The sequence below is a fragment of the Paramormyrops kingsleyae genome, chromosome 2, assembly GCF_048594095.1.
Source record: "Paramormyrops kingsleyae isolate MSU_618 chromosome 2, PKINGS_0.4, whole genome shotgun sequence".
In the NCBI taxonomy this organism is placed as follows: domain Eukaryota; kingdom Metazoa; phylum Chordata; class Actinopteri; order Osteoglossiformes; family Mormyridae; genus Paramormyrops; species Paramormyrops kingsleyae.
The window spans coordinates 19,723,855-19,868,033 of record NC_132798.1 but is presented as its reverse complement, the minus strand read 5'-3'; the positions used below and the strand labels follow the sequence as shown (position 1 = coordinate 19,868,033).

At 48.3% G+C, this 144,179-nt stretch overlaps 1 protein-coding gene and 1 long non-coding RNA gene across 13 annotated transcripts; one reads left to right on the top strand and one right to left on the bottom strand.

Moving 5' to 3' along the window:
* Window positions 1-17,007: 17,007 nt before the first annotated feature.
* LOC111858756 (uncharacterized) lies at window positions 17,008-25,328 on the bottom strand. 3 transcript variants are annotated; one of them, XR_002841669.2, is made up of 4 exons: window positions 25,245-25,328; window positions 19,838-20,007; window positions 17,615-17,740; window positions 17,008-17,504 (listed from the first exon to the last, which is right to left on the bottom strand). It is a non-coding gene; the product is annotated as an uncharacterized lncRNA (long non-coding RNA). The 3 variants fall into 3 exon arrangements; XR_002841668.2 differs by having other exon boundaries at window positions 19,845-20,007; XR_002841670.2 differs by lacking the exon at window positions 17,615-17,740.
* Window positions 25,329-33,321: 7,993 nt separating this feature from the next.
* pbx3b (pre-B-cell leukemia homeobox 3b) lies at window positions 33,322-118,405 on the top strand. 10 transcript variants are annotated; one of them, XM_072707647.1, is made up of 12 exons: window positions 33,322-33,438; window positions 34,169-34,901; window positions 35,800-35,873; window positions 94,034-94,275; window positions 98,790-98,980; window positions 99,768-99,903; window positions 100,388-100,417; window positions 107,796-107,961; window positions 108,417-108,494; window positions 108,877-108,989; window positions 111,764-111,853; window positions 116,477-118,405. In XM_072707647.1, exons 2-12 carry the CDS (start codon window positions 34,705-34,707, stop codon window positions 116,567-116,569), a joined length of 1,410 nt encoding a protein of 469 aa, XP_072563748.1. In that variant the 5' UTR covers window positions 33,322-33,438; window positions 34,169-34,704; the 3' UTR covers window positions 116,570-118,405. The 10 variants fall into 10 exon arrangements, with proteins under 10 accessions (XP_072563748.1, XP_072563758.1, XP_023696566.1 ...); XM_072707657.1 differs by having other exon boundaries at window positions 33,322-34,365; window positions 34,649-34,901; XM_023840798.2 differs by lacking the exon at window positions 100,388-100,417 and having other exon boundaries at window positions 33,322-34,901.
* Window positions 118,406-144,179: the final 25,774 nt, after the last annotated feature.

Sequence of the window (144,179 nt, the reverse complement as noted above, 5' to 3'; positions counted from 1 at the left end):
GGAATCTCCAGCAGACACAGGCAGTGATGAAAAATGCTATATCTGCATTGTAATAATCACTACAGCATCAGCTCCCGGCTGCATTTACATACTCATGTTTTATTCTGAGCCTCCTTCTAATGTACCGCTTAATTATACCGTGCCTGAGACAATGGCAGGCCTCGGCAGACCAAAATTTATTTACCCCCAGTAACACGAGGGAGGTCGTATCCGTGGAAACGTTAGCAGAGAGCCCGTATGCAGCGGTTTGGGCCCAAAGCGTCGGTTAAGCCGAAAGGTCGTGTCTGCAAATGCCAAAACAGTGGAATCTGGATTCAGTCTGGATCTGTTTATAGGCAAGCGTGTGTGTCATCCTTCCCCCCCCCCCCCACCCCGTCCAAAAAAAAGCACGAAAACATTTGCTGCGGACGGCAGGGTCGGCAGGAGACGGGGAGAGTGTGGCGAGGGCTGAGCTGGAGACGATCTCTGCTCCCGCAGAAGGCAATCAAACCCGGCGCTCATGTGTAAAGACACCGGCGTGCTCTGGGAGCATTTTAACATCATATTTCCCGGGCAGCAAGTATCGGCGCTGACAGCAGACAGCCGCCGCTAGCGGACGCGCTACATCTCTATGTACGTGCTGCTTCCATGTAACCGTGAAAACGACTGGCGCCCCGCTGCGGAAACGGGAGGCCTCGACCGCAGAGGCACCAGAGTTTAGCACGCTATATCACCAGCTTGCCTTTATGTCTGTATTTATTTACAAAAGCCAAGGATGGGGACTCACACGGCGCAGCACTAATGCGCTTTTTAATCAGATGCTCCCCATTTGCCGCTCTGCCGTTGCCCTCGTTTTCCTGCTAGCTTCTGGCATTATTTTTTATCATTTCTTTCAGAATAGCAATTGTCCTCTATTACCGCCGCTCAGGTAATATACTGTGCGCTACACAGCTGGAAGCAAGACAAGCTTAATGTATTCTTGAATTTACAAATAAATAGCTGGCCTTTGTTGACGTTTGCGCATAGAGGTATATTACTATTAGCGCGCGTCGTGCTCTCTGCACTTGTCTGTCGAGTCGAGCGAAACGAACGGGACGTCGTTCCTCTCCGGATATTACCTGGCCCTTCAGATTCCCACTGAAGGGAGACGGATGTGACGACCCAGCTTCTGTGTCGTAGGTATAGCTAAGAGTCCCGAGTTTATTTCTCCGACACAAACACTCGGAGTAGGCCTTCCTCGCTCTCGGCCGGGTGCTGGCGATAAAAATTTTCCAACTCGTGCTTTATTGCCAAGGCTAATGGAGGATCTGCATCGGGATGTCGCCGCTCTGTAAATTAGTGCGAAAGGCCGCTTCCCAAAAAAACAATGACTAATACCACACTTAATCTTGGAAGAGCTCCGGTCCCATGAATAATCCGGCGGAAGTAGCCGGGAAGACACTGATGCATCGGAGCGACGCTGCGCTTGGCATTCATCACAGCCGCCGCTAAATTAATCTTGATAGCCGAGGAACCAAATCACATCAGTTCACGTTTCACACCCATCGCTCCGCTCATGAGCTCAGGCAATCCCATGCTACTTAATTACCAACATTTAAGTTTCGCGTACGGAGGGAACAAAGAAGCGTCACTGCGGATCGACGCGACCTTAGGAACACGACGGCCTTTTCCCTGACGACTCTGGGTTAGAGCTTAATTTAATTATTAACACTTGGAATCTGCCCTAGTCTTCGCTTAACATTAAGAACTAAACTGTGGATTGATTTAAAAAGCACGACATCACTTAGTCAAATTAAACGAAAGTAAGTTTTAGTGGTGCCCTACTTTGCTTTTCTGGCAAAAAATATCTTTAGTAAGCAAAAAGTCTTTCTTTAGTTTGTAAACTATAAGGGAAAGTATTTGTAAGCCAGTAACACAAGGAACCTCAGAGTGATGGATTCAGTCTTTTATTGAAATTCAGTATCTCACTTCTTTCTGTCATATTTAACAGTACAGCACAATAAATATATCCACCCATCTATCCACCCGTCTATCTATCCATCTATCTATCCATCTTCCCAGCACTTACAAGGGTCACGGGATAATAAAGATATTTTAGTTTTATATATATATTAATCATTAGATATTTTTTTTATTATTGTTCATATATTTATTATTTAACTACTTAAACTGTCCTCAATGAAAGGGACTTTATAAGCAATGCATCTTGTTTAAACATCTTTAGAATAATCTTTGAGCATTGTGACATGGTTCTTATTTAAACACACAGACACACACATCTTCTAATTTCTGTCACTCCCTGCACCCTCTTCATCTTCCACCATCTGGCCTGTCAGTGACCAAACAGCAGCCAATCCGGTCACAGTGATGAACACATATCCACCCTATGAAACAATGAAAAATCCAGTGTGCAAAATATACACACGAATACCTAAAAGGCAGATTTTGGGGTCATCGCTGTTCTGGTCAAGTGTGCAAAGCTAACCAAACCAGACATGGCAATCCATCTGATGCAACGTCATGTTTAATTCTACAGTCCATTTGCAGAGCCCCTCTCTGGGTCGATGGGCGTCCCTCCTGTGCTATAAAACGTGCTACAGCTGACATGCTGCAACCTCCAACCCGCCACAAGCGCAGTCAAAGACCCCCCGACGGCACTGGACAGATCAGCGGCTCTCCGCGGCGCAACGCTCTTTCTCGCCGTCGTCTGCGTGCCGTGTGCGCAGACGCACACCTCCAGTTGTTTATCCTCCAAATGTGCTCGTTTTTCATGACTAATTAATTTAACGTCGGCAGAGGAATGCAGAAAGAGAAAACACTTGTTAATAAATGACATAGTTACTTATTGCAATTTGTTCATGTACAGCCGTTAAATCTGAGACTGGGGTGGGAAGCAGCCGCGGTGAAACGGAGATTGCTGTCAGGCCTGGTGGGCGGCAGGAGTCGCAGGAATGGCACTGCGTGAACACGTCGCATGAATGACGTCGCATGGACACGCGACATGAATGACGTCCCATGAACTCGCTGCATAAATGACGTCGCATGAACAGGCCACGAGTGGCATTGCATGGACAATCCAGTGTGTCACCAAGAATGGGGCATATCTGGAGCCTTGCCAGAAAGGGGGAGGCACCATAACTTTGTCATGCATCACAGCATTGCTGCTTGGCTGTAGTCTTTTAGACGTGTGGCAAACCAGTGAGATTTAAAAAATTTAGTTTTTTGAGATGGGTTTTTATGGCTTGGTGTCAGTGATTAATTAAGTAAATAGTTCACAAATCAGGCCTTTAATTAGGCTACCAATGTCACTGAGGCCCGGTGAGCCAAACGCGACTGTGGTGTGGGCTTTGGGGAAGGAGGTGTGTATGTGTGTGTGTGGGGGGGGGGGGGCATTATGTCCTCCCTCCACAGGCTGTGGGGAGCACACAGGTGCCAGTATCAGCTGGAGCTGCTCAGGAGCGACGGATGCTTTAATTATTCCCTCTTGCTCTTTGTCTTCCAGACTCCCTCCGTCTCTCGCTGTCCTCCCACCCGTGACGGCGGCTCGCCCACCACTTCACCCCATCTACCTTGGCCTAGCTTCTCAGACAGTGAACCATGAACTAAGGACCCCCTGCGACCTTTGACCTGTGCTCGGGATCACTTCCTGTCCCTTCTGACTAATAACCTATGTCAGATCTTATTAGATATTAAAACATCAGCTAAGATGCCAAAATGCTAATTCATGTAATGCTTCCCGTCTCAACCAGGCAAGGTACAGTGAGGAGCACAAAACTCTACAGATTCTATATTGACATTCTCTATGGCAAAGGAATTTAGGGGATCTTCCGTGGCAGAGATGATAGCTGAAACTCAGACTGGTGAAATGCCATCAACCACCATCGTCCACCACCCTGCCCCCATCGTCCACCACCCTGCCCCCATCGTACAGCCATCGTACCACCCTGCCCTCATCGTGCCCCCATCGTACCACCCTGCCCCCATCGTACAGCCATCGTGCCACCCTGCCCCCATCGTACCGCCATCGTGCCACCCTGCCCCCATCGTACCGCCATCGTGCCACCCTGCCCCCATCGTACAGCCTTCGTGCCACCCTGCCCCCATCGTACCGCCATCGTGCCACCCTGCCCCCATCGTACCGCCATCGTGCCACCCTGCCCCCATCGTACCGCCATCGTGCCACCCTGCCCCCATCGTACCGCCATCGTGCCACCCTGCCCCCATCGTACCGTCATCGTGCCACCCTGCCCCCATCGTACCGCCATCGTGCCACCCTGCCCCCATCGTACCGTCATCGTGCCACCCTGCCCCCATCGTACCGTCATCGTGCCACCCTGCCCCCATCGTACAGCCTTCGTGCCACCCCACCTGCCAGACCGCAGCTCACAGTGGAGACTTTCTGAGGAACTCAGGACAGCAGATATTTACGGTGGGATCTGCCTTCCAGCCTCCCAGGAGACTGACGGGTAAATCCGCTGTCAGGCAGACGGGTGAGAGTCCGGCACGCTCCATCCCGGAGAGTTTTTATTGCCGACAATCTGTGATTAAGCCGCTGGGGGAGACAGTGGAGGAGCGTATGAGTGACAGAGCAAAGCGGCAGGCGGCCAGCTCCTCGCAGTTGGTCCATTCGGCATTTCGCCGGGACAGAAGTTAATTTGTAACAAACTGCCTTTTTTGGTGGGGGCTGGGAGGGGGGCTCCTGTTTCAATTGGACCGGTCAGCTCCTTCAGGGGTAAATTACAAAGCTCCTTCGCAGCTCACATTCATGGCCACAGGACTGCAAAAGAGTGGGAAACAGGGGGGGGGGGGGGTGGGGGTGGGGGGGGGGGGGGGGTGGCAGGCATGTGCATGAAGTGCCCCGCGTTAGTGCCTGGCTGAGGGAGCCATCTACAAACGAAAGACAGAAAAGCACAAAATAAAGAGAAAGAGGATGGAAGGCAGAGCGAAAGCCTGTGACAAAGGGAGAGGGAGAGAACAATAAAAGGAGGAATGAATGAATGAATGAATGAATGTTACGTCATAAAAACAAATCACAACCATAAATGCACAAAGTCTATCTGACAGAAGCTGGACTCATAAATACACAAGTTTGCTTATGCAGGATGCATTATAATCTGTGCCATTTAGCCAAGTACAATGAATGATAGATTTGGTCTTGCAGGGAAAATAAATCCAGACATTCGAAAGGTTCTCAGAAAGTGAAAGGTTAACTTTGGCGACGAGTGGAAACACTGCACGAGTGTCAGTGACAGCGGAACATTACAGACGGAGAGGTGTGTCTGAAATTATGTATACGTGTGACCCCGATGCATCGCACAAGGCTTCACAGTACATTGCAGAAAGGGACTTTAAAGAGGAATTTCAGGGGAAAAAGAGACAGGAAAAAAGCACATTGATGCTGGAACACGGACGTGTAAAAAATTTCAAACGTTTCCATGGTAGCAAAGTCAGGTCTGACACTGTGGCCCTAAATTTTGCAGCCGCATTTTTGCACAGCACTATCAGATGAGACCCAGGTACAAACCATATCAATCACAAGCTTACAGGAAAAAATGAGGATAGTGAATTGGTAGAAATTATAGGCACTTTTTTGGATACAGATAAACCGACTGTTATGTTTGAGCTATTTTTAAAAAAAATCACTTGATTACATTTGATCAGATTATTGCTCAGAGTGACGGTGAGTCCTTATGAACTGCAGTTTTTGACTTTGACGCCCAAACAGCCTTCCCAAAAATCCAGGTCAAAACTTTCTCTTTGATCCCAGATGAGGTGGCCTTCCTCTGCACTCGCCTGGCGTAATGGGTCTGCACTCTGTCGCTTCACTGCCATTCCCAACAGCCATCAGCAAATTCCTAAATTAAATCTCGTGGTGGTACAGGAGATATATAACATGTTATTAAAGGCCTCCTTTTTTCAAAAGAAGCTCTTTTTAACAGCTATTCTCTCTGGAACATACAAAGAAGAATTAAAAATTAAAAAAAGGAGCAATGGGTTCCTTTTCACAATTATCCCTGCTCCGTCACTGTTAATGTTAACTTCATGTACACATAAGAGACTTGGAAAAGTACCATTTGTATCATTAATGGAATAGTGAGAGTCACTTCCTGACACTCTGTTCTGTGGAAAATGGTTCTGAATTTCAAAGTTGTTCTGCTTTATTACAGCTCATTACCATTTCCCTTTTAATAAGCGCTCTTTAAAGTCATTACCTGCACTGGAGTTAAGGGCTGCACTATTAAAAGGTTACTTTAATGTGAGTAATGGCCTCCCAATATACTCAAGTTAATTACTATTGGAAACTGGTTCTGGTTTAATTTAATGCTGAACGCTTAATGAAGGATATGGCAGAGTAGCAAAATTGACAAAAATTATTCATGGTCAACAGACCTATTTATGGCATCTCCTTTCACAAGGGTAATATCTCCCTTTCAGTGAGGATGTCCACCTTTGAAAGAACCTTTTTACATCCTCGTCTGCACATCCCCCCCCCCACCCCCAAACAATTGAACCAGCTGTCGAATTCTCCCTCTTTGTCACTCATATTCTTTCCTGACTGCGAACTCCACAGGAAGGGGAGGCAAGCAGGAGATTCGCCCCTGACGGCCCCCTAACCCCCTATCTGCTATTTGGAGACCTGCTCGTTGTCAGGAAGCAGCCCAAACCGGCCCGGGCACTTCAGTCCCCCCTTTCTGCGCTTCAGTCCCCCCTTTTGACGCATTCCCGGCACTGAGGCCTTGGGGACAAAAGGCCCCGTAAGCTAACTCTTGTGTATTTCACTTACCCCAAAACAGCTAGGAAAATGTCACACTTTTGCCGTATTTTTTTGTTAGTTTTGTTTTTAATCAGCATGGAGCTTAAACCCCGAATGGATGGACTTTTTCGGCAAGGCTGAGCAGGCGCGGGGCATCTCGTCGTAGTTTTTAGCGGATGCCATGGGCAACAAACAAACATCCGAGAAGACAATCAGCGTGAGGGTGTCCACGTTAGCGTTAAAAAGCGGCTCTAGCTGGCTTTAACTCCTGTCAGAGTCTCCACGGACAAAAAAACCTCCTGTGCTCGAGATACCTAGAGTGCGTATGGCTACAGGGTGATTCACCACAGGCTGTGCTGTTTACCTGTTATTGGAACGTGGGTGCCGTACACTGGCATCTGCTGCTGTACTGGGCTGGACCATTAGCATGCCGCTAAATCCGGCATTGACGATACAGCGCCCTCCGTCTGATTGCTGACTTTCTTAACTTGGGGTGACGCGACCCGGACCGGCGGGGCCGGTGTGCAGGCCGAAACCTGCACCCTACGAGTGTTTCCTGATGGGCGCGCGGGTCAAACCAGCACCATAGCCTCTCCCATTTCCCCTTTCTGCGAATGAGGCGAGACAAAACAGCCCTGCTGAGGGCTTTGAAAAGGCCACAGGAGGACGGGGGTGGGGCAGCATTATTTAAATGGATATGATTTTATTTATAACTACAGTGGGTTTTGAGTTCAGATTCCTAGATCTTTATATTACATATCGCATGTCTCTCACTGACTGGTTTTATTCTTTTTGTGGTAAAATGCATTCGTGTCGATGTGCTACAGACATGCAGACCAGACCGTGGCTCAGTTTACCCCCCCCCCCCCGGCACTGTGACCCCCGCCCCCCGCCCGCAGAGGCTTTCCAGCAAGACAATTATTCATGGTGACATTTACCCCACAGATGATGCTGGGACGCCCCTATTTCTTCCAAATCATAGTCTTACAGTGAACTAAAAAAAAAAAACAGAAAAGCAGTTTGGTCACAGACACACAGGCCCTCTCTCACAGAAGGGGATTTTTACAAAGCTAACTAGCGATTCCGCGCTCCATCCAGGGATCATTCCTCACGGATCCTTTCAATACCCTCGTCAAATCCGAAGTGTGGTGACAGGCTGTATCACAAGCAGTTCATAAATGAAGGTAAGTACTAAAATAAGTGATACATGTATTCCTGCCCCAGCCCACACGCGGGAAGAGCGCCCCCACACGCCGCGGTGGCCGCAGATGTGAATTTTAGGTAATGGCCTGTGTCCCGCCTCATGCTGCATGTTACGTTTCTGAATCACACTGTTTATATCTTATTGTGCACAGACACGCCTACAGGGGCATCAGCATGAATGGGTGAAACAACATACGATATTCATATAGTCAGAATTTTCACAGTGGATTAAATACAGAATTTTCTTTTTTTTTGTTTGTTCTATACATACAAAATCAGTGTATAAGGAAAATCATTTTTTACAGTTGGTTTAGTGTTTTGTGACTTTTTTTGTAAGATGCGATATTTTCACCAATATATATATACGTAGTATGACTGGACAGGAAATGTAGAAGAATCTTCACACAAGCACAAATAAACAAAGCAAAATAAACCGCATTCATACACTGTAAAGAACATAGTGGCGTTATTTAAATAGTTTTCAGAGATACACAAAGACGGCTGTCCTTTCACGCCAATGGCGTCTGCAAACGAAGGGCATCATTCCCGACGGGTTACGGGAATGAATCCTGGAGCACAGGCACTCTGGATCGGGGTACGGAGCCGGAGCTTCCGTGTCCCTCAAGATTTCAGAAGTCACAGAAATGAGGAGCCGTGGGGGGCGCACGGCAGATTGGTCTGGGGCGCGGGGGTCCTGCTGACGGGGAACCGCAAGACAGAACCGGCGCGGACCCGGTGCGGCAGCCACCGCTGTAATATAGAGATAATACCGGTTAATCGTGAAGCCAACTGAGAATAATGTAGTTATACGCAGGAAAACTCATTTAGCAAAAGCCATTTTCAGCAGATAAAACTGGGTTTTCTACGCTGGAATCTAACGTATACCTGGGGAGTAGAAAAATCACAGCAAATGAGTAGTTTTGTGACAGCGTTTATGTTTTATTTTTCTTTATTTTTTGCGCAGTTTGCTATACCATCGAGTAGCACTGTATCGCAAATCTGCCTCATTTAATTAATTTTTGTAAGTTTATTTATATATTTTGATTGGTGTTTCATTTTTGTTAGTAATAAAAGGTGCCCGTTAACTAAATATTAAGCATTGCTTCTCGCCAGATATTTCAACGATCAGCAACAGACGCACACCGATAATCGCTAGAAATACCCCGGTTCGCCGTGCCGTCACATACATCACGAAAAGGCTCAGTATTAGTCAGATGACCTCGTGTACTCAGTATCGGCTCTTATATATAAAATGAAATGTTAATTAATTACATTTTGACATGTTTCTTTGCAGTGCCGTTAGAGTGAGCATGTCTGTGCCTGTGTCTCATGTAATCATCTGTAATCGAGTCCAAGGAAAATAAACGGATAGATGGATGTTAATTGAATACAAACACTCGACTGTTGCGCTGTGCATCCAAAGTCCCGCTCTGTGTGCATGCTCGAACATTGCATCACTGTATAAACCTAGGGGGTACCTCTGCAGAGGTGAACAGACAGAAGACAGAGTGTAATATTTAGTACTCTGATGCAATGCCCAGTTTGACACAGATCAGACCAGCCGGACTGCCGTGCTCCTGGAAATCACGCTGTCTCAGTCAAGCACGAGCTCGCCAGCCACAGCCAGGCCTTTCTGTTGCACACGTACTCCCCAGCACCCACTGTGCCCCCCCCCCCCGACGTCCACACCCTAGACGCCCCTCCCATCCCCCAATCCATCCACCCCCCCCACACAAACACAAGTCTCCATCTGAGACTGACAGCCGGTCTTAATTACTGCGTTTTAAAAGCGCTCGCACCGGATAGCCGCAAAGCTTTCAAATCAGCAATTTCCCCTCATCCGTGCAACAGAGGAAGAAAAATAAGAATAGTCTCGATAGCATTGGAGGCTAACAAATTAAAGGTATTTTTTTGAACAACCAAAGTGGAAATTTGCTTAATGTTCAAGACAGACGACGGAGCATATCTCTCTGGATTTCAATTTATATTTGTCTTAAAAATATGTATAGTAATTGCCTTTTTAATTAATCTTTACGGAGCGCGCCATGCAAACGGATTTTTTTGCCAATTTGTTTCGCCCGGCTTTCAAGGTTGCACGCATATAACTCGGATCCTAAGTGAGACTTATGCTTGTCTGGGTGCCTCCCTTCATAAATCTCCCTGCTAGCCTTACAGGATGCTAATTAACGGAGAGCCGAGGGCTGTCTGGTCACTTTTCAGGTAAAACTGCATTAAAACAATGGAAGCATATATATTTTTTCTGACAGGGAAGGACAGATTTTGGTATCATTCTGAAAACTTATGCATTGTGGTGAACTGGTGGGGGGTTGCCAATATAGAACGTAAAGTTTGGTCGGGAGCCCCCTGCTGGCCAGGTCCTCATCTAACGCCCCACTGAGGTACATAGCCTGATTCCCAGAGGTTGTCTAGCTTCTAGAGATGAAATTCCAGTCACGAACGGTGCCTGGTCTGCCTAGTGTCATTCTGCTCCCTGTGCAGCGAGACCTAATCAAATAGAGAGACCAGGTCCAGTGGGCCGAAGGGGTCCAGGGGTGTCGAGGGGCAAGAGATAAGGAGCAAAACAGAGTGGACGGCACGTCAGGCACTAAGCAGAACATCCTGGGCCTTTAGGAAAAACACTGAATCTCAGCTGAATTTCTTCTGCACTACTATAGCTACATCAGCGCCAATCGCTCCAAAGGTAATGAGATAAACATGCACCACAGACTACGGGTGTAGATACCTGGGCGCGGAATTTGCTAGAGATTCACGGTCATCGGGAGGCATCATACACTGCGGTGGGCTACTCAGTCAGCTGCGGGTTTGTGCCTCGCCTGCCGATAGCGCTCGCGCTAATGAGGGGCTCTCAAAGAGATCGCGGAGGCGCTGGTGCTGATGGGACTCTGCTGTGCGGAGTAACAGCTGTCGGAGTGAGATGACAGCAAGCGGCTTCTTGGGCTGCTTTGCCGTTCGCTGGACACAGACTCAAAATGAAGGAAGATGATTTTATCATGCAAGCATTCAGATCTCTGTGTGACCCCCTCCTTTGGAAGCCGTTGGCAAGAAATCGTATGTTTAGGGGGATTGGAAGTGTACCTGTTTTCACACACAACCCAACAGGGTCACAAAAACCACTGTGTGACATGAACAGTCAACAAAACCCTAACACACAACACCATGAACACACATTCCCTTGCAGACATACCACACAATACATGCATTGATCAAAGTCAAACACTTTCATAATATATGAGTCTCTTTGTCACATTAGCAGGACACCACTGGGAAGCTGTAACGTTGGTGCATCTTGAGTTTGCCGTCTGCCTTGGCCTGATCTCACCACATCCCAAGTTCACAGTGGTGGGCTGTTTCAGCAGTGCCACCAAAACACAATACACACAATAAACATATACAATTACTATCAATTCATGGGTACAGACCCTAAACCCCTTAATGGAGCTGGGCACATTTCATTTCCTCCATCAAACTATTGTATGAGGAAATCCAAACTTAAGGTTTCTTCTTCTTGTTTTCCTCAACTTCCTTGCCACTAAGATAAAAATCATTTGGTGCTCTCTACAGGGGAGGAGGTGCAGTGCCTGCTACCCCCAATAATGGTATGAACCATTACACACATAACCATTAGAAAGACAGTTAAGGTGCAGAGAGTATGCTTTAAGGGTTGATATACAGATCATTTCTGATTTTCCATAACCCAGTTGTTTTTGGGTAGTGTAAGAGCCTCTCCATCTTAAGTTTCTCTCAGTCTGGCTGTGGAACTGGGATGTGTCAATTCTCAAACTTGTTCTCATACTGTAGATCACTCGTGCTTTAGCTATATTGGACAGGACCTACCAGGTAAGTTGCTGTTGCCTTTGGATAGGGGGATAGGTGTCTTGGTAGGGAAATGGCGAATGGGGTAGCGGCCAATCCAGCAACCCTTTGAATATTTATCCCTGCAGGATTTCTGTAGAAGAATATCTTGTGGAGCTAAGCTAGGTTGAGTGCACACTCACTTCACTGCTGAAGGTGTTCTCCCACCTAGTGAAGATACCATTACCTAGGATTATGATCATTTGTGGAGCTTCAGCTGTACAGAGTGGTAAAAGCAATAGTCAGCCAAGACCAGAAAATACTCGTGCTTTTTTGCAATTATAGGTTGAGGTTCCATCAGCTCAACTCCTAGCTTATGTCCATGTTGACTTATGCGTGTTGACTGTAGCTTACTGGCAAGTAGAGAATGTTAGTTTGTATTGCTGGTAGACCACAGGAGTGGGAAAGTCATTCATGACCCAGGTCTTTTCTGCATTAGTTTGAATTCCATTAGGGCTAATCTACCTTGAAGGAAAAGGCCTTCACATTGTCAATACAGTGGTACCTCAGAACTCGAATTTAATCCGTTCAGAACTCCGGATCGAATCCTAAAAAGTTCGAGCTGTGATCGAATTTTCCCCATAAGAAATAATGGAAAACCAATTAATTGGTTAATTGTTTTTTTTAAGCATTTAAACACAAAATGAACCGGATAAAACAAGAAGAGCATATACTGTACTAAACACATCTAAGCACATTTATCAAAACAGTAATTTCTAAAGTTAGAAAATAAAATTATCCAAACAATGTGTAAAGTTAAAAAAAAACAATGTGTCGCGCCTTCTATGTGCCACGCCCCCTCGTTAACCCCGTGTGGAATCCCTGTGTGATCAGCTGTTTCTGATTGTTGTCATTAGTCCTCTGTATTTCGTCAGTGTTTCAGTTGGTTTCCCCAGTCCGGTCATTGTATTGTCCGTCTGCGTTTTGCCTGCCTTACCTGTAATTAAACCCCGTATTCCCCGATATCCTGACATCTGCGCCTTTGTCTCCGTTCTGTCCCCGCTCGGCACGACAATATTATTATAATTAAATGTATTAATGGTTTATTATTAATATTCAAATAATTAATAAGAAATCTTTATTTTTTAAATGTATTTTATTATATAATAATCACTGTTACTGTCTATCATTCTTTAAATGTATTTTTACTGTCTAAATATATGTATTCAGCTAGTGTAAACATGCAGGATGTTATCACAGCGAATGTGAAGCTTAGACTGAAGCGTTACCCTATGTTTCCGCTGAGAGACGTGCCGCGTGACTCATTTCCCCGCACATTCGGTCGGCGTTCACGGTTTGACTCCTGAGGTTCAGATCGAGTTCTAGGTAAATTTTTTTTCGAACTGGTTGCTTCGACTTTTAAGAAATTCGAGTTCTAATGAGTTCGGGAACCGAGGTACCACTGTGTGCACAAAACAACATCTGTCTTTTAGGTGCAGAAGAACAATCTCCATCAGGAAAGAGGCAGTATCATTTTTGAACCTAGACGTCATTCTAATGGACTCATCCATTCCCCTCTCAGACCTACCAGTGGTCTGAGATCCTCAGCAGTTAGTGAGGGAGGGTCAAAAGCACTGATCCTATGGAGCCATTCCATGGCTCTTTAAATGTGGCCATCGGACAGTAGCAAAATTTGATGGAATTTATTGTAATCCTTGCCTTTAGAGATCCCGTTTTGTTGGCTCAACGATTCCCTTATTAGGAAAACTGTCCAGAGTCCACAAGTGCAGAGATGAAGTGATGAAATGAAAACAAGAAGTATCATGACCCTGATGACCTCCACGTTGGCAATGATAACGTCAGACTGGGCAGGGCCTGATTTCCCCCTTAGCAGCATCCTTACCAATTCATCCACTGACCTGATAGTCCCTTGCATCCGGCTGGCTAGAAGTTGTGGTGTATGAGCTGAACTAGTAGGTTGTGCAAAAAGCACAATGTTTTCAAAGTATTGGGGTGTGGAGCTGGAGTTTGACGAACCCGTCTTTTTCTCTACTTGTCACATCCTTTAAGGTAGTCAACAGTAGAGGTTCTCTACTCCTTCAAATGCAAATGGTCTTCTTGCCGGTGTATAATGGAGTCACAATTTTAGGGTGCCTAGTCTCAGTTCAAAAAGTTGTTGATCAATGAGATGAATGGAATTGCTGTTCTAAAGGGGTATATTATTTATCTAACTTCTGCACATGGCACAGTAAGTTTAAATCATTAGGGTTAGGGGGAGGAGCTTGATTGTCCCTCGGGAATGGATCTGGTTTTGTCTCCATATCTCTCAGATCCAGGTCCACTATCTAGGAATAGCTGATTGTGGGAGTCAGCCACCTTCTGATGAGGTTCATGGCTTGTGACAAATGGCCCTGCTGTGAAGTCTAGGTCCATGAATTCTGCAGACCTCCTGGGTGTCACTGCACTTGCCCCTGGGTTTGTAAAAGGCGGTGTATGGCTATCCATAAGGTTTACAAAAAACCAGCTATCAGTGCTGGCAGTCCTGGTGGCTCACACTGGGCCCCGCTCTGTAAGCTCCACCCCTGGACGTGGTTAGCAAGAAGTCTGATGCCTCCGTCTGGCTCTCATTTCTTTGCGCCACTAACCTGCAGTAACGTGATGGTACAATGACAGGCGAAACTATTAAAACAGTTACTGTACCTGGTGTATTCATTGAAAGTTTTTGCATCAGTGGACGGTAGAATAGTCACATCTCCTTTGGGGCCTTTGGCAAGACCCTTAACCCCAAATGCTCTAGGGACAAGAAAAAAATGACTGACCCTGCGCTCTGACTGAAAAAATCACTCTCATCTGTAAATGTCTGTGTGCATCGCACAGGAGAGCAAGAGGGAATATGCAAAGACTGAAACTTCATTGTACTTGCAAGCAGTACAATGACAAAAGGCATTCTCTCTCACTCTCTCTCTCTCCCTCTCTCTAAAAGTTTATGCTTAAAAAAGCATAGCCAACTAACAGTTCTAACAAGTCATTAAGCCTAAATCTTAATGGGTCTGGGTAAATTTAAATCCCTCCATTTAGCAATGGCAGTGGAATGAGGTCAGTTTAGGTTTGTATTGAAAGACAAAAACCCCTTTCTTGCTTTCCACAACTTCCTGTATAGTTACTGAGAGAATAACTAGTGGGTGCCCTCTACAGGGGAGGAGGGGTAGTGCCCGCTGTCCCCTGTAACAGCATGCATTGTTTCACTGTGATGAACTGCATGTTTTTCACTAAAAATACCTTATCTTACCTCACTAAAAATACCTCTGACTTTTTTTTTCTTGATCCCCGTCCCTCTTCATCTTCACTAATAGTGATCAATTCTAATTCCTGCAGAGGCTGCAATTTGCAAACAGCAAGGTGACAGGTATGCAGAATGACAGGTCCCGGCAAAATGGGCCAGCAGGGCGGCGCTCTCCCCAGAGTTCTCCCATCTAAGTGCCCAGTCCTATCTCCTTAATTTGAGCCTCTTGACAGAGCAGCATGGCAGGATGTCAAAAGGCCATGACCAGCACTGACTGTGAGGCCGCAGGAGTGTGCTGAGGGGCCTCTCACCCTCCCACTCCAGAAGATGGAGAGGGACACTGGCATAGCTGGTTGACACAGAGGAACATTGTTCAGCACGGGAATCTAAATCCAAATACTGAAAAAATAGCAAAACAACAAATAAAGAGAATCCACTGATTAGTCTCTGCAGACTTGTTAATAAGGGCCGAATAAATTAAAACTTTGACACTAAAAATAAACAGATTCTACTGATAGATGATGTTTGACTTAAAGGCACAGGTGCTGTGTAACAAAGGTACCTACTGGAGTTATTAGCAAATGGCTCAGGCAGTGCAGTCTGAGAAAAAAAAAACCTGAATACAACGAATGAAGCTACAAGAAACACAAGAAAACAATAAACAAGATAATAACAATAGTATAATGAATAACCAGCGAAACAACAATAACTGCAAAATAAGCAGAAAATAAAGACTAAACACAAGCTTTCTGCGTCTCCTTCGGCAAAAGCCGTAGTAAATGCAATCTCTCTGTAAACATCATCATCCTCGTTTCACATTTTATATTTTTGTACCGCATAATTTATAAATCATAAAGCATCGCAAGGTATCATAAAAACAATATTAACACGGGGGAGAATATTAAAATGTAAACTCTTCAGTGATGAATCTGCTTCTGCAGGAATAAATCAGTATTAATGGTTGTTGAAAAATGCTAATGTGAGGCAAAGTCAAATGAAAATTTTCATCAATAAATAAAATTATATTAACTTATGGGAAGAGCACCATTTAAGAGGAGGATACACTGAAACGTCACACACGTCTGAACAGAGATTGCACTTAAAGGCCTCTATTGATCATGGGGTTTACATCACAGGAAGGCTGTTCTGCCGCTCTGAGTTTTGCCAGTTTGTTTTTTTTTTTCTTTTTTCAAGTTTAAAGAACATGTAAGACGCAGCACAAATAACCCGGAAACTTCCTGGGGTGGAAGTGGCCCATCAAGCTCAGAGGCTGAACCAAAAGACCGAACGAAAACACTAAGCAATTTTTGTTTGACTGAACTTTGAATCGGATAGCCACAAGATGAGCGCCTCCGTTGTGTGCCCCACCGTGACACTCCCAGGATCCTCTGGGGTACCCTGGGACCCTCCCCACGTAAAGACAGTCATCTGGAGGCTGATGCCTGCATCTCACTGATAAATGGAGTGTGCTGCCAGATTACTTGATTTGATAAGTAGTACAACCCATCTGTAACATAATATATCACAAATTGTTTTGTCAACAATTTATGGTACTATTTATCAATTGACCATCGCGGTCCACTGAGTTATGGTGTCATATTTGGCATTATGTCAATAGGACCAAGCCAAACAGCTCAGGCCAGCCGGCCTGCTGTGATTTAGACACAAACAGCCGTGACCTTTGCACAATGTTTAATTCATGCAAAAGACAAATATTCGGTGGGGAAGAGTCTGGCGGCACGTGATATGTGCATGAATCAGTGTCAGAGTAGCCTGCAAGTCTGCCAGTGTGATTACGCTACTCCATGACTCGGTTCCTTATTTCTACCTCATAGAGCTGCGATATAATGTTTGTCGAGAACATTAAAAGATCTCATATCCTTCTGGGTACTTGAGTGTACCGTTATGACACTGAAGAGATAAAATACAGATTTATAACAAAAATAACAATGAAACATATATATAGAAACTCCAATAAATATTTTCGGTTTTATTGATACACTGTGAAATTTCGATTTTATTATCCCTCTTGTGAATGAAATAAATTCCACAGAAAGATAAATCAGATTTCAGCCAAATACCTTAATGCTGTCACAAATATAACAAGGCCAGACACCCAGTATAATTTCATAATGGGTGATATCCTGAATATTTTCATGTATTTGCCACATTTGTATGAGCATAGTCTCGTAGTCATAGAAATCTGAAATTCCTGAAGCCTCCTTCAGAGAAAGGTAGCGTTTGTGACTCAGGACACAGAGTTTGCGTAGGAGAGTGACGTGAGCTGGCAGGGAAGGAGCACCGGCTCTGGGCATGTACTGATCAAATAAGATGTTCTTAGGCTGGGTCTTTGCCAGGGCCGCTCCAGCCAGACTCCACAAGGTTCCCGTGGCAACAATGGAGACGCTGGAACACTAATCACCTCTCACGTCAGGGAGCGACCTCCACGGCTTCCCAGTTGAACCTACATTTCTGGGGAAAGAAATACATATATAGGCCAATAATACTATATTCAGGCTGTGTCAGATGTGCTATTAGCTCAAACTTAAGTACAGTCAAGTGTCAAATATAAGGAACAGTACCCGTGCTGATAACCTGAGGAGGCTGGGCAAGGACATTAGCCGTGGTAGACGGAGGGGGAGCCCCAAGCGCACGGGGCATGACAGGGAAGAGTCGTCAGGAACCAGGGATCACTCATCTGCAAGCACCTGGCAGATGTAGCGGATCGAAGGAATCTTGTTTTAAAAAAAGTTGTAGTCGTTATTTGTGGCCGAGCCAGAAAATGTAAGAGAGTGACAGAAGAATGCAGTGCTTGGAGGTGCTGAGTGGGATGAGTTTCCTCGTCTGGCCAGCACCCCACCTTCTGCCGTCACACGAGGTCCTCCAGGCGGGAGAGGAGCCAACCATCTGTATTCATCACGCAGGATATTTTGACAGGGATATTGTAAGATGATTCCTGGCTAAGAACGGATTACTTAACTGCACCTTGAAAGGCAACTATAACCCGATCAATAATCTGTCACCATCTCCATCTCAGCTTGACAAACAACGGACCACGGGGAGTAACCACTTTGAAATACACACAGGCACGTGCTGGAAGGGAGGAGACGTGGAACAGCAACGTGTCACAGAGAGCTGAGGGCTAACAAGCCGCTATGATTACATACCCGCCGAAGGTGGCCGTCAAGGGCTTGGTGCTTCACAGAAAGAATGCTCAATTATTATTTTCACGAGGACGTTATCCAACTGAGTGGTGAAGTCATTGTCCCGGGTAGCATCGAGAGTCTGTCAGGAGGCACAGCCATAACTAGTGAGCAACATCTCCTTCGTATTCCTAAAATTACAGTGTGGAAGAGCGAAAGGCTCCAGATTGAAGAATGTTCCAGAAATGACTCGCAAGGCGGCATCATTGGCCAATCGAGAGCATATCTGACACGGTAATCGTCGACAGGTGTGATGCCATATGAACCCAATGATGAGAAAAACGACGCTTCAAAAGCAGCAGTGGGCTGAACTGTGTCAATCACTGCCTAATTTAACCCAATAAGAACCAATTAAGTAGCCAGTGGGAAGTGGGTTAAATCATCGGTGATTGACAGCCCACAATAATTGCATTACCACCGATTTTTTTTTTCAAAGCCTTATTTCTGCCAGCTCTAATTTAAAGTCTACCGTCTAATGAAATGAATGTACCCAGTCCACGGCTGTCCAAATGCAACCTAGATCGTTCTAGAAGCACAAGGCTCTTCCTGGCCTGGAAGTCTGCACCCAGGGACACAGAGATCCCCAATCTATCGTCGTGCGCTTGCTGAGGACGTGGTGAAGAATGAATCAGAGGGTCTTCTGCCGTCCTTCCGCCGCTCAGCAGTCCGTTTCTCCATGGCACCTGCAGCAGTGAAGCTGCAAATGCGCGCCGACAGAGATCCTGAGCAATCTTCCTGTAGGGCTCCCACCCGCGGCAGCATCCCTCCTCGAATCCGTTCCTTCCCTCGGTGCCTTTCTCCGGAACGACTTTGCTTTTTCTTTTTTTTCTTGCCCCTTCCATCCTCAGGACGGCTTTACCGGCGAGACGAAGTGTCGTGACACATTATTAATTTCCTCAGCCTTTGTCGCTCGAGCACCTGCCATATACGCGAAGACAATTACACCCCATTGGAGGTCGGCAGGTCGCCTGCTGCTGCTGGATTGGCCTTTTAATGCTGCACTTAAGGTGAGGCCCACTTACAAGCTCACAAGGATGGAACTAAGCGATTCAACAAAAGAATCCTCTGCTGCCCCCCCCCCGCGCGGGTTACAGAGGCTGGTGTTCGTGGACTGAACCTGCATATGTGATGTAGCTGAGGAGTCCTTGGGCCAAAATCTCATGAGGGGAATTACTGTTGTACCCTCAAGAAGGGTACTTAACTCGAAGTGCTTCGGTAAATACCAGCTGTGTGTACGGGTAATATTTAAGCTTGGCAAGGCGCTCAGCACACAGTGGGCAGCAGGAAAGGGACATGTCCGTCCTATGCACACCCCACTGTATAAACCATGGCCTTAATCTGCAAAGAGGTTGACGGTGCTACCTGTTTGTCTGTAGCCTGTTGGAGTTGGGCTATGCAACTGTGTTAGCCCACAGGCTAATTTTAAAGGTCAGTGCAACCACTGCATAAGCACATATTAGGAGGACACTTCACCCCGGGTTCAGACAGTGTGCAGCTATCCAGGGTAAGGGAAGCACATTCACCGAAAGGAGGTAACAGCCGGAGTCTGGGGACGGCACGCCGTGACTATGATGGATCGCGGTGAGTATTTTAGCCGCGTACCTCTCACCTTCACCTCTTGCTTACTGGCTGTCCCTGATCTCTCCCGTATGTCTCGACTTTCCAGAGAAGCAGCCGCTCTGGGTGCCTCTCAGCCTCGGGTCCCCGTCCTCTCCTGGCGGTTCAGGAAGGAGCCGAAAGTCAGCCACGGGGCCCTGGAGGAGCGGGCCAGCCTGGGCCAAAAAAAGCAGGGCTCATTACATCTCACACCCAGAGCACGATCAGGTTAATTAGACTAATTACTGCCATAGGATCAGGGTGTGCTGTGTAGACATCCGGGTTCCCAAGATGTAAGCCTGTCTTGGTAGGAGATCTAGGTGCAGCATCGCTGTTACCCTCAAAGTCCCCTTGATGGCTCCTGCAAACAGTCCAGCCGTATAACATGGATACACACTGCAGGAACGGTCATCGTAGCATGACCCAGGACATAAATAACACCCTAATGGATAAAACGGCTCCAAGGCGGCAGTCTCTACCGCGAGGGCAGCTGGGCTGTGCCCCCCCCCCCCCCATAAAGTGCCCGTTATTGTGTGGCCCCTTCCCAGAGTCCTGCAGGCTCGGTGACACCAGGCCATTTTCTGCCTTAAAAGAGTCGCAATAAAAGGCAGTATTTCAGATGAAAACACGCTGTTTTTCTGCCCTGGGGGTTTTCTCCGGAAATATATATTGTTCCCTTTTTTTGTTTTAAATAACCTTTGAAATTCTTTTTACGGTTGAAGTGGTTAACCGTTTGGAGCACGGGAATAACTCAAAGATAACAATAGATATTATAACTAGCACAGCAGATAACTGGCTGCGTACAACTAATATGATTGCAGCAAAACAGTCAACAAGTAAAGAGTCCTTCTAAAAACAGGAAATAGAAGATTATGTAATGGACAGACTTCAAGGATTATGTAATGGACAGACTTCAAGGAATATGTCTCCACCTGTACTGATTATTTTGTTCATTGTGTCTCACAAATAACGGGGTTTGTTGGACGGCTTGTGCGCAGAACTCTGGTTAAATTTGGTGGGGATCTAGGCCGGTTGGGGGGGCTCCCTGCTACTATGGCCCTGAGAGAAGTATTGAAATTCTTCGGTGGAAAGCTGAGTTGCTTTGGGCAAATGGAAATATAAATCAAAGGACAGTAGGTCTGCTCCTGTAGCTTATTTTTCACATTCCTTTAAGCTGCTCAAAACCTCATTTGACGGGAATGATCCATGGCAAGGAAAGGGCAGCCCTCCGCTGTGCTGGGACATACTCAAACACGGACGGGGCAGCTTTTATTTTCCCCGCTACAGAAGATAAACAGAATTCTTAAACGCAGATTCGGAAACCTTGTTGGGCAAAGAGGGTCTTTCTGACCCTGACCGGAATCGGCTGGACTTCCCAGCTGCTGGAGTGTCTCTGATTCCAACGGCTGAAGAAGGTCGCGGCCTGGACCTCCTCGCCGCACTCAGAAGAGTGAGATGAACTGAACCCCCCCCCCTTTTCACTGGCACTGCTCCAGCTGGATGTCACTGTTAATCAGGAGTATCTCTGACATGCCCATGTCATCGTTGATCAAATGTGGTGGCAGGATGTGCCTACGGATCATAGCGGGATTTCCCATAACCGCCATATTGTCTCTGTCATCTGATCTCAACACGGAGTCTTTTCTGGAAACAGAAGTTCTCATCCTCTCCATGTGTTCTTCCTTCACCTCTTTCCTTGAAGCTGTAGCTCGTGCAGCCACCTGTTACGTGCTCAGAGAGTCTAGCTCATGCTCTTTTGCATGTCACATTCCACAGGGAACTCCTGCGAGATCCCGTACTGTCTATCCAGCCTGCTTGCCGTCCGATTAGTGCTATGCTTTAGCGGCCTCAATCACAGCTGAAGGACCAAACGGGGCCATTATTTATCCATTAATCACGCAAAACGAGGCATCTTAAGTAATTACACAACAATGCTATACTCGTGCCTTCGGGTTTTTCCACCAGAACCCCAGCTGGACTGAGGTGCATGAAACTCTAACAATGGCAACAATGAACATTAAATCATCTAACCTTGAAGCACTCTTGGCGTTTACTACCATACAAACCAGGCATTTTCTTGGGACCCCCAAGGCTTTGGGGCCCCCTGTTGGCCACAAACAGTCACTAGATTAAATATTAAATAGATTATTTAGGAGAGGCTGAAACAGCATATTCCGCTAGTAAGCTACGATCAGCAGGCTTTACTCACTAGATTTCTATTTAGTTTGTGAAATATCTAGAGGGGTCCCAAAGTGACTTTTTGAGCGGGCCTCCAAAAAGAGCAAATGGGCCCCTGCCTTTAAGTATATTTTGATAGTACTGTATTTCTTCAATTCTTTGACATGTGGTCTAATTACTCAGGTCCCCACTGGTTTGATGGACTGAAGGAAAGAACATGGCAGGAATTAGCATTGCTAAAGGAATGTATCATGTGGACACTGGCACTCTAACTGTGCAATGGCCACTCTGTAAATAACAGCTAAAAAGGAAACTGATAGCATGTAACAGATCTAGTGTCTTTTATTGATCCTCAACCTTTGCCATAAGAGCCTAAAATAGATTCATTCCTGCCTTGGGATCATAGAAAGCCCTGAAGACTATGGAGGGAACCGTAAACTCTACGCTAGAACCTGGCAGATCAACCTTAGAGAAGAAACACATTTTGGGGTCTAGAAAGTTCTTTATGCTGCCCTGAAACAGTTAGTCCAATACAGCAAACTACAGTCGTGACTGAAGGGTCACAGGTTCTAACCATGTTGGAAAAGCTATCACTGAACTTGGACCAGCTATCTTTTAGCCAGTAAGTCAGGTTCTTAAGTGAAAGCGCCCCTAGCAACCACTGGGGGGGCAGGGGGTCCCGACCACATGCGCCTTGTCTCCTCCCATAGAGAGCCCCGCGTGAGCCCTGTAATGACGATGGACAGCACACGGATGGAATACTGGAAAGTAAATAAAGGAGCGCGTCAACCGGCAGAGGGGCAGCACGTAACTCGGTTAGAAAAGTCTGCGGGGCTGCCACTCGTCTCGTTTCCTCGAATCTCCGTCAGCAGCAGGAGATCAGGCAGGCGACATGCGGACGGGGACAGCGAGGGCCGTCCGTCTGCCGCTGCCGTGGGAGGCCGGGACTGAGGACACACACCAAACACACGTGTGTGTGCGTACACATGCCAAACAGACGCACATATGTACACACACACGTGTAAAACGCTACCTGTGCTGTTAACAGGCACTAGAAAATAAGAGTATTGTCAGCGAGAGTGATTTATCCAGTGATTTGTTTATTCATGGGGGGACATAGAGTAAAACATACCATGTATCGATGGGGGGGGGGCGCTGATGAATTATGGGTAATATAGGCCCACCTGCTCTGAGGCTAACAGGACAAGGTGACTAGGCTCATTTTGCATGGAAAATGATTAGCCACAATTCTGCCACAGTTTATTTATTTCTGTCTGCATTGATGTTTATACTTTATCTTTATCGGAATTCTTATACGCAAACCTCGCTGCCACGCCCCAACCCCCCAGAAGAGAGCAAGTAAAAGAGACGTGTTTGAAGGGAGATTCGGCACTAAGCCCCTCACTTAACCCATGTCCCTGTCGCCGCGGAGCAAGTCATCCTATCAGTAAATGCTAATCTCCTAATTAACAAGCTAATTATGCAATTACTTTGCAGAAGAATGCCTAAATGAAATATGACAACACAGTAACGGCATCGCCGTGACACCTGTGGTTCTCCTCAGCTGTCACCACGGAAACTACAATATCAATTTGAAGGGGTGACGAGTCGTCGTCTCTTTACATTCCTGAGGTGTCCGGATGGGGTTACCAATCTGCCCGGCCCCCAAAGGACTTTATTGGTAATGACAGGAGGCACAGGGGCGGGGGTGTGAATGGCCTGTTTCTCAGCTCCTGCTGATTTGTTCAGCCCCCACGGTCTCTCCCAGAACCAGAATGTTCATGATAGAGGAAAAACCAACCCACCTCCTCCACTGACACAATGGTCCTCTCTGGCCCCGGCACAAGGTTCGGTGCTCGGTTACAATTTTGGATCAAAAGCCACACTTGTGAAACCAGGCCCCATTTGCGGTCTGGGGGGGGGCGTGAGTGCAGTCGGTGTCCCTGATGCTCTCTGGGTTGGATCTGCCGTCTCCTGAGACCTGAAGGTTGAAAGCTAATTGGAACGGCTGTCAACCTAAGCGCAATCTCGGGAAAGAGTCTAAAATGTAAATATTAGGGTAAAACCCAGTATGCACAGATCAGGGACTTGTATGAATTGTAGTCCTTCCCAGTAAAAAAAAGGACAGGTCACTTTCTTAACCACGGCACCAAAATATAAAGTTCAGTCGAGATTATATCAAAGGGTGTGTAGCAAAGCAATTAACGGGACTAGGCACTTTATTCTGCACGTCTGGCCTGCTGTCCCAGCAGTCTGGCCCTGCTTTGCTGCCCCTGCATCCTGGGAGAGCTACGGCCCGCCTGACCCAATACTGGATAAGCAGGGGGAAGATTAATTATTATTTCTAGAATAAAACCACAACACTGTATTGCATGCAACCAGGTCAAACAACTAATACCAAAACACATTGTCACTGTATATTTGCTTTTATAGGGTCATCATTTTTGCCGAATGATGATTTTTATTTTTGGTACCCTCCAGAGATTTCACCTAAAAACCAGAAAGTGGTTCTGCTGGTGAAATGATTATACTAATGTCCAGTTTTTAGCCCAGATTTGAATCTAGTCATTTAGGAAAATGCTGAAATGTTGAAAAAAAAAAACCCACTTTGCATTAATACTATTTAAATATTTAGACCCGATTATTTTTATTGGACATCTTAAAAACTTGCGCAGATGAAATCTGGATGACATCTGTCCGGTTTTCACCATGCAGCAGTGGAGACGTGATCAAGGTGATTCTGAAAGTCGTTCATTGTTCCATCACGTTTAAAGTCACCCTGAGCAGATCTCGGTGGAGTTAACCATGACTCGAAAGGCAGGAATCATCCAGCGCAGGCACCTGACAGCGGCAGTGTCAGTGACGCTGAATGCGATGCCCTGGACACGCTTCTGATTATCTAGCAGCATCCAAACTCACAAAAAACTCGCTTTAAATAGCCGGGGAGCCCCGAACCGCGGGACTGACATATTTAGCATTTAAAAACACGCGTCTGTAAACGGAAAAGTCAAAGTTAAGCGAATTACAGCTGCACAGATGTTTAATGTCCCCTTGGCCACATACTTCCGGAGCGAAAGCACGTCTTAGCTAATCGGGTGAGGGATTCATCAAGACGTCCCTGTGATGTAGCCTTGTAGTGAGGAGAAGTGAGCTGTTCATTTGTAATATATGCGATCGTGAGCTTTTATAAGAAAATGATAAAAGCATTAATTGAAGTACAAATGGAGTGTGATACCTTAATAAATACCTGTCCACCAGGGACGCGACGATTTCCGTTATGAGTCTGAGGAGTGGATTCCCCTCTAAACGGATCTACATATTTAAACTGTCACGTGGCATATTTCTAAATCGTGCTTACAGAGTCGACATAGTAAATGCAATAAATGCAATTCCAATGAACAAAAGAAAGATAAACAGACAGATGAATAAACAGATATTCAGACAATTTGGGAATATAAGTAGTTTTTTTATTTATTATTGTTGCTGTTCTTGTTGTTGTTGTTTCTGCTGCTGCTGTTATGTTGCTGTAGTCCTCATTATTATCAGCAACAATGGCCGTGATTGTGGGTTTATATTTTAGCTGATCTGATGATGCAAGGCATCTCATCGCCTCTGATACCTGAAGGGCCATCAGGGCCGCGCAGCTCCTGTTGTTATAGCGATCCATCTCCCCCCACACGCATAGCCGCACGTGGACCCTTCCCCGTTAATGTGACAGCGAATCTGACAGCACAGTGTTTTCAGGGAGACCACAGAAAAAAATAAAAAGCCCTTCTCACAGGTGTGATTTTAAGGGGGGGGGGGAGTCAATGGGAGGAGCCGTACGAAGAAAATAGCTAATAACACGTTAGGAATTCAAAGGTCCGCGGTGCTTGACCACATAAAGTGCCAGACAGGGCAACATCTAGTGCTGCTGACTACTCTGAAGCAAAAGCAGTTTCGGTGTCATATTTCTCGGAAATCAAATTCTCAAGCGAAGAAAGATTTCCGGACCAAGAATAACATACTTGATTGTTTGCTTATTTCTTTTTGTATGCAGGCATGCCAGTCTCAGCGCAGCGTCTAGGGTCCTTTGTTTGTTTGCACGTATTATTTGTATGCTGACATTAACAATAACGGGGCCAAACAAACTGACCACACGGTCCTCTGAAAATTCACTCCTTGCCAAGTTACTAAACACGTTACACTTTTCAACGTTAAAAACATGCAAACTCAGTATTTATCATCCATTTTCTTTAACTGCTTATCCTTTTCGGGGTCATGCGGGGGACTGGAGCGAATCCTGGAGGCTTATTGATGTGAGGCAGTGAACAACCCAGGATGAGGTACAAACCCATCACAGGGAACACTTTGGCAGCTCCAGTTCACCTCAGCATTTTTGTGGACTGTGGGTGTGGTGGGGGGGGGGGGGGGGATCCAGAGCACCTGGAGGAAACCCCATGACAACACGCTATGGAGCCACAGTGGAGACTCGAACCCAGGTCCTAGAGGTGTGATGTGGCAGTGCACGTGTGTCACATAAGCGGAATGCGTGCCAAACGAATGCGGCTCCAGAGTCTAAGATCAACACCAATCCTGTATCATCCAAGCAGGTTTTCTGACTTATAATTGCAAAGAAACCAAACATTAAGGCCCTGCCAGGCTGATGGCTGCTCCCTGGCATGATTCCACTCGCAGCACATCAGCAGACAGCTAGCAAACTAATTCGGCAGATGAGGAAAAGCATCGCGTGAGCCGTCTGTGAAATTCCTGGGCCTGAATTTTCAGTCAATATGTGAGGCTCGGGGCCAGGGATCGTCAGCCTGTCCAGACACCGCCAACGTGCTATGTCTGGTAAAAGTTGCATTTTGACCAAAACGTCCATCAGAATTGGCCACGGTGATGACCGCTGTTTGGGCTCAGGGCGAGATGCCAAAGAGGAGCTGGAGACCCGTGTTACCTGGGCCGGCTGAAGATTCTCAGATGATCTCTTCTCGTTTCACAGCAGTAATGCGGTCACAGTATTAGCGGCCGTGGTGATGGTAGCGTTCACGTGAGGCTTTTTGTGTTTGTGATGATGAATCGGGCTTCGTAAAACACCCGCAAGCTCATCATCTTTAGCTCATCATCTTCAGCTGGTCATCTATAACTGAACTGTGGCCTATGAAGTGATTCATAACCACTCACTATTTTACTTTATTTAGTGTTAAGAAGGTACATCTTCAAATTGCACAACATCCCTGCCGCTGTGCCACCTGGTGACCATTTAATGCCAAACGATGACACATTATGTTGAAACACAAAGTATATTTTTAAACCTCACAGCCTGCCGCTTTTGTGTGTGTGTTGCCTGTATGCGGTTACACTGGCGCTGTATGTATGTTGTGCATTCTGCTGCCATCCACATCACCTGATTATGGCACGTACCCCTAACCTAGTTACCCATCTGAGGGACCTTCTCCGTGGGGCATGCGCTGTTGCGTAAGTCTCTCTGTAGTGTCAGGTCAGGGAGAAGCGACGCTAACAAGAACTCATTACTGCCTTTATCAGCTTGGCCGCATCTTCCAATGGCTGGCGAGTAGCGAGTTGGTGTGTGGGGGGGCTTCCACCTTCAGAGTCACACGCTGGTCACCTGACTCGGCTCTGGCCTCACTTTCAGCCTAAAGACGACAGGATCAATATTAGTCTATTAGCCGTCGTTAGCACAGGATGAGGGTGTGAAATGAACCCCCCCCCCCCCTCCACAGTGAGGCATCAGCATCTCCTTTAATAATTTATTTTGATTTTATTTTTTTTCCTGCCTCACGCAGAGTTGTGGCCCTGGGTGGTGGGGAGAGGTGTGGGCCCTGAGTGGCCCCTGAGTGACCCTGGTGCGGCCCCTGCATGGCTCCGGTGTGGCCCCTGCATGGCTCCGGTGTGGCCCATGAGCAGAGCGCCTGTCTGGCTCCTCCTGACAGCTCACTGCCCCGGTGATAAATGCCGCAGTCCCAGGACTCCCATCCGTTGAACTTGGGTGTGCGATGGGCGTCGCTCTTCAAGGTCAAGTGAGTACGCAAGAGCGAAACCACACGGCTTGCTAAAAAGGTGGTGGGGGGGGTAGCAGAAGGGGGGACTGGTCTCTTCTCTCACCGCCCCGCCCTGGTTGGGCCAGCAGTGGGTGAGTGAGGACTGATTGCTCTGGTGCCCGTCAAGGTACATCATTCTCACACAGAGCTCAGAGCAGCCCTCCCCCTTCCAACACAAACCTTCAGATTAAAAAAACACATAAAGACAAACACACACGCACACACACCCACACAAAGACAAACAGACAGACACACACAAAGACACACAGACACACACACAGATACAGATACACACACACACTGCAGTTCCAGGGAGTGATTAAGTCCTTTTTCCATGCTAAGCAGTATTTTCTAACTGCTGCACGTTATAAATAAACTTTAAAATATATAAATAAATCACTTTGACGTGTGCTCTATATCGGGTATACACTGCAAGTTCATTTTAAGTGAGAACTTTAAAACAGCAGGACAAAGGCATTTCTGTTTTTTGTTAAAGCACGCAGGCTGCGGAGCACGCTCTCGGTGATGGCAGTCGGACCTGACGCTGCCTGGCAGATGACGGGCTCTCTGTGGCCTAACCGAGTCACTTAGATTAAATGAAACACTGCATGACAGAGGGGCGCACGGCTTATTACGCTTAGGTAACGCACAAAAGTTTGTCAGCTGACTGAATTGCAGTAAGGAATTCACAGTGTTTATCCTCCCGCTCGATCTTCAGTGCTGAGTCAGTCCATTCAGTGTTTCTGAATCCATATTTAAGCGGCTCCATGTCTGATTGAAAATAACGCTTTTTGATGGATGACGCACTCTCAGCGATTTCCGGAGAATCTGCTCCTCAATTAATCCTCTTCCTTTCATTATTGCTTGAATGCGGCAACAAACCCAATCAAATTAAAATCTCTACATCTGTGCTTTCCTGTTTTTAGTCACAAATCGTGAGATCTTTTTCTCACATTGCATGTTGCATGTTAGGATCAAAAGTAAACTGATAGGTGTTTAAAAAAATAACTAGTCAATACGACTATAACCACCAGGACTACAACCAACAGGACTGTAACCAACAGGATTACAACCAACAGGACTGTAACCAACAGGACTACAACCAACAGGACTGTAACCAACAGGATTACAACCAACAGGACTACAACCAACAGGACTACAACCAACAGGATTACAACCAACAGGACTACAACCAACAGGACTACAACCAACAGGATTACAACCAACAGGACTACAACCAACAGGACTACAACCAACAGGACTACAACCAACAGGATTACAACCAACAGGACTGTAACCAACAGGACTATAACCACCAGGACTATAACTTGGGAGAAAAAAAATATTTCTTCAAATAATGCACTTAGCAAAAGGCAATTTTCAAGAGCCTTTCATCGCCTTGTTTTATTATTTTCTTTATATAGGCCGAGCAAAATATGGTACCACTTTATAATAAGGCTCCCTTTTCCAACTGATAGATGGTAGTAAGTCAATAAAAAGCAAAACGTGGTGTAATTATTTATTAATGATTTACAACCTAATTAATAACCTAATAATAAACCATTCATAAACCCTTTATAAGGGCCATCATTACAAAGTGGTGCCCAAAATTAAATTCTTCGTTAGAAATCCAAAACACAGCTAAAGCAGCTTTAAAAAGTTTAAATAAAGTTAAAATATTTGGGTATATTATTTTCAAAATAGCTTCCAAAGTTAAACAGGCATAATACACAAAACGCAGATGCAAATAGTCATTCCTGTGTAATTTAATTTATTTGCGTGATCAACCTCTCTGGGTGGCAAAAGAAAGCGGCAAGATACGTGAAAGACTGCGCATGTGCGCATGTGCTGTGCATGTGCGCATGCGCTGTGGCTGAGATAAGGGAAGGCGCTCGGCACTCGGACTGCTCTGAATCATTTCTACGAATTAGCAATGCTGTTTTTCACTTACACGCACACGCACACGCAGACACATGCGTGCGCACACACACATCCATGTGCACACAAATGCACCATAGTCCTAATGCTCCAGGAGATATATGATTATGCAGATTTCCTCTGATTATATGACGGGGGCTGTGCATCACCCCCTCAGCCGATGACATGGACACGTGCAGGAAGAGGTAGATGTGTTGGTCTTTTTTGGCTCAGGCCAGACCACACACTATCACACCCTTAGCAAGTGAGCAGCAAAGGCCCAGGGCATGTGACCGGATCTGATGTTTAAACTGACAACATAAAGATGAAGGCAAATGCAGGCAAATCCCTTACGCGAAAAGCTCGCCTTATTACATATTCCCCGCTTACTAGTGACAAAAGTATGGCCATAGTGTGGCATTTGACAGGAAGTGTGAAAGATATCAAACATGAAGCTCAAGATGTTAAGTCCTTAAAATCAATACGGGTCTATCCAGCTGTTAAAAAAATTGCTTAAGGAGAAAATCCTCCCTTAAATACAAAAGAGAACAGAAATAGGACTGTCTCTTATGCACCCCCACCCCCATACCATATTTTGTCTGGTTCAAATCGACACGACTTTCCCAAAGGAAAGTTTTATTCCATGCATATCTGATTATTTGCTATTTAATTATCAAATGTTAATTCCCCTTGTAACAGTGTGTCAGGACAGGAGGCCTGCAGGGCTTCACAATCAATTCATGCACCATGGATTGTGAATTGGTGCCAACATTCACTAATTCTCAGTGTAACATCATGCGCTCAAGCATCCACAGAACTGCCTGATTGACTTTTTAAATGTATTCAGATTAACAGCTTTATTTCCCTGCTATGGCTCCCATTTGAGATAATTACTCCTGGTTCCATCAGAGGTCCTGGTCTGTGTGCGAGACGCACAGGCTGCATTAAGGCGACTGATTGCTCCCTTGCAGGACCACAGGGTCTGTTTTTTGCATTTTTTCGTTACACCAGAGTCTTTCTATCTTTTTTCTTCACCGATCCATTTTAAGTTTTCTGCATTGCTTTATGTCAAATGAGTCACAGTGAGCCCACATTACACAATGTGCATGTATTTTAATGCACATCACAGCTTCTCTGTGTACAGAAAACTCACCTCCTCACAAACATGCATATAGGCGCACATAGCGTAGTAGGCTGTGGTACTCATAATGTTGTGATTAACAGCTTCAAATTTCTGTTTATACATAAAAAGTTACCTAACCAAAAACAAAAAAAAGGTGCTTAATGACCGTAATTTGATATTTTTTTACTTGTATGGTCTTGTGGGCCCAATCAACATCTAGTTAAAATCTCCTTCCATGCTGACGTCGTATGTGAGCATGTTGTGACACTATAACCAAGTATATATAAAGTGTCTCTTTTCTCCGTTTTTTTTTTCATGTAGTAATTATTTATAGCCACTATAAAAAATTGTTACTGCATGTCTGCATCACTGATCTTGGAAACTATGGTTTTTGCCCATTTTTTTTATTTAGAATTTGATGTCATTTGGTAAACATGCTGTGAATGTGCGTGCCGTGCCGCGCGCGCCGTGGCATAGAGCTTACCACAACTGCGCCAAAACTGCTTTTCTCATCCAAACATTCAGGTGAAGCACTTTAAATTTTTTTCCCGGCTTTTAACTGCTTTGATGGCATGGCGATATGAGGACATAAAGGAGGACAATGTGAGGAAAAGATATTAGCGTGTTAAGGAGGATAAAGTAATGACTGTCGATTTACTCACCAGCGCTGACATTTATCGTAAGTCAGTGTCGGGCTTTTGTTTGGGTTTTACAGATGCAGGAGTTTGCTAAGCTAACTGCGCCGGTTGCACCGATAATGGATCCCACAGCATGGGGGGGGGGAGGTGAATTAGTGGCTCACTTTGCCTAATAAAAGCATGCATTTTATCCTATATGTCAAACTTTTGGGCTGGGATGGCACTATGCTTCACTCAGCATAACCTTGAGGGTAACAGAGATGAGATACATCCCATAATGCTGTGGCTCTTTTTGCCCACTGGATAGCTGGATTGTTAAGTGGGTTCAATGAGACATAAATCAAGGAGAAACCGTAAAAATCATCATTCAACATAAGATCGTATGCGCATGTATGTACATATATTATTCTAAATTTGCTTTTAATTTGTAATATATATATAACCATAAATTGTGCTTTTGCAGGCATTGAATATGTAAAGCATTCATTTATAAAAACGTTCCCTATGTTCTGTAGTACGGTGTTCTATGGTAAACTAGCTGCTGTATTCAGATTATGCAAATAAAACGGAGATCTTAATTTAAGACACAAGTTGGTATCCAAGATGTATGTCCCAGTCCATTTGTATGGGTGTGGGACCCACCCAGCTAGCCTTAGCTATATCTACCTGATCTGGTCCAGGTGAACCCCAGACAACTAAACAAACTGCTATCCCCAAACACCAGTCAACCACGGTCCCACATCAATCCTACTTACATCTTCTACTCGCTTATGCGTCAAATAATTACACAGTTACACCTAAAAGTCACAGTGCTGTTCAGCAGCTACCGTTTGCGAAAACATGCTTTGCACTTGCACACTGCTTGATCAATAACTGTTAATTAAATGTTTTTATTATTTTTCAACTTTCGGTAACATTTCTTACTCTTGTAAATTGCAACACTAAATCATTCTATCTAGTGTTACTAATGTACATTAATATGTTACGAAAAGTTCAGAATATGTGTTGAGATAACGACTGTTAAATGCCACTTCAACCCAGCTACGTAATTATGCACTTTATCAGCATGCTTTATACAAGCCGTTGCAAGTTTTAAAGATGTATTCCTTGTTACAGTACAGTATTTTACTATCGTAGAGATGAAAATATGCCCAAGCATTACAAACATTTTTATGAACAAAAGAATTAACATGCCAGTGCAATTGTTCTGAGTTAATTACTTGATTGAGCGAATATGATTAAGGAGCGCTTTCACACACGTTTGCAGTCCAGTACGAACACGGTGTTTTTTGGGATGCTTAAAAACGAAGCTTCTGTATTCTTACATCCAGCTCATCGACTTGTCTGCTGCCATAGCAACTGTAGAGAAGAGCGGAGCAGCGCCGCCTGCTTGTGCAGTCGATGTCACCCCTAGCAACGGCCAATCAGAAGTTACTGGCCGTCTGCACAACCATTTTGAAGGCCGTGGGTCCTCTGGGCGGGCTTAGGAGTCAAATTCTCCTCACCGATAGGTGATGCGGCCCGTCAGTCGCGCAAAGATTAAGTGCTGATTGGCGAGAGAAGGTTCACTCGCAATATTATAAACATGGCCTCTGCTTACTTACCTTGTGCGCAAGGCTAGGTAGAGCCGACCGTACCATGGTCTTGAAAAGCGAAGAACCCGTGCAATTCATTATCAGTTTTTTACCAAACAATATAAAACTCCGGGTATGCACTTTCTTTTGTCGGTTTAATGGCAAGTGCTTGCTAGGGCCGTGATCGCGATGGCATTTCGCTGCACGCTCAAGTGAAGCGAAAGAAAAGTGGGACTCCGGTCGCCCATCGCATTATTCGTGCTCGTTTCCATTATCGCCACAGTTATCATCAAGTGTTACTTCGGTGTTTTTGTTTACGGTGTTTGCGGCGAGAAGAAGTGACAGGGCCATAGACCCCTCCTCTGATGGGCGGAGCGTGCATTTTTATTTCGGATTTCGCGTGTTTTTTTTTTTGTTTTTTTTTCTTTTTTTTGCCTGCTCCTGTTCTGACACGTCTGCACTGAGTACTGAGTGAGTGGCATTGGCACATTGTCAATCGCTCACCGCCGCTGCCATCAAACAACATAAAGCACGCGCAGTCAGAGACTCGCGCTCATAAATTTCAGCCGGCAGATATTTTTGCGCATTGCTTTACAGCGTGTAATTAATTTGTCTCTATTCTTTTTTATATTTTTTACCACTAATCCGCTAAAACTTTTTAAAGAAATATTTTATTTTTATTGCTATCGCCGTCATTATTATTGCTGCACGTATTAGACATTAATTTTTTTCCCATTAATTCTGGACATCGGCGATATGCTATATTTTGCAAGTGTCCGTGCGCTGCACATGGCTTATATATTTTAATTTGCTTGGTTTTATTTATTATTTTTTTTTTGTTTCATTAATTGTTTCCCACTTAGCCTTGGATGGTTTGTTTCCTGCTGATTTAAATTGGGATTTGAACAAGTTTACAAGAAGAATTTCGCCGGGAGACATAATCGCAAGAAGAATACAAATATATCAAAGAAATCTGCAAGGAGCTTCAGCAGTCATACCCAACACATCACGTCAAAGAATAAAAGACAAATTGCCAAGAAGATTCGAACAGGATCCGAGGGTCAGTGGCTGTCATCTAGCTGTCATATATAAAATTATAAATATTGGTTCTGCAATTACGAGCAAAAAATATTGCAAATATATTGTATACTTCAAATCGAGGAGGAAGAAAATATTGAAAGAAGAAAAAGTGCTCACTGGGACACGCATTTTTATACGATCGCATACAGTAACTCAGTTTATACCTTTTTATGATTTAGCGAAATTGTTTAATATTTGAATTTCTTTTTGCTTCATTCGCTGTGCACATACAATCACTGCCTTTGTATGTGATTTTTTTCAAGCTCCTGTTCTCTTAGCGAGGCTCCCGCGAAGCGCATTGATTGTGTTGCGGCAGACTATGGACGAGCAAGCCCGGATAATGCAAGCGCTCGGCGGTGTCAGTTTGGCTGGCCATTCGGTCCAAGGCGGCATGGCATTGCCGCCTCCGCACGGACACGAAGGGGCCGATGGGGACGGAAGAAAACAAGATATCGGGGACATTCTGCATCAAATAATGACCATAACTGACCAAAGTCTGGATGAGGCGCAAGCAAAGTTGGTTTCTTTTTTAACATTATACACAGTTATAATTGTTGCTGCCAAATACGTTTATTTTACTATTTGCTTGTATATTATACCGTTTTATATGAGTAGTGTCCCCGTGTGAGAATTATAATAGAAAATTGGTCGTACTTCATATTTATAGTTGTTACCCAGATGTCTGGAATTATTTTAAATAATATATTATACATACACACAATGTCACATGGTACTGAATTCGTCGAATTACTGTATCAGAGTAATATGTGTTACCCACCTCGTGTCCATTGTCACATTTAATTCAACAAAATAGGTTATATACTGGCTATATATATATATAGGCTACATACACGTGTGTGTGTGTCTATATATATATATATATATATATATATATATATATATATATATATATATATATATATATACATATATATAAGCTGAAATGTCACATTCCATATTGATGCATAAAAGAAAAGTTCTAAACAGCCAGAACTTTGTTACTTTGTGTAAATTAATGCCCGTGCGTCCTGTAGACCTGTTTAAGCTTTGCATTACCTTTATCATACAATGAAATTAAGTGGATAATAATAATAATAGGCCTAATAATAGTAGTAGTAGTAGTAGTAGTAGTAGTAGTAGTAGTAAATAATAAAACGCTACTTGTGTGCAATGTATTTTTTTATATTCTTCTAGGTCGATAGTACATATTTATTTGTTCTGTAAGTTTTTTTTTAAATGGCTTACCACTGATCATGCCACGGTGTAATTGTGCACACGTGCGTGAATAGCTTATATTATGAGCGAAGCGCAGGCAAAAAACACAAATACTCTTGGAGTGCAGAGAAATAATGCATTATCTGAATTGCGATATAATGGACTTAAATTAATATTTTTTGTTCTTGTACTGGAACAGGAAACATGGACTGAACTGCCACAGGATGAAACCGGCTCTCTTCAGTGTGCTCTGCGAGATTAAAGAGAAAACAGGTAAGAGCGACGCGCCGTGTGCCGGGGATCCCGATAAGTACCGGCTGGTTTACGCGGAGGCAGCAGCGCCGTGCCACGGAGTGCTTGTACACCGCCATCTTTGCTCTTTTTGTCCCTTACACCCTCTTGGTCAGATGAGCAATTACAAACACAACACAGTGAGATTTCCCACTCGCTTCGCTTTCAGAAACTGCAGACGGAAGATACACGCTTGTTTTCTGCGACCAAAAATAGGCTTAAGAAAGAGCCCTCGTCTGTTCGGCCAGCGCTTTGATTTTGCTGCGGAATCGCGGGTGGCCGCGTCCTATTCCAAGATATGTTGGCCGATGTCAAATGATTTGGCGTGGAGAGGCGGCCGACCTGCGCCTACCCGCGTACAGTGAAGCGATCTCGCTGTTTCTTACACCGCGAGGTACTACTGTGAGTTTATAGGTAAACCTTAACACGGAGGCATTACTCATTATAATTATACGTAGGTGCACTACGCGTATCCCCTGTAATAGATTTAAGGGAAAATAGTTAAACAAAATGTGGCTTATATATTTAAGCATATACGAGGGGTAATTTAATATGTTATTTGTACTTGGGTTTTTCATGTTGTTCTTACCTGTAAATTGCATTTGGCACATACTGTCATTCTTTGCGTCTGTACTTTCCATAAACTTAAGCTCAAATATTTGCCAAATAACGTGATGCCATTTAAGTGTAAGCAAATTAAATGACCCAAAGACTAATTTCAGCTCGGGAGCCAGAGAAATAGGAAAAGTGTGCTGAACGGAAGTTGAAGCGCTTTGTCGTACGGCGCCCTAAAATTAATTTCATGCAGCCTGTTGGCACGCGTGCCACGTGCGGCTTTTGGCGTCGCACCTTTGTCGGTCACTGATAACCTGGGCACGCGACGTGACACATCAGTGCACGGAGCGCCGTGACCGCGCACGGCAACATCAATTCCTTTGCGCGTCGCCATATACTAAATGTATGTCAGTGCGTTTCCGCGGACTGCGGTTTGTCTTTCCTTAGGCCTTTGGTGGGCTCACCTATCAGCATGCCCATAGACGTATCACACGAGAAAACGTTATGCATACATATTAATATCAAGCTGAAATAATATAGTGCAGACCCCACGTCTGAAATGTGTTCCGAGAAAGCAATTATGACATACTCGTGACGGCATAATACTCCAAAACCCCAAATTTTGTTACCTACTCTATTCACCATATAGTTATAGTGCTGTTTATAATATTTACTCTTTAAGACCACAATGTTAGAAAGTGTCGCAATGCGTTTGTATATTTAGTGCGGGTTTATTCTGGCATTTGATGTAACAAATATGTTAAAAATAGAAGCCGATTTATGCAAAAGCTGTGCACCCGGTGCATCTCGATGGCACGAACGTGTGCCAGAAATACCACAATGCGTGATGATATTTTATATGTGACGTTGCAAAGGGTAGGCTATAGTGAAAAGTGGCTTTAATACCTTGTGTGGTAACTGTTAAAAGAGGCATTAAACATTTTAGCAGAAGTTTGTAAGAGTGCACCACGAGATAATGACAACGTATCATGCGTGAGCAATATTTTAAGGAAATGTACAATTCATGGGATAAGTACGTGTTTGTTTTTATTACAAACAAAATAAGTCTGCGTGTTGATTAGGATCAATAGTTTGCATTCCAAAAATAATACCATGTGATGTAATGTTGAATGCAAAATAATTTTGTTTTTTATGGCCTTGTTATTCTTCAGCGATTTTAATTGCTGGCTATCGAAGAATTAAGCGTTTGTGGGAATCCATATGAAAGAACCGAAATCTCTCTAATTTGTCATTTTAAAGGTTCATACACCCAAATCGTTTGTCGTGTAACTAGGGATGGTAAATGCCTAAAAAGTATTACATATAAATTAAAATGAAGTCGTTTTAGTTGACTATGAGTATATTTTTTCTTAAATAATTCCTGAAAATTTACAAACTTGTTACCTGGAAGATTACGTTTCACTTAAGATACCCGTGTAATAGTCTGTTCAGTAGGCCTAAGTTGCCTTTCATATATACATTTGCGAAACCCTCGGTCATAGTATGCAGTTTTTATTATTATGACAACATTAATAGTTAGCCGACTAAATTTAACGGAATGTTAATAAATTACTCATTTACGCTTGAAGGTATTTGAACTGTGCGCCTGTCCTGCATATCTTTAGTTAGTTTCTTGTTTCAGAATGGTACTTTTCTTGTCTCGTTTGGTTGTCCTTTGCCCGAAGGGTATTTTTTCCCTGGGGGGTCATCGGAAAAGGTCAAGACTATCAATAACGATGAGGATCAATGTATTGTGCTTGGCGATCGGTTGTGTAGCACCCGTGTGTCGCATGCAAGTGGAGGTCCTGTCCTGGAGTGGTACAGAGGCGCGTGCAGGGAAATCATGCCGGCACCTGTCAAAAAGAAAAAAGTAAAATGACCACAGAGGTAGATCAAAAAAGGACGAATGGCCAAAACAAACAGCCTCCCCTAAATGACATTCATTTACTGCCGCTCGCTAATAGCGTACATGATGCTTTGCTAGATTTGCGGCCTTTGTGAGGCTTGTAAGCAGAAGTGACTTGGGGAAGCTCATAAAACTTAATGAACTTCTCGGCTGCGGGAGGTGTCCGCGGGGGGAGCGGATGGACCGCTTGACTGCTTCGGCTGCTTGAGGTATTCTTTATGTCTGCCGGGCCGAGGAGGGAGGGAGAAGAGGAAGAGGGAATAGGAGAAAGCCGGGGGGAACGACCGGTAAACGACGGAGCCCCGGGGTGACGGGGGGTGGGCAACGGAATGCTTCGCGGAGCCAACCGAGCAGACGACCTCCAGCACCCAGGCTGAAGACATAACATGAAAAAATAATTATTAAAACAATGCTGGAGTTGCCGAAGCACTTGCATGTGATTATGTAAAAAAAAGTGCGTGCATCAGCGCGACTTCATGCGCATAGAGACGTGTTGCTTGTGGTTGGAGTTATGGAGTTATTTCTGTAAAAAATACACAATTAGCGATACATTTATCAAAGCTACTGGTTATTAAAAAATAATTCCGCGATTTCTTATTAATTCATCTGTCACAACATTATATTATTAAATGATGTTTCTCAATTTTTTATTAGCAGGCAAATAGTTTGTTGTTCCGCTGTTAAATGTATTTATTTATACATCACAGTAGGTCGCGTCCTCAGTACTGCGATTATTTTATTTAAACAGCTGATTATTTTTCATGAAGGCGAAATATTAAAAAATAAAATTGCACAGAGGAATAGTAACTTGAGACACAGATTTCCTGGGATGCGAGAGCGACCGTCGCGGCTAAAGTGGCGGAGCGCGCGGCGCAGCCGGAGCGCGGGACCGCCGACGGGCGCTTTCATCTCCGGATGAAACCCAGGGAGCGCGCGGTGCCCCTAGTCCGCGCCGCGCTTAATGTATTTTATATTCTGTATTGCATTAAAGTTCTAATTAAATATGCATAAAGAATGGATTCCCTAAGTATGCTAATTATTTAAATGAGCTTGTTTACCAGCTGAGTTGTTGTAATCTTTGGTAATCCCTTTGAAGCTGTTTGTTTGAAGGTTTATTTTTTTTTTCTACAAAGGTACTTTTTCCTTCCGTTATTCACATCGGGGGAAAAACCTTAAAATTAATTATTTTCCGTTTTTTCTGTATCATTCCGTTCTTGCTTTGCCAGTAGCTAGTCCACGTTTGATATATATATATATATATTTGGCTATATCTGACTGACAAAGTGTGTTTACCCTCTTTATTTATGTAGTAGATCTGGGCTTTGAGAATGGCGCCGTGTTTGTTTTCTCAGTCGGTTTGTCTTATCTGTCTGATAAGCGTCCCATTTTGATAAAGCTCATAGAGCGTATGTTATTTTTTGTGCGTAATTTTTCCATGTATGTTTCTATGTACACCTTTCAGAACACGAATGGCCCTTTTCAATATTAATAGATTTTACAAAACGAAAAGCAACAACAAAAAAATAACTTACCCGTACAGGTTTTTCGGTCTGCTTGTGCTACAGAAAAACACATCAATTTCAAATTTTGACATACCACTCTTAAGACGACTGGCAAACGTTTTCTGTGGTTCTTATTTAGCATCAACGAAGTGGAAAGATGGTGATCTTATGATATTATTATTATTATTATTATTATTAATGTTGTTGTTCTTGTTGCAATGCTAGTGGTGGTGTCATGTGGATGAGTCACTGTCCTCCTGATGTTACATTTGGTATCTCTTGGTTCACTCAAGCCAAATCTGAGTGAGTTTTTGGAAAACTTAAGCAGGACCCCAAGGTCAACCTTTTAGTTACAAATGTGCACGTTAACCCATTTATCATTTATGAGAATTAAAATTTGGGTGTGACTGAATTGGTTTTTACCTCATGGATGGAAAGACACTTAATGTGTGGCCATAAATTTCAGTGAATCAAAGTGTAAATAAAAAAGAGGAACAGAAACGATGGGACAGGCTGGAAGGTGGCTGTGTACGCTGGCCGACGGCACCTGTGTGACGTGTTTTTTATGGATAATCCAGACAGAGCAAAGAATCTTGAAAAAATTAAACTCTAATTGTCATTCTCCTTCATTGTAAGCAGGGATCGGCTGCAAAAATAAAAGGAGTAAAATCAAGGAGAAGTATTTGCTTGGTTACCGTGAAAACAGTGACCGGAGTGGCGATTTGGTTTGTAGAGTGTAGGACGGAGTGGCTTTTCGGACTTGCGAGTGTTTCGCGGGATTCGAAAAGATGAAGAAGGCAAAAACAAGAAGGGAAAGGCTTTGTGCTGCTTAAGGCCACGCGGAGTATCACTGTGCTGTGGTTTCTGACAGAATAATTGTCATGTCATGATCCTGTCTGTGTGGAAATAGGGGGGCGTTTTACAGTGGGAGGGGGGGTAACCTGTGGTTTGGGGGCCCTGCCTCCCTTCTCCCAGCCATTGAAGACGCTCAGCTGGCCCCGCGGCCCTCCTGACCGGGCCTTGTTGAGGCCCAGCGCAGGCTTTTCATGGCTCCCCGCCGCCACGCTGGCCCCGCGGCCCTCGAGGTGCCCCCCCCAGCCCCAGGCCTTTTCATGTGCACTGAGGCGGCAGGCGGGTCGGAGCCACTCAGCTGTGTTAAGATGCCGCCCGGATGAGGAGCGTATTCAACGTGGCACTTCACCGGACGCGTTAACCTGCTCCACGGGCGTCTGGCCGCGATCCGCGCCGTGAGGACGGGAAGGAGACGGAATATCCAGCCGCCTTCCTCGAAAGCTCCCTCATGGCGTTTAAACAATGGGATTACGCTGAAATGTGCATGGTAGAAGGGAGCCAGTCGTACCTGCTGGGGGGGCAGGCGGGTGCGCTGTGCCCACACACGTGTGTGTGTGTGTGTGTGTCCATCTGTATGTATCGTGAGTTTACTAAAGCATTTTTTTCTGCCTGGAACAGTAGCCCGTGTTGTGTGGCAAGGAAGTTGGGGCGGAGGGGGGGGGGTTGGATGGAGGGGCACAAGGCAAGTAAATAGATGGAAGCGTTTTGCATTGCAAAGCGGTTTCTGGTGTTCTGGAGGAATTCTTGGCAATGTTCTAACTGCCATTGTAAGCCCTGAGCAGACTTTCCCAGCACTAATGCCCTAGAAGTATTAATTCACTTTGATATGCTAATTAGGGGGCATTATGCGAGAAATGAGATTAAGTGGCAGCATGCAGTCATTTGCCTGTCAGTAAATTGAGTGTTTTTAGCAGGAAGGGTTTGCCCCCCCCCACCCCCACCCCCCACACTTTTCTCTTGGTTTTGCATTTAAATGAATTGATTGCAAGGTATGATGAAGAAACCGCTACCCCCCCATTTCCATCTTAAATATCTGGTGTTTTTTGGGTTTTCTCCGCATCTCTTGCACGACGTCTCCGCTGGGAAGCCAGGCAACCGCTCCTGTTTTCCCAGCATCCCCTTTGTCTTGGCATCCGCAGCCATCCCATGCTTTATGACACGGCGACCCCCCCCCCCCCCCCACCCCCCGTCATGTACGTTTAAACGCCCGGCCGTCTCCTCCTCGTCACTGCCAATCTGCATAGAAGTTTAAGCTGGTGAAAAATTAAATGAGAGCCGAGGTGTGAATATTTACCCCCCCCCCCCCCCCCACACACACACACACACACACACAAACGGAGCCTTCGTCTCTGTCGGTAGCGAAAGACCCTCCAAGTCTCTGAATGAGTGCAGTTTCCCCAAACAACACAAGGCATTTAAGTTGTTTGTTGAGGAGATAAGGAGAAACCTGCTCTGCGGCGTGGAGGAGGGGGGGGGGTCCCTCCTTTTCCCTCCTTTTCCCTCCCTTGTCCGGAGCTGAGCTGAGGATCTCCTACATGTCAGGGCTAATCAGTCCTGCTGCTCAGAGCCGCCGTTTCTCCAGCTTCGTGCTTCTTTTTCTGTCTCCTCCACCTTGCCCCCCCCCCTGCACCGTGCAGCCCATCTCCCCATCCTGTGCCCTGCGTGGTGGCCTCCCTGAGACAGGCCTGGCAGGGAGGTGGAGGGTCGCCTCATATGACCGAGCAGAGAGAGCCTCTTCAGCCAGAGATGCCCTCCCAAGTGAGCTATAATCAATAGGAGGAGATTATAGGGAGCTCTTATGGGTGTAACCGCCGGCCGCAGTGGCCCTCACTACCCCCCCACCCCACCAGCTCGCCGCAGCGCCGGTCCGCACATATGATCTGCACCAGCTCGCTCTCCCGACCTCTTGGTATGCAGGAAACCAGCAGCGTATGAAACAACCAAACGAGCAGCAAGGACATAAACAAGTGAGCAAACGGCACCGGGTCGGCGATGGGGACTGACCACGGCGCCCATGTCCCTGTGTCCGGCTGCGTGGCGGTGGTCTGCGTGGCGGCGGTCTGTGTGTCTGTCTGCGTAGCCCGGCTCGGTGGCTGAATTAATTTGCGGGTACGGCTGTAATTAACCACATGCTAGGCTGACTGAAAGCATTACCTTGAACAAATCGAGGGCTGCATTGAGGAGGTAAGCATTTCTTAAACCTTGGGGGAGCGTTTCATTTCAGGCCGGCTTGACAGAGAGTTAATGAAGCAACTAAATCTGTCTTGATGTTAATTTGATTAAGTCGCTGTGTTATTATGATTGTCGCCCCCTCCCATTTCCGTAAGACCGCGGCCGCGATAAAAATTCCCATTTTAGTTCCGAAATTCATTGCCGCTAAATGTAACTCGGATGCTAAAAAATATGTAGGGAAATAAATGTGTTTTAGTGCATTTTTGCTGCAGTTTGAAGAAGAGGCCGCGCTGCGAGTGCCGCAGACGCAGCAGTGTGAAGCGACTGCTCGCGCAGGCCGCGGGGGCTGGCGTTTCAGGCCCGCATCGCGCCTCTCCAAGAGGCCCCGTAAATGTATGCCGCCGAACAGAAGCCCATTCAGCGGCAAAACAATTGACTTTGGCTGCTGTTTTGTTGGAGTGTCCCCCAGTGATGCGGCTGCACTGACAAGATAGCAGCGGGCAGAATGGATCTCCCGCAGCTGGGGTCCCGGCTGGCTGAATGGCGGGGGCCGGTGCGGGGCCCTCGGCCGCGGGGTGGGGGCGGGGGCCACTGGACTGCCGAGACAGGGCAGTTATCTGCGGAGCACCGAGATCGCCTTCTTTTCTTCGAGCTCTGGTTGGGGGGGGGGGGGGGACAGTGGAATGGAGCGGATGAAAGGGAGGGGGCCACGACTGTGGCAGGCGAAAAGGCGGCACAGGGAGAGGAGAGAAAGCCAGTGTGTAATCTTGTCCCCTCACATGTGTGGGGGCCTTTGTTGCCGCTTCCTGCTGCCTGGCCACGCCCCTCCCCTGGCAATGCCACGTTAGAAACGTGAATGAACGACATGCAAACGGAACCGCGCTGCACTGCCCCCTCCGCCCCCATCCACGGGCCCCCGTGTGAAACGCACAGCCCGTAATTGTTTTTCGCACATAAGTTATGCAAATGAACCTTTATGGCAACTGGCATAACAATTAGCATCCTCCAACAATATTTTAGCAGGTTAATTGTGGAATTTCCAAATTGTACATCTGAGTTGTTAATTAGGCATGACAGAGGGGGTAAAACAGTCGTGTGCGGCCCCTGGCAGGCAGGACGCGGAAGCAGGAGACGGGGGGGAAGGGGGCGGTTGGATGGGTGGGGGGGTTCTCTCAAGCTCGGGTGCGAGGTAGAAGATGGGGCCTGTCTCTGTGTCTTTATTACAGCGATCATGATTACGGTTATGATTATGATTATTGCTGTTTATACATTAGCATTTCTGAGCATCGTCTGGTCCAGTCCCCCCCACCCCTATGGCTGACCCCTCCCATTGGCTCTGCCGTAACGTACAAAGCCAAAATATGGCTGTCATTCGAATCTCCCTGCCCCCCTCCACATGCGACAGCGTGACACCGCATAAGTGACAGTCTTTTATTTCTTAATGTCATTTAATAAATGTGACCCCCCCCGCCCCCTGTCTCCCTCACACATATGCACAAACAAACATACCCACACAAGCATACACACACACACACACACAGGTGTGCACCCCACTGTGGTCAGCATAACCCCATATTTCATTCAATTACTGTCTTCAGCCTTTTTCAGCCTTTTTTATTTTTAACGCAAACTTGGGATGGTGCTTTTTTATGTCTGGGGAGGGACACCGACCTGGGAGGGGTGACCCTCTTAGGAGGCACCAGACTGCTCCTTCTGGCGTTTTCCAAGACGGACGTGAAAATATCATCGACACTAAGATCACAGGTCAGGAGCGTGTGGGGGGAGGGGGGTGGTCTGGTTGCCCCCTCGATCGCCAGCACTTAAAATAAAGCCCCACCGCGCGGCTGGAAAGGAGAGCAGCGAGCCTGGAAGTGCGCGTTAGCGTGAGCTTTGGAAAGAGAGGGTGCCGAGACAACGGTCTTTTCAGGGACTCGTGCCTTTCGGGTAGCGATGCCGTTAAAATAAAAATAAAAAAAGCGTTTTCCAAACACACGCGAGTATGCTGTTAATGGTGACAAGCTGAATCCACAGACTGATATCCTTCTGCCCCCGGCTTTATTTTGGGCTGTATTCTGTTGTATGCGGTAGCTATTTAGCTATCTCAGCACGGCCCGCGGATGGCGCCGCGCCACGCAGAGCCAGCTCCGGCGGGAAGCCCGCTGAGGGTCTCTCTCCTCCTGCGCACATGACGTCCGTGTTCAGCGGCGGTAAGATAAGCTCTATCTCCTGAGCAGTCACTTGCCAATCAGTCCAGGGTGCATCCTGGCTGGCTGTGCTCAGCTCCCCCCCCCCCAGCCCTGCCGTATTCCTCGCTCAATAGACGTTAGCACATAAATAAATAACAGGCTTTTATTGCTGTGATCTCATTACAGCCCAGCAATCCAGTGTCCTTGTAAACCTTGATTTTTTTCTGGTCAATAGTAGCAGCTTTGTAATTTTTTTTTTTGTGAAGTTAATTACTTTGAGTTGAAGTCATTAAACTCAGGGACGACACTTGGGGGGTGGGGGGACATCCCATAGCATTTTTAATATATATATATATATATATATTTATTTATTTATTTATTTATTCCCCTCCCACTTACTGACTTATTTCCCATGTGATCTAAGCAGAGCTTGGGCTTCTTTTCCAGGGGTCAAAGGTCGTAGCATTACCCATGTCTGCCACCTGCTACGCGGGTCTCTGCGGGGGAGCGGAAGCCTTTGGGGTGGGAGGTGGGGGCAGGCGCCCCCGCGTCTGTTAGCGTGCCTTCTGTTCCGATGTATTCCCAGAGTGCTGTGCTGCCTCTTCGGCTCCGGAGAATGCCGCTGATGAATCTGACACCACGTGTCAGCCGTTCTTCCCGGCGTAACCAAATTGCAGCGGGTATTGAAACATTAAATTTTCATTTTAAAAAAGTAAATGTCCCTGCTGCTGCCGATGTTTTAATATTTGACGGTTTTCCCCTCGACGTGCGTATATATGAAATAAGTGCTATTTGCGATTCGTCCTCATCAATAATTTTGTCACCGGGAATATAAGTATGGAATCTACCCCCCCTCCAGCGCAGTGCTCGCGCCAGATCGTCGAGATACGGATCGATCAAAGCCGTCGAACTTTTCACCGGATGTTTGGGGTCTTGTGGAGTGACTTTTAGTGTGCGGCGTGACAAACACGTACCATAAAGCGTTCGAGTATTTTTAACGTGTGACGCTGTGTGTCTCAGGCGGGAATCGTGCCGATGTGACGTCTGTCCCACAGAGAGGGGGGAGTGGTGTGGTGAGGCCTGGCTTTTTTAACGGGGAGCTGAGGATTCCATCAGGAGCATGTCCTCCTGGAGGGGGCTGGGGGGGATCGACGGGGTCATTTTGTAGGGTTTTACAGGCTGTTAAGGGGTCTCCTTCAGCCACTTGCGGACAGTTTACAAAAAAAAACGATGGGAGAATCAAGCTTTGGGGGGGGGGGCATGTGTGTGTTTATGTGTTTGCTAATTAGCAGCCAGCGCCAGTTAATGTCTTAATGCTGCAGTGGGGGGGCCCTAAGGTACAAGGCCAGAATGCAGTGCTAACAGGGCTGCTATTTATGTCCCCATTTCATTAAGCTGCATGTGAGCGTTGGGGGGGGGGGGGGGGGGAGCTCTGTGTGCTTTATTTTGATGTGATGTTTTTTCTCCGTTTGTCAGGCTGGTATCTCCTGCTTGTGCGTTTGCCCGCGTTTACCCGCCCTTCTGCCCGCTCGTTACTGCCGCTGTTTCTTTGCGGTCGACCTCTGAAGTCAAAGTCTGTCAAAATTCATACACAGACGAAGAAGTTAATGTGAGCTTTTAAATGCAGCTTCAGAAGTGATATAAGGAAACTCCTGGGGGGTTTGATTACAAATCAGAGTGGAGAGCAGAATATAGCTGCAGCTGTCTTATGTCTAAAATGTAAAATAACATAAATAATCAAATAAATGATAAAATATCACAATCTGTTACATCCAGCATGTATATCCTGTGTATCAACGCAGAATCTCAGACAGTGTCTGCGTTGTTTATTATGACTTACTAAATTAATTAATTGATTAATCAATTAATCAATCATATTGATTAATCTCAGGTAATTTCCACTGTCGTATATAATAAGGGCAGCTTTATATTTCGAGGTACTGAACTCCCTGCTGTAAGCTGGATGTACACGATGGGGGCCTCCATCAGCAGTGACTCTATACTGAGTTCCGGTATGGGCCCCCCCACCTGCCATTTGCATTTCTGAAATGAGCCCCCCGCCCCCGCTGTCCTCGCCAGTGCGATCCTCATGCATTAGAATGATAAATTGAGAGCAGGAGCGGGAGAAAGACTGCCGTGCGATGAAAATTTAATCAGCGTCTTCTGCTGCTTTAATAAGGCAAATAATTCTTATTGGCTGCTGCGTTAACATTCCTAATATTTAATTCATAACGATGGCCGACCGGCCCGCCCGGCGATGGCAGCCACGACAAGCCTCACGGCGCCACCCTCCTCATGCCACCGCTGCCCTCCACATACTACCACCACATGCCTCACGCCGCCACTGCCTCACGCCGCCACCCGCCTCACATCAGTGCTGCCACTGCCTCACGCCGCCACTGCCTCACGCCACCACATGCCTCACGCCGCCACCCGCCTCACATCAGTGCTGCCACCGCCTCACGCCGCTCATAAAAGCTTAAAAGCAGATGTAAATGTCCGAAAGCGCGTCAACAGGCAGCTCTAAAGCCGTCACTGAGAATTGACTGCACACTGTCGTTTTATTAAATTGGTGGGGGGTGTTCATTGATTTATGGAATTTTATTTATTTAACACCCTTTGGACCCCCTGCTATTTGGTCTGATTGGTGCAAATTATCACCCCTGCCATATATATATATATATATATATATATACACACACATATATATATATATATATATCCATCCCCCCCCACCCCCCTATGATCTGTCAGGTAGCTCTGTGAGAGGGCAAGGGGACACTTTTGGATCTTGTGAAGTATTTTGGGAAGCAGGGCATGGCAGGGCCTCACAGGGCAGTTATACACTGGACTCTTGGGCTGTTGTGGTGCTTTTAGCACCATTGCCATGGTAACAAGCATTCTTTCATTAGCATCTGCAGCTCGGAAGGGTTTTACTGTGCAAGAGGTAGAGAGGTCAGGAGCACATGCTGAATACAGCGCGTTGCCACACCCACCACACGGCAAACCAACCACCTCAGGGATGAGAGCCTGAGTGCAGCCATGTGGCGGGTGATACCTCAGCACCACACCAGTCTGAATGGACCAGTGTGAGTGTTTTCCAGTGGCTGGAGTGTCAATCCTGCCACCAACCCCCAAGTTATTCCCAGTAAGTTGGAGGACCTCCTTATAGGGCTGGATGCAGATTAACGTCATATACAGGAATGAGCAACTGCAGGTTAAGGGCCTTGCTCAAGGGCCCAACGGAGTAGGATCACTCTGGGCATTCACGGGATTCGAACCAGCAACCACCCACTCTGTCCAAGCCCCTTCTGATAACGCGTATGTGTGCGTGGGGGGGGGAGTGGCATTTAACCCCCACCGCTTCTGCTTCCTGTTTCGTATTGTCTCCCGATTTAGCCGTTCGGTGGAGATAACTGCGCCGAGGTGTCTGTCATTCTCTCTCTCCTTCTCGCTCCCTTCTTTTTTCCTTCTCTCCACCCCAAATCCTCGGAGTTCGCTTTTCCGCCAGGACTAATGCGCAGGGAAGTCAGTGGCCAGGTCCCCCATCTCCCGTCACGTCGCACCACGCCTGGTGCTGCTCGCGGCCCCCTTCCTGTGAAATGGCTTAATTGGTGTCAGAACCCCAGGGATGGAGGCGGTGGGGGGGCTATGTCACCCCCTCTCCCAGCCACAGCCCACCTCTCGGCTCTTCTTACCAGTCTGGAGGAGCTGGTATCGCCCGGCGCTGAATGGGGCACGAGCAGCACCGCGACAATGAGGAGCCGTGTTTTGGATGACAGAAATTAATACTCGCTTGTTCAGAGAAAGCCATGATTAATGACCGGGTGGGAGGTGGGGGCGGGGGGGGGGGGGGTTGTCCTTTCCTTTGATGGTGACTGAAAAGTGAAAAATGCTCGTTTTCAGTCTCTTTAGAAACTGGAGGTCACGCAGAGTACATTACAGCTGTTTTCCTCTCTCTGTTTATTTTATTTCTGAGGGGGTGGGTCAAGGGGGCGTGGTGGTGGTGGTGGTGGTGGGGGGGGGGGTCACGCTCTGAATTCACCTTGGACCTGACTTCCAGAGGGAGGTGTGTGTTTTTAATAATATTTTTTAGACAAACCTGTATCAGTGGATAGAAAAAACACCTGACCTACAAATTATCTGCAACCCCCCCCATCCTAATTACAACACAGAGTGGTCAATCCTAGGTTAGAAAAATAAAGACACTTCTGCCAAGGGAAACAATCAGAAGTGAAACGTCTGCTTCTGAGCTTAGTGTGGCATCTAGGAGCAGGGTGGAGGAGATGGTGGAGCAGGGTGGAGGAGATGGTGGAGCAGGGTGGAGGAGATGGAGGAGATGGTGGAGCAGGATGGAGGAGATGGAGGAGATGGTGGAGCAGGGTGGAGGAGATGGAGGAGATGGTGGAGCAGGATGGAGGAGATGGAGGAGATGGTGGAGCAGGGTGGAGGAGATGGAGGAGCAGGGTGGAGGAGATGGTGGAGCAGGGTGGAGGAGATGGAGGAGCAGGGTGGAGGAGATGTTGGAGCAGGGTGGAGGAGATGGTGGAGCAGGGTGGAGGAGATGGTGGAGCAGGGTGGAGCAGGGTGGAGGAGATGGTGGAGCAGGGTGGAGGAGATGGTGGAGCAGGGTGGAGATGTCGGTGTACAGCGAGGCTTCTCCAATTAGCAAGGGTTCCTATAGTATCAGTGATGGAGTAACTGCTTATGTTGATCATAGGGGGGCAGGGCCTCGGTCAGGGGGTATGGGGGGGACACCAGGGGGGTTCCCGGCTCGATCTCTGACGCACGTGTGTCACTCTCTGCTCTTCTGGATTAAATATAGATTTAAAATCTGTCGATTATTTGTTGAGGGACTGATGCTGTGTCCTGTACCCTCAAGTCTCCCCCTGCACAGGACTAAGCCTGCATATCAGATCCTAAAATAACAAGATCAAAGTGTCACGATTACGTTTAATTAATAACGGAACTAACAACGGCGGCTTCCGGAACAAGCGGCCCGGCACTAGGGTCATGCGGGGAGACCCGGCTTTCCTCTGCTACCGCCTTCATTTTTAATTGCTCGCAAAGATTAAAAGTTTTGGGTGAGCAAAATCGCAGAACGCCATGAATACCAGGCCCCGCCCCCTTGGGGGGGCTGCGTTAATTTTTAATGCTGCACCCGATCCTGGATCGCTTCCCCCCCCCCCCCATCCGCCCCCTTTCTGTAGTGTCCTCTTTACCTTGGGCCATATTTCAGTTCTAAGTAACTGGGAATTAAACCAGGCATTTGGGGAGGGGGGCACAAGGCCCCCAGTAAAGATGTGCAAAGGACATTTGTCTGTGCATATCGCAGCACAGACGCAGCGAGCCGGTCTGACAGGCCCCGTTTTGCTGACATGGGATATTTTCCTCACTCATGGTCCTGAAATAAGTGCCGACTGTGTCACCGTGATTGATACGTATTTGTTTTTGGCTGCCGGCTTCATCTCCCTCATCGAAAGGCGCTTCTGGGGAGTGGAGCCTCTGTTGGAGGGGCCGTCGGAGATCTGCACGCCAAGCCGCGTCGCACACAGCCTGTGGAGTTCACAGGGCGGGCCGGCTGCCGCGACTGCACTCAGCCGGAGGGACGTGGGTCCCGCTATGCTCACTCCCAGCTCCCGGGAAGACACACTCGTGGGTGGGGGGGCCACCGCCAAAGCGAGCCGTGATCTCCAGCGAGCCTCAGCTTCACTGCAGGTGCCTCATTTCCCCAGCTGCCCGTCTGACCGCACGCGGTCAAACTGTGGTTGTGCTCCAGGCCTGAGGAGAGGGAGACCTGCCGTTTAATCAGTGACCACTGTGCATGTTCAGAGCCGTGGGCTGTTACTTAATAACAACACAAAGATCGTACTTGTGGTCTTGGCAAGACGGGTTTTGCTGACCTGCCTTCCAAGAACGAACTCGGCGGCACCAGAGCAGGAGCATGGAAATGTACCATCGGAAGCGGTATTAGCCAGGGACTGTTAGCGAGAGAGGGGGAGAGAGACGCTGACATCCAGGCAGACTCGTCAGGAGAAGATGCTGGTGTGGGGCACCGTTCTCATAAACCATCACAACTAATCCCAGTGTAGCCCCAGCGAGCAGAAATGATTTCCTCAGCTACCGCTGTCAAGTGCTATTCAAATAAGCCAGGCCGCACGTTTGAATAACAGCCGACATTTTGAATTAATTAATCTGACGAGATAGCCTGGGCTTTCTCTCATCACTCTGCGGGTCAAGGCAGGGAAGATATATGCGATGGCGAAGATATACTACTCTTTAATCGTGATTTATGGAGATTTCGGATTGCGTGTGATTTGTCAAAGGTTGGGCGAGCGAGGAAAAAAAATCGTATTTTATTACCTAATCTTTGATTGATTTCACGATGCTAAGAAGATATAATGCTGTTGTTTAAATGCATGTAAATCAGGGAAAAGATGCTAAAATCACAGAACCTACAGACTGTGTAGGTACCATATATAACACATACACTTATAATGATACATACATTCATTGGTATATAGATATATACAGATAGACAGACACATATACACATATGAAAAAGCACACAGACACACCATAGATATTCATTCACAGATGTACATATGCTCTGATTGGCCACTTTATTAGGTACATCTTGCTAGTTCTGGGTTTGACCCAGTTTTACCTTCAGATCTGCCTTAATTCTTTGTGGAATAGATTCAACAAGGTGCTTGAAACATTCCTACAGTAAGAGACTTTGGTCCATGTTGACACGATGGCATCACAGAGCTGCTGCAGATCTGTCAGTTGCACCTTCATGATGTGACTCTCCTGTTCCACCACATCCCACAGGTGCTCTATTGGATTGAGTGACTGGTCTGGTGACTGTGGAGACCATTTGAGTGCAGTGATCTCATGGTCATGTTCAAAAAACCAGTCAAGTAGTCATTAGAAGCTGGGTGCACTGTGGTCATAAAGGGATGGACATGGTCAGCAGCAATACTCAGGTAGGCTGTGGTCATACAGGGATGGACATGGTCAGCAGCAATACTCAGGTAGGCTGTGGCATTTAAACAATACTCGACTGGCACTAAGGGGCCCAAAGAGTGACAAGAAAATATCACGCACACCATCGCACCACTAGCACCAGTCTAAATTGTTGAATCCATGCTTTCCTGTTGTTTGCACAAAATTCTGACTCTACCATCTGAATGTCGCAGTAGAAATTGAGACTTATCTGGCCAGATAACATTTTTCCAGTGTTCCATTGTCCAGTTGTAGCCTGTTTCCAGTTCTTAGCTGACAGGAGGTGCCACTAGTTTGATCTTCTGCTGCTGTAGCCCGTCTGTTTCAAGGTTCAACATGTTGTGCATTCAGAGATTCTCTTCTGCATACCTTGGATGTAATGATTGGTTATTTGAGTTACTGTTGCCTTTCTGTCATCTTGAACCAGTCTGGCCATTCATTTCTGACCTCTGCTATGAAGAAGGCATTTTCACACAGAGAACCGCTGCTCACTGGATGTTTTTCCTTTTTCAGCCCATTCTCTGTAAACCTTAGTGATGGTTGTGCATGAAAATCCCAGTAGATCAGCAGTTTCTGAAATACTCAAACCAGCCCATCTGGCACTAATAACCACACCACATTCAAAGTCACTTAAATCACCTTTCTTACCCATTCTGGTGTGTGATGTGAACATTAACTGAAGCTCCTGACCTGTATCTGCATGATCTTATATACTGTGCTGCTGACATGTGATTGGCCGATTAGATATTTGCTTCAATGATCAGTTGAACAGGTGTACCTAGTAAAGTGGCCAGTGTGTATATGCACACAAGTTTGCATATACAGACACCATATACCACAGCAGATACACACACCTCACCATAAGTACAAACACAAACACTGTAGGTACAGACATACACACCTAATTGTAGGTACAGACATAGACACGCAGACACCTCCTCCTCTCTTCTTCCTGTTTCCCTGTCCTCCTTCTCTTCCCCTTTTTACTGTAGGTACAGACACAGACACCTCCTCTCCCATTCCTGTTTCCCTGTCCTCCTTCTCTTCCCCTTTTTACCATAGGTACAGACATAGACACCTCCTCTTCTCTTCCTGTTTCCCTGTCCTCCTTCTCTTCCCCTTTTTACCATAGGTACAGACATAGACACCTCCTCTTCTCTTCCTGTTTCCCTGTCCTCCTTCTCTTCCCCTTTTTACCATAGGTACAGACATAGACACCTCCTCTTCTCTTCCTGTTTCCCTGTCCTCCTTCTGTTCCCCTTTTTACCATAGGTACAGACATAGACACCTCCTCTTCTCTTCCTGTTTCCCTGTCCTCCTTCTCTTCCCCTTTTTACCGTAGGTACAGACACAGACACCTCCTCTTCTCTTCCTGTTTCCCTGTCCTCCTTCTGTTCCCCTTTTTACCGTAGGTAAAGACACAGACACCTCTTCTCCTCTTCCTGTTTCCCTGTCCTCCTTCTGTTCCCCTTTTTACCATAGGTACAGACACAGACACCTCCTCTCCTCCTCTTCCCCTTTTTCCTTTACCGCCTTGTGTTCATAAGTAGCAGAGGAGGCTGTTAATTTTTACAGCGTACCCTTTAAAAGGCGGTGTTATAATTACGAAGCTGTAAAAGTGGATCCCATCCGCTGACCCCACAGTGGCCCATGGCACCTTGGGGGTTTTACCTCAGCATGCACATGCCCGGCTGCCCTGTCTCACTGTCACTCTCTGTTGTTTAGCACCCAAATACACACAGACAGGGATAAAGGGATACATAAATTACATTAATATATACCTCTGGTAAGGAACACAGTGGATATTCAAAATAAATCCTCAGGTTTATAGAACCGCAGGCAAAGTTGGCAGACATACTGAAAATTTCTGTTTTTGGTATCTCTGTTTTCTTTTTTATTGGAAAATTAACATTTGTGATTTTTTTGTAGCTCAAAATGCTGTTTTCTCTCAACTTTTTTCAGCTTATTTCTTTATTGGGTGCCACTTTACAATGACTACCTTTATAAAGGGTTTATGAATGGTTTATAATCATTCATTTCATTAATAGACAATGAAAAGATGTAACAAAAATGAAAGAGTTACTACCATTTATAAGTGGCCAAATGGAGCCTTATTGGAAAGTGGTACCTAATTTTCTATCATGTTATTTGGCCTTTTGAAATTTTATCACCAATAAAATAAAAATTTGCAGCAACGCTCTCAGCATACATTTCTCAAGAACGAAGAAGTATTCACAGTATTCACAACCTAATATGGACGGGTATCTGTTCACTCACAGACCTTGGGTTTGGTAAAAAGCCAATACTCAGCATAGTTTGTGTGTGTGTGTGTGCGTGTGTGTGTGTGTGCGTGTGTCTGTACATTTTTGTTTTTAGTGTTTACGATACCAACCAGCCTAACATGTGATGCTTTGACCTACAACGCTCCATGCTAACTTGCTAACGCCGTGCCTCTACATTACTAGATATTGTCACGGTACACAACATTCACAGTTCGGTTCAAACTTTGGTTAGGGTTCAGGGTTCAGTGCAATTTCAGTACAGCAGGGAAACAAAATTTGTTTTGAAATTTTTATTAAAACTCCAAACACAGTTAGGAACAGTTGATTAACAAGACCTAAGAGATGCTAATTTGCACATTGTAAAAATATCAACAATAAAAAATGGCATCATCCTAATGAACTAAATCCCATGTACTACAAAGTACGTTCGCACATCTGCAGCGATAAACACCCCAATAGCCATAGTTATTTTTTAACCCAGTCTGAATTTCCTGAGAAAAGCACCTTAAATACCATGGGGAGACCATCTTGCTGAGGCTGTTTCTGCTTTGCTCTGGTCATACACACTTTCGGATGATGTCTTCTCTAATCAGCGAGCATGTTGCATGTGTTTCCAGTGACATATCTGGCTTCGGTACAGCAGAGCCGGCAGACAGCCTTGCCCTGATCAGCTACCTGTACTTGCTCTCTCCAGTGCTTGTGTATTTTATTGGGAAACCAAAATGTCCCCAAACCGCCTATTATGACTGACTGTTACCAACATTATCCGTAACCAACTCACAGCCACAATCAGCTTAATGTTTTCTTTGTTGACCATCTACTTACAAATTTTGGTTCCACTTGTGTCAATATATTTATAATTTGTTTCATTGTGCATACCGATCTGAAAATGGTGTACCAAGCACTATATGACCTGATTTACATGTATACATAACAGTATGCAAGTACCATTACAGCCCTGTACACCTATACACCTGAGGAATACGTATACCCTTACAGTCCTGTACATCTATACACTCGAGGAATACGTGTACCCTTACAGCCCTGTACACCTATACACCTGAGGAATATGTGTACCATTATAGCCCTGTACACCTATACTGTACACCTGAGGAATACGTGTACCCTTACAGCCCTGTACACCTATACACCTGAGGAATGTGTACCATTATAGCCCTGTACACCTTTACACCTGAGGAATACGTGTACCCTTACAGTCCTGTACATCTATACACCCGAGGAATACGTGTACGCTTACAGCCCTGTACACCTATACACCCGAGGAATACGTGTACGCTTACAGCCCTGTACATCTATACACCCGAGGAATACGTGTACGCTTACAGCCCTGTCTAACCAATGAAAAAGCTAAGAGAATTCTTAAAAATCTAGTTTGACATTGATGTCTCCAATCTGAGTAATTAAACTTTGCATTAATGTTATTTTCTTTCAGGGTCATTACGTATTAAATCACATTTTATAAAAAACAGTTATGTTACTGAAAAGGTTTAGGTTAGGCAGTAGACTCTCTTGGAACCAGTGTATTCCCTGAACTTCTGGTATCTCAATAATATAAATTGTTAATTTTTGTTGATTTATTAATTGCAGAAAGGATGCCTTCCTGCTTTGTGCCCTGTGCTGGATGTGTGGATGGATGGATGGATGGATGGATGGATGGATACACAGTCAAACATTTGTCATTAAGGGAAAAAATGGGTGTAAGTTCTGCATTCAGGATGTGTGGTTACAGTGACGTGGAGAATTATGGGAAGCATGTCTGTTCACTCAGTAATGAGCTTGGAGCTTCAGATTAAGGAGCTTTCTGTGTCACAAGCATGAATGCGTCAGTGTGCATTTGCATTTTACATGGAATCTGCCTGGTGGAGTTTGGCCATGGAACTAACATCAGACACACATGTAAGACGGTCTGATGTAGTGTGTGTGTGTGTGTGTGTGTGTGTGTGTGTGTGTGTGTTTGTGTTTATGTGGCAGCCCGGCGTTCTCCTAACGAAAATAGCTGGTTCATGACCGGATCGTGTCAGTAGGGAAGGTAAAGCCGACGGAAAAGCGCCCAGCGCCGCCTTGGCTGTGCAGTAATTAGCGGATGTGCAGCTTGGCGGCCGGGTGACACGTTTCCCGGGAGTGCATGTGCGCGTGTGCGTGTGTTTTAATTGCCGGGATGCTGCTGTAACATGTCAGGACCTTCGGTTGCCAGGGTAGCAGAAGGGCGACTTGTGTAGAAAGCGTGTGCTGTGTGCATGTGCGTGTTTTGTTTTCTTGCTGTCTGTAGAGCAGTCAGGGAAGGGGCATAGTGGGGGTGTCTGATGCGGCGTGGGGGTGTCTGATGCGGCGTGGGGGTGTCTGATGCGGCGTGGGGGTGTCTGATGTGGCGTGGGGGTGTCTGATGTGGTGTGGGGGTGTCTGATATGGTGTGGGGGTGTCTGATGTGGCGTGGGGGTGTCTGATGCGGCGTGGGGGTGTCTGATGTGGTGTGGGGGTGTCTGATATGGTGTGGGGGTGTCTGATGTGGTGTGGGGGTGTCTGATGTGGCGTGGGGGTGTCTGATATGGCGTGGGGGTGTCTGATGCGGCGTGGGGGTGTCTGATATGGCGTGGGGGTGTCTGATGCGGCGTGGGGGTGTCTGATGCGGCGTGGGGGTGTCTGATATGGCGTGGGGGTGTCTGATGCGGCGTGGGGGTGTCTGATGCGGTGTGGGGGTGTCTGATGTGGTGTGGGGGTGTCTGATGTGGTGTGGGGGTGTCTGATGTGGTGTGGGGGTGTCTGATATGGTGTGGGGGTGTCTGATGTGGTGTGGGGGTGTCTGATATGGTGTGGGGGTGTCTGATGTGGTGTGGGGGTGTCTGATGTGGTGTGGGGGTGTCTGATGCGGTGTGGGGGTGTCTGATATGGTGTGGGGGTGTCTGATGTGGTGTGGGGGTGTCTGATGCAGTGTGGGGGTGTCTGATATGGTGTGGGGGTGTCTGATATGGTGTGGGGGTGTCTGATGTGGTGTGGGGGTGTCTCCTGCAATGTTGGGGTGTTTGGTGCTGCTTTGTTCATTATCACGGTATCTGCTGCTGCGTGGGGGTGTTTAGTGTGTTGTGGGGTTGTCTGTGTGGAGTGGGGGTGTCAGATGTGTCATTAGGGTGTCTGCTGTGCCGTGGGGGTGTCAGATGCAGCGTGAGGGTGTCACTAATGTGAAAAATCATTTGAAAAATATGGTGTCACCTCCCATGTGACAGTAGAACATCACGCGGTGTGTGGAGGCCGGACGATGCCGTCTCTCCGCTGGGCCTCACTGGCCACTGCGGTCTCCGCGGTTGCATGCGACTGATGTAATAAAATGATGTCATAGATTTTGTATTATGGTCTTCATTGCCCTGCTACAGGGGTAGTCTGTGACGGGTGGGAGGTAAATATCGAGATTCGCCTGCCACTCGGTGGAACAATACTCAGCAGTACTCCATATTGTTACTCTGATTTAAGTCAGTGAGAGAGGGGGGCACACTGAGCACCTCTGCATAGGGGGGGCTGGGATGATGCTGAGCGCGGGTGACACTTACTACCGCCCTCTAATAACAAGCTCCTTGAATGTTCAGGTTGCTGTGCTCCAGTCTATGGGGGCCTTTATTTTGAAACGAGTCATGTTTCCATTTTACACACAGAATGTGAGGGACTTTTAAACAGCCGACTGGCCAATTTACTGAAGGTGCTGTAATTAGAAAGGGTATTATACGCCGTAATTAGAGGAGCCTCCAGGTAAAAATCGCCACCACCACCCTCCCCCTCCCCCATCAGCGTGGCTGAATGCTGCCCGTCACTCACTCGCCATGAAGTGGAACCGAGAACCTAATTGGCAGACAGGGCTGGAGTGGGAGGAGCTTGTCCGGTGAGGCGTAGTGGGTGCCGCCCCCCTTTCTGGCACGTGGGAGTGTCTTGCTGTACAGCGTGAAGGAGACGCTGGGCGGGTCGGGGTCTCAGATGCGGAAACGCCACCGTTCTCTGCAGCACTGTTGTTTTCTCCCATAAAGCTTGTTAATGAGAAATAGGGCCTCGTTATGATTTTAAGGATGAGAGGGGAAAGCTTTTAATTAATGATATGTAAATGGTTCTGGATTGATTATGTTAGAATATCAAGAGAGATGGGTAGAAGCTGTGGTGTAATATATTTTAATTAAGAATTAATTAAAAATGATAGCAATTTCATAAAGCCTCACAGAAAATAGTGGAATTTACTTTCTGTCAGAAGTAAATTAGCCTTTGATTAAATAAGGGGCACATATTTATAGTGGAGTTATTTTTAAACCGTGCAAAGAAGATTCACATAGGTTATTCTGAAAATGATTAGTGCTGTATCTGAGTGGTCAGCCAATGGCGGGAGTCTTTACAAAGCCACCTGACACCTGGTCAGTGCTGTATCTGAGTGGTCAGCCAATGGCGGGAGTCTTTACACAGCCATCCGATACCGAATCAGCGCCATATCTAGGCGGTCAGCCAATGGTGGGAGTCTTTACACAGCCACCTGACACCCGGTCAGTGCCGTATCTAGGCGGTCAGCCAATGGTGGGAGTCTTTACACAGCCACCTGACACCCGGTCAGTGCCGTATCTGAGCGATCAGCCAATGGTGGGAGTCTTTACACAACCATCTGATACTGAATCAGCGCCACATCTGGGCAGTCAGGCAATAGTGGGAGTCTTTACACAGCCATATGATACCGAATCAGCTCCACATCTGGGCAGTCAGGCAGTAGTGGGAGTCTTTACACGCCACATCTGGGCAGTCAGGCAATAGTGGGAGTCTTTACACAGCCATATGATACCGAATCAGCGCCACATCTGGGCAGTCAGGCAATAGTGGGAGTCTTTACACAGCCATATGATACCGAATCAGCTCCACATCTGGGCAGTCAGGCAGTAGTGGGAGTCTTTACACAGCCATATGATACCGAATCAGCGCCACATCTGAGCAGTGAGCCAATAGTGAGAGTCTTTACACAGCCATCTGATACCGAATCAGCGCCACATCTGGGCAGTCAGGCAGTAGTGGGAGTCTTTACACAGCCATATGATACCGAATCAGCGCCACATCTGAGCTGTCAGCCAATAGTGGGAGTCTTTACACAGCCATATGATACCGAATCAGCGCCACATCTGGGCAGTCAGGGAATAGTGGGAGTCTTTACACAGCCATATGATACCGAATCAGCGCCACATCTGGGCAGTCAGGCAATAGTGGGAGTCTTTACACAGCCATATGATACCGAATCAGCTCCACATCTGGGCAGTCAGGCAGTAGTGGGAGTCTTTACACAGCCATATGATACCGAATCAGCGCCACATCTGGGCAGTCAGGCAATAGTGGGAGTCTTTACACAGCCATATGATACCGAATCAGCTCCACATCTGGGCAGTCAGGCAGTAGTGGGAGTCTTTACACAGCCATATGATACCGAATCAGCGCCACATCTGGGCAGTCAGCCAATAGTGGGAGTCTTTACAAAGCCACCTGACACCTGGTCAGTGTCGTATGTGGGCGGTCAGCCAATGGCGGGAGTCTTTACAAAGCCACCTGACACCTGGTCAGTGTCGTATGTGGGCAGTCAGCCAATGGCGGGAGTCTTTGCACAGCCATATGATACCGAATCAGCGCCACATCTGAGCAGTGAGCCAATAGTGAGAGTCTTTACACAGCCATCTGATACCGAATCAGCGCCACATCTGGGCAGTCAGGGAATAGTGGGAGTCTTTACACAGCCATATGATACCGAATCAGCGCCACATCTGGGCAGTCAGCCAATAGTGGGAGTCTTTACAAAGCCACCTGACACCTGGTCAGTGTCGTATGTGGGCAGTCAGCCAATGGCGGGAGTCTTTACACAGCCATATGATACCGAATCAGCGCCACATCTGGGCAGTCAGGCAATAGTGGGAGTCTTTACACAGCCATATGATACCGAATCAGCTCCACATCTGGGCAGTCAGGCAGTAGTGGGAGTCTTTACACAGCCATATGATACCGAATCAGCGCCACATCTGAGCTGTCAGCCAATAGTGGGAGTCTTTACACAGCCATATGATACCGAATCAGCGCCACATCTGGGCAGTCAGGGAATAGTGGGAGTCTTTACACAGCCATATGATACCGAATCAGCGCCACATCTGGGCAGTCAGGGAATAGTGGGAGTCTTTACACAGCCATATGATACCGAATCAGTGCCACATCTGGGCAGTCAGCCAATAGTGGGAGTCTTTACAAAGCCACCTGACATCTGGTCAGTGCCGTATCTGAGTGGTCAGCCAATGGCGGGAGTCTTTACAAAGCCACCTGACACCTGGTCAGTGTCGTATGTGGGCGGTCAGCCAATGGCGGGAGTCTTTACAAAGCCACCTGACACCTGGTCAGTGTCGTATGTGGGCGGTCAGCCAATGGCGGGAGTCTTTACAAAGCCACCTGACACCTGGTCAGTGTCGTATGTGGGCGGTCAGCCAATGGCGGGAGTCTTTGCACAGCCACCTGACACCTGGTCAGTGTCGTATGTGGGCGGTCAGCCAATGGCGGGAGTCTTTACAAAGCCACCTGACACCTGGTCAGTGTCGTATGTGGGCGGTCAGCCAATGGCGGGAGTCTTTGCACAGCCACCTGACACCTGGTCAGTGTCGTATGTGGGCGGTCAGCCAATGGCGGGAGTCTTTGCACAGCCACCTGACACCTGGTCAGTGTCGTATGTGGGCGGTCAGCCAATGGCGGGAGTCTTTACAAAGCCACCTGACACCTGGTCAGTGTCGTATGTGGGCAGTCAGCCAATAGTGGGAGTCTTTGCACAGCCATATGATACCGAATCAGCGCCACATCTGGGCAGTCAGGGAATAGTGGGAGTCTTTACACAGCCATATGATACCGAATCAGCGCCACATCTGGGCGGTCAGCCAATAGTGGAAGTCTTTACAAAGCCACCTGACACCTGGTCAGTACCGTATCTGAGCGGTCAGCCAATGGTGGGAGTCTTTACAAAGCCACCTGACACCTGGTCAGTACCGTATCTGAGCGGTCAGCCAATGGTGGGAGTCTTTACAAAGCCACCTGACACCCGGTCAGTGTCGTATGTGGGCGGTCAGCCAATGGCGGGAGTCTTTGCACAGCCACCTGACACCTGGTCAGTGTCGTATGTGGGCGGTCAGCCAATGGCGGGAGTCTTTGCACAGCCACCTGACACCTGGTCAGTGTCGTATGTGGGCGGTCAGCCAATGGCGGGAGTCTTTACAAAGCCACCTGACACCTGGTCAGTGTCGTATGTGGGCAGTCAGCCAATAGTGGGAGTCTTTGCACAGCCATATGATACCGAATCAGCGCCACATCTGGGCGGTCAGCCAATAGTGGAAGTCTTTACAAAGCCACCTGACACCCGGTCAGTGCCGTATCTGAGCGGTCAGCCAATGGCAGGAGTCTTTACAAAGCCACCTGACACCCGGTCAGTGCCGTATCTGAGCGGTCAGCCAATGGTGGGAGTCTTTACAAAGCCACCTGACACCCGGTCAGTGTCGTATGTGGGCGGTCAGCCAATGGCGGGAGTCTTTACAAAGCCACCTGACACCTGGTCAGTGCCGTATCTGAGCGGTCAGCCAATGGCAGGAGTCTTTACAAAGCCACCTGACACCCGGTCAGTGCCGTATCTGAGCGGTCAGCCAATGGCAGGAGTCTTTACACAGCCACCTGTTACCCGGTCAGTGCCATATCCCACCCATTTGTCGTGGCCAGTGACTCTTAAAGTCTGTTGAGGAACAGCACCATTTCAGTCCCCTTGTCCTTATGCTGCAGCAGAGATTTCCGGCATAGTCTGACGGCGGTGGTAGAGTGTTTCCGCAGAGGGTGGTGATTGGTGACCTCGGCAAGGCAGTAGTTAAGCCCAATAATGCCAAAACCCCCATTCCAACCCCCCTCCCCCCCCCCCCCAGGCTTTTTGTGCCCTCAAGCCTGGCGCTTGTCGGCAGCGCGTTGGCACGGGCAGGCTTTGTTCACTGAGGCTTTGCCCGGAATGCCACGATCAGTGCCGGGGGGAGGAGGCGGTGTCCCTGGTGAATAATTTTGATTGGAGCACAGAGTTTCCTCTTGATAGGTGTTGGGGTTGGGGGGGGGGGGGGGCGGTGGACTGCAGCCAAATCCCTAAAGATCAGTTAGTGCCATGTAACAAAAACACCTTGCTATTTGGGGGGCTGGGAAGAAGAGAGCATCTAAACGTACAAGGCTTTGAAAAAGAGTCTGGGGGCGGGGGGGGGGGGGCAGATGGGTGGCTCAGATGTGTAAACAAACACGTAACAAAGACCAATATGTGATTGGCTGGAATATTCAAAACCCAGAGAAAAATTAATAATGTGAATTTGGATAGGTACGTGTGATGTTAATGTAGCTTGAGTGTGGCTTCAGTACGGCCTTTATATTTATGAATAAAATATATAAACAGTCATCTGCTCGTTCAGTAAAGAATTAAAATAGACAAAAGACACACACACACATACACTGACATACAAACAGACACCCACACACACTCACACAGACACACTGACACATACAGACACACATACAGACAGACACGGACACACACAGACACCCACACACACTGACACAGACACACACTCACTGATACACACACTGATACACACCCACACACACCCATACAGACACAAACTGACATACTGACACATACAGACACACATACAGACAGACACGGACACACACAGACACCCACACACACTGACACAGACACACACTCACTGATACACACACTGATACACACCCACACACACCCATACAGACACAAACAGACACACTGACACATACAGACACACATATAGACAGACACGGACACACACACACACCCACACACACTGACACAGACACACACTCACTGATACACTCACTGATACACACCCACACACACCCATACAGACACAAACTGACATACTGACACATACAGACACACATACAGACAGACACGGACACACACAGACACCCACACACACTGACACAGACACAAACTGACATACTGACACAAGCAGACACACTGACACACACACATTGACCCACTGAAACATGCACACGGACACACAGTGACACACACACACCTGATCTTTGTTTCTCTCTGTTTGTTTTCCTCAGGTAACATGACACAAACTGCTGGCTACTTGCTCGCTCCTCAGTGGTGTATTTTATTAAAATTTATTTTATTTTAGTTTTTGTAAAGCATTCTCACTGCCATTCCAAATCTCCAAATCCACGCACGTTAATAGAGGGGGGTGTCACTGATTTCCCCCTAACCCCCCCCCTCTCCTGTTTTCACCTTTTCATCTCCGTGACAGGGTGGGAGGGTGACTGACAGGCCCCTCTGCGGATGCCAAGCCGGAAAATACTGTTGAACAGAGTAACAGTGAAAATGAAAAGTTTCAGTACATCAGAGTGTGTAAAGCCAGCATTTAAATGGAAACACTTGGCTGGGAGGTGGAGGGTTAAGCCAAATGGCAAAATGGGGGGGGGGGGGGGGCAGATTAGCCAGCCCAGGAGAGGAGGGGGCTGGAAGAGTTAGAGGAGAACTCCGTGGATGTCAGGATGTGACAGGCAGGCATGGTGGCGCTCTGTATGGGACAGGTGTGTGTGTGTGTGTGTGTGTGTGTGTGTGTGTCAGTGTTTCTATATGCCTGCTTAACCTTGTGGGGCTGACTCCCCCCTGAGACATTACACCATGAAAAATAAACTTCATGGGGGCCTCTTGGGTGGTAAAATGCCTCTTTTTTTTTTAAAGTTCATCAATAAAATCTGCAGTATTTTCCGTGTTTCTGTTTCGCAGTTAGAAACCATAAAAACCACTTTAAAGTGACATTCACAGTGGTGACAGGTAGCAAACGCACGGCGACATGGGGGGGTGAGGGTATCGGCTCCGCTCCCGTGGACCGTCCCACTCACTCACGGGATGGGGGGTGGAGGGGCAGACAGGGAGATCCCGTCAAGCCCCCCCAGATACCTGCAACCAGTTGCAATATATCACTGTCAGCATCACTTTCGGCACGCATCTGCATGGGCGCACCGGCCCGCGAGGCCCATCAGGGGGGGCCTGCCGCTCCTGACACGCGCTCCCCAGCGGCCAGCGGCAGAGGGGGTGGGGCCAGTGGCCCGTTACCTCATGCTTAAAGCCCCGCACCTCACACCCAATCCCCCTGCCCCTCACTCCGTTTGGGGAGTGGGTAATTGGAAAGCGGCCCCCAGACAGATTCCTGAACATGATCTGGAGGCTCATTGTCTCCTGACTCCCTTTTTGGGTCCGGGAGGGGCTGCGGATCCGACATCTTTGAAGGTGAGGCACATGAAAACCGGGATGAGCGTCCAGCTGGGGCTGAAACGAAAGGCCCACCTCACACGGATTCTCCCAGAAAGTATGGGCGCTGCATGCTAATCTCCATTTTATGCCTCACTGCCAGACCTGCTGGTGTTGGGGACTGGAGAGGGTGATTCATAGTATGGGGGGGGGGGTGTCTCACTGACACTGTGAACAGTTGTGAGCGATGACTGAGCACAGCGGGATGGGTACTGAAACTCCACCCCCACCCCTGCCCCGTCCCCAGCCATACTTTTGCCCCCTGCTTCAGTTGCACAGCTGGAATGGGCCCCACTCTCGGGCTGTACATGTGGTACCCCCCCGGTACCGTGTGGAGCAGCCAGCAATGGCTCTATTTCACAGCCCACGACCTGGTCAGCGCTGGTGTTGCCGGCTCCGCAAGCAGCACGGACACGCACGCCATAAAACCCTCCTCCGGCTGCTCCCCACTTCCCGCTTTTATACGCTGTACCGCGGTCGTTTACTTTATGGCACGGGGGAGGGTTGTGAAATGCTCTCCAGCATCTCCCCCGTGTGGAGCGATTAAACCCGATCAGCACTGGCCGCGCGACAGAAGTGTAGCTTCCGCAGCCCAGGTGCTAAGATGCTTCAGCGTTCCACCAAAACCACCAGTGTCTAATCCACTTAGACCGGTTGCCAAGAATCTGACCTGTTCAAGAGTGTCAAATTCGGGTGATATTTTAAAGCCAGGCGTGTCCCCTGGTGTCTGATGGGAGGCTGTCTTCTCACTTTGTTTACTCTCAGGGAGGATGCTTGTGTGCGGTTTGAGTGGAACTTTCCAGAGTTTTTAGGGCAGTGATAGTGTTTGGTCTGTGTTTGTGGTGGGGATCCTCCTTCAGGGGACCGTAATGGAGAGGATTACCTAAAGCCCCCCAAGCCCCCCCGCCCCGTCTCGCCCCGCCCCACCCCACCCCCCAGCACCACCATTGGGTGATGGGCTGCCACATGTAGACTCTTCCGGAACTGCAGGTGGGTGGTTCCTTTAGGTCTCTTTTCCAAAAAGGATGACGGTCCACCTGATTTTCTACATGGTCTCTCACGAGCGCCAGGTTGTGTGACGACCACGTGCGTGAACCCGAGACACATTGTTGTGCCAGGAAAAGGCTGGAATCCCTCCCCACGGCAACTGTGACAGTACAGCTGCCGCTCTCGGCCTGGGGTATGGATACCACGTCCTTCCTGCATGCCCCCCCCCCCCCCCCCCCCAAAATGCGGCACGTCAACGGTCCACTGGCATTCCTGGTTGATGAGCCCATCACAAATGGGTGGGACTTGGGGGCGGAGCCATGGACGCTGCGCCTGGGGGGGGTGACCTGGCCTGCTGAGCCAATTAGGCTGTAATGGGATTGTTTGGAAGACAATCGCCAGGGGTTCATGTAGTATGGAGAGATGAGGGGGGAGCTGCCATTGGAATGTGCTGGAATGAAAAGGTAGAGGGGGCAGGAGAAATGGGGCGTGTGCTCAACAGGAACAGACGTCCCTGCCCCTTTCTACAGCTCGACCTCATTGGCAGTGAGATGGCTTGATCACGCCCCGATTGGCAGGTGGGCGGAGTCAGTGCTACCATGGCGTGACGCTGGACCAGCTCAGGCTGGGGGCACACAACGTGGTGTTTTCAAGCCCAAATGTCAGGAGGACCTTCTGGATGAGGTACCTGACCTGTATTACCACGGTAACAACGAGACTTTAAATGCTTTTGACAGAATAGACAGCTAAGCAGGACTGTGTTAGACGGTGACATCACTGGCTCTGTCCAGGAGCTGTGTTACATAAAACATAAGGGGGGGAGGTTAGAGGAGAGAAATGCGGGTAATTATTGCTGTAGGATACTGACACATGAGAATTTGGGGGTTGGGGGGGGCTGTCTCTGCTGCTGTTGCACCTTTAAATTCACTCGGCTGGCCGATTTTCTCGGTTTAAAAAGGTACAAACATTTCAGTTTGTGGACAAAGTGTAAAATGACACGATGTGAAGGTTCCTGCTAAGGGCCTGTGCAGTGAATAACGTCACATTCGATTCATGCGTAAAAAACGCTGTTTTACTTGTGAGATGTTCACTGCGCTCTGCCTTGGGAAGGCGGCTCCTACTCGCTGCTGTGAACATGGGGGAAAGGTCAGTGCGCCTCGACCAAACAAGGTCACCGTGGAGACCACACAGCCCCCCCCCCCCCCGAAAGCACTGAAGTTTGATCACAGCTGAGAGTGTCCCAGAGGCAAGCCGCGTGAGCCCCCCTCTCCGCGACCGTGCTGGATCACCGGCCAGCCCCCGACCCGCTGTCAGCGCAGTGACACACGCACATTTGGGGAGCGTGACGCCATCCGGGGGTGACGCTTGGTCGTCCTCTATCGCCCTCGCTCTCTCCTGCTCCCAAATTCCCTCCCCCTTTTCCCCTTTCCCTCTCTCCCCTCTCTCTTTCTCCATCTGTCCTTCTCTCTCCCCATTTCCCCTGCTGTCTCTCTCTGTCCCTCTCTCTTTCTCTCTCTCCGTTTACCCTGGTGTTTCTCTCTCTGTCCCTCTCTCTTTCTCTCTCCCCGTTTACCCTGGTGTTTCTCTCTCTGTCCCTCTCTCTTTCTCTCCTTCCCTCTCTTTCCATTTCCCCTGCTGTCTCTCTCTCTCTGTCCCTCTCTTTTTCTCTCCTTCTCTCTCCCTGTTGTCTCTCTCTCTCCCCATTTCCCCTGCTGTCTCTCTCTGCCCCCCCCCCTCCCCTCTTTGACCATGTCCCTGTTACACACACACACACACACAGATCCCCAGCTTCTCTGAGGAGTACTTTACTGGGATTCCCACCAGCACCCAGCCCATTATCAATGTTCCAAATCATTTGCAGAGGAATCCATTTACTCGCTTCTGGTAATGAATCAGTGTGGTGTTGCTCCCCCAGCTAGCAGTTGCCGAGTGTATGACGGGGAGACTGCACAAACGTATGGGTTATGAACATCTTTCGGCTTTCGGGTCGGGCCGACCGCAAGAAGCACACTCAGTTCATCTTTAACGGGGGGTAAAATCACAAGTGGCCTGATTATGTGTTCTATAAAGGGGAAGGCAGTGACTCCATAAAGGGGAAGGTAGTGACTCCATAAAGGGGAAGACAGTGATTCCTTAAAGGGGAAGGCAGTGACTCCTTAAAGGGGAAGGCAGTGACCCCATAAAGGGGAAGGCAGTGATTCCTCTAAGGGGAAGGCAGTGACTCTTTAAAGGGGAAAGCAGTGAATCCTTAAAGGGGAAGTCGCCAGGCAGACCTATGGTTTGCTCCAACTTGGTACATCCCACAGCCTTCCAGCATAGGTCCTCTATTCGCTGACTCGACTGGAAGCTCCGCCTCGGTCCGTTGGCCCTGCCCACCCATGATGCTGCTCTGTTATCACTGTGTCAGAGCTTCGTGGTGGAAGATAAGGGCCCCCCTTAGATAAGGGGTGTCATTTTTTGTCACTGAGAATTAGCATGTTCAAATTATCCCCAGGTTAGAATGACTGACGTGCCCCTGGCACCAACCCCAATGGACAGCAGCTTAACGCGGCTCCCCCACACCCAGGCTGTCAGGGTACACTGCTCTGCCTCCTGTGGGGGGGGGGCAGTTATGTCTTCTGGATGTGTCGCTGCTCACAGTCACAGTACCTGCTCTCCTCTTACCACCAAGCTCTGCCCCCTGCTTTCTGATTCCCACTTCTTACAAAGGTACAAACAAGCTTAGAGAAATGGAATGGGGGCGCCCGTCTCCCTTCACATCACCTGGCTGTGCCACTGGTGGGGGGGGGGGGCGGTTTGGGGGGTATCATTCCTGCAGTCTTTTTCATTTGGCCTCCTCTTCTCTGTAATTTAAATGGAAAAATCAAACGAGCTGTGATAACGATAATGGATATATCAATATTCCGTGCGCCCTACAGGGGGCAGTGTGAAGCAGCTGCCTGGGGGGTGGGGGATTGGCAGCCCAGAGGGGGGCATCACCCGAATGCCACAGGACCCAGGTCCCAGGGGTGCGGACGCGTTCCGGTTTGTTCCGGCTAAGAGGCCGGGTTGCGGTAGCTGACCGCACGGTACTCTCCCTCCTTTATAGGTCCGCACACGAAGACATCGTGCTGGTTTTATAAGTCCTGTAAAAACCGCAGATAAAACTGTTGCGGAAAATCGACATCCTAAATCATCCCCCCAACAGAGAGAGCACTGACCGAAATATGGGATTGATTCGGTTGAAGGGTGTTAAAGTGCTGAAGGGTGGGGGTCACAGGCAGTTGGTGGGGGGGATCAATGGGGGGGGCAGTTTGGCAGCCACAGGCCAGAGCTGGGAGGAGATCCGTCTTCCTGGTGCATCTGGTGTGATCAAGAGGAGATGCTGATTGGTTTAATGAAAGGAGGCGCCCCCATATAGATATGGTGGGGTGAGAGCTGGGGGGGGGGAGGCTTCTGTCTGACCCTGAACGTGGCCACGGCGGGAACTCGTTTGTCAATAAAAATGAACATAATTAACATTCTGGGTCCTGCAGCATCAATTACATCCTAACACATTATTGGCTCTCCATGGATTCCTGTCACTTTTCTCAGATAAACAGGCTTTTTCCCCTTTATCTTTTGGCACTCGTTTGCACTGATATCCCAGCAGCCAGTGAGGCTCTGGAAACTTCTGCGTTTGCTTTTGGTGAATTTCCCGGTGCTGTTAGCGAGGTCAGGGGCCTGCTTAGTTGCCGAGTGGAGGCACGGGTTGGAGAGGGCTCCTCTGGCAGAGGCACGTAACAGTGACACGGCGCCCCCTACAGGATGGGATGGAGATAGGCTAGAAAGATGCAGCACAGATTCAGGAAATGGCAGCTCTCCCCTCGGGCCCTTTTGCAAGTCCGAGTGTGACACCGCAGGCTCTGGTGACTTATCCGTGACGTGCAGTTCAGGCTGCTAAGTCGAAATCGCAGTAAATAAGAGGAACTCGCTTAAAACCCGACAGTTAGACGCTGGCGTCCATCTGAAGGATCGTCTTCTCCCAAAGACTTTTCCTGCCTCAGTGTTGCCGCCTTTCTAAGGTTAATGCCATATGCTGCCATGCTCTTTATCTCGTATTATGCCGCCATTATTGCTGATGAAAGCTGTTTACCGCTTTGGCGTGGAAACAACGCCAGGGGCTCTTCCCAACTGCCAGTCTCTCTCCGGAAGAGTTTGTCTGACGCCAGCTGCTCTGAATTTACTCCTTTTGTCAGATATTTCGCTTGTTTTTTCTATTTTTAATTTGATGCCGTTGTCGTTGGACCTTCACGCTGGAGCGCTGACGCTGAGCCGGAGGCCCTGCCCCCCCCCCCCATCCCCCCCCTCTGTCTGTTGCGACCGGCTGTTGCCCTTGGGCTCTGCGGTTTATGTCGCTCACTCTTTCCAGTTTCTTCTTCCTGTCTGGAGGTGCCTCTCTGGTTAATGGGTCTTTATTTTGTTTTTTCTTAATTAGTTTATTTCCCCCCTACACGTCCTGTGGACTGTTGGGGTGGGGGGATTGTGGCTTTAAAAGTACAATCTCATCAAATCTATGGAAATGTTGGGATTCGTATAGTCAGGAGGCTTTCTGCTTCCACGCCTCGCTATTCCTGGCAAGGGATGTATTTTCAGGCCTGGGAGGGGGCGTGTCCCACCTGTGGGAAAGGTGACAGCTCGGCCAATCAGTGACATGTCCCACAGTTATGCCACTGAATCAAGGGGTCATAAATCAGGGCAGTAATTGGCTCTGCCTTATCAGTGGGGGGTAGGTGTGGTCTCCCCCCCCCCATGCGATAACTGCAGATTCCCAGGGTCGTCAATCCCCCCCACCCCCCAATTAGCTGGGTGAGCCCTCAATCAGACCTTCCTCAGGGCCGTCTTGCTTTTGTTTGCCAGTGTATTTCTATCTCGCACCAAATCCCACCCACGTGCCGACAGCAGGCTCACGCGAGGGGGTGGCCTTCCATGTGCGGCAAACTTGTGCCAATCCAGCAACCTCGCTGCCATAGCCAGCCCCCAACCCCCCTTGCTGCCCCCCCTCAAGAAAGCCAATGTCTCCAGGCAGCCGTCGGTGTTTCAGAGGGAAGTCAGTGGGAAAAAGGAGCACAACACACACTGCACACACACACACACACACACACACACACACACACACACACACACACACACTAAATACATACTGTAGTGGAAAAACAGGTTAAATTTTATATATATATATATATATATATATATTATGAACAGTAAATACAACTAAATATAAACATTAAATAAATAAATAATATCAACAAAATTCATGAATAATTCCAATATAAATGCAAGCTAAATTATGTTTAATAGACAAATGATAGAATGGCTCCTACACACACACTGTACACAGACACATGCATAAATGCACTCTGCACACACAAATATATAAATACCCTGCCTACATATACATATAAGTACATACACTGCACACACAGATGCGAACACACATTTCAAACAGGTGTATAAATACACACACAGAAACACACATATGTAAATACACACACAGAGAAACACGTAAACATACACACGGGCACATACACTTAAAGCAGTACACAACTGTCATTTATGTGCAGTCTGGGCTTGTGGTAATGAGGATGTCTGTTTTGGAATTTCAGTTATTTTAATTATATTTGGAAGCAAAGAAAAAGTGTGTTATGCGTTTCTTTTTCCTTAAGTTATCTCTCTCTGTTTCTCTCTCTCTTTGTCTCTCTCTCTCTCTGTCTGTTTCCCTCTGTCTCTCTCTCTCCCTGTTTCTCTCTGTCTGTCTCTCCCTGTTTCTCTTGGTCTGTCTCTGTCTCTCTGTCACTCGTTGGCTCCCTGGGTAATCGTGGGAAATCACGCTGATCAGTAGTTTTTTGCCTTCAGAGGCACACTGCAGCAAACATGCGAAAGGAGAATCCACCTCAGCATTCTCTTTGGCTTCAATCAAACCACCGTTTAAATTCGCCCATCAAGAGCCCGACCACAGGAGTAAAATACCAGGGAAGTTTCTGGCAAGATGCTTTCAGACTTATCGTGTGTGTGTGTGCAATATTGCAAATCGCTGTGTAAATCAGAGGGGGCAGTTTTTAAAAAATTTTTTGAGGAGTATCGTTTACAGCCCATTGAGTGTGGAGTCATAACCGTCAGCTGAGCGTTAGCACGTAAGCTACACGCTATCGCAAGTGGTGGCGGCAGCGATACATCACGCCAGCAAGGGCGGCCCCGTCGCAGCGCCGCACGCACACATGTGGCTTTGGGGGCGGGATGTAGATTCGTCTGAATCCGGATGACAGTGACAGACGAATGTTTGCCTGGAGTGGACTGGTTCAAAGGCGGGGCACGGGTGTGGGATTGTGTCTGGAGGGCTTTCCTTGTTTTGTTTGGGTGTTCGTGTCGCATCGGGCTGGGAGAAGCAGTGAGCCGCTTCCCAGCCAGACTGTCCACACTCCTGCTGCCACCCAGGGCTTTACTGGGATAAGGGGATGCCTTCCTGTGTAGGCGTGACTGTCGGTCTACAAAATCCAACTCATCGCCTTCAGAATGGGCTCAGGGAGCTGGGGGCGGGGGGGCTCAGGGAGCAGGGGGCGGGGCGGCTCAGGGAGCAGGGGGCGGGGGGGGGCTCAGGGAGCTGGGCCTGCCTCGCTTTGCTCAGCCTCCAGTTTGCATTTTGTTATTTCCCTCCCCAATATGCACGCTCATTAAAGGCCATGTTACTGCGCATTATTGCTCGTTAACAGTCCAGTTTGTTACCACTGTCATTAAGCACCTTCCCGCCAAGCATAATGGCTCCTTCCGGGTCCTTTCCAACAACACACCGCCATTGATTGCATAAGGATCCATTCAGATGTCAGCTCCATATAATCTGTTGGGCCGGGTAGGCGATGGGGAGTGGGGGCTGGGGGGGGCATGGAGGCGTGGGCCGCCTGGAGCCGGCTCCCTGTGGCAGGCTGTGACAGGACCTGTGTGGTCCCCATCACGGGTACGTGCGATTAGGCTGACAGGTAACCCTGGGCAGGCTGGAAGCAGGACCTCCTTCATGACAAGCCTGCTGAGGCGTGTGAGTGCATCTGCGTGTGTGTGTGTGTGCACACGCGTGTGAGTCAGCGCTGAAAAGAGAGCCGTGCTAACACAGGCCGCTTCTCCAGGAGAATCTTCCGGCGTGTCCCCTGTTCAGGGGACCTTCTCTATGACTATGAGGGCCACCGCACCTCCTTCTGGGCCTCCTCACAACTGATTTTATATACGACTACATGCCGCTATGACAATGAGCCGCTCCACCCTGTGGTCGAGTCCCCACATTAACGAGGCCTTATATTACCTGTATTACCAAGTCCCCTCCCTTAACGAGTCCCCCCCATTAATGAGTCCTCCGTTAATGCCTTACTCTGCTGCCGGCTTTACCCTCGCCCCAGACACAGTGCAGTCTTACCTAAAGGGGGGGGGAGGGGGGCGACTGGAGAGCCAGTATGTCGGAGAATGAGCCAGAGTCACAGGTCAGGCCCGAAACGGCTTGGCGTACAATCATTACCTCTAATCTGGGCACAGCCAGCAGTCCTGGAGCAGCGGCCCAATTAACGATCTGCATAATTAACACGCATTTTAAGGGGGGGGGGGGGGGGCGATGCTGGTGAGAGCCACCCAGTGCCGATAGTGGTAATTAGGGCCAACATGGGTGGCGGCGGGGGAGGACACGTGGACGGTCAGCACTGGGGGAGTGACAAGTGTTAGACGGGCGCCCCCCCACCCCCGGTTCACGACAAAAAGCCCGTTTGACAGAATTAATAGTTGACAAAGTGCTCCTCCAGACCCAACATTGTTTCTGTCACTTGTTTGGTTTGATGTCACCGTTAGACGTTATAAATCAATAGTGTCAGGATTTGGTAATGTTTATAGCGGGGACACACTTTATTATTTCATGTGACTGTCATGGGCAAACAGTATTTATCACAGCTGTCTATAAATTACCACCGACAGAATGTTAGCTTACCCGCCGCCCCACCCCCCCCCCCCCCCAACACTGCCCTGTCGGGGGAACATTCCTGACGTCCACTTACATGTTTAAAGTAATTTATTTTCTGAGGTCGGGTCGGATTTAGCCCTGCGTCTGCATTGGACCTCCATTCACATGGGGGTAACCCTGGCTTTACTGGGACTCCACCAGTGCTGTATGGGGTGAAAGGTCAGGGTAGACAAATGAGTTTGAGTGCCCAGCACCCTTCCACTGCGTGCCTAAAGTCGACCCGCATGGGATCATGGGACTTTTCTTTGTGTGTGTGTGTGTGTGTGTGTTAGAGGCTAAAATGTCAAGAGAATTGAAAATATTTCAGTGGTGGTGTCAGGTTCTGCTTTCCAGAATGTTCCCCGGTACTTTCAGGCCCCAGGGCCGCCTGTCAGGATCGCAGCCTCACTCACCAGGGGAGCCAGAGATCCCCTCTGCACACTTACAGAATGTCTCTCTCTCCCTATCTCTCTCTCTCTCTCTCTCACACACACACACACACACACACACACACATGCACACAGACCTGTACTCATATCTTTGTGGGGACCGCTCATTCATTTCTATGGGAAAAATGCTAATGCTGACTGTGACCTTAACCTTAAGCCCTACCCAGCCCTAACCATAACCATAAGTAAGCAAATACAAGAGTTTTTGCATCTTTGGCTTTCTGATTGCAGTCACAGATCATTAGAAAATTAAGTTTTCCCAGTTCTCAGTTTCTGGGTCCCCATCATGTTAAAAAAATTGGGCATTCATCATCTTACGGGGACATTTGGGGGTAAAATACACCTGGGCCATACACACATACACACACACACGCACAGATACACACACACACGTACGGATACGCACACACACTTGCACGGATGCACGCACACACACACACACACACATGCACGGATGCACGCACACACACACACACACGCACAGATACACACACACACGTACGGATACACACACACACTTGCACGGATGCACGCACACACACACACACACACATGCACGGATGCACGCACACACACACACACACACACGTGCATGGATGCACGGACACACACACACACGGCCGTACCCAGTTCAAAGTCCTGCCACATCCGCCCCCTCGCTGCTTTGCCCCATACACCGCACCTCTTAAAGCTCTCACCTTACGCGTACCGCCTGGCTAATCAAGCCAATTAGAGCAGTCGCGGCTAATTAGCAGATGCATTACTCAGGGCTTGGCGGGGAAGGTTCCGGTGCGTGGCGGCCGCATCGCCTCGTCGGCTGGCGCTCCAGCTCGCTGACGGGTGACTGGCACTCGTTCGACCGCCGCTGTTTACGCCGCCCGTGTGTAAATCTCACACGTGGGTTGGTGCCCCCGCAATTTGTGGCAGAGTCTGACGTCGCTGTCGCCATGAGCCCCCACTTCCCCTCTTATGCCTCCCACCTGTAAAAAGCTGCCCCCCCCCCCGTCTTCTCACAAAGCGGTGACCATGCAGCAGCGGGAGGAAAGGTGAAGCACTTAAAATAGTTTTGGTGGGTGCTGGGTGCTGGGGCAGGGTAGGACTGGGGAGGGTGATGATGTCCTTTACTCCCACCCCCCTTCAGAAAGACCCGGTGTCCCCTGACCTTCAGATGGAGCGAAAATGAAGCTGAAAGAGCCAGAGATGGAGAAGACTGGGGGTTTGCGGCTATTCCCCCCCCCCCAACTTTTGCATATTCATGACCCCCCCACTTGATTGATGGAAGGAGTGCATTGGGTGACACTGTCATTTGCAGGCTGAGGAGGTCCAGTGGCTGGAGACATGTGTGGACAGGGACCTGCTTTAGAAGGTGCTTCAGAGGGTAGGGCTAATTTACATCCCCCCCCCCCCCCCCCCCCACAGCCCCCAGCCACCACCCTTCTCGTTTCCTTTGTCTCCCATGGATGGAAGGACATCTGCTGAAAACTGGGCCTTCCAGCTCCCGTAGAAGGGCTGTGCTAACGTGCTAACGTGCTAAGCGAATAGGGAAACATTGTGTGGTGCTGTCAGTGTGGATTCTGTCACTCTATTTTTTTAGAGGGCACCCCCCTGCTGTTACTAAGTGTTGTTCATTTTTTTTGACATTATACATCTTGATTGTTCAACGAAATTTAACATAAATATCGAGGCCCATGACCAGGATGAGCAGGCAGATGAAGGGATGGATGGAATGGCTTCCTGGCTGAATGTTCTTTGCTTCCAACATGGTTAAAGGCATCGGGTTTGTAGACCATCATCAGCGGTCTGCACTTCCCATGTCTCAGAATGAAACAAGTAAGCAGTCCAGAGATAGATCAAGAACGGCTCCATTCGTGCTTGGTAGGGGAGGGGGGGGGGCCCTCTTGGTCTGTCCCCTTCAGGGTGGGGGGGTCCCCTCTGGGTCAGTCCCCTGATGGTGGTGTTTGTGTCGCAGGCTTGAAATAGGAAGATGGTGTCAGAAGCTGAGGATAAACATTTCCCTGCCCCCTCGCTCCCCCCCCCCCAAAAGCGTAATTACATTCATAATTTAAAAAAAAAAAAATCCTGTTATTATCCAGCTGGTTAATAGCTGAAGAATGGGAAATAGTTCACTTATTGGAAACAGCGGACCCCGCGGTGGGCTAACCCCCAAACCCCCCCCACCACCACCACCTACACCGCCCCCCCCTTATCAGATTCTCAATTTATGGCCGGGCCATGACAACCAGTGCGTGTTCAACTCCCATCTTTGTATTTACAGCAATTAACACATAAACCCTAATTACCCAGATCAAGGGAGCCAGGAGCCGGGGGGGGGATGCAGGGGGGGGGTGCTGACACGGTGAGGCCTGGCGGCTGACGGAGATGGAAGGTGACGGCAAATGGAGGCATGGGGGTGGGGGCGGGGGGCTTAATTAGGCACTGGAATGTTACCGGGGATTTGAGCCGGTGGATAGGAGGGACTATGATGCGGAATCACGTACTGGTTGAGCAGGGCATGGGGGCAGGGCGCCGTGGTCATGTGACCAGCACAATTCCGAAGTCCCAGAATAACAGGTCAAGATGAGATGCTGATCTCAGTGATGGCGGCAGGACGGTTCTGAAGATAATTGCCTTTGCTCCTTTAATGTTCCCCTCCTGCTGATGTTATTGTTTTGCGTTTTCAGCTGAGGATATTAACTGCCTGCTTTTTAGAGAGGGTGGGGAGGGGGTGCTTTTTCTTAATGGGTTAAATAATTGGCGGCCGGGCCACACCAACTAACTTATGCACGTGAAGTAAAGTGTTCCCCGTGCTAGTCTGCCCCCCAGCCTTGCAGACCAGCTCCACCCCAGCGCCTCCTAAACATAGGATGAACAGAGTGGCCGGGTGCTTTTAGGACCCTGCGGTGCTGTCCCTCGTTGGCTCAGGGAAACTTCAGAGTAATTGTCTGTCATGTTTATTATGACTGGGAGTGTTCCACTCCAGGGATGTTTAACAGGCCTGTTTTAAAGGACAAAACCGTTTGTCTCGACCACCCCCCCCACTCCCCCGCTGGTGGTAAACCGTAACTTTGCCTACGCGTTTGCCCATCACGAGCTGGAGCATGAGGCATGATTTAGGGCCCCATCTCTGGAGCCGCTTCTGAATTCTGTTTGTGTGTTACCCCCTGGCAGATCCCCCATGGTAGAGCCCCTCAGCAGAGCTCTGCAGCAGAGCCTTGTGTTGCACGTTCACTAATCATTATTCATTATTACCGTTTTATGATGCATGAACCCTGGGCTCTGAGACCTGGGTGCTTGTTTGGAGGCCTGGAACCTGGAGTCGTGCGAGGGGTTGTAAAGCAGGGAAAGAAGGAGGCAGGGAGGCCAGGAGTCCATGAGACAGGAAGGGGAACAGAAGACAGGGAGGCAGAAAGAGAGGCAGGGAGGAGAGAAGGAGACAGGGAGGGGAGAGGGAGACAGGGAGGGGAGAGGGAGGCAGAGAGGGAGACAGGGAGGGTAGAGGGAGACAGGGAGGCAGAGAGGGAGACAGGGAGGGGAGAGGGAGACAGGGAGGGGAGAGGGAGACAGAGAGGGAGACAGAGAGGGAGACAGGGAGGGGAGAGGGAGACAGAGAGGGAGACAGGGAGGGAGACAGAGAGGGAGACAGAGAGGGAGACAGGGAGGGGAGAGGGAGACAGATTTGGAAATCAGGGAGGCTGGGAAGGGGGATGTGGGGAAACAAGGAAGCAGGGGGCAGGATGGAGGAGCCCAGGGTGCAGGATTCCTCGCGGGGCTACAGTAAAATTCAGAAAAGACACAGTTATGGGGGGGCTTCTCATCATGGGTGTCATAGCTTAGCTTGAATCGCAGGAACAAAGTGGACATGATTTAAGCCCCCCAGCCCATGAGCCGCCCACTCTGTCCCCCCTCCCCAGGATGACCTTGAACGTGTCGGCGTGGCGTAAATCGCAGCGTATTTTATGCGCCTGCCGTGTTCCTGCTGTCATGGCCGTTTGTCCGGGGTACAGCAGTGTATTGTGGGAAGGGAGAGGAACACACGCTCTTCTCCTCCAGTGGAGTTTCGTTCCCTCTTGCATTGGCCCTTCTGTTTTTGTTTACAGGATGACTGCAGAAGCTCTTCTTGGTCCATAGGCTGTGGGAGGATATCAAGCAGAATGTGGGAGGGTCATCATTTTATTTACCTTTATTTATTTTAAGTGTCTTATCTTAAATGATCTTATTTAGCGTCATCGTAGCTCACCGGCAAGCACTAACCTGACTTTACCTCTCACTTCTCAGACACTTCATGCCCCAAAAATGTATATCGAGTTCAAATTTAAGCAAACTGAATTAAATGACTGAGCTCAGGCTCTGTGTACATGTATAAATTTCACAAACTCTTTAGAAGAAGGTGCTCTTTGCTCTGGGGTCCTGCTGTGTGGAAGGTCTTGAGGTGCGTGAGTCTGAACTGCGGTCGGTCCACTTGGGCAGGCTCCGGCCATCTCCCAGAAGCCCCGGCGAGATCCCAGAAGCCCCGGCGATGCGGCGGCATGTTTGCACGCGGATCGCACGGCAGCCTTCATAAGACATTTACCCCATGATTTGCGATGAGCTTATGTGTGAATAATTAATGGCAATTAATCCTTAATTACAGTAATTAGGCAAGTCACAGGAAATTAAGCTGCAGCTGGAGAAGCCTGTGACTGTGAGGGGGGACTCGCAGCCGCCGGAACGTGCCATTTAGCCACGTCGTGCTACGGGGGGGGCGGGGAGGGGGGGGAGGCATTCGGGGAGGCGTTTGCCAAATGTTTGGGGATCGTTTGGCAGATAGAGCACCCGCGCTGGGGACCTGCTGAAGAACAGGCTTGGGGAGGGAGAGGGGTTCCCTCCCACTCAAAAGCATCACCCACCACAGACATTGAATTTTAACCCCCCCCCTCCACAAAGCTATTTCATTTTCACTACAGACTTGACCATCAGGCAGATTCATACACGGCCGGTGTTTACAGCATGTACAGCTCACATGGAAACCACTCACATGGTGCATACCCGCCAGTGGCCACTGCCCCCGCCAATCGCACGCAGGCGTGACAGGAGGACCCCACAGAGGGCGCCGGGGGTCGCCTGCCGTCGGCATGTAAACACAGGGACATTAGCGGCGGGCAGATGGAGACTGCATCGCTGGCCTTTAATCTCCAAAAGCTTCTTGCAGCCAATGCGGGGGAGGCGGGGAATGGGGGAAGGCGGGGGTGGGGGGTGGGGTCCCGGCCCAGCCCTGCAGCTCTCCCCCTGCGCTCATCTGCGCCTCGTCACGCCTGCCACTGAGAGTTTCCTCTGTGCCCCACTGTGCTTGGACTCACCACGCGTGAATAAGCACCCCCCTCCCACCGGGCCCCCCCAAGCTCCGCGTGCGAGGCGCAGCCGGACGCACCGGGTCCGTGGGGGTGATGGCAGCAGGACCGTGGCGAGTCGTTCTCCCGACGTTGACGCGTTTCTTTATCTGCCTCTTTCCCGGGAATGGGAGTGTTTTCCTAACAGGGAGTTAAATCGGCTTGGGGGGGCCTCCAGCGGTGATATTCCATTAACCTGCAGCCGCTCGCTGGTGCCTCGCGGCCGCTTTGGGATAAATAGACACGGCCTCTCCTCACTCCGACGCGTTCCGAAACGCCGTTTGGAATAATGAGGATTTATTGTAGTTCTGCCACACAATCATTTTTGGAGAGACGCACTCTCTCTCCTTTGACTCAGGCATCGTGTGATTGCCAGCAGCCGCCATTGCTCAAACGAGACGTTTGGCTGGCTCTTAAAGCAGGGTGGGGGTTAGGGGGGCTTCAAGTTACTCTAATGGAATTGTTTGTTTGTTCATGTCAACATTCTGGTGTCTTATTTGCCGCACGTTGGCCGTAGAGCGGAGGTTAGGGATGCGGTCGGGGTGGGGGAGTTCTCCCGTGCCGGGGGGGGGGGGGGGGGTACTTAACCTGAATGACCGTACTGAAAGCCTCAGCTGCATAAACAGATAATCCTGCCGCAGTTGTGTTTTTCAAAGCTACTCAATTGTAGCAGTAACGCATGTCTGAGCACTGTTCAGGATCCCGGGAAAAATGCCCGCCGGTGTTTGGGGTGCTCCGCAGATTCTGGCCTGGCAAGACGTGCCAGCTGACTGATGCCGGGGATGCGAGCAAACGAGGTCGCCCTGCTTTCGGCAGGGAATGCTCTCCGTGAGCGAGTCACGGGATTCCGTGGCGCCGGCCACCCGGCACTGACGGCTAAAGCCTGAATCGGCGAGAAGGCAGGAGTGTGCGGCGTCCGTCGGGCCGGCAATTTGAAAGCTACTCTGATTGGCCCTGTGGACCAACATAGCTCGCAGACTGGGAGCTCCGGCGGCCCGCGGGAGACGCCCTCGCACCTTCGGCTGTGTTTACTCTGGGAACTGATTATATATTGATGCTGTAACAGCCTCGTTGGGGCCGACGGACCCAGGAGACGGGCTGAGCGAGAGGCTTCAAAGGCCGCCTTTGCGGTAATAAGGTGCGTGGCAAAGAGCCGGCGACACTCATTAGCGCCGAGCTGGGGAGCAGCTTCCCTCGACGATCCAAGGCAGCGGGAGCCGCCTGAACGCTGGAAATCGGATTTTATGGGAATGAAAGGACAGAATTGTCTGTTCTCCGTGCACCCTTGAAGATCTGTAGCCTCTCTCGTCAGCTGTTACCTTTCCGCGGTGAAAGCGTTTCTGCACTGAAAGCGTTTCCATGGTGAAAGTCCCGGCGCCGTGTAACGTCTGCATTATGTGCCGCTGTTAAGTTGTATGATATTATGAAAGCATGCATTTCAGGGCTGAAATCCCAGGGAGGGCAGAGCTGTTTTACCCTCAGCTGAGGGAATTTCAGTTGAACCACTTTAGATGGAGCAGCTGAAATGTCAAAGCGCTTGAAGGCCACTCTTCCTGCTTTTACCATCTCGTGAGTCTTTGCGCAGAATTGCTTAAGCAATTCTTACAGTTTGCCTGGCACTTTACCAGTGCTGAAATTCTGACCCGATAGGGGGCACTTTGTTGTTATTGGGGATTCTGATTGGAGGGTTATTAATTGATGAGGAGGGCAGGGGGGCTGGGGGCAGGCCTGCTTTCAGCCAGATTGCTAATGCAGATGCCAGTATTTCAGAGGATGATCTTGCCCCACATCTAGAGGAGTTGGATCTAAAAATAAACATAAATGAGGGAGAAAACAGCCCAACCCTACCCCCCTCCATCCAAAAAGTTAAACTCAAGCTGGAGTGAAATCGCAAGGGACAGTACAGTATCTTTGTGTGTGTATAAAACAGCAGGTGGCGCAGTGGCTAAGGGCCGGCTGGCAAGATTGTGATGCTGATGAGCCCCAATTAACTTTGCAAAAAGTTCAGAGAGAGGTAAATGTCTGTATTTGGTTTAGCTGACACTTCGCAGCTGGAAACTTTCTGCGGCAGTGTTTGGGCTATGTGGGCTATGTGAGGGGCCGTGGTGGACCTGGGCCTATTCGACGGCAGTGTTTGGGCTATGTGGGCTATGTGAGGGGCCGTGGTGGACCTGGGCCTATTCGACGGCAGTGTTTGGGCTATGTGGGCTATGTGAGGGGCCGTGGTGGACCTGGGCCTATTCGACGGCAGTGTTTGGGCTATGTGGGCTATGTGAGGGGCCATGGTGGACCCGAGCCTTTTCCTGCCTTTTGGCAGGTCAGGGATCTGGCTGTTGTACCCTTAAGCTATACACTTGAGTGTTTAGTCTCATGTCGAGATATGCAGGGTTTACGGCCGAGAGCTGAAACATCGCGGGGAGCAACGGCACCGGGAAAGAAAGGCAGAATGCCGGGGGAGTAAGAGGAATTGGGCCGAGCCTGACTTGGAGAGTAGGGAGAGGGCCACCCCACGGGGGGAGTGAGGCAGCCCATGCAGATTAGCATTATCGCTGTGTGTTGGAATAGCACCCCCACAGTGCAAACACCCCCCCCCCCCCCGCTCACCGAGGGAGCGCACCCTCCACTACACGTCCTGTCTCGTCACCCACCAATCAGGGGTGCCGTTTCATTTCAAGTAAGAGGCGATTCTATGCGGCTGCAAGACTGATAGGTGAAGGACAGGACTCAAAGGCCAAAGAATCTGCAGGTAATGATGTGTCCGGGGGGGTTTGTGTCTGGGATCCATCACGGCGGAGGGCGAGCCCCAAAGCGGAAGCAGGGATTTACTTCAGAGCTTTCTGTGTTCTCAATCACCTTGACGAGAGAAATCCGGAAGGGGCGGGAAGGGGGTGGGGGGGCCAGTGGGGAGTTATTCCACCCTCAGATGGGAGCGCCCCCCCTAGGCAGGCCATGCATTTGCATCAGTTATGGGGCCAGCAGCTGCGGAACTGGAATGTGGGCGGCAGATGGGAGGGGGGGGGGGCAGATGGGCGGGGGGGGGGGGGAATATGGGGGGGTGCAGCACGCACACACCAATAATAGATTAGGGGCTGATATCCCTCAAAGACGTCTCACGGAGGGAGACCATCAGGCTGATTTTACATAAGAGCCGTGGACAGCGGAGCGGGGTAGGGGGCGGGGGGGGGGGCTTAATTCATCTATTTCTGCTTGTTCTCTCTTACTGCTAAAGAAATTAAGGAGGGAAATGGCTGGAGTGGGGCAAATAGGGCAAATATCTCTCACTGGGGTTAAAATAGGGCAAATATCACCAGGGCAAACAACCCTCACCAGGGGCAAATGAGGCAAACAGTATGCCACACTGTGGACAAATGGGCCAAATATCCCACACTGGGGGCAAGTTGTGTGGATAAACCTTATCAGGGACAAATGGGGCAAATATCCTTCACTGGGGGCAAATGGGACAAATAACCCTCACCAGGGGCAAATACCCCTCAATAGGGGAAAATATGGCATAAAGCCCTCATTGGGGGCTGTAGAGATTCTCTCATGACAGGGAACCAAGGCAGTGGTCATAACAACCCTCCACCCCCATCTGGACCTGGCAGGGCCTCCTCCTACAATGGTCACCTGCCCCCATAATCACATGATCATCTCCATGACGGTGACGCCTGAACTGTCATGTCTGTCCTGTTATTATGACCGTATCTGGTAGATGGACCCCCCAACACCCCAAACTGTCCCTTACAACTTGCTGAACCGTAAGATAGCACCTCCAGTCCCTGATCCCCCCCAGGGGAAACCATGGCAGTTCGGCCTTTATGGTTTGGGGGGGTCATAGACACAATCACTATGGCACCCTAAAAATCACCCCCTGATGGAAAACAACAAAACGCCTCCTATGAAACAGCGAGGGGACACAGGAGCTCGAACCCACTGAGGGAGAGCAGCCATCGCCGTACTGCGCCATCACACAAAGCTTCATTTACTCTGACAACAAAGTTTAATAGCAATTTATCTCGGATATTAAAGCCGCAACACGCCGCCACCGCAGAGTCTCGAAGGGGCCTCTTTATTACCAAGTAGGTGGCCTCAAGGAAAAATGTACGCACTGCTTCCTGGCGGGATAAAATATGCAGCGGGCTTCCTATTTCATCTCCAATCTGTGTTATTCCTAAAAAAAAAATACACACTGCCGCCTCCGGTCGTCTTCAATATTTAATTTGACAACTTTTTAATCTGTCATTACGGCGTGATGAAGTAATCGTCAAGTGTCGCAAAAAGAGATTAAATTATACTTGGAAATAGGAGCTGAAGTGATTTAAAGGTGGGGGGTGTATTTGTTTTTTCCCCCCCAGTAATAACGGGTGCCTGGGTGATGGGGACCTCGCCTCCAACACTTATTTATTCACACCTCTCTGCTTTTTTCCTTTTTGCCGACATAGAAGGTGCCCCCCAGTGAGGGATACAGGGCCCAGTGGCCAGAGAGTGGGACCTGGTGGTGGGGGGGGGGGGGGGGTAGTCTCGGTTCAGCTTTGTTTGCATGTTTCCCTTGCGCTCGGTATAACAGGCTCACTGCAGATCCTGGTAAGGCCTGATTTTGGCACTGCCCAGGTTCAGCCAGATTTTACGAAGCCACGGTGGTCCCAAGGGAGCGCCCCCCCTGACCCCTGTGCTAGAGATGGTGGGGGCAGTCTGTGTCATCTCAGTGCAGGGGACCCCCCCCCCCCCCCCCGGCTCCTGGTGTGTACTGTTTCAGTTACTTTTAATGGCTGTTTGGTGCTCCGAGTCATATTGGGGGGAGGGTGAATCGAGGTCTAGGTAGAATGTGGGGGGGGGGGGATTTAGGACTTCAGGGGTACTACTGACCTGACACAGCTGGATTATTGTATTCCCAAACAAGATTAGTTGCCATGAATGGATTAGTGAAATGAGCTGTTGATCGTGTAAACTAAGTGAACCAATAATCTTGTAATCTTCCAAGCCGCACTTCCTGGCCCCTTCACTAACTGGCCACTGGGGTTTCACCCTGCGGTTGTGAGGGTCCATCTCTTCTGAACCCGCCATCCTGGGCATAAGGCCTCCTGTTTATCTTGTAGTGTCATATTGGTGGGTTGCTGTGCCTGTGACCGGAAGGTCGCCGGTTCAAATCCCAGGGTCTACAGACTGATGCCACCATTGGTCCCTTAAGTCAGACCCTTACCCCGAATTGCTGCAGGCCTGCTGGATGCCCACCCCCTGCTCAGACTCTCACCTGTGTGTGTGCCTCGTAGGCAAAAAGACAATTTCCCACAGGGGTGGATAAAGTATCACTCTTCTATTTTACAGTACGATTCTCAGTGTGGAGGTCAAAGAATGGAGGAAGTGGCGCAGTTTCTTCAGTGGCTAAAGGCAAGGCGTGGTGGTGGGAGAGGGATGCAGGCTAGAGTGCACCTCCATGCACCTCCGAGGCTCCGGCCTCTGCAGACTGATGGCCTCCTTAGTGAGCTCCTTCCAAGCTCCCACTGCATCCATCCAAACGGGCTCAGTTCTGCACTTTGAGAAGCTCCGTTTTCATCATGGACCTCCAAAGACTCGTCTCTCACGGCTGCCTCCAGAAGCACATTAAGGGTGCATCATGTCCCCAGGTCTATTAACTGCATCCCGTTCGTATAACTTAAACAGAGAATAAATGTCCCATAAACCGCAAGCTGTGAGCTGAAGCAATTTTGGCTGTACGTGTTCCTCAGACATGTATTTGAAACCCAGCTCTGCTTTAAGAGTCAGCCTTTCCTTAATCGTCACTCCACCTGCTGGCCTCTGAAAACACTGTCAGATATATGACATTTTTGTTCAGCTTTTCAGGGTTTTTTTCTTCGTTTGTTTTATTTATTGCTTTATTGCAAAACATCGGTGTAACAGGCTGGCTCCTTCGAGGCCCATAATCACATAAGAGCCATATTGTTTGCCTCTGTAATGTTGTTTCATCGCAGTCAGCCGGCATTTTCTCCTCTCGCTTTTGGCATTTGGCAGGAAGTTACTTACCGTCTGTGGAGCCTTTTGTCCCCCAGGCAGTGTATGCGAGTGTGTGGGGGGGCAGTCCTCTGTGTGTTGGCCGGTGGGGGTGTACAGGAAAAAGTTGAATCCCCTCCCCCCAACCGGTGAATGGAATAGACCGATCCGTTGTGGGCAGCCAGTGGCTAATGTGTCCGCTTTGTATGCGTCTGTAAAGCCCGGCGTGTGTGATGCTGACAGCTGGGAAGTTCTGCAGCTCTCTCTGCAGCTGCAGCCTTCTGGAGCCCGCTGGAAAATAACTGGCTGGCCTCTTTCGTTCCAGGGGGACCGGAGCCCACGATTTGGGCTTATTTGTCGGCTTGTTTAACCAGCCTTGAGCGTTGGGGGAGCTCAGTCATGGGACATTGTGGACATTTCGCCCCCCCCCGCCCCCGCAGGCGTGGATGCCTGGAGGAGGACGGGGCCCATCACCTGACCACTGTGGCGTTTTCACGCATTCGCTCGCTGGCACCTTTTCATCGGATTACAGAGCAGTCCATGTCAAGGCGGCACCGTTCTCCATGCCCGATGCTTAGACATCACCCATCCGCCCCCCTCCCCTCCCTCACTGTCCAGTTCCTGTACATCCTTCCAGTTCACGTTCATTGCAGTGCAGTCGTGGTGAGCTGCCCGCGCGGAGAATCGGTGGAATTTGCCGGAAAGTCCAGTTAGCAAAGGCAATAAACACGGGAAGCCAGCTCTGCATAGAGAGCGGCGATCCCCGAACAGCATGTTATATGTATCTGTGTGTGTTTGTGTGTAAGATGGGATTCTGGGTAAGCCTCTGCCTCTGAAACCTTCCTCACAACTGTCATCTTACCCCCGAAGCTTATTTAAAAGAAAAAAAAAACATCAAAGTGAAAAGCTCTCATTTATCCGGCATGATTCAAATTACAGGGCAGCCGCCCAGAGGCACTGGCTCTGTGAATCGACTGGGCTGAACCTTTGGGCTTTTTTTTTTTGCTTTTGACAGCAAGGGATGTGGGTTTCTTTTTTTCTTTTTTTTTTTTTTGGGGTGGGGGGTCATTTTGCACAATGCATTCTTCCATTACCCCCTCAGAATGCGAATTGGGGCTTTTTGAACGAGGAACTGAATTTCACTCACAGACACCGAAAGATGATCCTCAGCGGTGAAGGGACAGACACTTAATGTAAGTGGCCATCACTCCAAGCTGGGGGGGGGAGGGGGGGTCTCGCAGACGAGGGGGTGCAGTGGAATGTGATGCAGAGGATTTTACTAGTGCTCTCAGGCGTGATGAGATACATCAGCTCCCAGTCGTGAACAGAGCCCTGTCTTTCACTGGTTGGTGTAACCCACAGTGAACAAACAAATGACGCTTTGGCACTGGTATACAGGAACCAGGCTGTACCCAAGCTGTAACAGGAAGAGAGACTAGTTACAGCGCGGTTCCAGCTTGCTTCGGTTTTCCACTGCGGGGTCGACTTGGTAAAGGCGTTGCCGGGTTTGGAGAGCAACAAACTGAAGAGTTACTATTAATTTCCACTAGCATGTCTGTGAAAATGGCCGTGTTATATTAGCATCAAATGTTAGCGCAATTAGCATTCACTTGCGTAAATTTGTATTACAAATCCATTCTGTTCTGCTGTTCTGTACTTGTAAATCTTCAGGTTCCGAGTAATCGGGAGTGCACCGGTACATCGCAATGTGCGATATTACTAATAATGAATAATATATAGAATATGCCCTTTTTCCTTCAGATAATCCATGCATATCGACACAGATCACTGGGATCTCCCTGCATTTCAACCAATCAGATGGTGGTGATGCAACCAGCTGACCTTGGTCACGCTTTCGGCCTGCACATATGCAGGGCTGTGTTAGTGCGGGTACAGCTCAGTTCTTAGTGACAACAGAAAATGGGAAGAGGGCTGATTGTACCGCCCACCGTGCGTTTGGAAGCCTCGTCACTGTGCTTATTAATTAGAAAGCAAGTTGCTGTAGGAAAGAGTGACAGGCCCCGTTTCCATGGATGCAGGGGGATGGAGAGGCACAAAAAAAACAAAAGAAGCCCTATTAATTGCTCAGATAGGGCAGCAATCAGGCTTGAGAAGGCGCTGTTCTCATTAACCTGGCACTTAATTATCCAGCTTGTGACCGAGCTCTGACAAGACCCCGCCTCCGAACAGGGCTCTGGCAGGGTGGCCTGGCCCGGCCCAGCCCAGCCCAGGCGGCACTGGGGGGGGGGGGACCGTAACGACACCTCACCCAGCTCCCGTGCACACCGCTGTTAACAACTTCCCGTACAATTAAACCCGCAGCTGTTAATTACTGTAATTATATCTTTCCCGGTGCGCCGGAGCGCGGCTCGTGAAGGGTCGCCTGGCTCGTCAGAGCTGCACTTCTGCCACCAGCCAGGAGGGGGTGCCATAAACAGCGCCACCCCCATCCCCCCACATGCTCCAAGCAGACTGATTCTGCAGGGGTATCCCCGTGCCCCCGTGCTGTGTGCTGAAGAGCCAGACGCAACTGGGCTAGTAGGTTTTGCCGACTACTGTAAATGTGAACAGAAATGCAATGCTGAGTGCGGCCGGTGTGGGTGTGTAACACACTGAGCTGACAGACAGACAGACAGATAGATAAATAGATAGACAAATAAATTGATAGATAGATGTGACCCCGTCAGAAAGCAGGGCTGTGGGGCCCCTGTGTGGGGGGGGGGTGGATAGAGGTCTGCTGGGGCCCTTGCTGTGGAGGTGGTGCTGTACACGGGCATCTGAGGCCTCTCTGGTGCCACAGATCTCACAGGGTCTCGCCTCCTGGACCTACAGGTCTGTCTGTGGACACATCGCACCAGGGTCCAACTGACAGACCCTAAGCTCTCTCTCAGAAACCCACATCCGGCTCCATATGGTGAAGTTCTTTGCGCCCGCACACACACACACGTGCCGGCACGACCTGTCCTGGCCGTGATGGGAGCCTCCCCAGTGAGCAGAGACCTTCTGGCATATCGGAGCGTGCATTTGTGACAGGGAGGTAAATCGCAGGGGGGGTGGTCTCTATTGAGCTGTGTGTGGTATTAACTGTGTAATTCACCTCCAAAGTGCCGGGCAAGCCAGAGCAGTAATAATGACCACAATGTTTATTTTTTTATTGTTGTTTTTCTCTTCTTTCCTGCTGCCCATCGTGGTTGAGCCGCCATGACGAGCAGCGGTCATGCATTACCTTTCCGGGTCAGTGCACCTCCCAGCCTCTGGCTCCCAGGGCAGGAGTCAGACCGTGTCCATGACGAGCACCACAGCCGCCCGGCCCCCAGAGTCTCCCATCCGGAGTCACTTTTCATCCTGTGAGATGGTGTGTGTGGGAAGGCCTTGGGGGGGGGGGGGGGTGTCCTCATTGGGGGACAAAGGCTACCTGACTCGTCAGGGGCGACTTTCTGTCACGGCCCCACCCCATTTGCTGTCTGTTTGCAGTGTTTGGCTGGGGTGTGATGAGAAGGCTCTACCTCATGAAGGGGGGGTCCTCACTGTCAGCAGGGCCAATTAGCTTGGCGGCCACGCAGAGAGGAAATGCATCATGCCCCCCTGGGATCCCCCTTGAAGGGTGGGGCTGCTCGACGCCGGCCCCCGCTTTCCTCATTCGGTGATTCCCATCTCATGTTGGGCTGATTATTTCCCTGTCTGCCGAATCCCAGACATCCTTAGGGATTAGCGTTCTGGGCAAACGCTGCGGGCCGCAACACTTAAAAGCTCCTCATGCGGCACGGAGTGGGACAGCCCTCCCAGCCATCCCGTGACCCAGGATGCAGCAGAGCTTTGCACGACACCTGGCGGGCTTCTCCTCTCGCAGCTCCCACTGCGCCTCTGGTCTATCCTGGGCTCATGGAACGTTCCAGAAGCAGAGAACGAGCGGGCGTCCCGTCCCGCTACTCGTGGCATATCAGGGAGGGGTAATTAGTCTCCCATTAACATTGGGAAATTGGCTGATGCGTATTAGCGTGTTAATGGCGTGTTAATTACTACGCGCGTTAGAGGGACGCCTTGGGCGGCTTCTCCAGATTCCCTGCTGCCTCATGGACAGGCGCCAAGCTTAAAGAAGACTTGGAGGTCGTCGATTAAAAACGCATCTGCTTGCCGTCCGCCGGAACAAAAGAGCAGCAGGCTGGTTCAGGACACCCTGCCGGTTGCGGGTCTCGATGCCCAGCCCGCTCGTGGACCCTCTTTGCTTGTTTTAATGCCGAAATCCTACTTGCAGGAGGAAGCTGCTTCTGCTGCAGATTTGCTGGTTTTCGCTGCATGTGATCCTCTGTAGCAATGCCCCACCCACCCCTCCAACTGACTGACCTCTGGAGGACAACAGGAGATGAAGTGTATTTTATGGGCATGACCTTCTCTTGGGGTGGGGGGTTGGGGGGGGTAGGGTGTGTGACCTTTTCAGGTATTTCCGGCAGATAAGTATTACTTTTGATTAGCTGGTTTTTTGGTGCCAGCATTTGTCCTGTTGAACAAAATCGAGACCTTGGGCTGACAGAGATGTGACACTTTTGAGGATGGTAAATAAAACCATGAGAACAGGAGGCCGAAGGACAAATTCTTCATCCTGAATTTGAGGAGAAATTTTGTGATGGGTGGAGATTCAGGCCTCCAGACTGGATGTGGCACATCTGTGGGAGGGGCATGGTGGTGTGGGCGGAGAGTCAGACCTCCAGACTGCCCGAGGCACATCTGTGGGAGGGGCATGGTGGTGTGGGCGGAGATTCAGACCTCCAGACTGCCCGAGGCCACATCTGTGGGAGGGGCATGGTGGGGTGGGCGGAGCTTCCCTTTTTTGTTTGCTGTGGCTCTGGGACAGCCCTATGGCTCTGGGATATAGCCCATGGTCATTTGACTTTCACCTCCTTGTGGATTGTTTACTGCGCCTCCAATAAGGGCTAGCAGTAGCCACTGACTGTCTTTGATTTGCATTGAATTTGGCCAATGGAAACACACCGTTTGAGGTGGGCAGGCAAGCTTCCTGAAGGCCGCCTCAGACTAAAGTCCTGATTATGTAGAGTGACTTGATCACTCCAGCGACAGGCCAAGGTGACTTGAGGAAGTGAGGTTTTCCTTGGGGGGGAGTATTCCACCAGGCCGGGGCTGGTGTTTTGGGGGTGGGGGATTCCACCAGGCCGGAGTTGGTGTTTTGATATACGAAGGGCGGCATCTGCGGTCCAGAGCAGAAGCCTCTTGCTAAGCCTGCAAAGCCGCTAAAGAATACTGTCAGCTTTACTGCACGCTGCAGATTTAATCACGCAAATCCTATTTGTGGATGTTATTATGCTGAGGAGTTTACGCTGCTTTTTAATCGAAAATGTTATTAACTGGGGGAAAACGCAGCTGCATTTTGTGCAAAGTAATAAACTGCGAGAATTCACCAGCGAGAAATGTGTATATATATTTAAAATGTCAGGTCTTTGTCTGGGGGGGGGTTTCTGTAATTATCTCGATTTCTGATGTGTGGGCCAGAATAAGCTGGGCTCTGTAACACTGACACTGACCCTGACATGCTTCATTATGTATTACAGCAACTTTCTCAAAGTTTATTCCGTTGTTCCCAGCTACTAACAGTTCACACTTTTTTTTACAACTGCTGTAATCTTTTACTATGAATAGTTTAGCTTGTTATTGAAATTTATGCTTGTAATCTATCAGTTTCATGCGGGGGAATGAAATGGGCAGAGCCCAGACTGGGGGCAGAGCCCTATCTGACATTAAATCAGATTAAATTATACTTTAGGGCATTCAGCTTCTGGCACGTCCTATGCTAGAGACACGGGTTCGAGCCTTGTGGCAAGGATACCCCGGAAGACCCCATAAAGATGGTTTTATCCTGTCCAGTAACCCAGAGTGATACGGGCCGCAAAGCCGCAAGGTTCATTTTCTCATAATGCCACTCCCTCTTCCCCAGCACGGTGCACCGGAAACTTTTGGTAAAAAGACTGGGAAGGATACAGGTAGCCTCTTACTGTCTGAGTTTGAACAAAAAGCCCTCACCTACTTCCATTTGACTGAGAAGCATTGTACCCCTCCCTCCCACCCCCGGCCCCCGGCTGCGTGCCCCCTCAGTGCAGCCCGAACAGATCGAGAGCATGAGCCAGCTCAGCAAGGAGGATTTGCCATGAGCCACGGTGTTATATTTAATGTACCTGACACGGCAGTCTCGAACACAGCCTGGTCCTAGCATTAATTCATTGAATAATCAGCCAAACTTGTTTGTTACGTTATTATATGGATGGGAGTAGATCTGTAACATCTAATTCCCTGGCTCAGTGAAAAATGATGTCTCTAAATCGTGCAGCAAGATCAGTGTTATTGTTTTATTTTTGGTGTTATTCTTCTAGTGTTATTCTTTTGGTGTAATTTTTTAGTGTTATCCTTTTAGTGTAATTATTGTTTTAATAGTATTCTATTGTTTCTGTTAGCTTTGAGTGTCACCCTGTGTAGTGGGGGGTGGTAGGGGTAAACTGCATTTATGTAAAATGGGATTGTGAGTTTGGCATGCAGGCCTGTGGAGCTGGGCCATATTTACTCGTCTGAGCTGTTTTTGGCTCAACCCAGCGGTGTATCATGCCCCCCCCCCCTTTCCCCAGGCCGGTGTCAGCAGCACAAATGAGCTCATTCATCCACCACTTTCACGCCATTACATCCGATGGCCGCTGTCCGAGCAATGCCACCATATCAGGACTCGGACAGGGTGGGCCATGGCACCGCTGGCTCACTCGAGGTCCACCAGCAAGGGGCGGCACCATCGCCTACCTATGCTAATCTCCTTACCGTTTCATTCACCATATCTTAATGAAGCCTTAATGAGCTGTTGAAAATCCCTTGAATCGCGGGTAGGTTATTGAATTTAAACCCCCCGCTCTTGTAATCGTTACATTCCAGGATCTCCTCTCGTCGCCACTGTCGCCACCACCCTCGCCCCCATCTCCCGGCGGCACCATGCAGCGTTATCTGAGGCCGCAGGTGCAGGTGCGAATGTGTGCTGGGTGACGGCTAATTAAAATTCAAGTGAAAGATAGGAGGATGAAAGGAAGGAGCGGGATTATAGGGAAAAGCGGAAGAAAAAGCAGGCGAGCACTCGATAACCAAGGCGAGAGAACTGGGGATGATGTGCGGGGTCTCCGGGGCCACAGAGCAGGGGTGCATCATCAGGGGGCCTGAGCAAAGATTCAGGAGGTTGATTAAAGTCTGGAGCAATACAGACCTTATCCGAGGGCCGATAGTGAGCCTCTGCTTCATTAAGAGCGCTGGGAAACAAAGGAAAATAGCTTTTCCCAGCAGGGAAAGTGACGTTTGCCGGCATGATGCATGCATGACCACTGAAGATGGGGGGGGGGGTGTTGGAGAGCCCTCCCCAAGCCAGCTCACATCTCCACTGCCCACACACCTGATTTAACTTTAATTACCAGCTTACCTGGGCTCAGTCACACAGGTGGTGCCAAATTGGAGAGAATTAGGACTTGGCGGAGAACCACCGATTCAGGAGAACCCACGGGGTTCCCTAACCACACTCTGATCCTCCTGAAGGAGGGGGGAAGCTGGTGATGCGTACCCTGTCCAGTGACACCTGGCCCCAGGGTGGGGAGCACCCAGATCGAGGAGTGGCAGATAGCCAAACCGGCACACGGTAGCCAGCGGCTGTCAGCTCATGGATGTCATCACCATGCACCCCCTCCCTCTACATCTGACACGCAACGGTCCGTGTAAATAAAAAACAGCAGGAGGGCTGTGGCGCGAGTGACAGAGACACGCTGGTGACATGAGGACTGCCACGTCCGTGCTCCTTCCAGCCATGATCTGGGTCACACAGACATTAATGACGCACTGCGTTTCTTTAATTTGTTTTATAATTTTCTGTTGCTGCCCATGTACGGATGAGATGAGGGTCATTGTTCCTGTTAAGGTTCAGTGCTCAGGATCATAATGTTCAGGTGGGATTTTTGCAATGTACCCAGAGATTTTGCCAGCATTTCTGTTAGCGTACACAGCTGAGGGCAGGTGTTGGTCAGGTTCACCGTGTCACCTAGAGTCCCTGTGTCATTGGGGGTCATTGTGTCTCATAGAGTCATTATGTCATTGGAGGTCACTGTGTCACAGAGAGTCACTTTGTCACAGGAGGTTACTGTGTCACAGAGTCACTGTCACAGAGGGTCACTGTGCCACAGAGTCACTCTGTTAGTGGAGGCATTGAGTAGGCCTATATGGGATATTGAAATCTTTTTATGGATTGTTTTGATATTTTATTTTATTATATTCTAAAACCTTTAAAACAAATACATTTAGGGCATTTGTAACATGCATAGTTTCTTGGACTTAACTCTTGTATACTAATTGTTTTGGTACGTTGCCTGTTACTGTCTGGTGAAAAATCTTTGTCATGGTCAGGTGCCGCTTTCTGACACTATGTTCATCCAACCTTGCAACCAAACATTCACCCCCCCCGCCCCTCAAAGTGCCGCTAGCATCACTGATCGCCCCCCTCCCTCCCCAGGCCTCAGCATCCGCGGCGCCCAGGAAGAGGACCCCCCAGACCCCCAGCTCATGCGTCTGGACAACATGTTGCTGGCGGAGGGTGTAGCTGGGCCAGAGAAAGGGGGCGGATCTGCAGCCGCTGCGGCCGCCGCTGCCGCCTCGGGCGGCGCCTCAGATAACTCCATCGAGCACTCGGACTACCGGGCCAAGCTGACACAGATCCGGCAGATCTACCACACAGAGCTGGAGAAGTACGAGCAGGTAAGGCCGACTCCGAGAGGCAGTGGGGGTCAGGGGGATCACTAACGACTGAGGGTTTAGACAAGGTCACACCCAGCACCTGAGCGAGAATCTGACGTAAGATAAGATACGATAGGGCCATTGCTGGGGGGACAGCTAATTGTACATCTCAAGCTAATTTCACCATCCATGCATTTCAGTTAACATTACAAACTATCTGCATTTAGTGCTGTAGCCACATTGTTTGAGTACGCTAAGGATAGGGAAATATGGCCACGTTGCTCAAACAAACGCCATGCCACTACACTACAGGAAGACATCCGCGGGCAAAGTGAGTTACACAAGTCTGCTTCTTTGTTTTATTCAGTAAAAACTTTCACAAAAATTAACAGAAACACTTCTTAAACTTAAATTGCGCAATCCGCTGCCAAATACTACAGAAATCAAAATTATCACTGTATACTAACCATTTCCAGTCAAAAAGTACATATAAGTTGAACAGACAGATACAATGTATAGCAAGGGTCCAGCTGTTAGACCAGTGTTTCCAACCACAGAAAGTGGTTAATTATCCAGTACGAGAAATTCCACCAGTTTTTCTGTGATTTGTTGCTGTTTTGAGGATATTTTTCAAGCTTCTTAAAAGTTTCCTCCAGCATTTGCTGTTGCTTGTCTTCTTAGCCGATGTAGCCTGGACAAACTTATATTCCGATAAAGTTTGCTTGTTCTGTTGAAGTTCACACTGCTATGTCACCTTTCAACATGCTTGCCTTACACAATTCTGCCGTTTTGCGTTTTTCTTCCTTCAGCGTAAAGTATCTCCACAAAGCCGACATGACGGTACTGACGCTAGCTAAATGAACACCTAGCTAAATTTTTCAAAACAAGCCACTGTTATCATCACGTGACCTGTTTATGGTATGTCACGCTAAGGCTACTAGCATTTTTGTGATTTTTCAGACAGTGTTCGTGATGTCTTGACTTTCCCGGGCGACTAAAAATCTTATCTTGCGACAAGCAACAAATCTGCTGACTTCTAGCAACTTTAGCCACTATTCTCATTGTCGAATGACAGCAAAAATCACTGTTAACTGAATTTTGAATGACGTCTGCCTTTCCTAGTGCTCTAACACTACTGACATTTATAAAAGTAATCAACCTATATAGAATCAGCCACTGTAATTACACATAAGGAGATGTTCTACAGATCAAACAGATACTACACAGCTTAGTCAACATCACTGTAGGGCAGACAGACGCGAAATCTCTGCTATGATGTCTGTCGCTGTGCTCCATGGCTGAATCTCATGAAAACAACCTGTAAGAACATAGAGGACGAGATGCCACTCAGCAAGTGCTTGCAGATGCAGATGTGATTGCATATTACATGACGTCAGCAGTTCATCTAGTGAGTTTAAGGGACATTTCAGAGAGCCAATAGTGACTCCTGGTGAGACGTTTTTGGCCGGTATTGGCCTGATAACGATATTAGGTATCGGATTGGTGACATCTCTATTGAGGAGATCAGTAGTTGATTTTCATCGTACTAGACATCCCACTGTGATCCTGTACTGGATAAGAGGTGTGGAAGATGGTTGGATACGCAATACAGTATTTTTTGGGGGGTGGGGATGTGCTGAGAAAGAACCAGAACATATCCAGTACCTCTGGGACAGGCATGCTGTACAGTGTGTCCACAGCTTAGCGTCCCTCCTCTGTCCAGCTGGCTTTTGTTTAGCATGCATGCACTCTCAGAGACCAGCTGACTGCCTTTCGTTTCAAGTGTGTTAAAAGCTGTTCACGGAGCCTTGCGTACAGCGCCACCTATTGCTGACTCAGGCATAATTGTTTCATTAAATAATGAAAAAAGTCAGTTCTTATCTCACGGTGGTGCCATTGACACTAGGATATGTTCTTTAAACTTAACCTAAATCTTTAGAGCGAACAGATATATGATTTATTGTTCCTATGCAGAAATGTATTGCCTGATATAACCCAGGAAAACACAGCCACGATCGCTAGCATTTTTCAGTAATACCGATTAACCGCCTTTCAGTCTAAAGTGCCGCTCTTTGCCGAACGATAAAGCGGCAGCAGAAAGTGGCGAGTCGCATCAAATGGCTGCTTTTCCCGGTTACAGTGTCTACGCTGAAGTCTGACCTGAATGCCGTCTATGCCATTAAAGTCTTAGGATGCATCAGACGGTGTAGCAACAGACGTCGCGATTGTCTGGAGTCTTGAAAAAAAATGAACAGCCATAAAAATAACGATTATTTTACGTGCAATTATAAAACTACAAATGGCAATAATTGTCCAGATTTCACACAATGAAACAAAAGATTACTTTAGTAGCAACTCTACGGTGATATAGGTCTCCATAGGGAAAACGTGGGCTTTTATTTGGCTCCGGTGTGGTGGAATTACGAGTACGATTAGCGACGTGGGGACTGCCGGCAAAGCCGCTCGCTTTAACGCAAAAGGACGCCGCCGTGAGCGCTTTTCAGGGACGCAGCCATAGTGAGACACATTAGTATATCAAAGGGAAGAAAATGGCACTTCTGGGAAAAAAAAAAACTAATCTTCCTATTCAAAAAATCAATAGGGATCCTCGGTTTATTTCCCTTTTCGTTCCGCTTTAGTTGAAAATAAAATGATTAAAATAACTCGCCAATTTCTACACACTTGCCTCACCGGAGAGGCGCTTCACGGGCATGTCCGAAGCAGGCCTCGGCGCAGGCGCAGATCTGTGTTCCCCACCTGTTATTTCTATCCAGTGATATAATGGTCCATTAATAGTTAAAACAGCTGCGAAATTTATGAGGTGGTTGTAACAATAATTTCATTTGATGGTGCAGGAGCTGGTCTGGTCTATAAATTTGATTATTGTAGTCTACTATATATGGGTGATATAAAGATGTTTCCGAGTTATGGTTTAAAAATATGTATTTTGCCATAAAAGTACATTTACATAATGTGTTTAACATGCCATTATTTGATCAGTATATTTTCAGCACCTATACTTGTCACGCTTAGGCCTAAAGAATTAAAATTTGGGGACAAATGTAACAAAAACAATGCTTCTGTTCTAATGTATAGTTTTCAAAGATGTATCCTCGGTGACGCATTGTACCGAACCAATTAAATAAATTAACAGAATTAAACATTAATTGAATGAAATGCGTGTAGTTAAGCCGAATCCGACAGAAATCCTCTTTAATATCTTAAAGACAGCTTCCCAGTAATTAAAACACAAACAAATCCAGCTTCTTCTACGTTAAGCGCAGGTAAATAAATCTGACATCAGTAGTGATGGAGACGGTAACCCCAAATGGTGCAGACCCCCGCGAAACAAGCGCTCGAGACGCCCCTGGCTCCACCAAGCAAAGGTCTGATATCAAGACAATATGATTATTCGGGAGGGGATGTATTTGCCGTTTCTGATTATTGGGGACGGTTACAACCCCCTATCCCCCCCCCCCATAATTTAAGACCACGCTACCAAGGCGCTATAAAAACTCCCCCCGGGGAAGCGTAACATCGTCGGCAGGACTGGCGTTAAAATGCATAAAGATAAATAAAAATAATCACCTTCGTACGCCGTGCACAGACAAAGGGGGACACGCTTGTTAAACAGCCAAATGTTTTTTAATCACTTAATCCTCGCGTTAATTTGCAGGAGGCGCTCTGTGGAGTCTGGGTCTGCTGAATAAAAGGTGTTACTCGCAAACCAAGAGGATAAATGAGAGTAATTCACTCTGCACGTTTTAACGGAAATAGCACGCAAACACTTTGCTGGGAGTGAATGCATCTTTCTTAAGGGTTTATCCAGATTTTAATTATCTAAATGTAAATACTTAACGAATTTTACTTAGAGTAATGAGCCGAAGTGTGCTCCACATAAATGAGTTGTTGTAATTAATCATGTATGAACTACCGGTTTAACGGAAAGCTGTTTAAATTTGCTTCCGCGCTGGGCGTATGCCAGTCTGCAAATCGGCACCTGCGCTCATGGAGGACAGAGTCTGTTCAGTTTCTCTGGAATTCGGCGGCCTGTGATGCGTATTTCCATGTAGCGGGGCTCAGGAATGGGCAACTATAAGCTGTTAAAATATCCAGATAATGCACACTGCAGCTCACTGGTAATCTGTGAGCGATCAGGTTGCCATACCTGAATTTTCATGGTCCTAAGGCTCATTGCAGAAATTTCTGGTTCTACACTTAGCAGTCGTTGGTGATGTGGAAGAAAGGGGGTCCGTGGGATCAGATCCCTGGGCAATGCAAGGATTTTTGGTAGCATAAGAGGGGCTATAGATACAGAGCGATATGTGAGATATGTATAGATACAGAGAGATATGTTTTCAAATGGCGAATGACAGGGGAGGGGACTGTCCAGGAGCCAATCAGCATTCAGCGGGGGCTGGTGGCACTGTGGCCCCACCCCTGTCTATGGTCCTGGTCAGATCACAGACTTTGTGTGGTTAGGGTGGTCCTAACCCCCAGTGACTGACACTGAGCCCCCCCCCCCTCCCCCACAGGCGTGTAACGAGTTCACCACCCACGTAATGAACCTGCTGCGGGAGCAGTCGCGCACGCGGCCCATCTCTCCCAAGGAGATCGAGCGCATGGTGGGCATCATCCACCGCAAGTTCAGCTCCATCCAGATGCAGCTGAAGCAGAGCACCTGTGAGGCCGTCATGATCCTGCGCTCCCGCTTCCTGGACGCCAGGTCGGTCTGCGCATGGGTGCGTGTGTGTCTGCATGTGTCGCCGCATGTGTCTGCATGTGTGCGCGTGTGTCCGCATGTGTCTGTGTGAGTGTTTGCATGTGTCGGCTAGTGTGTGGATGTGTCTGCATGCGTCTGTGCGTGTGTGCTTTCCCTTTTCTCGTGAGGACGGCTTCTTCCGTAATCACCTGTCTGCTTATTAATTGCAATGAAAAGCACAGGATTACAGTAGCTCAACACGTACAGTAACACTGCAAAATATATCATGGAAAGTACTGCAACACTTCACTGCCATTTGCTGAGTATATTTGTGTATGTGAGAAATTAAATTTGATCCTTGTACAGGTATATAACGATTCTTTAGTTTTTGCATATTCCACACACACACACACACAGATACACACATAGACACATACACACACAATTGTATTCATATTTTCGTAGGGACCATCCATTCATCTCATTGGACATCCAAACTATGATGACCTTAATCCCTACCCAGCCTTAACCTTAACCATTAGTAATCAAACAAAATACTGCTTTTGACATTTTGAGTTTTTTTTTTTTTTTTTTGCAGTCACAGATTTTTCTTAAACTGAGTTTTCACATGTGACAGAAAAAAAGTCAAAATAAGAGATTTTTATTACTTTGTGGAGATATTTTGTCCCCACAGGGCAATACAGACATGCCCAAACACACACACACACACACACATCCTCGGGGTTGGTTCTCAGGGCGTGCCATTTACCGGTTCCCCCCGCCTGTCTGCTCTGTGTCGCCTCTGCCCCAGGCGGAAACGGCGGAACTTCAGCAAGCAGGCGACGGAGATCCTGAATGAATACTTCTACTCGCACCTGTCGAACCCCTACCCCAGTGAGGAGGCCAAAGAGGAGCTGGCCAAGAAGTGCAGCATCACCGTGTCGCAGGTGGGTGAGGCGGTGTCCCACGTACCCAGGAGGCCGGCCACTCTGCGGGCCTCGCTCCCCGCACCCAACCCTACCTGGCTGCACAGACCAAGGAGTGACTCATTCCAAATTAAAAAGTGACATTCTCACTTTCTCCGGCATTAAATTAGGTTGAGCCGGAAGGCACCAGTATACCCCGCACCCCTGCCGCTACACACTCAGTCCTGTGGGGGCCTCAAACTGCCCTTGCCATTCATACCGGGGGGGGGGGGATCACTTTGAACACCATACAAATCCATGCAGCAGGCCCTGTCCAATCCAGGGCAAACCGGCCGACCCAAAGCGGCCGTCCCGTTTGGGATGTCAGTCTCCCCAGAATGCCAGTCCGCGTGTCGTCTAAAATGTCTTTTTCTGGTTTTGTGTGTGGGGTGGGAGTGTGAAGGAGTATACAGAGTGTGTCTGTGAAGAGTCAGATACTGTAAAAGACATTTTTCTTTGCCTTCAGGGGGTGGGAAGCACCATCACAGTGTCACAGGTATGTCATGACCTCTCCTGATTCACTTGTTGTTTTTTTTTGGATTTGTGTTTTTTTTTTTTGTTTTTTTTTTTAATTTCTATACATATATGCAAGGTGTAGGGTGCAGACAGTGACTTGGGGGGGGGGGGGGGCAGTGCCAGGGTGGGGGCCAGCCGTGCATGGAGTCACCGTGGACGACTCGGGAGGGGGTCCAAAAGGAGTCACCATGTGTGTTTGCTTGGGTGTAGCAGAAAATGCTAAAGGAAGGAAAGAGTCATGTCAGTTAGGAGGTATTTTCTGCAGCATTATTTCGATGTTATCATGAGATGGGAGGACAGATATACCTGCATCTACCTGCTAAGTTGGATTAGTTGTTTATTCCCAAAAATCCACAAATTCATCCATCCATCCATTTTTAACCACTTACAATGGTCAGGGGAGGGTGGGTATGGGTAGTGGGGTTTGTGAGGGGGGGGGCAGTGTCTAGACCCTATCCCAGGCAGCATAAGGCACAAGGCGGGGGTACACCCAGGATGGGATGCCAGTTCAGAACAGGGCACACACACAGCTTAGAGAGGTCCGTTAGCTTAGGCACTCCCGGAGGATCCCGCATGACCTGGGGGGAACTCGCAAACTCCTCACAGAGGATGGAGGCAGCATTTAACGCCCCAGGCCGGGAGGTGTGAGCTCACTGTGGTACCCTCGAGATGGTGCTGTCCGCGTACAATGTCCTCAGGATGAATATCTCATCTGATAGGCTGGCTTTGAAATCCTCGAACCGCAGGCTGTAACATGGACCCTCCTTTGGTTCTGTAGGATTTTTTTCACCCCCCAGCTAAGCCCCTGGCCGTTTGGGTTCCTGGTAAACCAGAACCACCATTTAAGAGTAAATAGACAATTAAGAGGCTTGCCCCCCCACCCCCACCCCCACCCCCACCTGAAGCTCTGTAACAAGGGCCCTGTAGACAGTGTGACGAGACAAGCTGAATTTATTTCTGGTGATGGAGGGGCGGAGGGGGGGATTATGGTGGACATGACGCCCCCCTCTTAGGGCGTGGATGACTCCAGCAGGAGATCAAGCCCTGTTCCTTAGCACTGTGACCCCCCAGTGTGGATCAGCATTTTGGTGTAATAATAGGAGAATTACATTAATATGCATCTGTGTCACACTTGAGAGGGGGGGGGGATCAAAGCTAGAAGTGACACATGTGGCAAACGGGGGGAGCAGGGGGGTTACCAGCCATTTCTGTAAACAAATCAAAAAATCCACATCAGATACAAGCGGAGGAGAACACACCAACCAAATCTCCAGTGGCGCCTCATTTTTCCTTCCCTCGTGCTTCCTGAGAGCTGGTTAGACGGCGCATAAGAAGGAGCACCTGTGCCTGTTTGGTCTAACAAGCCCTCTGTTACGATTCCACGGTCTACGGCATGCCCAGGGCGTGTGGCTTGTGTGACAGCCTACATTAAGTGCGTCGATATCCATCCACGGGCAGTCTGAGCAACAGAGCCACTGGATTCGTGTGTTTTGGCCTGAATTGAGCCTCCAGTACCAGATCTATGACGTCATGTGTCCAACCAATTACAGATGAAATCTGGGGAAGTCCATTGGCTTCATTGGCAGAGACGTCTTCTGGGCCAGGATAAGGAGGTTGCATTAAGTAATTAATATCATTGTTAAGCATACATTGTAGGCTTAAAGCATTTAGTACTGATTACAGTTTGATCTTTTTCCTAAAGTGATTAAATACAGAGCACCTCCCTCAAAGGTACAACTACCAGTCCTCTTGGGTTTACATAGCCAGCTGTGATGCTTGCTGCTCGTTTTCTGCCGTAATCTGTCCAGCACGTGAGAGCAAACGTAGAAATGGGCTCTTGTGAGTAGCCATGTATCTCCAGGTACCTCTGCACCCAGAATCCCTGAAGCAGGACAACCTGAGTCCCCGCCCAAAAGCAGCATCCTGCCTGATATCATCACGCCTGCAGACATACGTCAGCAGAGCTTCCTACTGCAAACACTCATCAGGTATCTCCAGCTGCAGAGCAGATTCCGGTCCTGGTTCAGTTTGAACGCCAAACTCGGACCATGTCACTTTGTCTCTGCACTGGGCTCGTCTCATTCCCAGTATGACAAGAGAGAGACGGCCAGTCGACGTGCTGGTAAAACTCGTTAGTTGAAGTTGAGGCTTTTCACTGTGTCAGCGGGATCGAATCGGGGCCCCAGTCTTAATTTTCCCGTCAGAATAATTGATTTTGAGAAAGGCCACAGCTGGGCTCTGGGACCGGAGAATGGGATGGAAGCAGAATTGGCTCAGTAGGGCTGAGTTAATAATTACGGTCACACACCTACTGGAGATGGAGGAGATAGTGTGTGGCATGTCAGTGGATGGCTGGACTCTTGGGTAATGTTGAGGTGTTGGGGACACCGTTTCCTAATGGCTGGAGTCGCCAGTAGACCGTTATGGTGCTGGCCACTAACTAGTCCGCTCTTTGCTGTCCAAGAGTCAAAGTTCTTCTTCATCTGTAAAGAATTGGATAGAGAAGAATCCAATCCGACACTGCAATGCTTTTGTGCAATACACATGGAATATATTATCCTTCAGTTAAATCTATGTTTGTTTAGTTTAAGAGGATAAGGGGAATGTACGCAGTAAGAATACAATGTCTGGCTTGGAGTATGTGCACACCCTAATTGCTTAGAGGAGTTGGTTAATTAAACCACACCCATTGCTGACACAGGTGTCAAACTACTGTACAGTCTCCAGCAACAAACACTAACAGCAGAAAGGATGGTCGCACCGAAAAAGTTAGTGACCTTCAACTTGGCACCATCATTGCATGGCAGCTTCCTAGCAAGTCAAGTTTGTTGAATTTCTGCCTTGATTGAGTTGTCTTGGTCAGCTGCATATGAAAGGATCGTGATGTGGAGCTGTGTGGGAGTTTGCTGGCGAAATGGTCAGACACACACTCACAGGAAGAGACCATGGCAGCAAATCCCACCAGCAATGTTCCAACATCTAATGGAATTCCTTCCCAGAAGAATAGAGTCTACTATACTGTAGCAACAAGGAGTAGACCAACTTCATATCAGTGCCCCAGGTTTTAGCAGGAGATGTCCGACAAGCTGGTATCCAAATACGTTTGGCTACATAGTATTCCAACCGCCAGGTGAAGATGAGCACTTGAGAAATGGATGAAATGCTTATTCATTGGGTGATGGGGGAGGAGGTGGGTTTCAGATTGTCATAGACAGCTTCCCAATGTGACCCCAACAAGCGGAGCTTCTGTCACAGTTAATGCTTCCCTTTACAAAGATGCCAGACTTTGTGGGACAGTTTTTTTTAAAAAATAAGTCAGGTTTCACACCTCTGCTTGGCTTATGTTACTCACACACTTTAAGCAGCATGAATGACTGACTTGGTCTGAGGGCAGGGTTATGCTTACAATTATTAACTGACACAAGGCCTCAATTCTCAGGAGGGACTCTCAATCAGATGTGCTTCTCGCTCTCCGGGTATGTGTGTTTATAATGAACGGCACTTATCGATATTTTAACTTGTTGCACTTTCAGAGGGACAATGCCTAAGGTTAACATGTAAAGGATTAATGAATTCCACTCCATTATTGACAGAATTAGAAGCCACAACACTGGAACCACCTTATTTTTACCCTCTCTAATTAAGAAATAAGGCTTGAGCTTTCATTAAGGTGGTCCCCAAAGATGGAATTATTCTCCAGCGCTATTTAGTTGGTGGAAGGAACATCCATTCTCCTTAAATGATGAGAGAATTATTGACCCATGATGAGACAGAAATGGCGGTGCATTACTGAGTGTGGTTCCACGGCCTTTTCCAGTCAGGGAGCAGACATGGGGGCGAGATCTTTAAGAGGTGACGCATCGCCAGTCCAGTCTTCCATGATAACGCACGGGGAACCCGGTTGAGTTTTCTTCCCGTAGCCAAGTGTTCTGATGTTAGCACGCACCATTGGAGGCACAGCCAGGGATGATGTTGCCTGCGGGACTGGTGGCTCACCATCCATCCACTTACTGTACCTGTTTCTCCTGTCCTGGGTTGCAGAGTTTGAAGCCTATCCTCAAAGCTACAGGCACAAGGCAGGGGATAACCCAGGATTGCATGCCAGCCCATCACAAGGCACACACAAACCATTCACACCTATGGACAATTTCACAACTCCCATTCACTTGGACTGGGGGGGGGGGAATTTGGACCCAGAGGAAACCCCACAACGACATGGGGAGAACATGCAAATAACCACACACATGGAGCCATGATGGAGACTCGAACCCCAGCCTTAGAGGTTAACCACTACTGCACCACCATGACTTGCAATATGACGTAGCAGCAGAGTAGACGGACGCATTCTCTTGAAGACTTACTGCCTGTCAGCCTGGGAAAAGCTTCCAAGCAAACGCCTGTCAGTAGCATCGCTTTCCGCTGTTTTTCTTCTGCATATGATCTGCTCAGCCGTTTATAGAAAGGACCATGGCACTCTTTGAAAAATGGTCTCACCTTATTGCTTCAAGAGGGGCTCCGTGGGTAGCTGTGATGCCTCATACCTCCAGGCACAAAAGGCTGAATCCCTGCCCGCTCTGCTCTTGTGGAGTTTGTATCTTCTCCCTGTATCATGTAGGTTCTTTTCAGGTTCCCTGGTTTCTCCTCACTGCCAAAAATCATCTGCTTTAGAGTATTGGTGTCACTGAGTTACTTGTAGTGTGTGCACTGCAATCTTGCACTGGATACGCAGTTTGGGAAAATGTATCGATGATGCTTCATCATTTTGAGGTGGTAGTTTATGATATTTATAGTATCCACATGGCAACATTTTTTAGCTTGTCACGCACTGGTATTTTAAAGAAAATGGTGGTTCATTCTTTGTCTTGTTTAGGTAAGAAGCTGTCATATACTATGGTTATAATGTTCTCCTGGTCTTGGCCCTGAGGGAGTTGAACTTACCCATACCACTTTTAAGAAATAACTGTCCAAGTCTGTATTTCTGTAATATTATCTCTGTTCTGTGATCTGATTAACGGGTCGCTGTGCATTAATTATCTCCGTGCCCTGAGTTAACAGGTCTGTCGGGGACATGCACATCGCTGTCACACTCATTTACCTCAGAGTTCTGTGTGAGGGCTTATTGTCTCCGTCACGGCCTCGCGCAGGTTACTGACGGTGCTGCTTCATGAATAATCCAGTTCTTTTCAGGGTATCTTTGGTACGAACAAAGGGAACTAAGTTGTACTCTTGAGCCGTCCTTTTTATCATTGTGCCCAAATTTCACTGCCTGCCCTAAATCCACTCCACTCCCCTTTACGTGAACAGTGAGAACCAACCAGCCTTAAAAACAGAATGAGCGGGATTTGTGACAATAAAGTTTTTTATAATATGAAGAGGTGCATAAATTGCTTTCACGGCAAAGGAACTTTATTTACGTAACCCATTTCATACAGCGGCTAAAATCAAAGGAGTAAACTCCCTGACACAGCAGATGGAAATGGCGTCACCTTGTATAATGGTTACGGTGCAGATCCTTGACATTAAGTCTGGCAGTACGATTAATTTAGTGCCGCTAACCCCAGTCCACACGTGCGAAATGAAATAAAAGTGGGATGTCTAAGTCTGAATCTGATCCAGATCTTACCCTATCGTTATCTTAGTGATTATTTCGCAAATAAACCTAGTCACCCTCGCCCCCTAAAATGATTGGAGCCGTAAGATCCGGCTCCCTTCACGGAGCCGTTATTTCTGTCGTTCGTGGATTTTTCTGAACTTCTTCATAAAGGGTCAGCTGGTCACTCTCGCCGCTCCAGGTTTGGTGTGCGATAGAGGGGGGAAAGCAGGCGTCTGCTCCCGCACGTTTGCGTTCGCCGTTCAGAGGGGGGCTTTGTGCCAAATTATGCTGCGAAAAGCTGCTCTTTGCCGGCTAAGTAAAAAGGATGTTCGCTGGGCTGCTCATTGTGTCCAATTAAACTCCACTTGTTAGTTTAACCTCTAGGTAAACCCATCATGCAACCGATGTCAAGGATACACCGGCAGCGCCAGCTTTGCCCGAATGGTCATTAATTTTAATTGCATAGATATTAAAGATTTAGAAGTGCGGAGGCTCGCGGGGTGGAAATGATTGGACGGCGCGCGAACGGGCTCGCGTCGGGCGCCGCGCGCATTAAAACGTGCACACGGGGACAGGAGTTAAATGAAGCTGCGTTAAGAGAAAGGAGGCTGGGGGAGAGACGGCTGTCAAAACGCAGGCGAGGAAGCAATTAAAAGCAGAATAATTAGCGAAATACTGTGCGACACACTGCAGTGCTAATGTAAGTGCGATTTTTCAGATTATTTCACGCATTCCACAGAAACGTAAATGTTCATTTGTAACAACCGATTATATATTTGTTTTTATTCTATTTTTTCTCCACTAATGACTACATAAATGAAATATTCAGGTGTGGGCTGTAACATGCACGCATTGTTCTATCTGTAATAGATTTTTAACAGGGTGTAACTGTTTTGTTTAATACTTTGAATAGGATGCATTTAATACAGAGAGCAAAGAGATCTAAAATCAATGTAGATTAGAATTTGAGATTGTGAAACAGCTATGTATTTTAAAATGGTAACAAAATGATTGATTTTTATTATAAATATTTATTTGAAAATAAAGGTAAGAGTGTATAGCTGTTATCCCTGTTATTGCTGATCCCATCATCGACTATTCAGTTATTAAACGTGTTACACACAGTTGATTGGCCATTCTGACACACTTTGATCACATAAAACCAATGAAACTCGGAACACTGACAAACATGCACGTTTATCAGTCAAAGTGGAAGCGTGATTCCCAGGGCCCTCACAGCCGAAGTGTAAATGAGTAGCAAACATGGTTACGGCAGATAACGGACACGCGGCCACACACGTGTCAGCACGGAGCAGTCCGGAGTGTAGCCCACCCACTCTGCTTACTCACACAACCCCGAATGCGCGGCCTTTAGCATCGGAGACTAGCGGGTTCCTCAGAGAGATACAGAAGCCACTTAGCTGAGTGACACGAGCCGCGTCACAGGTGGCAGGCAAACTTGAGGGGCGGGGGCATGTTGTCGCACATGAGCACCCCCCCCCGGGGTACCGGCTACACAGCGGCCCCAGAGCCTGTAGCGCTGCATTGGTGATTCCTGATTATGGCTTAATTAGCGGCATACCCGGTGTATGATGCGGCGCGGCCTGGTGTATCGTGCGGCGCGGCCTGGTGGATCGCGCGGTGTGGCCTGGGACTGTCGGCTTGACAGGCCCTAACCTGACATTCGGAGGCAGTCGAGCTGCTCGGCACATCCGCTGGCTTGACGTCTGACGCCCCTCCCCCATTCTCCCATACTGTCCCCCAGGTATCCAACTGGTTTGGCAACAAGCGGATCCGGTACAAGAAGAACATCGGCAAGTTCCAGGAGGAGGCCAACCTGTATGCCGCCAAGACGGCTGTGACGGCCGCGCACGCCGTGGCCGCCGCTGTGCAGAACAACCAGACCAACTCGCCCACCACGCCCAACTCCGGTAGGCTGGGCCTTCCCGTTCCACATGCTAGCCCCGCCTCCCACTCCCCCCCCCAAAAAAATGACACTCCCTGATGGAGCTCCCTACATTCCAGCAGCCTTGTCGCCCCCCCACCCACATCATGCACCACACAAGTAAAAGTTCTCAGAGAGAATAGATATCCATGCCCCCCCAACATGGATAAGCTCACATTTAGTGCTTGTGGGCCAAAGAGCAGAGAGAAGGAAAATCACAAAGTGAAAGCAAGCAGCCTCTCTCCTGAAACCCCTCCCTCCTGCCCCATCTGACCCTCACGGTAAACTCCCCCTCGTTCGAGCCCAGCCAGCAGGACAGAGCCCAGGCTAGTGGTGTGTGGGATGGGCGGGAGGATGTGTGCGTGGCACCGATGGACGCGGCGTGTCGGTACAGGCGACCTGTCCGGCTCTTTGAAGTGCTCCCCCTTCTCTTGTGCCCAGGATTCCAGATGAAAGATGAAGAATTTCAGCTGGACTCCGCAGAGAGCAAAAACACTCTTTTAACCAACATGTTCACTGGTACTGGACTTTTAATAAGCTTCTTAATGTCCGTGTCATTGGCATACGATACCCCCACCCCCCCACCCCACAGCCTCTGACGTTAGATATGGGATTGGTGGTGGTGTGAAACACTTCACAGCTTGAGCCTTGAGGCCGTGTCGGATCTCTGTGCCTGTCATGTGATTTGCGTTGTGTTGGTTCCTGTTCCTTTCTTTGTGGAGGACCTGTGTAATCTCTGTTGGGATGTTCCCATGGTGCTTTCCTTCTCTCTCCAGTGTTCTCTCTGTTTGTCGTCGCCCTTGTGGGCGCCTGCCACCGCTGGTCCGCGCCGCGCTGCGCCTCTGTCCTGTCTGTCTCTGCCTTCTGTCGTTATTCAGCCCCCTGCATCTTTCCCTTGCAGGTTCTTCGGGTTCATTTAACCTGCCGAACTCGGGGGACATGTTCATGAGCATGCAGAATCTGAATGGGGATTCTTACCAGGGGGCACAAGTTGGCGCCAATGTGCAGTCACAGGTAGGAGACACGGACGGAGACCCCCCCCCAAGCCTTGCCATTGCTGAGCCATTGACAATGCAGTCCGGAGCAAAGAGCAAACCCCGGGGGCCGTCCACGTCCGGGAATAGCCCCGCCTCAGAACGCGGACCATTGGCCGCTTATCATGCCAGTCCGCTGTTGAAGACTCTTATTGGCTACGACAGATAGTCCAAATCTGGTCCACCCCAAATTGCCTCGGCCCGTTTTAAGACTTAAAACTTTAAACTTTAAAAATCACTGTAAAGCAGTGAAAATGTGTCCAGTTCGGCATGAAAACTCTTCATTGGAGGAAGCAGAGAATAAAAAAGTTTGTGAGTGCTAGCGTCTTACTTCTGCAGTGTTGGTTCAGACTCCATTGAGGTGACTATGCTGTGATAGCGTCTGGCTCTGACTTGAGCTCTCGGGTTGGAATCGGGTGTGCGGTGTTTCCCCAAACTCTCTGGGCCATCCTCCTGCCCCTCCCCCTCTCTCTTTATCCATCCGGGTCGTGTTTCCCTCTTCGCTGTTGTTCCTCCTCCTCCATTTCACAGTCCGCTCCAATTCAGAGGGAGCGCCCAGTGACGGGCAGATTGGAAATGTAATATTTTTAAGTGGGATGGGGGGGGGGGAGGCAAATTAGTAAAAACCAAACAAAGATGGCACAATGTAAAAATGAGCTCAGTTAGGCCCCCTGGAGGTAGCTGGCGGAAATGCTCGTGGGGGTTTTCCCGGGGACCGGCCCAGCATCCTCCATGTGACATGCCCATCATCGGCCGTCATGCGTGTGGCCTTTCCTCACATCATGCCGCTGTTCCCACCCCTCTCGCATCATCATGTCTGCGTGTGTGTGCGGCCATTTGTGTGTTTCTGCGTGAATGTGTAACCATGTGTGTTTTTGTATGCGCCCACCCCTGCATGTATATATAATGACATGTTTATACATGTCTGTGCACATGTATGTGCCTGTGCCTGGTTATTCAGTGTGAATGACTGTTAAGCTATGACCCCATGTAGGGAAGTGTCCGGCGTTTGTGCATATGTCAGTGTGTCCGTGTGCGTGTATTGGTGTGTGCATGTGTCGGTGTGTGCGTGTGTCCGTATGCGTGTGTCGGTGTGTGCGTGTGTCCGTATGCGTGTGTCGGAGTGTGTCTGTGTGCGTGTGTCAGTACATATATGTATGTGAGTTTGTCGGTGTGTGTGTATGTGAGTTTGTCGCTGTATGTGTGTGCTGGTATGTGTATTGGTGTTTGTGTGTGTGTGAGTTTGTCGGTGCGTGTGTGAGTTTGTCGGTGTGTGTATGGGAAAGAGTTTGTCCGTGTGTGTGTGTGTGTGTGTGAGTTTGGCGGTGTGTGTGTGTGGGAGAGAGTTTGTCGGTGTGTGTGTGTGTGCTGGTGTGTGTATTGGTGTTTGTGTGTGTGAGTTTGTCGGTCTGTGAGTTTGTCGGTGCGTGTGTGAGTTTGTCGGTGTGTGTGTGGGAAAGAGTTTGTCCGTGTGTGTGTGTGTGTGTGTGAGTTTGGCGGTGTGTGTGTGTGGGAGAGAGTTTGTCGGTGTGTGTGTGTGTGCTGGTGTGTGTATTGGTGTTTGTGTGTGTGAGTTTGTCGGTCTGTGAGTTTGTCGGTGTGTGTGTGAGTTTGTCAGTCTGTGAGTTTGTCGGTGTGTGTGTGTGGGAGAGAGTTTGTCGGTGTGTGTGTGTGCGTGTGTGTGAATTTGTTGGTCTGTGAGTTTGTCAGTGTGTCTATGTAATTTCTGCTGTCTTTGTGGGCACTTATTTTACAAAAGACAATAAAATGTCATATTGAGGGGATATTGTCCCTTTCTTAGTAACTTAATTTTCTGTTTTAAAAAGTCCCAGTTCAGGTTAACTGTTGGAATGGGGTTAAAAATTGGTAACTAGTTATTGTCTGTCTGCCAGTCTGTCCACCTGTATCTGTCTGCCTGCCTGTCTCTATGTGTTTGTCTATCAGTCTGTTTACCTATCTGTCTATTTACCTGTATTTGTATGTATAGCTATGTCTGTCTGTCTACTTGTATCTCCCTGTCTACCTTTGTCTGTATGTATGTCTTTGTTTAGCTGTCTACCTGTGTGTGCCTGTGTTTGTGTGCCTTCATCGGTCTATGTGTGTCTGTGTGCCTTCACCGGTCTATGTGTGTCGGTATGTGTGTCTGTCGGTTTGAGTGTCTGTGAAATGTCGAGGAATGGACTATGTGTTTCTGGATCACAGGCTTCCTAAGAAAGGTTTGTCTGCCTGGGTCCCATGCTAAAAAAGGGAGGAGCCTTGCTCAGGCCCAGTCTCTGGCTGCCTGAGGTCCGCCTTAAAGGGGAGGAGCCTGGCTCAGGCCCGGACTCTGGCTACCTGAGGCCTGCCTTAAAGGGGAGGAGCCTGGCTCAGGCTCGGACTCTGGCTACCTGAGGCCTGCCTTAAAGGGGAGGAGCCTGGCTCAGGCCCGGACTCTGGCTACCTGAGGTCTACCTTAATGGGGAGGAGCCTGGCTCAGGCCCGGACTCTGGATACCTGAGGCCTGCCTTAAAGGGGAGGAGCCTGGCTCAGGCCTGGCCCCTGGCGGCTTGGCTCCACCCCTGTCCAGAGCTAGGGAACGTAGAAGGTGCACCGGGTGCATGGGGCCAAGTGGAGACTTCCATTCCCATCCCAGCAGTCCCCATGTGGTCTCGTCTCTCATCGCTTGTGCTCCACGTCGCGTCCCAGGAGGTGTTCTATGGTGGTGGGCGTGGGGGCGGCCTGTCGGGGCTGACCGGGGCTTCTCTCTCCTTCCAGGTGGATACCCTGCGTCATGTTATCAGTCAGACGGCAGGATACAATGACAGCCTCGGGGGGAACTCTCTGTACAGTCCACATGGCCTGAACGTAAGTCCACCCTGCTGCTGTCATCGCATGACCAGAAACATAGTGACCTTGCACAGGAGAAGTGGCCATGAAAATGGATGGATGGATGGATATATGAATATAGAGTAGATTTTTGGGATGGTTTAACTCAGATTATGATTCTTGAAATGCAGCTTTATTTGCCATTTGTACAGATACTCCGGAATGCTTCTCTCTGCATATCCCATCATGCTGTCCTTTTTTTTAAGACTCACACACATACAGGTGAGAGTGAAGCTTGGGGTCTGAGCACAGGCTCAGCCATCATTACAGAGTGACCTTCCGATGGCCCACAGAGCCACACACTGCCCCCTTAGTGGGGGACGGCTTCGATCCAGCCCCCTCTGGGTTAGGGGCCTGGCTGCTTCCTCTGCTAGCTAGTCGTTTATCTAGATCAAATAAAAGAACAAGTGAAAGATCACTTCACCACATCGCTCTCCGCTCGGCTATGGTGCTGAGGGAGGCGTCGGGGCTCTGCTCCACCCCACGGCCCATATGGTCGTCATGGTGACAAAAGTCGCCACACACACCATGACCCTGAAGGCAGAGCAGCTTGATGCGAGGATGACAACGGCATTTAGCGTGAGCGCACAGGCGACATGAAGGGTGTGCACACCGCCTCTTCACGCTCACCGCCGTCGCACCTATAGCGAGATGCCATGAAAGTCCTTTTAGTGGCGCGTCTCCGCTTTCATGTAGCCGTTTTGAAGCGTCTCATAGAATTTGCCGCATTTTTATCAGTGCCAATGAAACGCAGAGCCGCGATGATGCGATCGCCCGCAGCCACTAAGAGGCGCCAAGCCGCTCCCTCACCGCCGCTCGCCCGCTCACTTCTTCATAAAACGGTGCATAATCAGAAACCACTAGAGTGCAGATTAATTTATCTGTGTGGGGGGGGGGGGGCAGTGTGGGGGCAGGATGGGAATACAAGCTGACATCTTTCCATCAGCATTATTAGAGGGTAATACGTTAGTGTCTGTCGTCTTCAGTGACAGCGAGCGGCTCTGCCGTAACTTAAGGGCTTTGCTCAGCTTCTGTTTGATTTTTTTTTTTCCTTTTTCTAATAGATAGTTTCCTTAAGGTGTTAGAGACACACACTGGGGACCTGGAACTGAGTATATAGCGGTGTGCTAGCATGCAGCTTAGCGCTCTCTGTGTGCATTTCCTGCATCAATCCACTTAAAATGCTGCACTGCAAGCGCAGGTCATTTTTATTTCCTGCATGCCCGTTTTCTGCGTCATCCGCAGGCAGTGCTCCCCATTCGTCTAGGAGGGTGGCCACTTCAGCAGCGCCCAATATAGGCGGGCGAAGGGGCACATCTGGGCACATCACCGAATTGTCAGACGGCGGGGTTTTGATGGAAGATGACTCGGTGCATTGCGATCGGATACGGAACCAAGGGGACAGCCAATTGGATGGGAGATCGCTGTCAGGGGCCTCCCCCATGATGAACGGTGGCAATGGAGCCCCCCCCGGGCCGTATCCCGGGGAAGGCGGCTCCGATTCTCACCGCCATACTCCCGGGCTTAATTTGAAAAGTCATGCCATTTTTTGGTTATACCCTAACAAGTTAATAGTAAGCCAGATTAATCTCAACGGCAATTCATCATCGCATGTCAGGCGCTCTCTGCTGCAGGTTACCTGACCGGCGCGTCTCTGCTGTTCCCGACACCTTCCTCAATTTACCAGCGGTGAGCTTAACGGCAGGAATTACCCTTCATGTCGGGAGCGCGTTACCGAGCCTGCAGGGGGAGGCCACAGCAGCTCCAGGCGCTAAGAAACATTTCAGGAGCCGCGGCTACTGTCCAAATTCCTCAGGAGGTGCTTTTCAGAAACTGTTGTTTATTGCATCTTTCGATATGAATTTGTATAAGTTTAAGAACAAATAACATTTTGCAAAGGTTTTATAGAATCCTGCTGTTAAAAATCCTGGAGTTAAAAACCATTCAGTTTAGGATTTACACATTTTAGTGCTCAGATTAGTAAGTAATCAGAAAATCCGAAGAGAGTGCGAATACAAATGGCTTAACCAGCAGATTCAAGTTAAAATCAAAAGCAGACTAATGAAAATTTAATTATACTATTACAGTTAAAAAATGCTGCAGTGCTGAGAAGCAGAAGGAATGAAGAAAATAAAATTCACTACAAATCTACTTGACCACTAATTAACACAACTCTTATTAGCATTAGAATATTAATCTATCTCTCTCTCTCTCTCTCTCTCTCTCTCTCTATACATATATATATATATATATATATATATATATATATATATATATATATATATATATATATATATATATATATATATATATATATATATATATATATATATATATATATATATATATAGATATATATATAGATTAATATTCTAAAATTTTATTGTAAATTACTGATAGTTTTTCTTTCCTGAGGGATACATTTTAGTATCTGTCCTCTATTCAAATTATTACTTATTTAAAATGAGCAACTTTTTTATATCTTTACCTGGATTTATCTTTAAAGTAGTACATATTGAAAAAATAATAGGTTTTTCATAAAAGATTTTTAAAATATTTCATGACTGTACCATGTCATAAGAAATTATATATATATACTTTTATGTACTTTTATATTCATACTTGGACTGAATAAAAGTAAAATATTGCTAAGCTTTGAATTTATGTTTATTATATGATTAAATAGCATTAACAATTGATTTAAAAATTCATGCTACTCAAAGATTCCACATCTGTTGGGTATAAAAGCTGTTCCTTGGAAATATTAATTTTATATATTTTATATATTCTTTGTAAATCCAGCTTTAGTGCGTGGCTGAGCCCTTGTTATGCATGAAGCGGCGCGTGACACATTTGTGACTCTGCCATCAATAATTTTATCAGATTTTACACTGACCTCGTCACACCGCATCCTGTCAGCTGTCGTTACCTGGTCTTAAAAAACCTAGAAGAATCCTGCGATGACTGAAAGCTGTGTAATCACAGCGAAGTGCGTTCACATACTCAGAAGGGACCGTCCCTTCCCGTTAAAGCAGACGAGTGAATTCAAAGAGCAGGCCGTGGCAGTAATTAGCATGTATGTGCGGCGAGGTGCCGCTCGCGCTCTGCCGAGGGCCGTCATGGTGACGGTGTGCCTGCCGCCGGCAACTCCGGGCCGCCGTGGCATGTCGCTCTCCCACTGCCGCGTGCCGCAGATTGTTACCGAGCAACGAGGCGAGGCGAGTCTCAAAAATAAAAATCACACTTGTTAGCAAAACAGCACCTGGTGGCATCTGTAAAAGAGAGAGAGAGAGAGGGATGGATATAAAGGACATGGACAAGAGGGAGGAAGCTGGGAAATTTAAAGGCGGTTGGGAGACGGATCTCTGGTTACTCATAATTCCCCGAGGCGGACACAGCGCGGCCTTGGAAACCAGATTCATCTATTTATTGACCTGGACTGGACTGGAATCCTAAATCAGCGAAATACTAATTCCACCAATTACCTGCCCTAGTTCCACCCCCCAGCCCATCCCCCCCCCCCCCCCCCCGTTAACGCAGACTGATTGCCTCCATAGCGAGCCGTACCATAAATACCTGCCCGAGTGCCCCCCCCCCCACCCCACCGTTAACGCAGACCAGTTGTTTCCATAGGGAGCAGTAGCATAAATACCTGCCCGAGTGCCCCCCCCCCCCCCCACACTCCATTAACACAGACCAATTGTTTCCATAGAGAGCCGTAGCATAAATAAATTAGCATATGCTAACCTTTTACTTTGGTGCGGGCAGAAGGCGAGCCAGCCCTTCCAGGTCGGCGAGGTGCGGGGGGGGGCGGGGCTCGGGCCCAGCTGATACCCCCTCCCTGGGAAAGGCACAGCCCGTCACATCCACTCAGTGCTCCCTGGCCGGGGCCCCCCCACGCCTTCTCTCCTCTTGACTGACATAAAAATATGTAGCGACAAGCTGTCTGCCACAGCAGAAATCTGATTAGACATTGATTCAGCAATCGCTTCCATCGGCCCGGACATCAGGCAAATTTGTTTCAGAGAGTCTCTCATTGGCGATGCGAGTGTAATTCAGAGGAGCCGGCAGTGTGGCAAATACTGCATCAGGAGGAATTCACCTTTCCATTATTTATTTTTAAACTATTAATATACAGATGATCTCACACACGGGCGCGTGCATGAACACACACACAGATGTGGGGGAAACTACAGACTTTGACACTTAAGATCATCTCTAGCCACGTTTTTTTTTTCTTTCTTTTTGCTGTCTGTTGGATTTTCATTTGGATTTTGACTTTTATTGTTTATCATTGTTTTATTTATTTCTCATTTGTGCTGTTATCTGTTTCTTTTTTGTTTTATATGGATGTACCTTCATTTTAATAGCCCGGTTCCTCTTGGGGCTTTGGCGTTTGGTTGTTTGATGGTGACTGAACTGCTGTGTAACCTCGCACAGCTCTCTCTGATCTCCACAAACACCAGTTTGTCCTCTGCGTAGCAGCAGTTAACCCAGGCTACGCGGAACCTTTCTCACATAGCTGCGGTTTCCAGTCAGATCTGAATTCCTGGCGCACCTGCAGTAATTAACCCTTGTGTGTCTTTCTCTTCCCCATGCCAGGCTAATGGAGGGTGGCAGGATGCGGGCACTCCGTCCTCCGTGATTTCTCCCACAGAGGGGCCGGGGAGCGTCCACTCGGATACCTCGAATTGATCTCCCCACCGACGCTCCCCATCCCTATGCTGTAGAGCCCCGACTAGCACTGACTGGCCAATCAGAGAGGCAGGACAAACTTGGCGGGAGCCAATCGTTCGCGGCGTTGCTCACCTTTTTTCCTGTTGTCATCGCCGCTCCCCCGCCACCCCTCTTAAGACATGCAGACAACAAACGGCAACCATCATGCAGGATTTCTTGTTCATGGGCAAGGCCTTCACCTTCTCATGGTGGAGTCATCCTCCATCGTCCAGGACAGCTTCTCAAACATACATATATACAGTATATATATGTAAATAATATAAAGCAGAACATTGTCAGGCGTGTTTCCTCCTGACGTTTATTTTCATGAAGAATGGGTTAAGGAGGCCAACGCCCAGTGGATTCTCTGTTCCGGAAATTTCTTCTGCAGCCTGGAAAGCCCCCAGGACCAGCTCCATTACCTCCCTCCTTGGCCAGGCTGTTGCTTGGCTCTCCAGCGGCCCCTTTTACACCCACCGAGAAGGACACCCGCATCCAAACACACCCCACCCTTCCTGAAGATGGGCAAATGGACGGCCACAGGCACCACCTTATGGTTCACGTCTGTGCAATTACTACAAGAACGGGACGACAAAAAGACAGAAGTGCTGGTAGACCCGTTACATACATATTGGTTGTTGTTTCTTTTTTTGAGGTCCATTTCCATCATTCTTTGTTCCCCGACCCGCGTTATTCAACAGCAGCACTCATAGCCCAGCTTCTGACCATTGTGTGCTAATTCACATGTTTAACAGGGCTAATATCACATTTACTGCCAGCTTGGAGGGGGGCGGTCCTCTTTTTTTATTTTTATTAGCTCACACCCACCCGTTTCTGATGCATTATGGACCTTTGCGGTGGCACAGAATGAAACATACCAAGTACATGCATTTCATTGTCGGAAAAACACTCTAAATTGGACACGGTTTAACAAAAAAAGTGAATATACTAAACATTGTGCGTCTTTGAGGCCATGTCTGGAAACAGCTACGTGTCTAATGCCAGTCCTTGTGGTTCATTTTGCCTGCTGGCAACACTGGCCACGTAAAACATCCCCACATATTGTAAATAATGTAGCGTAAGAGTATTTATCCATTCCACCAATCAAAACACAGCTTTATTACCTCATGCAAACTCATAGAAACCAATAGAATTCCAGCGTGTTCTATAGCTTAGAGTGCTCACTTACTACCTCTGAACAATATCACTACCATGTCGGTTTTTTTGGGAATTCTTACTTTGTATTTTATTTAGTTTGATTGCATCTTGTAATAAACTCCTCCTTTCCCTTCCTGTAATCTAATGTATATTTTAATCTTTTAAGAAAACTAAGTTGCTTTCTTGCAACTTTTAAAAAATATTAAAAAATAATGATTATGATGATGATGATGATGATGATGATGATGATAAAGAGTATGTGTGGCTGGGGGAGGGGTGAGTGGTGCCCACGAATTAACACCAAACAGTTAAACTGTTGTACATACGGACAAACATTTTGAATGTTGCTCATCTTGTTACTAATTCATGCAAAAAATAAGAAAAAAACGTAACAAAAACAGCTGTAATGCATAGAGTTTTCAGTATTCAGAAATGTACATTCAAGCTCTGTCTGACAGGGTCCAATTTTGCTTTTTTTTGTATTGTATGTGATTCTAAAACTGATAAAGTCATGGAAAGATTATTTGTGGCAGTGATTCTAATGTATTAAAAATGTTTCGTGTTACTTTTTAACCAGACTACACCCTGGACTGAAAAGTCTTCCTTGTGGTAGTTATATGTAGTTTCAAACATGAATAAACTTTTTGCTTTCATGAACGCCGTGTCCTGGAATTCCTTGCTGAAGGTTGTAACAAACATTCACACGCAGAAACACATTTGGATGGCTGTCACACACAGCTGCTGTTTATTATAAAACATAAGCCGCTGCAAGAGCTGGCCGACAGTCACATGGTCATGTCTTATCACAGGCCGCACCAAAGTCGCTTACCTGATATCGGATCGGCAAACGAGTGTTAGATGACAAGCATTCATATCCACGTTTGACATAAGACCCGCCTCGGCAATCATCAGCGATCTGCCCCTCGCACAACGTGAAACACGGAGGTTGTTCTCCGGCTGTGTTCAGGGGTGTGAGGACCCGGCTGAATCAGCGGGAGTGACCTGTCACGCACAGACGGCCCGTGACAGGACGGCACAGATCGCGCGGAAGGCAGCATGAGCCTTCTGACAAATGCGACCAAATCACTCGTCGCATGTAACTGAACTGCTGGGATCAGCATGGATCTGTGCTGATCCTAAATTGTGGATTATCTTAAAGAAACAAGCTGCAGTCATTTCTTTGGATGGCTGAATATTCCTTCCTCACAGCTTCTGACGGCAACCTGTGCACCCTGGAGTTCGGAAGGGTGATAAAAGTCATCCGAGACCAGAGGAATTTGGGGACCAGCCAGAACCGCGATGTGTCATGGAATGATCAACCTAGTGTGTGCATCTGTAAAAGCAGCACGCGAAGTGGAGTCCGTCTCAGGCAGTGCGGTAATGGCTTTGGGGAGGGTTGGGTGCGCTACCACGTTGCCATGGCGATTGATCACCAGCACCGTGCCCACACATGCCTCAAGATAATGAAACCCAGGTGACCCTGAATGGACTAATTAGCTTGTTAGGGTTAACTAGGGTCAGCCTAGAGGATTCTGTGAGTTTTTAGGTGTCTGGCATGCTGTGTTTAGGATTTTGTTAAATGAGTCATTCAGTTTTGTTTCGATCCTACCAAATTTCCAGTTCTATCACCTGTAATTTTATTGGAATGGAGACAAAGGCAGGGTAGTGATCAGGTTTTAGACAGATACACGTTATGAATTCCTCAGGGCAAATTGAGATCATTACATCTTTTCTTGATGCCGTCAGTTATGGTGGGCCTCCTCAGAGTACTCCCGTGACCTCAAACCGTTCGCTTGGTGGACCAAAGCTAAGAATTAAACCAGCCAAGGAAGGCCAAAGTAATTAATATTATCCTAACTGTCAAAAAACAGAAGAATATACCAACAGGAGCAAAGCCCAATGAAAAAATAGTCAGTCGGAAGAGCTGAGCAGAATTCTAAGGACAGGCCACTGGACGTGTCTAAGCAAGTCAGCTCTGTTGGCACTGAAGAGCTCTGGGCAGATGGGCATCCTCACGTGTCACAATGGCTTTGTCTTCCAAAGGGAACTTTGTGCTCCACAGACGTATAACTGGAAAGAGACGCAGGGACTCTGGTAATGAGCCGGCACATCGGTGACTGTGGATTAGCCGACTCAGGAGAATCATCTAATCGAGGTTAAATTACCGGGAAACGTGTGACTTTCCATCAGCGCGGTGCGAATGCTGCCAGGGCACTTTGCATACTTACGTAAAGTGTTATCGGTATTTCACGTCAGCGCTTTCCCTTTTCTGTTATACATGTCACACGTATGAATTTTTCATAGAAAACGTGTTTACTGCAGTCTGCTCCCCCTCCTGGGACTGCCGTTCTCGCACACTCAGAATCGATGTCATTGTGTCTTTTTGTCCAGAACCAGATACCCCAGAAAGGTGCAGTGGCGAGGCGGACCCTGCAGTGCCATCCTCTGTCGCATGCTTACTGCATCTCCTTATCCACAAGATGAATATTTTAACTCCTCAGTTAGCGCCCTGGCGTAAAATCCCTTAGGAGCCGGACAGCAGGGTCACTCTTCACTATATATTTTCCTGTACATATATTTTTCTCCCCTTAGCTGTTAATAGCTGTATTATAAAATGCCTTTCGGTCATCGTGCTGGGTCTCCCTACTTCGGGTTTGCGGCGGAGATACATAATATATCTTTGTATATATTCACCAAACTTGTTAACATGCCTACCTTCCTATTTTACGAAAAAAAACTTATATGCATGTAAGGAAATGGGTGAATAATAAACTAGAAATTTTGCATTTAACAAACTTATCCACAGTGAGGTACGCTTGAGAAAGCGGGGTCGAGCTTGGGATGTGAACCGACGACTTCCTGATCACGGACACAGCATCCTGAGCCGCCGAGCCGCACGGCGCTCTCTGCATAAACAGGCAAAATCTCCAGCACAGGGTCATAGTCAGTCTGGGTTTTGGAGCCACAGGAAGAAACCCACTAACCTGCAAGTGAACTGACAAAATACACAATGCCTGACTGCGGCACCGTGCTGTTCTGCATCGAACTCACAAACTATATTAAGAACATTACATCAGATTTATATCCAAAACAATGTAGATTTTTAAGAAAGAAGGGTCAGACAGTCCATGGAGCGACTGGGGGGTTAAGGTCCTCGCTTAAGGGACCAGTGGTTAAACCGCTCTATTGATCATGGGATTGGAACTGGTGACCTTCTGATCCCAGGCACGACGCCCAGACCCACTGAGCCACAGAACACCCCTGTAGCTCTTAGAAATACCAGTGTGATGAGGGATAAAGGGTAAACTGGAGACAAGAACAAGGAAACTGTAAAACACAGCAGAATGACGACCCTGTAATGCTGCCATTTGACCTTTACCCAAAACACAGCAGTGCTGGTACTCGCCGGCATAGCATTCATGAAGAAACAGTGCAGGAGTCTTCATGCTAAAAGGCGGAATTTCAAATGGCCATGAAATCCAATAACCTTGGTAAAGATACCCCCCCCCCCCCCAGTGACCTTCCTTAGCCCACAAGGCTCAGATGAGTGAAATAGCCAGGAAGTGCATTAGCTGCCTCCTGTGCCTGACGATTACGGGAGCGCATGTTCCCTACCGAACGTATACACTACTGTAACAGAAATCCTACAGGGACAACATCATGGGGGGCAGGCCAGTAAATACCGCAATGCATTCAAATGGGAGCGGAGAGAAGCTGGAATTACACGTGTGTCGGCCGTGTCCCGTCTTGGCAAAAAGACGCGGAATACATCGGTTTCAGCGCCATCAATTCTCGCCACGTTTTTCGCACTGTTTTCGTGGCAGACAGCCGTGAGCTGCCGTTTTAGCTGCCAAAGCCCGGTTCTGTCCCTTATAAAGAGCGCCGATGACTGGGCAGTTCTCCACACGCTCCTCATCCCCAGCCGAGCCCTGCTCCGGTTTTTGGCGGGAACAGGTCTCCTGGAGGACAGATAAGGAGGGAATATTTATGATTATGATGGATGGGGGGGCGTCCACCCCGAACTGGTCCCTTTTATACAAACATAACAGAAAGCCGGCTCACCAAAGCGCTGGCCCCGAAGCCTGTGTTCACCATTTTCCTGTGGGATGTATCCTCTGTTCCTGACCTGGTACCACAGAATAATGGCGCATTCTGTTTGGAGTCGTTCAAAAGCCGAAGCCACACTAGCTTTTACATAATTCTTCCAGGTAGCTACGGTAACAAAAGAGACCACACTAATGTGCACACCCACACTGGGGGCAGGTAGAACAATCGATACCGACAACAGCAGCCCCCTGATCATCCCAGACGGCCCCTCCCCCCACAGATATATTTTTTGTTTTTCCCAAGGGGGTGGTTTTTGTTCCCATTATATGCAATATAAATCCACACAGATCGTTTACATGCTGCACTCTAAGTAAATGGGAACTAGACCATGTTTTTTATATTATAAAGGTAATTCTCATTTTAAAGAAATGGTCAGGTTTGAATTGTCATAATAATAGGATTCATTTTGCTTTATATTGACAATCATTCGTCTTCATCCTCTATGGTATTATTTCATACTTTTACCAGCAATTTCATAAAGGTCCGATTCATTTATTTGACTGTGCTACGGTCCTGAGAAGTCTGTAAGCTCAGGTAGGCTGCCGTTTGGGTTTCAAGGCGCGACTGCAGAAATGGAAACTCTACCAAACCTGGTCTGGGGGGCGGGGGGGGGGGAAGTCAGAGGGTCTAGCACAATTAGCCGAAATGTCAGCCATTTCTAAGTCTCGTTACCCGAGCGTCTGTACCGGAAAGTCATTGGCTACTGATGTGAGATAGAAGCTGACAGTCATGATTCCCCGTTTCTCTGCGAACCTCTTGGGAAAACAGCCACACTGAGATTTTTCCCAGAGGAGGGAGAAGCGGCCTTGTTTATCTACGCCGGGAAAAGGTATAGCACTGTTATTGAAATGTGCTGTGAATTCTCATGGAAGGACATGACTTTATTCGTTTATATGTACATATATTTAAATAAATTCATAATTTTTAATATGTTTGTGAATATGTGATATATATAAAACACAATACCGAAGAGAAAAAAGAAACAATAAACGTTTAATGGCTTCTTCCATTTTATGTGCATTTTAAAAGCGACACTAAAAGATTCTTATTGGAAGAACATTAGAGTGGAGATTATGCTTCCATATGAGCATTACAAACACACAATGTGAAAATAAACTCACAAATGGACTCTGTGAACAAGCCACTCGCCAGTCGTCTGCTAACCACAGAGACTAATTGGGCAAATATGTCTAAATCAGCAAATTTGACCAAAAGACCTTTAGAATGAGAGAAGTTACATTTGTTAAAAGAGACGCCTATTAGACAGCTCTCTAAGGTTCATTAAAGACAACATTTCCCAATGTAAAATTCACCATGAAAAGCATGCATCATTAAATATGGAAATCCTGAATTTTATTAGCAATCTGCTAGATCTTAGCTGACGCCAATTAAATAAAAGGAAGATATCATTTATTAGGGCCGAGTTCATATTCTGTTAAATACAAAATGTAATTTTCGCCCGTTTTTGATTTATTGCCAGTGGTGGATTGTTCAAAGAGCCATGTTACATTTCAATAGAAAAATATTGTTTATGCATTAAATTTTTAAACCGCGCTTATTGCCTGGCACTGCTCACACCAAATGAAAGTCTTATGATTTAAAACATAAATTAATAAACACATTTGGGGTGCAAAGAGGGAGCCGAAGCCGCTATTTTTCACACAGATCCTTTAATATTTCATGCATTCCCCCGTGTGCTTAACGCAGCGCTGGCCCGGGCCTCCCGGACGCCTGTGGAGAATCTCATCGTGATCTCAGGCACCTGCTTCATCTCCAGCAGCCTGACACCGCCGCAAAACGGATCGCCCATGGAAGCCGCTGCGATAACGTTATGCTATTTTTATTTTCTCGTCACCAAAAACTATTTTCATTGCGCTGAGAATATGGCAGAGAGAGGCCAGCCTGGTGCGGGGCGCAGCGATCCCCCCGGCCGCACGAGATCGCCAGCGCTCCTTCCGCGATGCCTATTAACCTCGGATCCCGTCCGTCTTCACGCCGTTTGTAGATTGCTTCCCATGAGCACGGAGTGCGCCAAACCGGCATTATTTTTTGCAGTCGCTGATCGGTTTAAAAAAATGGATCAGTACTCAGTAGAGGCAAACGCGCTAAGGACTTCTTGCCCCAGGCTGGGATTCAGTTCGAGAAAAACCGTATTCAGGGTGGTTTTTCTAAAATCGGCTCCAATTCCCATTTGCGCACAGGTTTAATCCAGAGCCGACTGCTCCATACCTTGCTATGTGTAGAAATGGGTAGCAACGAGCGCTATGACCGGAACTCGGCGTGCAATGGCTTACAGAAGGATATAGCGGGGATGTTCGGCATTACACGGTGTACTAATGTCCGCAAAGTTCGAAATACGTGTGAAAGAACGCAGATTTAGCAGGTGACTGACTATAGACTCGGGCAGAGTGGTGCTAAATTTCTTGTTTTTTATAGACTCAGAAGCAGGTTTATCATGCCGAGTACTTCACATTCGCGTGGAATTTGTATTGCCGCCTTTGGTTGTGATGTTGTAAAGGCGGCATGAAGAGCTTAGCACCAAAAAAGTCTCAGTAAAAAGCAAATGAAAGTTCATTGCTTTTAAATGCAATCAGCTTTGCCAAAAAATACCAATAATAATTATTATGATCTCGCTAATTATCATACCACTCCCTGACTTAATCAGCATAAGCAAACCTTAACTGCAGTGTAAAATAACCCGATAATTAGCTACATAATTGCCAGAATAATTATTCCTGTTTTTGTAGTTAAGTAGGTAGCTCTGGTGCCTCTCACCTCTAGGATTGGGGGTTCGAATCTTGAATCGTTCTCCTGAAATCGTTTTGGTTCCTCCTCATAGTTGACAGATATGCTATCAGGTTAATTGGTGTCTCTGAAATACCCAAATTGAAATACCCACGATTGATTTGGGGCCAGCAGTTAAACTGGAGCTTTGAAGTTTTGCACTATACTTCCATTCACACTTTGCTCACAATTACAAAACATCATGGGATGATTAATGGAGATGAGGCAGACCTCACCTGGCCGACCAAACACGTGAACATGCGTGGACAGATAGTCGAGGACACGCATGAGGTGCATATATGTGCAATATTGTGTTGGACTGACATCCCATCCACGATTGATTGGGGGAATGCTGTCCAATCAGGCTTGACAACCATTCTCTCGGCCCTTCGGGGGGGGGGTCGGAAGTTCCGTTGAGTTCTCCATGAGGTCACATGCTTCAGGGCGTCAAAGGCTTTAGCTATTAGCTGGAAGATTCCTGGTGGGGACCTACATAGTGAGTCTGCTGCGTGTAGGGTGACTGTATCTGCCGTAACCCCCAGACTTACCTCGACGAGTGCTCGTCGAACGGAGGTGCCTTAATTTAACGACTGAATACAGTTCTAACTTTAATATCCATTTTCAGGCGGATTGAATCCCGGCCCTATTCTTCTCAGCAGTGAGCTGAAATAAAGAAATATGAGGGCATACAGAAATATGTTGATTGGTGCTTGTTAAAGTAAGATATATGACTCTTTTGGAAAGTACAGCTATCTGAAAGTCATTATACCGCTCCTTATCCCAGGACCACGGTGAATTCCACATCAGACTCGCAAGGAGCAATGTCCCGGTTTTTAATACGTGAATATAAATGGACCAGTTATTTTAAAATGAGTGTGTGATTTATTGCACGTACTTTGTCAAATTAAGTATACTTTGGGGCCAGCAGTTAAACTGGAGCTTTGAAGTTTTGCACTATACTTCCATTCACACTTTGCTCACAATTACAAAACGTCACGGGATGATTAATGGAGATGAGGCAGACCTCACCTGGCCGACCAAACACGTGAACATGCGTGGACAGATAGACGGGGACACGCAAGGCTGACGATCCGTGGCCATGTGACCGGAAAGATGCTCCGATCTTTACATCTGTTCAAGTGCTCCTCATCCCTCAGTTCTTCATTTTAATAAACATGGGCGAAGGATATGCTGCACTTCATGACCAGGGGGTCGTCTTGGCCAAAACCTTACACCAATTCCAATTCCAGTTGAGGTTTGGCCTAAACCTTAAACCGTAAGTGTTTCCGGTTAAGGTTGGGCACCCTGGTCATTCCACACTGGCAGAGGTGTGGCCGACTCTATCTGTATCACACCGATCAGACGTCAGGGAAGGAAAACACGAACGCACCCCCCCCCCCCCCCCCCATGCGATGGTGGCTTATCTTACCTTGCCGGGTAATGGCAGCTCTGTGAAGGCTTCTGACAGGAGACAGATGTTCTGCTTAACTCTCAGCAGAAGCATGTCAGCCGGTATGGCATGCCTTTGTACAGCTAAAGTACTCTGACATCAAGGCGCAAAATAACAGAAAGGGGGGGTGGAGGAGGGTGGGGGGGCAGGCGCGTCATTGAATTCAGACCATTTTGCGACTTTCCCCAACACTCTCTCCAGCTTTAGGTTGGGTTGGGGGGGGGCGGGTGAGGGGTTAGCTATCAAAGGAGGAAGCTGATCACTAGTTTCGCGTGCGGGAGTGTGGGGGGGGGGGGGGGGGGGGGCATGACAGCCTCCATGCTCCTTCTTGAGGGCCGTGATTCATCTTGAGATCTTCAGATGATGGGCACCTGAGTGCTGTTACTGTAAAGCTGCCGTCTCCTGCCTCTTCTTGCTTAGTGGGTCTTCTGGACCCAGCCAGTGAATCTGCCTTCTGGACGCTTTTAGATGCTCTCGCGATGCTAATATCAGGGTATGTCGTATCACAGTGCAGGCTGCCTGACCCTGCGCTGTGACCTCCTCAGCTCATCCTCACCTGTATGTGTGCCTCATGGAGAATGAGATGGGGTAGGTGAAGAGAGAATTTCCCCACAGGGATTAATAACGTATCATTCTTCTATTACTGCAGCCGTCCAGATTAAGTACCTGGCTCAATGGTACAGCAGCAAAGCCCCCGCAGGGATTTATGCAGACCATCCCCACGCTGCGATGTCTCTAACAGTCATGCCGGCAGCCGGAAAATAGGAGATATTTATTGTGTGACGTTTTACAGCACAAAAACGCGGAATGTTATAAGAGTGCGACTCTCTTAGCCCTAAACAGCACCATAAAATGCGGTTTATGGTGAGTTTGCCTGCAAGATCCCTCGCGTAGATGCATGTTGCAGATACAGGCCTGCGGGGGGTTTGAAATTCCCTTCAGCTGCGCAGAGATGTCCCCCTCCCCCATCACGTGAACAGCCAGCTCGGAGCTCCCAGGGAAGGGCCGAGAGCAGGGCAGGGGGTGCCGGGTGAGAGGGGGCGAGCAGGGAGATAACGTTGGGTGGGGTGACAGGCAAACTCCACCGCCAAATTTCATTTTCTCACTCTACATGCTCCTTTCGCCAGAGGTGGGGGATTCTCCCCTTAGAAACCGTAACCACGTATTTCCCCCAATGGAGTGGTGGGGCCCTACTTGGCCCCCACAGGGACCCACGCCTGATGCCCGTTAGTGCCCCCTATTGGGCTGTCGGATCGGCTCCGTGCACTGGCCACATACACAGCTATGAAATCCGCCATGTTTAGCATTTGCGCGGGACTTTGCTTTCATTGTTTGTACTGTATTTTTGAGAGCCCTGAATTTAACACAGCAATATGACGAGCTAGCCTTTGCTTTCTGCATATCATGTGTCTTTACTTTAAATCTCTTTTGTTTAGGGGGTGTCACTTCTGCGCTCGGGGGCGTAAGCGCCACCCCCCCCCCCCCCCCCCCTAGCTCAGACCTGCACGTGACACCCCACCAGCTCAGGGCCGTCAGCTATACAACCCTTCCAGCTGAAGCCCAGCTATACAACCGGTAAGCGGCGTTTCCCCCCCCCTCCCACTGGGGGCCGTGAGCAGCGCCCCCCTCCCACCATCTTGGGGCTATATGCCACACCCCCACCCAGCTTGGGGCCATAAGCCATACCCCATCTAGCTTGGGGCCGTAAGCCATGCCCCCCCAGCTCAAGGCTATAAGCCACACCCCCGAGCTCTGGGCCATAAGCCATGCCCCCCCAGCTCGGGGTCATTGGACATCCGGACCACCCCCATCCAGCCCATCCCCATCCAACCCATCCCCATCCAAACTCCAGCTCACTGTAATCTGACACACATCTCGTTTCAGGATGTGTGCATGGAAACAGAAGATGGGAGATTCTTGTGATTCTCAGTGAACTCTTCTTCTGTTTTTTCTGCTTGTCTTACGTCCGCCGGGAACTGGCTTCTCCAGCTGTAACAGTCTGTAGGTCAGCAGCACATTTTAATCAGTCTGCGACGGGGGTATGAAAACATTAAAAATGAAAACAAGCAATAATATGTGATTATGGAAGGGGACCCCCCTTTCACACAGGGGGGTTAGTGCTTAAGGTATAAGCTTGGGGTCTCCAGAATCTGACCATTTATGCTGTGCTGGTGTGTTTCCCAAGGGTACAACTGCAGGGCCCAGATCCTTATCCTGTATGCTATCTGATGTCCTTCTAGAAAGTTCTATTCAGCCAAACCTACAAACCTACAGGGCACAGTGGTTAGACCCCCCTTTGGCCAGGATGCAGACGCTTACACACCAAGGGCAATTTAGGGACGCCATATCTGCAGGAGGAAACCGGAGTACAGACGGGAAGTCATACAAACACGGGGAGAACACGCTAAGTGCACACGCATGTAGCTGCAGGCAGGAAGGTGACGTGATTATGGATTACGAACTCAGACACAAATGTAACACATTTAGAGCTATGTAGGCCCAGGACATCTGCCTGCTGGGGAATCAGACCACAATCCCCATGGCTACTAATGCAGCAGAGCAGCTGATGTGTTCCGACAGGAAATCCAAAAGGTACTGAAATACACAGAAGCAAAGCTGGGATCTCAGAGCTCTGAAGTCCACGGGCAGGCGATGGACTCCTGTTCCTATTCCAGAAGTTTCCCTTTTGGTCAGACCAGTGTGTGGGTGGAGTGCGTGTGTGTGCATGTGTGTTTGTGTGGATTAGGTTTATATTACATTGTGGGGACCAACTGTCCCCCACAATGTTATAAGAACCTGTTTTTTGATGTTGTGGGGGACCATTTTTCAGGTCCCCACAAAGGTTTGTGAATGCAATCAAAAATGTAAAAAACTCTCATATTTTGCATGGCTAAGGTTAGGCTAAGGTTAGGCTAAGGTTAGGCTAAGGTTAGGGCTGGGTAGGGGTCATCATGTTGGGATTAGAGTTCTCCCCATAGAAATGAAAGGAGAGTCCCCTGAAAGATACAATTACAAACCTGTGTGTGTGTATGTATGTTTGTGTGTGTGATTGCCTGGGTATTTTCTTCTATGTCAAAGTGTTTTGTGTATCTTTGAGGTGGGGGGGGGGGGCCCGTCTGCTTCCTGCTGGTGCCTGGGAGTCCGCGGCTCAGAGGCACCAGGATCAGTTTCCCGTCTGTAGCCGTTGTCAGTAGCGAGGACCTGGCTAATGCATCATGCTAATGGCAGACAGCTCTGGTGAGCATGTGTTTGCGTGTGTGTGTATGCATGTGCGTGTGTCTGTGTGTATATGTGTGTGTGTCCGTGTGTCTGTGTGTATATGTGTGTGTGTCCGTGTGTCTGTGTGTGTGTGTCTGTCCGTGTGTCTGTGTGTGTATATGTGTGTGTCTGTCTGTCCGTGTGTCCATGTGTCTGTGTGTGTATACTGTACTGTATGTGTGTGTGTCCGTGTGTGTGTGTGTGTATATATGTGTGTGTGTCCGTGTGTTCGTGTGTGTGTCTGTCTGTCTGTGTGTCTGTCTGTGTGTGTGTGTGTGTATATATGTGTGTGTGTGTCTGTCTGTGTGTCTGTCCGTGTGTGTGTGTGTGTCTGTCTGTGTGTCTGTGTGTGTGTGTGTGTGTTTCTCCTCTCATCCAGGCTGACATTTCCTGTTCCCACTTCCCCTTCATGATCTAATGCAATCAGCAGATTCTCTTCTAACACCAGACAGACGGTGGTGGCCGCTCTCGAAATTTCAAACCTCATTTTCTGCAGAAATCCTGCCCGCCCCTCAGAGGCGTGGCCGCCTCTCAACACCCCCCCCCCCCCCCAACGTGTGCTGAAGGAGCCAGGAGTTTGAAAACAGCAGTTCTGCGGATGGCACGGTGTCACAGTCGGTGACAGGTGAGTCACATGCCGTTCCTAATTCCAGGGACACGTAAAAATGAAAGATTTATGAATCATTGCTTCTTCTGGAGCTGCAGGGAAAGGAAGGTGCTGAGCCAGATCCCAGGACGAAGGCCTGGAGCGAGAGAGCACTGGGCAACCGGAGAGTCTGAGTCACTGGCTGTGAGAGTCTGAGTCACTGGCTGCGACTCCCGGCGGACTCTCCTCTCAGTAGGGTCCCGCTGCGGAGGAAGGCTGCCGCCATGCAAATGGAGAACATGAGAAGCACTGCAGGGCGTAATCAAGTGCTGAGGCGCCCCCCCTTCCCCCCGGCCAACTTCAACACAAGTAACTAGATCTTCACCTCCATGCTGTAAACAAGAACATATGTCACACAAAAGATCGCCATGCCCGTTATAACCTCCCAGTTTATACTGGGGAGAACGCCGTGCCCATTATGACTATACTCAGGAGAACATTATGCCCGTTAAATCCTCTCAGCCTCCCAGTTCATACTGGGAAAAGCACTGTGCCCATTATATACTCTCAGTTCATACTGGGAAAAATACTGTACACATCATAACCTTCCAGTTGGTAAAGGGGAAGAACACTGTGCCCATTATATCCTACCAGTTTATATCGGGAAGAACACTGTGCCCATTATAACCTCCCAGTTCCTACTGGGAAGAACACTGTGCTCATTAAAACCTCCCAATTCATATTGGGAAAAGCACTGTGCCCATTATAACCTCCCAGCTCATACTGGGAAGAACACTGTGCCCATTAAAACCTCCCAATTTATATTGGGAAAAGCACTGTGCCCATTATAACCTCCCAGCTCATACTGGGAAGAACACTGTGCCCATTAAAACCTCCCAGTTCATATTGGGAAAAGCACTGTGCCCATTATATCCTCTCAGTTCATACTGGGAAAAACACTGTGCCCATTATAACCTCCCAGTTCATACTGGGAAGAATGCCGTGGCTTGTGCCGGCCCTGTTCGTCGGCCTTGCGTTGCCGCCACCGCGCTCCATTGCAAAGTCACCTTGCGTTCCCTTTGCTGTCAGAAAGCCAGACGGCAGCATACTGGGTCAGGGGTGGGGGGGAGGTTGTGGATTGTGGTGGGGGGTGCCTCCCCCTACAGTTGCCTCTCACTGGTGTTCGGTTGTATAAGTGCTGTCCCCCCCCACAGCTTGCTGGGAGCTGGGGACTGAGACAGAGGCCCACCAACGCTACTCAGTGAGGCCTGCGCATTATCCCGTTGGCCGTTAGCAGCCTTCCACCCCCCCCCACCCACTTCCCCATTTGCTGCCCCCCCCCCCCCCCCCACACACACACACCTCCCCATTTGCCGGTGCCTCCCCCCAAAGTATCGATTTCCCTTCCAGAAAATAACTCGTATGTCTCGGAATGAGAAGCGGGTGAGGCTGGGTTTCACACGAGTGCCGATCTTGCCGCATTACGGAGTCGTCCTCAAACACGAGCTGTGTGGCTGATGCTCCTGTGGACCCCACACTGCCCCGGAGCGAGCGGGCAGCCCTGCCTTTGCAGGCTGCCTCCTCCCCCCTGGACGTGCGATTGCGGTGGAAGGTGCCGGATTTTATCAGAGAGCCCATTTTTGCGCACATTTCTCCGGCCACCTCTACATGTTGCCAAAGAGAGAAGAAATATGAACCCGCCCTGTCACACACATTACCGGGACCTCATTAATGGAGCACAGAGAATGTTCTGGAAGGTTAATGAACTTGAGTCCCCAGGCAAGAGGGAGAGAGAAGAACTGGCCTGGGAAAGAGAGGCTGGGGAATACACCCTCCCTGCCCCCCAGACTGCAACAGCACAGGGCGGGGGGACTTTGGGCAGGGTCGCTCGCCCCCTGCTGGCGACCTGTGGCATTAGCTTGAGTGGTAGCATGACACGCTCTATAGAGCAGGGGTGTGGCTGTAATGGATTTATTTACGCACCTAAATGTTACAGCTGCCCTTGTGTATGGACAGTCTCCACGAATTACAAATGACCATCATAAATATTTAATTTCATGGAGCGCATTACCAAAGCGTGGGGGCCGCGGCCTGGCAGGGGCCCGGCTCCGCTCTCAGCCTGCAGGATTTCCGAGGCAGAATGCCCGCTTCCTGTGGCACGGAATCGGGCCCTCAGTTTGCTGCGAGGTGCGTGCCGCAGCCGGCCGACAAACAGCCGCTGCCACATTCGTCATGTAAGCAAAAAGCAGCAAAGAGCCAGTCGCTTTCCCCGCAAGAGAGAGCCCTGTTTTCACTGGCAGTCAGATCTCAAAATGCTTACAAAGCCAACTGCTTTTCCAGGCTGCCCCCCCCCCCCTCGCTGCAAACAGCTCTTCACCAGCTGCATGGGTTCCCTGCTCCCTGCACCAGCAGACTGCCTATTGATTAGCAGTATCGGTGCAGCTTGGCGAGGGCTGGCTGCACGTGCCGTTTGCTCTGCACACGTAAATAAGAAAACCGCACCAGCAGCTGCCTTTGAAGGCGTCTTCTTTAAAGCAGGGATTAATATTTAATTCCGCTCCCTGCAAAGAGCACAGAGGCCTGACAGGCATTGAATATTTTTTGCTGTAATTAGGAATACAAAATATAATTTCCGAGGGATTCCACGTGAATGTGGAAGGTTCGCCCTCTCTCTTCCTGTCTCCCTCACACGCACGCACGCACGCGCACGAACGGGCGCGTAAACTTCAGCCACACGCTTCTGAGCATTTAGCGGGCGTTTGTGCCGTATAAATTTCCTCCTCCACCATACCGGGCGGAATCTGCCAAGTTTTGCTACGGCTGTGAAAAGCGGAGGGGGGGGGGGGCGGGTGGGTGTAATCTCCTGGAGATTCGAGAAGAATTTAAGTCCCATAACCATTAAGTAAAGGCAGATGCGCAAGACAGAAACCCCAAACCTGTCTCAAAAACAGAACATTCCTCCAAAAATGCGTTTATTTTAAGTCCCAGAATGCACTGCTCCACAGGCGTACACAGCAAACTTCAGCTCTCGGCGAACGCAGGTTTATTTTGGACGCTTCACGTGCCTAATTAGACATTTACTTCTACATATACTTTGGATGCCTAATTAGATAGACAGATGGCGCCTCCAGGGGTTTATTTAAGGTTAAACTCGTGAAGGATTGAGCTCCCAACACAGGACAATATGATTCAGTAATGAGTAATTTGTTTTAGCGTGTGCTCCAGACTCTCAGAATAAGATAAAATAAAATGAATGAATACACAAGAAGGGAGGGGGGTTATCGGGTTGTAACAAGGAGCCATGGGCTCTTTGGGTGCTAATTTTTACAGTAATTGCCGGCACCCTTCCATCTCTGTTAATTACCTCCACAAGGACGCAGTATCTCCCCCGGGCTCAGCACCAACAAAAGAACCGCAATAAACAGCCATGTCTCTCGCCGACACACGGACTGGTAAATTGCTGCAAGGGGGCGACGTGGCGGGGGGTGAGGGGGAAGCAGGGTAAAAAATCAAGCAATTAAATAGAGAAGGTCCATTTACCGCTGTCTCTGTGCAGACAGTGAGGTCTACAGGTGACACTCCCACATTCCCCACCGACGCTCCGATTTCTGAATATCCGTGTTGGGGAAGAGTGCGTAAGCTGTCTGTCCCTCTACAGCTGAGCTGAAGCTGCTCAGTCCACAGGACTGTAAATGTCATTCTGCTCTGTTACTGATGTGAAAGCCTGAAGCAGCACTGGATGCAAAAGGATACAACACAAAGGCGAGTAGCCGGGCCTCACCAGACACCTGCGTCTATTAAAACATTATATTATATGTTTTTCAACTCAAGAATATTGCTGCATTTTATAAATAATCCCAAGAATATGAAACACAGAATGATTTGAGGACTAATTGACTGAGCTCCAATAACTGTTGATTAGTTTTGCTGATGTCATTAATTATATGCTCGTTTTTCCAGGTTTCTGCTTTAGCTCGAGTGTGACATCGCCCGAAGTGATCATCCCTGTAATCGTTTGCTCTATGCAGCATTAAATCTGGAATTGTTTTCACATTGCTTTGTCTGTCAGATCGATCGGCAATCCGCTAATCTGGTCTAGGCTGATTACCTGCTTACGCAGTGCTGCCAGCTGACCCACACTTGCTGGGCTTATGGTCTCCTCAGGCACATTGTGCTCATTATTGGATCAGTGCAGGCATGTGAGGGAGGGAAGGGGGTGGTGGGCGTGGCCAGCGCTCATCACAGGAGGGTCAGGTGACCTGCTTTCTGCATATTCATTTGTTCCCCCTGGCCCTCATTATCAACAATGAATACATATTGCCATGTTGTGTTTATTTTCACTCACAGTAAACTGGACGCCAACTGGACATCAGTCCCATGGATCGCAGGCCCCTCCCAATGCATCGATTTGGCTGCTTCCATCTGGCTCCTGAGCTTTGGTCATTTAATGCTTTTCCAGTGAACCCAGCTCCTCGACTCCATTGTGTAACTTTGTCCCCAACTCCTCCTTAACCCTGCAAAGGGAAAGTCCCATAAATAGACCTGTTCCTCTCCTGCCAAGACCCCGTCACTCGATTTGCCCTACTAATCAGGAATGCCCAAACCAGGATGCCATGATAATGGAGCCGTGAATGGATCCGAAATAGAGCTGAACGTAGCAATTAGCTCCAGGAAGCCTTAATCCTGACCTGAAACTTTCACGCACGAGTATCGACTCCTGTATCGGTAAATAGCTTCAGGTAAAGCATAGTTAATCTTTCTGGCCATTAGATATTTAAAAAGTTAGCAGGGCTCCTGAGAATCTGGAGTGTTTGGACCTAAAGCGAGGCGTGTTCAACGGAACTCCACGGAAACGGGCGTGGGGGATATTTATACGGATGTGCAGGTCTGCTTGTGGGAGGAACAGGTATTTTTGCATGTAAAATAATAATAATAATAATAAGCAGAAAAGCCAGCATCCTTTCCTTTTGGTGTTTTTTCTCTTTACGTTTGTTTCTTTCTTTCTGAACGGGGGTGGGGGGGCACTGCCGGCGATGAGGCCCCCTTTGAATAAGTAAAGAGACAGTATTAGTAAGATATTTATGTTCAGAGTGAGCCCTCATGAATCATGGAGAGAGGAAGAAGGGGTGTATTTCTTTGGGGGGGGGGGGGGGGTTTGAGCCGGATCGACTTTGCCAAAGATTCCCCACAACCCCCCTCCCCCCCTCCGGAGTTGTGAAGAACACTAAAGAATGACAAATACTTGGGCTTAAATTTTCAGGTCAAAAACGCATTCCCGAATAAAGCTTTATTCCAATCAAATCCATAATATATTAACATAAAAGATGTATGATGCTTTGGGTGCGGTGTATGGGTAAATAATATTTGATTATTTATTGTGTTTGTGGAGAAGGTGGGGTTTGGAAATGCCAGTCTGCTTCTTCTGTGCCAATGGGAGGACGTAAGTGTGGACTTCGGCCTTGATCCACTTGTGAAATCTCTTTGTGTGTGTGTGTGTGTGTGTGTGGGGGGGGGGGGGGGGGGGGGGCTCACTGTCTGGGATGAGGTGTCAAAACAGAGCAAGGTTTAGAAAATAACACGGTGTCAGCTTGGTCCTCGTCTTCAGCAGGACATCGCAAACCGCCACCTGAAGGTCCCCGGGCACGGCCCGGAACATTGCTGACTCATCCTGGGGAAGCCAGGGATGGCTGACAGGACTGGACCTGTCGTGGACGTCAGAGCCCAGTCAGCCTCGGAGGCAGACATGCTGCTTAATGCCATGTGTGTGTGCACTGCAGCACACCAGCTGATGTCCCAGCATCAGGCCTCTTTGCATGTGATTCTGATGCCAGCACGTAGCATAGCGCTTGCGGTACCCTAGTGACCTGAGGTTCGAGTCTCATGACAGGATCCGCTGGTGCACATGCGGGTGTTCTGGACAGAATTTCAATAAATTATTGCATTTTTATTTTTACATTTATATTTATATTTAATATTTTATTTTTTATATTATTGTTCAAGGAAGCTGGTGTCCCAAAGCATGGGTGCACTGCAATTCAGGGGCTCCATGCCAATCGAACTACAGCTGGTCAGGGGTGCGATTTTCCATTCAGCAGCCTGAATCCGGGGCCGGTGATCTGCGAGGCAGTGATTTGGGGGAGATTGATCTGGGGGCCAGTGATTCAAGGGCCACTGATCTGGGAGCCAGTGATTTGGGGGCCAGTGATCTGGGAGCCAGTGATTCGAGGGCCAGTAATACAGGGGCTGGTGTGGGAGGAGTGTGCTTTGTGTGGTCGGGGGAGGGGCCTGAGTGATACTCATGCAGGCAGGAACTGGGGGGGTCTGAGGAATAAACAGATAGAGGACCAGCATTGAGGGAGGAAACAGCACCCCGGAAGCAGAATGGGAACGTCAGGGTGATGAGGGAATGTCAGGTGTGAGAATCAGGTGGCATTTTCAGGACAGAGGCAAGGATGGAGGTGTTGGTGCCATTCCTTAGTGTGTCCCCCCTCCCCCCGGGGGAGCCCCCACCTGCAAGTTTCAGGGAGGGCCACTTGGGGTTGGGGGGTACACTCTTCCCGATGTCGTCTGTGGCAACCCCACCTGCAGCAGACGGTAAAGGATAAGAAGGAACTTTACTAAAGTCACCTGCTGAACAGAAGGAACACCATAAATATTTACGAGCCAAGGTGAACCGGGAAACTAAATGGGCTGTTTTTCCGGTTTTGAATTCTGTCGGCACGCCACCGTCTGAGGGAAGGAAAAAAAAAAACGACAGGACAGAGGAGGAATAGTGAGCGAAGGAGAGAGAGGGGGGGGGGGAGGAGGAGGAGGCAGGAAGAGCAAGAACGAGAGAGAAAAAATAAGTGAAATGTAAATCAAAAGGCAGCGATATTTTGATAAAGTAATCGCGGCTTCCGGAACACGCTGCTGAGGCCAGTGTCAGTCGCCGCTTATGCGTGTGGGGCTCTCACAGACCCTGCAACATCAGATTTACAAATTGAAAATCATTAATAATTCTAACCAGGGTGTGATAAATCTGGAATCACTCTCGATGGACCTGGACACACTTTCATAAATCAAAAAGATTACTTGGGAATTTTTAAAAATCTGACGTCAAAGTGTCAGACTTACTAATGGTTTTTGTAGATCCCTTACAGTGATATATCATTAATCTGAGATACATTTGAAATATGCCACCCTGGAATATGTGGTCTCTTTAATACCAGGAATTTGCTTTTTTTTTCTGTAATGGTCCAAATCCTGGAATTTTGAAAGTTTGTGTGCCTAGCCAGGTAATGAGAAAAGTTTGATTTTAGATTCTTAAGGTTCTGCTCACGTCCAGGGGTCTATCTATCTGAGCTCGGATAATGACTCTGTGGGTTTAAAAGATACTTACAGCCTCCAAAAACAGCCAATGTCTCCAATAATAGAGCATTTCTTATTTCCAACACGTCCCAGGCTAAGGCTAAGATGTCTTTGTAGATGTGGAGCTGCGGGTGGGGGGGCTTGGGGGGCTCGTTAGCTGACGAGCTGTTGAGAACGACTGAATAGGGCGTCAGATACAGCAGAAAAGCAGGAGGGCGCTTTCGGGATGGCCATTTTGAGTTCGGCATTTGATTGCCCGTAACTCTCAGAGCAAACGCATTCCTTTTTACGGTATAAAAACATCCCTTATTCTTGAATCCAGAAAAAAAGTCAAGAGTCTTATTGATTTGACATATGGCTGGCTGGATCGATGCGTGACAAGGCGCTTCCCCAAAGTGACTACGCAAAATGTCACCCATCCAGGGGGCTGACTTTCATCCACTGCCTCAGACCACGGCAGCTACTCCAGGCCTCCTGAGCCGCCCTCTCCATCTCTGAAGCACCGTGCGTCTATCAAGCCATTCGGAGCGCCTCAGAAATTCTCCTGCAGCCCAAAATTATTTTGTAAAGTCAGGTGACAAGTGCATTCATTCCCCTGCCCTGTGCCTCGCTAGCTTTTCTTTAGGAGACACTTCGGTTCATTTTCAAGAAGTAGAGTTAGACAGTCTCTGGAACAATGAGGGCAGGGGGTTCAGATCCTTACTCAGGGGCACAACGGTGACATCATTGACTTTGGGATTTGAACCAACAACTCTGCAATCAGAAGCACAATGGAATAACCAAAGAAGCCACACATTGATCATATGCTTCTGGCTTCTGTTGTCTTTTTTGCCTCAGCCAGATCACTACCAAGGTCCACCTTGTTTTCCTCCCCACCATTTTGTTAAACCCTTCTGTACACCCCAAGAACCCCCTTTCTACTCTCCCACCCCCAAGTCCCATGTTTCTCTTCTCTATCCCACACTGACCAGACCTTACGGTTCTAATCAAGGATAACCAAGTTTAATCGATGTCGTAATGGAGCCTCCGTCACGCATGCTGAAGCTGCTCAGCCCTCCCAGCTCAGCGTGAGTCTCTTCCCCAGGACTAAAGGCTACATTGAAACGCTTCACTGGGGGAGACATTTCTAATCTTCCCTGCCTCTTCAATTCTGCATGACATGGGAAAGGCAGCAGATGCTTCTATACCAACATGGACATTTGGACCATAACCCATCTTCTGTACATCCCTCAGAAATTCAGGCCTATTACTGCATAACCTTTCAGATTTGTTTTAGCTGTGGAGAACCAATGCATAATTGAGTTACAGGATCTGAACTTCAAAAAGCAGTTTGTTTCCTTCATCCTGATTTCTGGCCAGAGGTCAACAGAGGTCATCTCCTGAGCTCCAGGCACCAAATTAAAAATGTCATGAACAGGCAGAGTTTTACTGCGTGAAGTTAGCCACTCCTACGTTTCAGATTTTAACCAAGAGGTATAACTCAGAAACAATTACAGCACAAATATCTTTAAAATACACCATATGGACAAAAGTATTGGGACACCTGGCCATTACACCTACAGGAACTTTTAAGACATCCCATTCTAAATCCACAGGCATCAATATGGAGTTAATGCCCCCCTTTGCAGCTGCCATTCTTCTGGGAAGGCTGTCCACAAGATTTTGGAGTGTGTTTATAGGAATTGTTGCCTATTCATCCAGAAGAGCATTTGTGAGGTCATGCACTGATGTTGGACGTGAAGGCCTGGCTGACAGTCACCGTTATAGTTCATCGCAAAAGTGTTTGATGGGGTTGAGGTCAGGGCTCTGTGTGGGCCAGATAAGTTCTTCCACACCAAACTCACCCAACCATGTCTTTATAGACCTTGCTTTGTGCACGACAGCATAGTCATGCTGGAACAGAAAAGGCCTTCCCCAAACTGTTGGAAGCATAGAATTGTCCAAAACATTTTGGTATGCTGAAGCATTAAGAGTTCACTTCACTGGAACTGAGGGGAACAAGCCCATCCCCTGAAAAAAAACCCCATATCATTATCCCTCCTCCACCAAACCTTACAGTTGGCACAATGCAGTCAAGCAGATAACGTTCTCCTGGCATCCGCCAAACCCAGACTCGTCCATCAGACTGCCAGAGAGTGAAGCGTTATTCGTCACTCCACAGAACACGTTTCCACTGCTCTAGAGTTCAGTGGTGGCATGCTTTACACCACTCCATCTTATGGCATTGTGCTCAGTGATGTGAGGTTTGCATGCAGCTGCTCAGCCATGGAAGCTTGATTTTATACACCTGCGGCAATGAGTCTGAATTAAACACCTGAATTCAATGATTAAGAGGCACATCCCAATACTTTGTCCTTATAGTGCATGCAAACATGGCACAAATGATTGAGGTTGGTTTGGTTATAATCTAAGACATAGGTGGGGGGGGGGGGGCAACTGCATGCAGGTGCAGAACCTTAGTCCAGAAACCTTTCAAGACAGATATTACAGGACTACAGATAGTACCGGACTACATAAACTACATTCTCCAGAGAGCAATTCTGCTGTGTTTAAGCCAATAGTGTGGCAAGTGTTGGATGATCTAATTGTTTTGTTCCAGCTACTTAAATTTAATGGGTACCATTCTAACTGAATTAAAATTCTCTTCACTTATTTCTATGACTAATAAATTAAAGAATTGAGCCACATATTAAAATAAGTAAGCTTTTCCTTATACTAAACAGCACTTTGAGAAACTGCTTATTGTTATCATTTTATTTAGCAAACACCATCATTTACGTGACATTCCCATTTTTCCTGTGTATGCAGCCAGATATTTATGGTGGAAATGTGAGGTATCTCATTGAAGGGCAGTCCTCAGTCCTCAGTCCACAGACTCACCATAGCCTTCTCCGGCAAGCTAAAATGCTAGCGAAAATGCACATGATGTGAAAAGCACACATACAATTTAAATGTATATGAAGTGTGGTGACACGGACACAGCGAGCATCCATCACGCGCCTCGCTCTCTGAGTGAAATCGTGCCCCATTATTTTGGCCTGATTGAGCTGTTGAGCTCCTCTGAACACACGTTAGCATCTGCAGGCTCCTTTTAAAGTGAGCCGCTAATTCAGAGGCGTAACACGCTGCGGTGTTACTGGTCTTATCGTATAATCTGGGGACAAGCCAGCAGCACGCTATTTACTCAGTGTCCCCCCCAACAGGAAACACAGATGTCCCCTGCGGCCTCTGCTAATGACTGTACAGCCAGGACTAGCTGGTCCTTCCTGCAGGTCTCTGCTCCTTGGCCTCAGTCGCGCATTTGGAAGAGACACCCATTGACTGGGTTCAGGGGGCCTCAACTGACCAGTTACTCTCCTCTGAGAATGAGTCCAAAACAATTTGTGAATGTCCTTTCTTCCCCAGGGGCTACACTCAAAAAGTCACTTTGCGACCCCCTTTCCCCCACAGATGTTTCAAAAACAAAATAAATAGCCAGCAAGTAGCATCAGGAGATAGTAGCTAGCAAGCTGGTCAGCAGAACATACTGCTTCAGCATCTCGTAAATTAGTGATGTTTAACATGTAGTGTAGCGATCGTTTGTGGCCAATAGGGGGCCCCCAAACCTTGGGGCCCCACACAAATGCGTGGTTTGAGTGGCGGTAAACATCAGCACTGCTCTGTCACTCCTGCTTAGTCCTCCCTTTGTTCTCATGCACCAGTACTGCCAAATAGAAGCAGCAAAAATAAATCGTATTGATAAACGTGATGACCTGGTGCAGAGAACCTGTTTGTGTGCAGCAAGGGTCTCCCTGATGGGGAGTCTCAGCTGAAGCCCTCCCCAAGTGCAAAGCTGTTATATCCCCAGAATGAAAGGCCAGATGTGCGGCATGTAACCGTGACGGCGGCACACCGCTAGCTGTGTGCCGTGTCTTTAGCACGCTCCCTCTGTGACGTCTGTGATGTAAACACGGCTGCTGAATCCAGCCCGTATTTTGGCCAGTCAAATGTAAGCCCCTGTTTCTGAGTTGCTGTGTTTTTTAAGCAGAAAAGCCAAATCTGAATGCTAAGGGGTTTGTGTCCAAGGACGGAGGCCTTTAAACCACGTCCCAAACTGGTGTTATGAGTCTGCTGGGCTCCACATGCCGACGGCCATCTGCTCTGCTCGGGGAAGTCATCATTATGTCAGTCTGTCATAGATGGGAGCTTTTAATAATCTGCTCATTAATTAATTAGCATACTTATTACCGATCGATACATCTTCATAATCCGTCCATCCGTCCACTTATCTGATGTGGAACCACAGTCCGCGTGGAGCCTGTGCCAGGAAGCATAGGGGAGGCGGCTGGGAAGACCCTGGGGGGGGGGAGGGGGGGTGCCAGTCCTTCAGAGAATCCATAATCAGAATAATGTGGGTGATGTAGATGCACAAGTCCATCTAAATCTGACCAGTAACTTGTTTTGAATCAGTGAGTGACAGGGGAGAGGGAACTCTGCGGGCCAATCAGTTTTTAGTTGCATCACCCGCCCCGCCCTCCCACCCCCCATACGCACCTAGTTTGGGCTCTGGGAGGAGACCGTAATTAACATGGTGAAAGTGAGGCCTAGCAGGGCTGAATTAAAAGTGATGGAGTCTAGATACCTGCGTATTCAGACTGGGTTTCCTGAAGTGAACTTGGAAAGCAGGGAAATTATCAGGGACAGTACGTGACACAATGTCCATTTTTTGGGTAATGTTGACAAATGATCTTGAGCACCTCTTAAAAGAGCAGAACAAGTCATTAAGCTCGACCCACACTTACCAATTGATTAAATGGTGGTAAAATACATGCATTTCAGCTGATGTAGCACATAAACCAGCCAGAGCACAGTACAGCTCTACAAGCAGGAAATCCACTGTTCAGCTACCAAGTAATGAAATAATGAAGCATCCTACAAATGCTTTGTTACTGTACTTAAGTTTTTTACTGATTTGAACTTCACTTTAGTATTTTAAGTTGTTGCAACTTTTACTTTCACTTTGCTATATTTCTGAGCCAAATATTGACTTTACACTCCTATACATTCTACACAACCATCGTTACTCACCCAATTTAAGATAAAAAACAAGAAAAAAGAAAGAAAAAAAACTACTGCATGCACAGCACCTGAGCAGGGCTGCATGATTCTGGGTAAAATATGATTCATGATTTTTTTCTCTCACAATTCTTGAGGAATATATTTTTCATTATTTTCATTATTATTATTATTATTATTTTGCTTTACATATTGTCTGTACGAAGATGAAACAATATGCAGAGAAGCACTATGCATCGGTTAACGCATGAAAAATACTGTCCAATATTTTTCTGTAGTGGAGGGTTAGGGTCTAAAAGAACAGGTCCATAGAATGTTTATAATTCACTGCCAGACCCAATACATTAAAAAGTCCTTCCGCAAATCTGCACCAGCAAGCTGTTTTTGTAACTCAGTTTCCTTATTTTGCTGCACTGTAACTTACAATGCTATACTCAACCCTGTCTTGGGTGAATCTACTGTACAAGGAGAGAATGGTATTTGTAATATCAATAGTTTTTACTTAAGTGCTTTTAATACCAGGTGTTTATCATTTTTACTCATGTAAAATTTTACTGGCTGACCTTTACTTGAGTAACACTTTGGTGTGGTATCTGTACTTTTACTTAAGTATTTAAAATTGAGTTTGCACCACTGATGAGCAGGAATTAACACATACATGATTCTGTTGTACCCTTAAGGGGCTCTCATATACCCCCCTGTTCCTTCCCCAGAATAAACACCCCTGTGCTCATGGTGCAGTCCATGGACCTCTGCTGTACCCTTAAGGGGCTCTCATATACCCCCCTGTTCCTTCCCCAGAATAAACACCCCTGTGATCATGGTGCAGTCCATGGACCTCTGCTGTACCCTTAAGGGGCTCTCATGTACCCCCATGTTCCTCCCCCAGAATTAACACCCCCGTGCTCATGGTGCAGTCCATGGACCTCTGCTGTACCATTAAGGGGCTCTCATGTACCCCCATGTTCCTCCCCCAGAATTAACACCCCCGTGCTCATGGTGCAGTCCATGGACCTCTGCTGTACCATTAAGGGGCTCTCATGTACCCCCATGTTCCTCCCCCAGAATTAACACCCCCGTGCTCATGGTGCAGTCCATGGACCTCTGCTGTACCATTAAAGGCCTCTGATGTACCCCTAATAGTAATATTGATTTGGCTGAAGGCAAGGGTTAACTACCCAGCCAGAAACGTATGGCCAGCTATGGATTTAGTCGACCACCGCTAACTATTATTGTACATGGGTAGGCAGTCTATAGTCGAGCCTGTAAAATCTTTCAGGAAGGGTCATTAAGGATATTTCATTATCTCCATATTGCCAAGGTCAGGTTGTCCATATTTCCACTTTACAGCTGCTGCGGGAATATGCTGCAACTGTAGTATAATAGACCAGAAAATGTCCACACAAGGAATGATGGGAAATCAATACTAGGCCCTGCTCATCAATATAAACCCCATTTTCACAGGCAGGGATGGAGGTACACAAGGAAGACAGAGAAGAAACCTAAAACAAATTAAATCAGAGCGAGGAGAAATTATCGAGTAAAGTCGCCGTGTCCGTGACACGCTGGCACTGTGTGTGTGTGTGTGTGTGTGTGTGTGTGTGTGGGGGGGGGGGGGGGCTGGGGTCCTAAGCCGCAGAACCCTAATTTTGTCTCAGTCCTCTCCAATTTGTGTGACAGGTCCTGTGGTCCGGGATCCGGAGCTGGGTTTGACACTGAAGGGCATGCCTTTCAGGCCACTCTGTGATGACGATGACATTGCCCCCTTTTCCCCGCAAGCTGCGATAAGCACGGTGTGCCGTCGCCTGTGACTCGCCGCCCGTGTGGCACCCCCTCGCTTTCTT

Excerpts from the sequence above, each read along its gene's own strand:
- pbx3b (XM_072707647.1), top strand. The coding sequence starts at position 34,705 with ATGGACGAGCAAGCCCGGATAATGCAAGCGCTCGGCGGTGTCAGTTTG. Across the intron at positions 108,990-111,763 it reads GCGCCAATGTGCAGTCACAG|GTGGATACCCTGCGTCATGT; the intron begins GTAGGAGACACG and ends CTCTCCTTCCAG. Across the intron at positions 111,854-116,476 it reads ACAGTCCACATGGCCTGAAC|GCTAATGGAGGGTGGCAGGA; the intron begins GTAAGTCCACCC and ends TCCCCATGCCAG.